Source organism: Anser anser, assembly GCF_964211835.1.
Source record: "Anser anser genome assembly, chromosome: 12".
In the NCBI taxonomy this organism is placed as follows: domain Eukaryota; kingdom Metazoa; phylum Chordata; class Aves; order Anseriformes; family Anatidae; genus Anser; species Anser anser.
Genome location: NC_139733.1, coordinates 870,304 through 1,009,239, shown reverse-complemented (window position 1 = coordinate 1,009,239; position 138,936 = coordinate 870,304). Strand labels below are relative to the sequence as shown.

General features: G+C 55.1%; 1 long non-coding RNA gene across 1 annotated transcript; it reads left to right on the top strand.

The window, feature by feature from the left end:
• The first annotated feature begins 44,034 nt into the window (after nt 1-44,034).
• LOC310880203 lies at nt 44,035-123,226 on the top strand. Its single transcript, XR_014571529.1, has 2 exons — nt 44,035-45,574; nt 112,840-123,226. It is a non-coding gene; the product is annotated as an uncharacterized lncRNA (long non-coding RNA).
• The last annotated feature ends 15,710 nt before the right edge of the window (nt 123,227-138,936 follow it).

Sequence of the window (138,936 nt, the reverse complement as noted above, 5' to 3'; positions counted from 1 at the left end):
CCCAGTGGTGCCAGTGCACTCTCTGCACTCACTGCACTGCATCCCCAGTGGTGCCAGTGCAATCTCTGGACTCACTGCAGAGCATCCCCAGTGGTGCCAGTGCACTCTGTGGACTCACTGTAGTGCATCCCCAGTGGTGCCAGTGCACTCTCTGGACTCACTGCACTGCATCCCCAGTGGTGTCAGTGCAATCTCTGGACTCACTGCAGTGCATCCCCAGTGGTGCCAGTGCACTCTCTGGACTCACTGCACTGCATCCCCAGTGGAGCCAGTGCACTCTGTGGACTCACTGCAGTGCATCCCCAGTGGTGCCAGTGCACTCTCTGGACTCACTGCACTGCATCCCCAGTGGTGCCAGTGCACTCACTGGACACACTGTACTGCATCACAGGTGGTGCCAGTGCACTCTCTGCACTCACTGCACAGCATCCCCAGTGATGCCAGTGCATTCACTGGACTCACTGCACTGCATCCCCAGTGGTGCCAGTGCACTCTCTGGACTCACTGCACTGCATCCCCAGTGGTGCCAGTGCACTCTCTGGACTCACTGCACTGCATCCCCAGTGGTGCCAGTGCAGTCTCTGGACTCACTGCAGTGCATCCCCAGTGGTGCCAGAGCACTCTCTGGACTCACTGCACTGCATCCCCAGTGGTGCCAGTGCACTCTCTGGACTCACTGCACCGCATCCCCAGTGGTGTCAGTACACTCTCTGGACTCACTGAAGTGCATCCCCAGTGGTGCCAGTGCACTCTCTGGACTCACTAAACTGCATCACCAGTGGTGCCAGTGCACTCTCTGGACTCACTGCACTGCATCCCCAGTGGTGCCAGTGCAATCTCTGGACTCACTGTAGTGCATCCCCAGTGGTGCCAGTGCACTCTCTGGACTCACTGCAGTGCATCCCCAGTGGTGCCAGTGCACTCTCTGGACTCACTGCAGTGCATCCCCAGTGGTGCCAGTGCACTCTCTGGACTCACTGCACTGCATCCCCAGTGGTGCCAGTGCACTCTCTGCACTCACTGCACTGCATTCCCAGTGGTGCCAGTGAAGTCTCTGGACTCACTGCACTGCATCCCCAGTGGTGCCAGTGCACTCTCTGGACTCACTGCACTGCATCCCCACTGCTGCCAGTGCACTCTCTGGACTCACTGCACTGCATCCCCAGTGGTGCCAGTGCACTCTCTGGACTCACTGCACTGCATCCCCAGTGGTGCCAGTGCACTCTCTCGAGTCACTGCACTACATCCCCAGTAGTGCCAGTGCACTCACTGGACTCACTGTACTGCATCATCGGTGGTGCCAGTGCACTCTCTGGACTCACTTCACTGCATCCCCAGTGGTGCCAGTGCACTCTCTGGACTCACTGCACTGCAGGCCCAGTGGTACCAGTGCACTCACTGGACTCACTGCAGTGCATCCCCAGTGGTGCCAGTGCACTCTCTGGACTCACTGCACTGCATCCCCAGTGGTTCCAGTGCATTCACTGGACTCACTGTACTGCATCTCCAGTGGTGCCAGTGCACTCTCTGGACTCACTGCACTGCATCCCCAGTGGTGCCAGTGAGCTCTCTGGACTCACTGCACTGCATCCCCAGTGGTGCCAGTGTACTCACAGGATTCACTGCACTGCAACCCCAGTGGTACTAGTGCACTCTCTGGACTCACTGCAGTGCATCCCCAGTGGTGCCAGTGCACTCTCTGGACTCACTGAAGTGCATTCTCAGTGGTGCCAGTGCACTCTCTGGGCTCACTGAAGTGCATCCCCAGTGGTGCCAGTACACTCACTGGACTCACTGCACTGCATCCCAAGTGGTGCCAGTGCACTCTCTGGACTCACTGCACTGCATCCCCAGTGGTGCCAGTGCACTCTCTGGACTCACTGCACTGCATCCCCAGTGGTGCCAGTGCACTCTCTGGACTCACTGCAGTGCATCCACACTGGTGCCAGTGCACTCTCTGCACTCACTTCACTGCATCCCCAGTGGTGCCAGTGCACTCTCTGGACTCACTGCACTGCATCCCCAGTGGTCCCAGTGAAGTCTTTGGACTCACTGCACTGCATTCCCAGTGTTGCCAGTGCACTCTGTGGAGTCTCTCAAGTGCATCCCCAGTGGTGCCAGTGCACTCTCTGGACTCACTGCACTGCATCCCCAGTGGTGCCAGTGCACTCTCTGGACTCTATGTAGTGCATCCCCAGTGGTGCCAGTGCACTCTCTGGACTCACTGCAGGGCATCCCCAGTGGTGCCAGTGCACTCTCTGGTCTCACTGCACTGCATCCCCAGTGGTGCCAGTGCAGTCTCTGGACTCACTGCACTGCATCCCCAGTGGTGCCAGTGCACTGTCTGGACTCACTGCAGTGCATCCCCAGTGGTGTCAGTGCACTCTCTGGACTCACTGTACTGCACCCCCAGTGGTGCCAGTGCACTCACTGGACTGACTGCACTGCATCCCCAGTGGTGCCAGTGCGCTCTCTGGAGTCACAGCACTGCATCCCCAGTGGTGCCAGTGCACTCACTGGACTCACTGCATTGCATCACAGGTGGTGCCAGTGCACTCTCTGGACTCACTGCAGTGAATCCCCGGTGGTGCCAGTGTACTCTCTGCAGTCACTGCACTGCATCCCCAGTGGTGCCAGTGCACTCACTGGACTCACTGCATTGCATCACAGGTGGTGCCAGTGCACTCACTGGACTCACTGGACTGCATCCCCAGTGGTGCCAGTGAACTCTCTGGACTCACTGCACTGCATCCCCAGTGGTGCCAGTGTACTCTCTGGACTCACTGCAGTGCATCCACAGTGGTGCCAGAGCACTCTCTGGACTCACTGCACTGCATCCCCAGTGGTGCCAGTGCACTCTCTGGACTCACTGCACTGCATCCCCAGTGGTGTCAGTGCACTCTCTGGACTCACTGAAGTGCATCCCCAGTTGTGCCAGTGCACTCTCTGGACTCAATGCACTGCATCCCCAGTGGTGCCAGTGCACTCTCTGGACTCACTGCACTGCATCCCCAGTGGTGCCAGTGCAATCTCTGGACTCACTGAAGTGCATCCCCAGTGGTGCCAGTGCACTCTCTGGACTCACTGCACTGCATCCCCAGTGGTGCCAGTGCACTCTCTGGACTCACTGAACTGCATCCCCAGTGGTGCCAGTGCACTCTCTGGACTCAGTGCACTGCATCCCCAGTGCTGCCAGTGCACTCTCTGGACTCACTGCACTGCATCCCTAGTGGTGCCACTGCACTCTCTGGACTCACTGCACTGCTTCCCCAGTGGTGCCAGTGCACTCTCTGGACTCACTGCAGTGCATCCCCAGTGGTGCCAGTGCACTCACTGGACTCACTGCAGTGCATCCCAACTGGTGCCAGTGCACTCTCTGGACTCACTGCAGTGCATCCCCAGTGGTGCCAGTGCACTCTCTGGACTCACTGCACTACATCCCCAGTGGTGCTAGTGCACTCTGTGGACTCACTGCAGTGCATCCCCAGTGGTGCCAGTGCACTCTCTGGACTCACTGAAGTGCATTCTCAGTGGTGCCAGTGCACTCTCTGGACTCACTTCAGTGCATCCCCAGTGGTGCCAGTACACTCTCTGGACTCACTGCAGTGCATCCCCAGTGGTGCCAGTGCACTCTCTGGACTCACTGCAGTGCATCCCCAGTGGAGCCAGTGCACTCTCTGGACTCACTGCAGTGCATCCGCAGTGGTGCCATTGCACTCTCTGGACTCACTGCACTGCATCTCCAGTGTTGCCAGTACACTCTCTGGACTCACTGCACTGCATCCCCAGTGCTGCCAGTGCACTCTCTTGAGTCACTGCACTGCATCCCCTGTGGTGCAAGAGCACTCTCTGGACTCACAGCAGTGCATCACCAGTGGTGCCAGTGCACTCTCTGGACTCACTGCACTGCATCCCCAGTGGTGCTAGTGCACTGTGTGGACTCACTGTACTGCATCCCCAGTGGTGCCAGTGCAATCTCTGGACTCACTGCAGTGCATCCCCAGTGGTGCCAGTGCACTCTCAGGACTCACTGCACTGCATCCCCAGTGGTGCCAGTGCACTCTCTGGACTCACTGCACTGCATCCCCAGTAGTGACAGTGCACTCTCTGGACTCACTGCAGTGCATCCCCAGTGGTGCCAGTGCACTCTCTGGACTCACTGCACTGCATCCCCGGTAGTGCCAGTGCACTCTCTGGACTCACTGCACTGCATCCCCAGTGGTGCCAGTGCACTCACTGGATTCACTGCACTGCATCCCCAGTGGTGCCAGTGCACTCTCTGGACTCACTGCACTGCATCACCAGTGGTGCCAGTGCACTCTGTGGACTCACTGTACTGCATCCCCAGTGGTGACAGTGCACTCTCTGGACTCACTGCACTGCATCCCCAGTGGTGCCAGTGCACTCTCTGGACTCACTGCAGTGCATCCCCACTGGTGCCAGTGCACTCTCTGGACTCACTGCACTGCATCCCCAGTGGTGCCAGTGCAGTCTCTGGAGTAACTGCAGTGCATCCCCACTGGTGCCAAAGCACTCTCTGGACTCACTGCAGTGCATCCCCAGTGGTGCCACTGCACTCTCTGGACTCACAGCAGTGCATCCCCAGTGGTGCCACTGCACTCTCTGGACTCATTGAAGTGCATTCTCAGTGGTGCCAGTGCACTCTCTGGACTCACTGCAGTGCATCCCCAGTGGTGCCAGTACACTCACTGGACTCACTGTACTGCATCCCCAGTGGTGCCAGTGCACTCTCTGGACTCACTAAACTGCATCACCAGTGGTGCCACTGCACTCTCTGGACTCACTGCACTGCTTCCCCAGTGGTGCCAGTGCACTCACTGGACTTACTGCAGTGCATCCCCACTGGTGCCAGTGTACTCTCTGGGCTCACTGCAGTGCATCCCCAGTGGTGCCAGTGCACTCTCTGGACTCACTGCAGTGCATCCCCAGTGGTGCCAGTGCGCTCTCTGGAGTCACAGCACTGCATCCCCAGTGGTGCCAGTGCAATCTCTGGACTCACTGCACTGCATCCCCAGTGGTGCCAGTGCACTCTCTGGACTCACTGCACTGCATCCCCGGTGGTACCAGTGCAGTCTCTGGAGTAACTGCACTGCATCCCCACTGGTCCCAAAGCACTCTCTGGACTCCCAGCACCGCATCCCCAGTTGTGCCAGTGCACTGTCTGGACTCACTGCACTGCATGCCCAGTGGTGCCAGTGCACTCTCTGGACTCACTGTACTGTATACCCACTGGTGCCAGTGCACTCTGTGGACTCACTGTACTGCATCCCCAGTGGTGACAGTGCACTCTCTGGACTCACTGCACTGCATCCCCAGTGGTGCCAGTGCACTCTCTGGACTCACTGCAGTGCATCCCCAGTGGTGCCAGTGCACTCTCTGGACTCACTGCACTGCATCCCCAGTGGTGCCAGTGCACTCTCAGGACTCACTGCACTGCATCCCCAGTGGTGCCAGTGCACTCTCTGGACTCACTGCACTGCATCCCCAGTGGTGCCAGTGCACTCTCTGGACTCACTGCAGGGCATCCCCAGTGGTGCCAGTGCACTGTCTGGACTCACTGCAGTGCATCACCAGTGGTGCCAGTGCACTCTCTGGACTCACTGTACTGCACCCCCAGTGGTGCCAGTGCACTCACTGGACTGACTGCACTGCATCCCCAGTGGTGCCAGTGCACTCTCTGGACTCACTGCACTGCATCCCCACTGGTGCCAGTGCACTGTCTGGACTCACTGCACTGCATGCCCATTGGTGCCAGTGCACTCTCTGGACTCACTGTACTGTATACCCACTGGTGCCAGTGCACTCTGTGGACTCACTGTACTGCATCCCCAGTGGTGACAGTGCACTCTCTGGACTCACTGCACTGCATCCCCAGTGGTGCCAGTGCACTCTCTGGACTCACTGCAGTGCATCCCCAGTGGTGCCAGTGCACTCTCTGGACTCACTGCACTGCATCCCCAGTGGTGCCAGTGCACTCTCTGGACTCACTGCACTGCATCCCCAGTGGTGCCAGTGCACTCACTGGACTCACTGCAGGGCATCCCCAGTGGTGCCAGTGCACTGTCTGGACTCACTGCAGTGCATCACCAGTGGTGCCAGTGCACTCTCTGGACTCACTGTACTGCACCCCCAGTGGTGCCAGTGCACTCACTGGACTGACTGCACTGCATCCCCAGTGGTGCCAGTGCACTCTCTGGACTCACTGCACTGCATCCCCACTGGTGCCAGTGCACTCTCTGGACTCACTGCACTGCATCCCCAGTGGTGCCAGTGCACTCACTGGACTCACTGGACACATCCCCAGTGGTGCCAGTGCACTCTCTGGACTCACTGCACTGCATCCCCACTGGTGCCAGTGTACTCTCTGTACTCACTGCAGTGCATCCCCAGTGGTGCCAGTGCACTCTCTGGACTCACTGCACTGCATCCCCACTGGTGCCAGTGCACTCTCTGGACTCACTGAAGGGCATCCCCAGTTGTGCCAGTGCACTCTCTGGACTCAATGCACTGCATCCACAGTGGTGCCAGTGCACTCTCTGGACTCACTGCACTGCATCCCCAGTGGTGCCAGTGCAATCTCTGGACTCACTGTAGTGCATCCCCAGTGCTGCCAGTGCACTCTCTGGACTCACTGCAGTGCATCCCCAGTGGTGCCAGTGCACTCTCTGGACTCACTGTACTGCATCACCAGTGGTGCCAGTGCACTCTCTGGACTCACTGCACTGCATTCCCAGTGGTGCCAGTGCACTCTTTGGACTCACTGCACTGCAGCCCCATTGGTGCCAGTGCACTCTCTGGACTCACTGCACTGCATCACAGGTGGTGCCAGTGCACTCTCTGGACTCACTGCACTGCATCCCCAGTGGTGCCAGTGCACTCTCTGGACTCACTGCACTGCATCCCCAGTGGTGCCAGTGCACTCTCTGCACTCACTTCTCTGCATTCCCAGTGGTGCCAGTGAAGTCTCTGGACTCACTGCACTGCATCCCCAGTGGTGCCAGTGCAATCTCTGGACTCACTGCAGTGCATCACCATTGGTGCCAGTGCACTCTCTGGACTCACTGCACTCCATCCCCAGTGGTGCCAGTGCACTCTCTGGACTCACTGCAGTGCATCCCCAGTGGTGCCAGTGCACTCTCTGGACTCACTGCACTGCATCCCCAGTGGTGCCAGTGCAGTCTCTGGAGTAACTGCAGTGCATCCCCACTGGTGCCAAAGCACTCTCTGGACTCCCGGCAACGCATCCCCAGTGGTGCCAGTGCACTCTCTGGACTCACTGCAGTGCATCCCCAGTGGTGCCAGTGCACTCTCTGGAGTCAGAGCACTGCATCCCCAGTGGTGCCAGCGCACTCTCTGGACTCACTGAAGTGCATTCTCAGTAGTGCCAGTGCACTCTCTGGACTCACTGCAGTGCATCCCCAGTGGTGCCAGTGCACTCTCTGGACTCACTGCACTGCATCCCCAGTGGTGCCAGTGCAGTCTCTGGAGTAACTGCAGTGCATCCCCACTGGTGCCAAAGCACTCTCTGGACTCCCGGCACCGCATCCCCAGTGGTGCCAGTGCACTCTCTGGACTCACTGCACTGCATCCCCAGTGGTGCCAGTGCACTCTCTGGAGTCACAGCACTGCATCCCCAGTGGTGCCAGCGCACTCTCTGGACTCACTGAAGTGCATTCTCAGTGGTGCCAGTGCACTCTCTGGACTCACTGCAGTGCATCCCCAGTGGTGCCAGTGCACCCTCTGGACTCATTGAAGTGCATTCTCAGTGGTGCCAGTGCACTCTCTGGACTCACTGCAGTGCATCCCCAGTGGTGCCAGTACACTCACTGGACTCACTGCACTGCATCCCCAGTAGTGCCAGTGCACTCTCTGGACTCACTAAACTGCATCACCAGTGGTGCCACTGCACTATCTGGACTCACTGCACTGCTTCCCCAGTGGTGCCAGTGCACTCACTGGACTCACTGCACTGCATCCCCACTGGTGCCAGTGCACTCTCTGGGCTCACTGCAGTGCATCCCCAGTGGTGCCAGTGCACTCTCTGGACTCACTGCACTGCATCCCCAGTGGTGCCAGTGCGCTCTCTGGAGTAACAGCACTGCATCCCCAGTGGTGCCAGTGCAATCTCTGGACTCACTGCACTGCATCCCCAGTGGTGCCAGTGCACTCTCTGGACTCACTGCACTGCATCCCCGGTGGTGCCAGTGCAGTCTCTGGAGTAACTGCACTGCATCCCCACTGGTGCCAAAGCACTCTCTGGACTCCCAGCACCGCATCCCCAGTGGTGCCAGTGCACTCTCTGGACTCATTGCACTGCATGCCCAGTGGTGCCAGTGCACTCTCTGGACTCACTGTACTGCATACCCACTGGTGCCAGTGCACTCTGTGGACTCACTGTACTGCATCCCCAGTGGTGACAGTGCACTCTCTGGACTCACTGCAGTGCATCCCCAGTGGTGCCAGTGCACTCTCTGGACTCACTGCACTGCATCCCCAGTGGTGCCAGTGCACTCTCTGGACTCACTGCACTGCATCCCCAGTGGTGCCAGTGCACTCTCTGGACTCACTGCACTGCATCCCCAGTGGTTCCAGTGCACTCTCTGGACTCACTGCAGGGCATCCCCAGTGGTGCCAGTGCACTGTCTGGACTCACTGCAGTGCATCCCCAGTGGTGCCAGTGCACTCTCTGGACTCACTGTACTGCACCCCCAGTGGTGCCAGTGCACTCACTGGACTCACTGCACTGCATCCCCAGTGGTGCCAGAGCACTCTCTGGACTCACTGCACTGCATCCCCACTGGTGCCAGTGTACTCTCTGGACTCACTGCACTGCATCCCCAGTGGTGCCAGTGCACTCACTGTACTCACTGGACACATCCCCAGTGGTGCTAGTGCACTCTCTGGACTCACTGCAGTGCATCCTCAGTGGTGCCAGTGCACTCTCTGGACTCACTGCACTGCATCCCCAGTGGTGCCAGTGCAGTCTCTGGAGTAACTGCAGTGCATCCCCACTGGTGCCAAAGCACTCTCTGGACTCCCGGCAACGCATCCCCAGTGGTGCCAGTGCACTCTCTGGACTCACTGCAGTGCATCCCCAGTGGTGCCAGTGCACTCTCTGGAGTCACAGCACTGCATCCCCAGTGGTGCCAGCGCACTCTCTGGACTCACTGAAGTGCATCCCCAGTGGTGCCAGTGCACTCTCTGGACTCACTGCACTGCATCCCCAGTGGTGCCAGTGCAGTCTCTGGAGTAAATGCAGTGCATCCCCACTGGTGCCAAAGCACTCTCTGGACTCCCGGCACCGCATCCCCAGTGGTGCCAGTGCACTCTCTGGACTCACTGCACTGCATCCCCAGTGGTGCCAGCGCACTCTCTGGACTCACTGAAGTGCATTCTCAGTGGTGCCAGTGCACTCTCTGGACTCACTGCAGTGCATCCCCAGTGGTGCCAGTGCACCCTCTGGACTCATTGAAGTGCATTCTCAGTGGTGCCAGTGCACTCTCTGGACTCACTGCAGTGCATCCCCAGTGGTGCCAGTACACTCACTGGACTCACTGCACTGCATCCCCAGTAGTGCCAGTGCACTCTCTGGACTCACTAAACTGCATCACCAGTGGTGCCACTGCACTATCTGGACTCACTGCACTGCTTCCCCAGTGGTGCCAGTGCACTCACTGGACTCACTGCAGTGCATCCCCACTGGTGCCAGTGCACTCTCTGGGCTCACTGCAGTGCATCCCCAGTGGTGCCAGTGCACTCTCTGGAGTCACTGCAGTGCATCCCCAGTGGTGCCAGTGCGCTCTCTGGAGTCACAGCACTGCATCCCCAGTGGTGCCAGTGCAATCTCTGGACTCACTGCACTGCATCCCCAGTGGTGCCAGTGCACTCTCTGGACTCACTGCACTGCATCCCCGGTGGTGCCAGTGCAGTCTCTGGAGTAACTGCACTGCATCCCCACTGGTGCCAAAGCACTCTCTGGACTCCCAGCACCGCATCCCCAGTGGTGCCAGTGCACTCTCTGGACTCACTGCACTGCATGCCCAGTGGTGCCAGTGCACTCTCTGGACTCACTGTACTGCATACCCACTGGTGCCAGTGCACTCTGTGGACTCACTGTACTGCATCCCCAGTGGTGACAGTGCACTCTCTGGACTCACTGCAGTGCATCCCCAGTGGTGCCAGTGCACTCTCTGGACTCACTGCACTGCATCCCCAGTGGTGCCAGTGCACTCTCTGGACTCACTGCACTGCATCCCCAGTGGTGCCAGTGCACTCTCTGGAGTCACAGCACTGCATCCCCAGTGGTGCCAGCGCACTCTCTGGACTCACTGAAGTGCATTCTCAGTGGTGCCAGTGCACTCTCTGGACTCACTGCAGTGCATCCCCAGTGGTGCCAGTGCACTCTCTGGACTCATTGAAGTGCATTCTCAGTGGTGCCAGTGCACTCTCTGGACTCACTGCAGTGCATCCCCAGTGGTGCCAGTACACTCACTGGACTCACTGCACTGCATCCCCAGTAGTGCCAGTGCACTCTCTGGACTCACTAAACTGCATCACCAGTGGTGCCACTGCACTATCTGGACTCACTGCACTGCTTCCCCAGTGGTGCCAGTGCACTCACTGGACTCACTGCAGTGCATCCCCACTGGTGCCAGTGCACTCTCTGGGCTCACTGCAGTGCATCCCCAGTGGTGCCAGTGCACTCTCTGGACTCACTGCACTGCATCCCCAGTGGTGCCAGTGCACTCTCTGGACTCACTGCACTGCATCCCCACTGGTGCCAGTGCACTCTCTGGACTCACTGTTGTGCATCCCCAGTGGTGCAGGTGCACTCTCTGGACTCACTGCAGTGCATCCCCAGTGGTGCCAGTGCACTCTCTGGACTCACTGCACTGCAGCCCCGGTGGTGCCAGTGCACTCTTTGGACTCACTGCACTGCAGCCCCATTGGTGCCAGTGCACTCTCTGGACTCACTGCACTGCATCACAGGTGGTGCCAGTGCACTCTCTGGACTCACTGCACTGCATCCCCAGTGGTGCCAGTGCACTCTCTGGACTCACTGCACTGCATCCCCAGTGGTGCCAGTGCACTCTCTGCACTCACTTCTCTGCATTCCCAGTGGTGCAAGTGCACTCTCTCGAGTCACTGCACTACATCCCCAGTGGTGCCAGTGCACTCTCTGGACTCAGTGCACTGCATCCCCAGTGGTGCCAGTGCACTCTCTGGACTCACTGCAGTGCATCCCCAGTGGTGCCAGTGCACTCTCTGGACTCACTGCACTGCATCCCCAGTGGTGCAAGTGCACTCTCTCGAGTCACTGCACTACATCCCCAGTGGTGCCAGTGCACTCACTGGACTCACTGTACTGCATCATCTGTGGTGCCAGTGCACTCTCTGGACTCACTGCAATGCATCCCCAGTGGTGCCAGTGCACTCTCTGGACTCACTGCACTGCATCCCCAGTGGTGCCAGTGCACTCTCTGGACTTACTGCACTGTATCCCCAGTGGTGCCAGTGCACTCACTGGATTCACTGCAGTGCATCCCCAGTGGTGCCAGTGCACTCTCTGGACTCACTGCAGTGCATCCCCAGTGGTGCCAGTGCACTCTCTGGACTCACTGCACTGCATCCCCAGTGGTGCCAGTGCAGTCTCTGGAGTAACTGCAGTGCATCCCCAGTGGTGCCAAAGCACTCTCTGGACTCCCGGCAACGCATCCCCAGTGGTGCCAGTGCACTCTCTGGACTCACTGCAGTGCATCCCCAGTGGTGCCAGTGCACTCTCTGGAGTCACAGCACTGCATCCCCAGTGGTGCCAGCGCACTCTCTGGACTCACTGAAGTGCATCCCCAGTGGTGCCAGTGCAGTCTCTGGACTCACTGCAGTGCATCCCCAGTGGTGCCAGTGCGCTCTCTGGAGTCACAGCACTGCATCCCCAGTGGTGCCAGTGCAATCTCTGGACTCACTGCACTGCATCCTCAGTGGTGCCAGTGCACTCTCTGGACTCACTGCACTGCATCCCCAGTGGTGCCAGTGCAGTCTCTGGAGTAACTGCAGTGCATCCCCACTGGTGCCAAAGCACTCTCTGGACTCCCGGCACCGCATCCCCAGTGGTGCCAGTGCACTCTCTGGACTCACTGCACTGCATCCCCAGTGGTGCCAGTGCACTCTCTGGAGTCACAGCACTGCATCCCCAGTGGTGCCAGCGCACTCTCTGGACTCACTGAAGTGCATTCTCAGTGGTGCCAGTGCACTCTCTGGACTCACTGCAGTGCATCCCCAGTGGTGCCAGTGCACTCTCTGGACTCATTGAAGTGCATTCTCAGTGGTGCCAGTGCACTCTCTGGACTCACTGCAGTGCATCCCCAGTGGTGCCAGTACACTCACTGGACTCACTGCACTGCATCCCCAGTAGTGCCAGTGCACTCTCTGGACTCACTAAACTGCATCACCAGTGGTGCCACTGCACTATCTGGACTCACTGCACTGCTTCCCCAGTGGTGCCAGTGCACTCACTGGACTCACTGCAGTGCATCCCCACTGGTGCCAGTGCACTCTCTGGGCTCACTGCACTGCATCCCCACTGGTGCCAGTGTACTCTCTGGACTCACTGCAGTGCATCCCCAGTGGTACCAGTGCACTCTCTGGACTCACTGCACTGCATCCCCACTGGTGCCAGTGCACTCTCTGGACTCACTGCAGTGCATCCCCAGTGGTGCCAGTGCACTCTCTGGACTCACTGCACTGCATCCCCAGTGGTGCCAGTGCAGTCTCTGGAGTAACTGCAGTGCATCCCCACTGGTGCCAAAGCACTCTCTGGACTCCCGGCACCGCATCCCCAGTGGTGCCAGTGCACTCTCTGGACTCACTGCACTGCATCCCCAGTGGTGCCAGTGCACTCTCTGGAGTCACAGCACTGCATCCCCAGTGGTGCCAGCGCACTCTCTGGACTCACTGAAGTGCATTCTCAGTGGTGGCAGTGCACTCTCTGGACTCACTGCACTGCATCCCCAGTGGTGCCAGTGCACTCTCTGGACTCACTGCACTGCATCACCAGTGGTGCCAGTGCACTCTCTGGACTCACTGCACTGCATCCCCAGTGGTGCCAGTGCACTCTCTGGACTCACTGCAGGGCATCCCCAGTGGTGCCAGTGCACTGTCTGGACTCACTGCAGTGCATCCCCAGTGGTGCCAGTGCACTCTCTGGACTCACTGTACTGCACCCCCAGTGGTGCCAGTGCACTCACTGGACTGACTGCAGTGCATCCCCAGTGGTGCCAGAGCACTCTCTGGACTCACTGCACTGCATCCCCACTGGTGCCAGTGTACTCTCTGGACTCACTGCACTGCATCCCCAGTGGTGCCAGTGCACTCACTGGACTCACTGGACACATCCCCAGTGGTGCTAGTGCACTCTCTGGACTCACTGCAGTGCATCCTCAGTGGTGCCAGTGCACTCTCTGGACTCACTGCACTGCATCCCCACTGCTGCCAGTGTTCTCTCTGGACTCACTGCAGTGCATCCCCAGTGGTACCAGTGTACTCTCTGGACTCACTGCACTGCATCCCCACTGGTGCCAGTGCACTCTCTGGACTCACTGTTGTGCATCCCCAGTGGTGCAGGTGCACTCTCTGGACTCACTGCAGTGCATCCCCAGTGGTGCCAGTGCACTCTCTGGACTCACTGCACTGCAGCCCCGGTGGTGCCAGTGCACTCTTTGGACTCACTGCACTGCAGCCCCATTGGTGCCAGTGCACTCTCTGGACTCACTGCACTGCATCACAGGTGGTGCCAGTGCACTCTCTGGACTCACTGCACTGCATCCCCAGTGGTGCCAGTGCACTCTCTGGACTCACTGCACTGCATCCCCAGTGGTGGCAGTGCACTCTCTGCACTCACTTCTCTGCATTCCAGTGGTGCAAGTGCACTCTCTCGAGTCACTGCACTACATCCCCAGTGGTGCCAGTGCACTCTCTGGACTCAGTGCACTGCATCCCCAGTGGTGCCAGTGCACTCTCTGGACTCACTGCAGTGCATCCCCAGTGGTGCCAGTGCACTCTCTGGACTCACTGCACTGCATCCCCAGTGGTGCAAGTGCACTCTCTCGAGTCACTGCACTACATCCCCAGTGGTGCCAGTGCACTCACTGGACTCACTGTACTGCATCATCTGTGGTGCCAGTGCACTCTCTGGACTCACTGCAATGCATCCCCAGTGGTGCCAGTGCACTCTCTGGACTCACTGCACTGCATCCCCAGTGGTGCCAGTGCACTCTCTGGACTTACTGCACTGTATCCCCAGTGGTGCCAGTGCACTCACTGGATTCACTGCAGTGCATCCCCAGTGGTGCCAGTGCACTCTCTGGACTCACTGCACTGCATCCCCAGTGGTGCCAATGCACTCTGTGGACTCACTGCACTGCATCCCCAGTGGTGACAGTGCACTCTCTGGACTCACTGCAGTGCATCCCCAGTGGTGACAGTGCACTCTCTGGACTCACTGCAGTGCATCCCCTGTGGTGCCAGTGCACTCTCTGGACTCACTGCACTGCATCCCCAGTGGTGCCAATGCACTCTGTGGACTCACTGCACTGCATCCCCAGTGGTGACAGTGCACTCTCTGGACTCACTGCAGTGCATCCCCACTGGTGCCAGTGCACTCTCTGGACTCACTGCAGTGCATCCCCAGTGGTGCCAGTGCAGTCTCTGGAGTAACTGCAGTGCATCCCCACTGGTGCCAAAGCACTCTCTGGACTCACTGCAGTGCATCCCCAGTGGTGCCACTGCACTCTCTGGACTCACTGCAGTGCATCCCCAGTGGTGCCAGTGCACTCTCTGGACTCATTGAAGTGCATTCTCAGTGGTGCCAGTGCACTCTCTGCACTCACTGCAGTGCATCCCCAGTGGTGCCAGTACACTCACTGGACTAACTGCACTGCATCCCCAGTGGTGCCAGTGCACTCTCTGGACTCACTGCACTGCATCCCCAGTGCTGCCAGTGCACTCTCTGGACTCACTGCACTGCATCCCCAGTGGTGCCACTGCACTCTCTGGACTCACTGCACTGCTTCCCCAGTGGTGCCAGTGCACTCTCTGGACTCACTGCACTGCATCCCCAGTGGTGCCAGTGCACTCACTGGACTCACTGCAGTGCATCCCCACTGGTGCCAGTGCACTCTCTGGACTCACTGCACTGCATCCCCAGTGGTGCCAGTGCACTCTCTGGACTCACTGCACTGCATCCCCAGTGGTTCCAGCGCACTCTCTGGACTCACTGCACTGCATCCCCAGTGGTGCTACTGCACTCTGTGGACTCACTGCAGTGCATCCCCAGTGGTGCCAGTGCACTCTCTGGACTCACTGAAGTGCATTCTCAGTGGTGCCAGTGCACTCTCTGGACTCACTTCAGTGCATCCCCAGTGGTGCCAGTACACTCCCTGGACTCACTGCAGTGCATCCCCAGTGGTGCCAGTGCACTCTCTGGACTCACTGCAGTGCATCCCCAGTGGAGCCAGTGCACTCTCTGGACTCACTGCAGTGCATCCGCAGTGGTGCCATTGCACTCTCTGGACTCACTGCACTGCATTTCCATTGGTGCCAGTGCACTCTCTGGACTCACTGCAGTGCATCCCCAGTGGTGCCAGTGCACTCTCTGGACTCACTGCACTGCATCCCCAGTGGAGACAGTGAACTCTCTGGACTCACTGCAGTGCATCCGCAGTGGTGCCATTGCACTCTCTGGACTCACTGCAGTGCATCCCCAGTGGTGCCAGTGCACTCTCTGGACTCACTGCACTGCATCCCCAGTGCTGCCAGTGCACTCTCTGGACTCACTGCACTGCATCCCCAGTGGTGCAAGTGCACTCTCTCGAGTCACTGCACTACATCCCCAGTGGTGCCAGTGCACTCACTGGACTCACTGTACTGCATCATCTGTGGTGCCAGTGCACTCTCTGGACTCACTGCAATGCATCTCCAGTGGTGCCAGTGCACTCTCTGGACTCACTGCACTGCATCCCCAGTGGTGCCAGTGCACTCTCTGGACTCACTGCACTGTATCCCCAGTGGTGCCAGTGCACTCACTGGATTCACTGCAGTGCATCCCCAGTGGTGCCAGTGCACTCTCTGGACTCACTGCACTGCATCCCCAGTGGTGCCAGTGCACTCTCTGGACTCACTGCAGTGCATCCCCAGTGGTGCCAGTGCACTCTCTGGACTCACTGCAGTGCATCCCCATTGGTGCCAGTGCACTCTCTGGACTCACTGCACTGCATCCCCAGTGGTGCCAGTGCACTCTCTGGACTCACAGCACTGCATCCCCAGTGGTGCCAGCGCACTCTCTGGACTCACTGAAGTGCATCCCCAGTGGTGCCAGTGCACTCTCTGGACTCACTGAAGTGCATTCTCAGTGGTGCCAGTGCACTCTCTGGACTCACTGTAGTGCATCCCAAGTGGTGCCAGTACACTCACTGGACTCACTGCACTGCATCCCCAGTGGTGCCAGTGCACTCTCTGGACTCACTGAACTGCATCACCAGTGGTGCCTCTGCACTCTCTGGACTCACTGCACTGCTTCCCCAGTGGTGCCAGTGCACTCACTGGACTCACTGCAGTGCATCCCCAGTGGTGCCAGTGCACTCTCTGGGCTCACTGCAGTGCATCCCCAGTGGTGCCAGTGCACTCTCTGGACTCACTGCACTGCATCCCCAGTGGTGCCTGTGCGCTCTCTGGAGTCACAGCACTGCATCCCCAGTGGTGCCAGTGCACTCTCTGGACTCACTGAACTGCATCACCACTGGTGCCTCTGCACTCTCTGGACTCACTGCACTGCTTCCCCAGTGGTGCCAGTGCACTCTCTGGACTCACTGCACTGCATCCCCTGTGGTGCTAGTGCACTGTGTGGACTCACTGTACTGCATCCCCAGTGGTGCCAGTGCAATCTCTGGACTCACTGCAGTGCATCCCCAGTGGTGCCCGTGCACTCTCTGGACTCACTGCACTGCATCCCCAGTGGTGCCAGTGCACTCTCTGGACTCACTGCACTGCATCCCCAGTAGTGACAGTGCACTCTCTGGACTCACTGCAGTGCATCCCCAGTGGTGCCAGTGCACTCTCTGGACTCACTGCACTGCATCCCCAGTAGTGCCAGTGCACTCTCTGGACTCACTGCACTGCATCCCCAGTGGTGCCAGTGCACTCACTGGATTCACTGCACTGCATCCCCAGTGGTGCCAGTGCACTCTCTGGACTCACTGCACTGCATCCCCAGTGGTACCAGTGCACTCTGTGGACTCACTGCACTGCATCCCCAGTGGTGACAGTGCACTCTCTGGACTCACTGCAGTGCATCCCCAGTGGTGCCAGTGCACTCTCTGGACTCACTGCAGTGCATCCCCACTGGTGCCAGTGCACTCTCTGGACTCACTGCAGTGCATCCCCAGTGGTGCCAGTGCAGTCTCTGGAGTAACTGCAGTGCATCCCCACTGGTGCCAAAGCACTCTCTGGACTCACTGCAGTGCATCCCCAGTGGTGCCACTGCACTCTCTGGACTCACTGCAGTGCATCCCCAGTGCTGCCAGTGCACTCTCTGGACTCATTGAAGTGCATTCTCAGTGGTGCCAGTGCACTCTCTGCACTCACTGCAGTGCATCCCCAGTGGTGCCAGTACACTCACTGGACTCACTGCACTGCATCCCCAGTGGTGCCAGTGCACTCTCTGGACTCACTGCACTGCATCCCCAGTGCTGCCAGTGCACTCTCTGGACTCACTGCACTGCATCCCCAGTGGTGCCACTGCACTCTCTGGACTCACTGCACTGCTTCCCCAGTGGTGCCAGTGCACTCTCTGGACTCACTGCACTGCATCCCCAGTGGTGCCAGTGCACTCACTGGACTCACTGCAGTGCATCCCCACTGGTGCCAGTGCACTCTCTGGACTCACTGCACTGCATCCCCAGTGGTGCCAGTGCACTCTCTGGACTCACTGCACTGCATCCCCAGTGGTTCCAGCGCACTCTCTGGACTCACTGCACTGCATCCCCAGTGGTGCTACTGCACTCTGTGGACTCACTGCAGTGCATCCCCAGTGGTGCCAGTGCACTCTCTGGACTCACTGAAGTGCATTCTCAGTGGTGCCAGTGCACTCTCTGGACTCACTTCAGTGCATCCCCAGTGGTGCCAGTACACTCCCTGGACTCACTGCAGTGCATCCCCAGTGGTGCCAGTGCACTCTCTGGACTCACTGCAGTGCATCCCCAGTGGAGCCAGTGCACTCTCTGGACTCACTGCAGTGCATCCGCAGTGGTGCCATTGCACTCTCTGGACTCACTGCACTGCATTTCCATTGGTGCCAGTGCACTCTCTGGACTCACTGCAGTGCATCCCCAGTGGTGCCAGTGCACTCTCTGGACTCACTGCACTGAATCCCCAGTGGAGACAGTGAACTCTCTGGACTCACTGCAGTGCATCCGCAGTGGTGCCATTGCACTCTCTGGACTCACTGCAGTGCATCCCCAGTGGTGCCAGTGCACTCTCTGGACTCACTGCACTGCATCCCCAGTGCTGCCAGTGCACTCTCTGGACTCACTGCACTGCATCCCCAGTGGTGCAAGTGCACTCTCTCGAGTCACTGCACTACATCCCCAGTGGTGCCAGTGCACTCACTGGACTCACTGTACTGCATCATCTGTGGTGCCAGTGCACTCTCTGGACTCACTGCAATGCATCCCCAGTGGTGCCAGTGCACTCTCTGGACTCACTGCACTGCATCCCCAGTGGTGCCAGTGCACTCTCTGGACTCACTGCACTGTATCCCCAGTGGTGCCAGTGCACTCACTGGATTCACTGCAGTGCATCCCCAGTGGTGCCAGTGCACTCTCTGGACTCACTGCACTGCATCCCCAGTGGTGCCAGTGCACTCTCTGGACTCACTGCACTGCATCCCCAGTGGTGACAGTGCACTCTCTGGACTCACTGCAGTGCATCCCCATTGGTGCCAGTGCACTCTCTGGACTCACTGCACTGCATCCCCAGTGGTGCCAGTGCACTCTCTGCACTCACAGCACTGCATCCCCAGTGGTGCCAGCGCACTCTCTGGACTCACTGAAGTGCATCCCCAGTGGTGCCAGTGCACTCTCTGGACTCACTGAAGTGCATTCTCAGTGGTGCCAGTGCACTCTCTGGACTCACTGTAGTGCATCCCAAGTGGTGCCAGTACACTCACTGGACTCACTGCACTGCATCCCCAGTGGTGCCAGTGCACTCTCTGGACTCACTGCACTGCTTCCCCAGTGGTGCCAGTGCACTCACTGGACTCACTGCAGTGCATCCCCAGTGGTGCCAGTGCACTCTCTGGGCTCACTGCAGTGCATCCCCAGTGGTGCCAGTGCACTCTCTGGACTCACTGCACTGCATCCCCAGTGGTGCCTGTGCGCTCTCTGGACTCACAGCACTGCATCCCCAGTGGTGCCAGTGCAATCTCTGGACTCACTGCAGTGCATCCCCAGTGGTGCCAGTGCACTCTGTGGACTCACTGCACTGCATCCCCAGTGGTGCCATTGCACTCTCTGGACTCACTGCACTGCATCCCCAGTGCTGCCAGTGCACTCTCTGGACTCACTGCACTGAATCCCCAGTGGTTCCAGCGCACTCTCTGGACTCACTGCACTGCATCCCCAGTGGTTCCAGCGCACTCTCTGGACTCACTGCACTGCATCCCCAGTGGTGCTAGTGCACTCTGTGGACTCACTGCAGTGCATCCCCAGTGATGCCAGTGCACTCTCTGGACTCACTTCAGTGCATCCCCAGTGGTGCCAGTACACTCTCTGGACTCACTGCAGTGCATCCCCAGTGGTGCCAGTGCACTCTCTGGACTCACTGCAGTGCATCCCCAGTGGAGCCAGTGCACTCTCTGGACTCACTGCAGTGCATCCGCAGTGGTGCCATTGCACTCTCTGGACTCACTGCACTGCATCTCCAGTGGTGCCAGTGCACTCTCTGGACTCACTGCACTGCATCCCCAGTGGTGCCAGTGCACTCACTGGATTCACTGCACTGCATCCCAAGTGGTGCCAGTGCACTCTCTGGACTCACTGCACTGCATCCCCTGTGGTGCCAGTGCACTTTGTGGACTCACTGTACTGCATCCCCAGTGTTGACAGTGCACTCTCTGGACTCACTGCAGTGCATCCCCACTGGTGCCAGTGCACTCTCTGGACTCACTGCAGTGCATCCCCAGTGGTGCCAGTGCAGTCTCTGGAGTAACTGCAGTGCATCCCCACTGGTGCCAAAGCACTCTCTGGACTCACTGCAGTGCATCCCCAGTGGTGCCAGTGCACTCTCTGGACTCACTGAAGCGCATCCCCATTGGTGCCAGTGCACTCTCTGGACTCATTGAAGTGCATTCTCAGTGGTGCCAGTGCTATCTCTAGACTCACTGCAGTGCATCCCCAGTGGTGCCAGTACACTCACTGGACTCACTGCACTGCATCCCCAGTGGTGCCAGTGCACTCTCTGGACTCACTGCAGTGCATCCCCAGTGCTGCCAGTGCACTCTCTTGAGTCACTGCACTGCATCCCCTGTGGTGCAAGAGCACTCTCTGGACTCACAGCAGTGCATCACCAGTGGTGCCAGTGCACTCTCTGGACTCACTGCACTGCATCCCCAGTGGTGCCAGTGCACTCTCTGGACTCACTGCACTGCATCCCCAGTGGTGCTAGTGCACTGTGTGGACTCACTTTACTGCATCCCCAGTGGTGCCAGTGCAATCTCTGGACTCACTGCAGTGCATCCCCAGTGGAGCCAGTGCACTCTCAGGACTCACTGCACTGCATCCCCAATGGTGCCAGTGCACTCTCTGGACTCACTGCACTGCATCCCCAGTAGTGACAGTGCACTCTCTGGACTCACTGCAGTGCATCCCCAGTGGTGCCAGTGCACTCTCTGGACTCATTACACTGCATCCCCAGTAGAGCCAGTGCACTCTCTGGACTCACTGCACTGCATCCCCAGTGCTGCCAGTGCACTCTCTTGAGTCACTGCACTGCATCCCCTGTGGTGCCAGTGCACTCTCTGGACTCACTGCACTGCATCCCCAGTGGTGCCTTTGCACTCTCTGGACTCACTGCACTGCATCCCCAGTGGTGCCAGTGCAATCTCTGGACTCACTGCACTGCATCCCCAGTGGTGCCAGTGCACTCTCTGGACTCACTGCACTGCATCCCCAGTGGTGCCAGTGCACTCTCTGGACTCATTACACTGCATCCCCAGTAGAGCCAGTGCACTCTCTGGACTCACTGCACTGCATCCCCAGTGCTGCCAGTGCACTCTCTTGAGTCACTGCACTGCATCACCAGTGGTGCCAGTGCACTCTCTGGACTCACTGCACTGCATCCCCAGTGGTGCCTTTGCACTCTCTGGACTCACTGCACTGCATCCCCAGTGGTGCCAGGGCAATCTCTCGACTCACTGCACTGCATCCCCAGTGGTGCCAGTGCACTCTCTGGACTCACTGCACTGCATCCCCAGTGGTGCCAGTGCACTCTCTGGACTCACTGCAGTGCATCCCCAGTGGTGCCAGTGCACTCTCTGGACTCACTGCAGTGCATCCCCAGTGGTGCCACTGCACTCTCTGGACTCACTGAAGTGCATCCCCAGTGGTGCCAGTGCACTCTCTGGACTCATTGAAGTGCATTCTCAGTGGTGCCAGTGCACTCTCTGCACTCACTGCAGTGCATCCCCAGTGGTGCCAGTGCACTCTCTGGACTCACTGCACTGCATCCCCAGTGGTGCCACTGCACTCTCTGGACTCACTGCACTACTTCCCGAGTGGTGCCAGTGCACTCACTGGACTCACTGCACTGCATCCCCACTGGTGCCAGTACACTCTCTGGGCTCACTGCACTGCATCCCCAGTGGTGCCAGTGCACTCTCTGGACTCACTGCACTGCATCCCCAGTGGTGCCAGTGAGCTCTCTGGAGTCACAGCACTGCATCCCCAGTGGTGCCAGTGCAATCTCTGGACTCACTGCACTGCATCCCCAGTGGTGCCAGTGCACTCTCTGGACTCACTGCACTGCATCCCCGGTGGAGCCAGTGCAGTCTCTGGAGTAACTGCACTGCATCCCCACTGGTGCCAAAGCACTCTCTGGACTCCCAGCACCGCATCCCCAGTGGTGCCAGTGCACTCTCTGGACTCACTGCACTGCATCCCCAGTGGTGCCAGTGCACTCTCTGGACTCACTGCACTGCATCCCCAGTGGTGCCAGTGCACTCTCTGGACTCACTGCACTGCATCCCCAGTGGTGCCACTGCACTCTCTGGACTCACTGCACTGCATCCCCAGTGGTGCCAGTGCACTCTCTGGACTCACTGAAGTGCATCCCCAGTGGTGCCAGTGCACTCTCTGGACTTACTGTAGTGCATCCCCAGTGGTGCCAGTACACTCTCTGGACTCACTGCACTGCATCCCCAGTGGTGCCAGTGCACTCTCTGGACTCACTGCACTGCATCGCCAGTGGTGCCAGTGCACTCTCTGGACTCACTGCAGTGCATCACCATTGGTGCCACTGCACTCTCTGGACTCACTGCTCTGCTTCTCCAGTGGTGCCAGTGCCCTCTCTGTAGTCACTGCGCTGCATCCCCAGTGGTGCCAGTGCACTCTCTGGACTCACTGAAGTGCATTCTCAGTGGTGCCAGTGCACTCTCTGGACTCACTGTAGTGCATCCCAAGTGGTGCCAGTACACTCACTGGACTCACTGCACTGCATCCCCAGTGGTGCCAGTGCACTCTCTGGACTCACTGAACTGCATCACCAGTGGTGCCTCTGCACTCTCTGGACTCACTGCACTGCTTCCCCAGTGGTGCCAGTGCACTCACTGGACTCACTGCACTGCATCCCCAGTGGTGCCAGTGCACTCTCTGGGCTCACTGCAGTGCATCCCCAGTGGTGCCAGTGCACTCTCTGGACTCACTGCACTGCATCCCCAGTGGTGCCTGTGCGCTCTCTGGAGTCACAGCACTGCATCCCCAGTGGTGCCAGTGCAATCTCTGGACTCACTGCACTGCATCCCCAGTGGTGCTAGTGCACTCTGTGGACTCACTGCAGTGCATCCCCAGTGATGCCAGTGCACTCTCTGGACTCACTTCAGTGCATCCCCAGTGGTGCCAGTACACTCTCTGGACTCACTGCAGTGCATCCCCAGTGGTGCCAGTGCACTCTCTGGACTCACTGCAGTGCATCCCCAGTGGAGCCAGTGCACTCTCTGGACTCACTGCAGTGCATCCGCAGTGGTGCCATTGCACTCTCTGGACTCACTGCACTGCATCTCCAGTGGTGCCAGTGCACTCTCTGGACTCACTGCACTGCATCCCCAGTGGTGCCAGTGCACTCACTGGATTCACTGCACTGCATCCCCAGTGGTGCCAGTGCACTCTCTGGACTCACTGCACTGCATCCCCTGTGGTGCCAGTGCACTTTGTGGACTCACTGTACTGCATCCCCAGTGTTGACAGTGCACTCTCTGGACTCACTGCAGTGCATCCCCACTGGTGCCAAAGCACTCTCTGGACTCACTGCAGTGCATCCCCAGTGGTGCCAGTGCACTCTCTGGACTCACTGAAGCGCATCCCCATTGGTGCCAGTGCACTCTCTGGACTCACTGCAGTGCATCCCCAGTGCTGCCAGTGCACTCTCTTGAGTCACTGCACTGCATCCCCTGTGGTGCAAGAGCACTCTCTGGACTCACAGCAGTGCATCACCAGTGGTGCCAGTGCACTCTCTGGACTCACTGCACTGCATCCCCAGTGGTGCCAGTGCACTCTCTGGACTCACTGCACTGCATCCCCAGTGGTGCTAGTGCACTGTGTGGACTCACTTTACTGCATCCCCAGTGGTGCCAGTGCAATCTCTGGACTCACTGCAGTGCATCCCCAGTGGTGCCAGTGCACTCTCAGGACTCACTGCACTGCATCCCCAATGGTGAGAGTGCACTCTCTGGACTCACTGCACTGCATCCCCAGTAGTGACAGTGCACTCTCTGGACTCACTGCAGTGCATCCCCAGTGGTGCCAGTGCACTCTCTGGACTCATTACACTGCATCCCCAGTAGAGCCAGTGCACTCTCTGGACTCACTGCACTGCATCCCCAGTGCTGCCAGTGCACTCTCTTGAGTCACTGCACTGCATCACCAGTGGTGCCAGTGCACTCTCTGGACTCACTGCACTGCATCCCCAGTGGTGCCTTTGCACTCTCTGGACTCACTGCACTGCATCCCCAGTGGTGCCAGTGCAATCTCTGGACTCACTGCACTGCATCCCCAGTGGAGCCAGTGCACTCTCTGGACTCACTGCACTGCATCCCCAGTGGTGCCAGTGCACTCTCTGGACTCACTGCAGTGCATCCCCAGTGGTGCCACTGCACTCTCTGGACTCACTGAAGTGCATCCCCAGTGGTGCCAGTGCACTCTCTGGACTCATTGAAGTGCATTCTCAGTGGTGCCAGTGCACTCTCTGCACTCACTGCAGTGCATCCCCAGTGGTGCCAGTGCACTCTCTGGACTCACTGCACTGCATCCCCAGTGGTGCCACTGCACTCTCTGGACTCACTGCACTACTTCCCGAGTGGTGCCAGTGCACTCACTGGACTCACTGCACTGCATCCCCACTGGTGCCAGTACACTCTCTGGGCTCACTGCACTGCATCCCCAGTGGTGCCAGTGCACTCTCTGGACTCACTGCACTGCATCCCGAGTGGTGCCAGTGAGCTCTCTGGAGTCACAGCACTGCATCCCCAGTGGTGCCAGTGCAATCTCTGGACTCACTGCACTGCATCCCCAGTGGTGCCAGTGCACTCTCTGGACTCACTGCACTGCATCCCCGGTGGAGCCAGTGCAGTCTCTGGAGTAACTGCACTGCATCCCCACTGGTGCCAAAGCACTCTCTGGACTCCCAGCACCGCATCCCCAGTGGTGCCAGTGCACTCTCTGGACTCACTGCACTGCATCCCCAGTGGTGCCAGTGCAATCTCTGGACTCACTGCACTGCATCCCCAGTGGTGCCAGTGCACTCTCTGGACTCACTGCAGTGCATCCCCAGTGGTGCCACTGCACTCTCTGGACTCACTGCACTGCATCCCCAGTGGTGCCAGTGCACTCTCTGGACTCACTGAAGTGCATCCCCAGTGGTGCCAGTGCACTCTCTGGACTTACTGTAGTGCATCCCCAGTGGTGCCAGTACACTCTCTGGACTCACTGCACTGCATCCCCAGTGGTGCCAGTGCACTCTCTGGACTCACTGCACTGCATCGCCAGTGGTGCCAGTGCACTCTCTGGACTCACTGCAGTGCATCACCAGTGGTGCCACTGCACTCTCTGGACTCACTGCTCTGCTTCTCCAGTGGTGCCAGTGCCCTCTCTGTAGTCACTGCGCTGCATCCCCAGTGGTGCCAGTGCACTCTCTGGACTCACTGAAGTGCATTCTCAGTGGTGCCAGTGCACTCTCTGGACTCACTGTAGTGCATCCCAAGTGGTGCCAGTACACTCACTGGACTCACTGCACTGCATCCCCAGTGGTGCCAGTGCACTCTCTGGACTCACTGAACTGCATCACCAGTGGTGCCTCTGCACTCTCTGGACTCACTGCACTGCTTCCCCAGTGGTGCCAGTGCACTCACTGGACTCACTGCACTGCATCCCCAGTGGTGCCAGTGCACTCTCTGGGCTCACTGCAGTGCATCCCCAGTGGTGCCAGTGCACTCTCTGGACTCACTGCACTGCATCCCCAGTGGTGCCTGTGCGCTCTCTGGAGTCACAGCACTGCATCCCCAGTGGTGCCAGTGCAATCTCTGGACTCACTGCAGTGCATCCCCAGTGATGCCAGTGCACTCTCTGGACTCACTTCAGTGCATCCCCAGTGGTGCCAGTACACTCTCTGGACTCACTGCAGTGCATCCCCAGTGGTGCCAGTGCACTCTCTGGACTCACTGCAGTGCATCCCCAGTGGAGCCAGTGCACTCTCTGGACTCACTGCAGTGCATCCGCAGTGGTGCCATTGCACTCTCTGGACTCACTGCACTGCATCTCCAGTGGTGCCAGTGCACTCTCTGGACTCACTGCACTGCATCCCCAGTGGTGCCAGTGCACTCACTGGATTCACTGCACTGCATCCCAAGTGGTGCCAGTGCACTCTCTGGACTCACTGCACTGCATCCCCTGTGGTGCCAGTGCACTTTGTGGACTCACTGTACTGCATCCCCAGTGTTGACAGTGCACTCTCTGGACTCACTGCAGTGCATCCCCACTGGTGCCAAAGCACTCTCTGGACTCACTGCAGTGCATCCCCAGTGGTGCCAGTGCACTCTCTGGACTCACTGAAGCGCATCCCCATTGGTGCCAGTGCACTCTCTGGACTCATTGAAGTGCATTCTCAGTGGTGCCAGTGCTATCTCTAGACTCACTGCAGTGCATCCCCAGTGGTGCCAGTACACTCACTGGACTCACTGCACTGCATCCCCAGTGGTGCCAGTGCACTCTCTGGACTCACTGCAGTGCATCCCCAGTGCTGCCAGTGCACTCTCTTGAGTCACTGCACTGCATCCCCTGTGGTGCAAGAGCACTCTCTGGACTCACAGCAGTGCATCACCAGTGGTGCCAGTGCACTCTCTGGACTCACTGCACTGCATCCCCAGTGGTGCCAGTGCACTCTCTGGACTCACTGCACTGCATCCCCAGTGGTGCTAGTGCACTGTGTGGACTCACTTTACTGCATCCCCAGTGGTGCCAGTGCAATCTCTGGACTCACTGCAGTGCATCCCCAGTGGTGCCAGTGCACTCTCAGGACTCACTGCACTGCATCCCCAATGGTGCCAGTGCACTCTCTGGACTCACTGCACTGCATCCCCAGTAGTGACAGTGCACTCTCTGGACTCACTGCAGTGCATCCCCAGTGGTGCCAGTGCACTCTCTGGACTCATTACACTGCATCCCCAGTAGAGCCAGTGCACTCTCTGGACTCACTGCACTGCATCCCCAGTGCTGCCAGTGCACTCTCTTGAGTCACTGCACTGCATCCCCTGTGGTGCCAGTGCACTCTCTGGACTCACTGCACTGCATCCCCAGTGGTGCCTTTGCACTCTCTGGACTCACTGCACTGCATCCCCAGTGGTGCCAGTGCAATCTCTGGACTCACTGCACTGCATCCCCAGTGGTGCCAGTGCACTCTCTGGACTCACTGCACTGCATCCCCAGTGGTGCCAGTGCACTCTCTGGACTCATTACACTGCATCCCCAGGAGAGCCAGTGCACTCTCTGGACTCACTGCACTGCATCCCCAGTGCTGCCAGTGCACTCTCTTGAGTCACTGCACTGCATCACCAGTGGTGCCAGTGCACTCTCTGGACTCACTGCACTGCATCCCCAGTGGTGCCTTTGCACTCTCTGGACTCACTGCACTGCATCCCCAGTGGTGCCAGTGCAATCTCTGGACTCACTGCACTGCATCCCCAGTGGAGCCAGTGCACTCTCTGGACTCACTGCACTGCATCCCCAGTGGTGCCAGTGCACTCTCTGGACTCACTGCAGTGCATCCCCAGTGGTGCCACTGCACTCTCTGGACTCACTGAAGTGCATCCCCAGTGGTGCCAGTGCACTCTCTGGACTCATTGAAGTGCATTCTCAGTGGTGCCAGTGCACTCTCTGCACTCACTGCATGCATCCCCAGTGGTGCCAGTGCACTCTCTGGACTCACTGCACTGCATCCCCAGTGGTGCCACTGCACTCTCTGGACTCACTGCACTACTTCCCGAGTGGTGCCAGTGCACTCACTGGACTCACTGCACTGCATCCCCACTGGTGCCAGTGCACTCTCTGGGCTCACTGCACTGCATCCCCAGTGGTGCCAGTGCACTCTCTGGACTCACTGCACTGCATCCCGAGTGGTGCCAGTGAGCTCTCTGGAGTCACAGCACTGCATCCCCAGTGGTGCCAGTGCAATCTCTGGACTCACTGCACTGCATCCCCAGTGGTGCCAGTGCACTCTCTGGACTCACTGCACTGCATCCCCGGTGGAGCCAGTGCAGTCTCTGGAGTAACTGCACTGCATCCCCACTGGTGCCAAAGCACTCTCTGGACTCCCAGCACCGCATCCCCAGTGGTGCCAGTGCACTCTCTGGACTCACTGCACTGCATCCCCAGTGGTGCCAGTGCACTCTCTGGACTCACAGCAGTGCATCCCCAGTGGTGCCAGTGCACTCTCTGGACTCACTGCACTGCATCCCCAGTTGTGCCACTGCACTCTCTGGACTCACTGCACTGCATCCCCAGTGGTGCCAGTGCACTCTCTGGACTCACTGAAGTGCATTCTCAGTGGTGCCAGTGCACTCTCTGGACTCACTGCACTGCATCCCCAGTGGTGCCAGTACACTCTCTGGACTCACTGCACTGCATCCCCAGTGGTGCCAGTGCACTCTCTGGACTCACTGCACTGCATCGCCAGTGGTGCCAGGGCACTCTCTGGACTCACTGCAGTGCATCACCAGTGGTGCCACTGCACTCTCTGGACTCACTGCTCTGCTTCTCCAGTGGTGCCAGTGCCCTCTCTGTAGTCACTGCGCTGCATCCCCAGTGGTGCCAGTGCACTCTCTGGACTCACTGCAGTGCATCCCCAGTGGTGCCACTACACTCTCTGGACACACTGAAGTGCATTCTCAGTGGTGCCAGTGCACTCTCTGGACTCACTGCGCTGCTTCCCCAGTTGTGCCAGTACACTCACTGGACTCACTGCACTGCATCCCTCGTGGTGCCAGGGCACTCTCTGCAGACACTGTAGTGCATCCCCAAAGGTGACAGTGCACTCTCTGGACTCACTGCACTGCATCCCCAGTGGTGCCAGTGCACTCTCTGGACTCACTGCACTACTCCAGCCGCGGCAGTCGCTCCAGCCGCGGTTGCCCTCCAGCCTCGGCAGCCGCGGCAGCCGCGGCAGCCGCTCCAGCCGCGGCAGCCGCTCCGTCCGCGGCATACGCGGCAGACTCTCCAAACGCGGCAGCCGCACCAGCCGCGGAAGCCGCGGCAGCCGCTCCAAACGCGGCAGGCGCTCCAACCGCGGCAACCGCTCCAGCCTTGGCAGCCGCTCCACTCGGTAGCGGCTGGAGCGGCTGCCGCGGCTAGAGCGGCTGGAGCGCCTGCCGCGGCTGGAGGGGCTACCGCGGCTGGAGCGGTTGACGCGGCTGGAGCGGAAACCGAGGCTGGAGCGCCACTCTCAGGACTCACTGCACTGCATCACCAGTGGTGCCAGTGCACTCACTGGACTCACTGCACTGCATCCCCAGTGGTGCCAGTGCACTCTCTGGACTCACTGCACTGCATCCCCAGTGGCGCTAGTGCACTCTCTGGACTCACTGCAGTGCATCCCCAGTGGTGCCAGTGCACTCTCTGGACACACTGAAGTGCATATTCAGTGGTGCCAGTGCACTCTCTGGTCCCACTGCACTGCATCCACAGTGGTGCCAGTGCACTCTCTGGACTCACTGTACTGCATCCCCAGTGGTGCCAGTGCACTCTCTGGACTCACTGCAGTGCATCCCCAGTGGTGCCAGTGCACTCTCTGGACTCACTGCACTGCATCCCCAGTGGTGCCAGTGCACTCTGTGGACTCACTGCAGTGCATCCCAGTGGTGCTAGTGCGCTCTCTGGACTCACTGCAGTGCATCCCCCGTGGTGCAAGTGCACTCTCTGGACTCACTGGAGTGCATCACCTGTGGTGCCAGTGCACTCTCTGGACTCACTGCACTGCATCCCCAGTGGTGCCAGTGCACTCCCTGGACTCACTGCACTACTCCAGCCGCGGTAGCCCCTCCAGCCGCGGCAGACGCTCTAGACGCTCCAACCGCGTCAGCCTCTCCAGCCGCGTTAGCCCCTCCAGCCGCGGCAGCCGCTGCAGCCGCGGCAGCCGCTCCAGCCGCTCCAGCCGCGGTAACCGCTCCAAACGCGGCAGGAGCTCCAGCCGCGGCAGCCGCTCTAGCCGCTCTAGCCGCGGCAGCCGCTCCAGCCGCTACCGAGTGGAGCGGCTGCCACGGCTGGAGCGGTTGCCGCGGTTGGAGCGCCTGCCGCGTTTGGAGCGGCTGCCGCGGCTTCCGCGGCTGGAGCGGCTGCCGCGGTTGGAGAGTCTGCTGCGTATGCCGCGGACGGAGCGGCTGCCGCGGCTGGAGTAGTGCAGTGAGTCCAGAGAGTGCACTGGCACCACTGGGGATGCAGTGCAGTGAGTCCAGAGAGTGCACTGTCACCTTTGGGGATGCAGTGCAGAGAGTCCAGAGAGTGAACTGGCACCACTGGAGATGCACTTCAGTGAGTGTAGAGACTGCACTGGCACCACTGGTGATGCAGTGCAGTGAGTCCAATGAGTGTACTGGCACCACTGGGGATGCAGTGCAGTGAGTCCAGAGAGTGCACTGGCACCACTGAGAATGCACTTCAGTGTGTCCAGAGAGTGCACTGGCACCACTGATGATGCACTGCAGTGAGTCCAGAGAGTGCACTGGCACCACTGGGGATGCAGTGCAGTGAGTCCAGAGAGAGCACTGGCAGCACTGGGGATGCAGTGCAGTGAGTCCAGAGAGTGCACTGGCACCACTGGGGATGCACTACAGTGAGTCCAGGGATAGCATTGGCACCACTGGGGATGCAGTGCAGTGAGTCCAGAGAGTGCACTGGCACCACTGGGGATGCACTGCAGTGAGTCCAGAGAGTGCACTGGCACCACTGGGGATGCAGTGCAGTGAGTCAAGAGAGTGCACTGGCACCACTGGGGATGCAGTTCAGTGAGTCCAGAGAGTGCACGGGCACCACTGGGGATGCAGTGCAGTGAGTCAAGAGAGTGCACTGGAAGGACTGGGGATGCAGTGCAGTGAGTCCAGAGAGTGCACTGGCACCACTGGGGATGCCCTGCAGTGAGTGCAGAGAGCGCACTGGCACCACTGGGGATGCCCTGCAGTGAGACCAGAGAGTGCACTGGCACCACTGGTGACGCCCTGCAGTGTGTCCAGAGAGTGCACTGGCAGCACTGGGGATGCAGTGCAGTGAGTCCAGAGAGTGCACTGGCACCACAGGTGATGCACTCCAGTGAGTGAAGAGAGTGCACTTACACCACGGGGGATGCAGTGCAGTGAGTCCAGAGAGCGCACTGGCACCACTGGGGATGCACTGCAGTGAGTCCACAGAGTGCACTGGCACCACTGGGGATGCACTGCAGTGAGTCCAGAGAGTGCACTGGCACCGCGGGGGATGCACTGCAGTGAGTCCAGAGAGCTCACTGGCACCACTGGGGATGCGCTGCAGTGAGTCCACAGAGTGCACTGGCACCACTGGGGATGCAGTGCAGTGAGTCCAGAGAGTGCACTGGCACCACTGGGGATGCACTGCAGTGAGTCCAGAGAGTGCACTGGCACCACTGGGCATGCAGTGCAGTGAGTCCAGAGAGTGCACTGGCACCACTGAAAATGCACTTCAGTGTGTCCAGAGAGTGCACTGGCACCACTGGGGATGCACTGCAGTGAGTCCAGAGAGTGCACTAGCGCCACTGGGGATGCACTGCAGTGAGTCCAGAGAGTGCACTGGCACCACTGGGGATGCAGTGCAGTGAGTCCAGTGAGTGCACTGGCACCACTGGGGATGCAGTGCAGTGAGTCCAGAGAGTGCACTGGCACCACTGGGGATGCAGTGCAGTGAGTCCAGAGAGTGCACTGGGGATGCAGTGCAGTGAGTCCAGAGAGTGCACTGGCACCACTGGGGATGCAGTGACGCGAGTCCAGAGACTGCACAGGCACCACTGGGGATGCAGTGACGCGAGTCCAGAGAGTGCACTGGCACCAATGGGCATGCACTGCAGTCACTCCAGAGAGTGCACTGGCACCACTGGGGATGCAGTGCAGTGAGTCCAGAGAGTGCACTGGCACCACTGGGGATGCACTGCAGTGAGTCCAGAGTGCACTAGCACCACCGGGAATGCACTGCAGTGAATCCAGAGAGTGCACTGGGGATGCAGTGCAGTGAGTCCAGAGAGTGCACTGGCACCACTGGGGATGCAGTGACGCGAGTCCAGAGACTGCACAGGCACCACTGGGGATGCAGTGACGCGAGTCCAGAGAGTGCACTGGCACCAATGGGCATGCACTGCAGTCACTCCAGAGAGTGCACTGGCACCACTGGGGATGCAGTGCAGTGAGTCCAGAGAGTGCTCTGGCACCACTGGGGATGCAGTGCAGTGAGTCCAGAGAGTGCACTGGCACCACTGATGATGCAGTACAGTGAGTCCAGTGAGTGCACTGGCAGTTCTGGGGATGTTGTGCAGTGACTCGAGAGAGTGCACTGGCACCACTGGGGATGCAGTACAGTGAGTCCAGAGAGTGCATTGGCACCAGTGGAGATGCAGTGCAGTGAGTCCAGTGAGTGCACTGGCACCACTGGGGATGCACTGCAGTGAGTCCACAGAGTGCACTGGTACCACTGGGGATGCAGTGCAGTGAGTCCAGAGAGTGCACTGGCACCACTGGGGATGCACTGCAGTGAGTCCAGAGAGTGCACTGGCACCACTGGGGATGCAGTGCAGTGAGTCCAGAGAGTGCACTGGCAGCACTGGAGATGCAGTGCAGTGAGTCCAGAGAGTGCACTGGCACCACTGGGGATGCACTGCAGTGAGTCCAGAGAGCGCACTGGCGCCACTGGGGATGCACTTCAGTGAGTCCACAGAGTGCACTGGCACCACTGAGAATGCACTTCAGTGAGTCCAGAGAGTGCACTGGTACCACTGGGGATGCACTGCAGTGAGTCCAGAGAGTGCACTAGCACCACTGGGGATGCAGTGCAGTGAATCCAGTGAGTGCACTGGCACCACTGGGGATGCAGTGCAGTGAGTCAAGAGAGTGCACTGGCTCCACTGGGGATGCACTGCAGTGAGCCCAGAGAGTGCACTGGCACCACTGGGGATGCGGTGCCGGGAGTCCAGAGAGTGCACTGGCACCACTGGGGATGCAGTGCAGTGAGTCCAGAGAGTGCACTGGCACCACTGGTGATTCACTGCAGTTACTCCAGAGAGTGCACTGGCACCACTGGGGATGCGGTGCGGTGAGTCCAGAGAGTGCACTGGCACCACTGGGGATGCAGTGCAGTCAGTCCAGTGAGTGTACTGGCACCACTGGGGAAACACTGCAGTGAGTCCAGAGAGTGCACTGGCACCACAGAGAATGCCCTTCAGTTAGTCCAGAGAGTGCAAAGGCACCACTGGGGATGCACTGCAGTGAGTCCACAGAGTGCACTAGCACCACTGGGGATGCAGTGCAGTGAGTCCAGAGAGTGCACTGGCACCACTGGGGATGCACTTCAGTGAGTCCAGAGAGTGCACGCGCTCCACTGGGGATGCAGTACAGTGAGTCCAGAGAGTGCACTGGCACCACTGGGGATTCAGTGCAGTAAGTCCAGAGAGTGCACTGGCAGCACAGAGGATGCAGTGCAGTGAGTCCAGAGAGTGCTCTGGCACCACTGGGGATGCAGTGCAGTGAGTCCAGAGAGTGCACTGGCACCACTGGGGATGCACTTCAGTGAGTCCAGAGAGTGCACTGGCACCACTGGTGATGCACTGCAGTGAGTCCAGAGAGTGCACTGGCACCACTGGGGATGCACTGCAGTGAGTCCAGAGAGTGCACTGGCACCACCTAGAATGCACTTCAGTGTGTCCAGAGAGTGCACTGGCACCACTGATGATGCACTGCAGTGAGTCCAGAGAGTGCACTGGCACCACTGGGGATGCAGTGCAGTGAGTCCAGAGAGAGCACTGGCAGCACTGGGGTGCAGTGCAGTGAGTCCAGAGAGTGCACTGGCACCACTGGGGATGCACTACAGTGAGTCCAGGGATAGCACTGGCACCACTGGGGATGCAGTGCAGTTAGTCCAGAGAGTGCACTGGCACCACTGGGGATGCACTGCAGTGAGTCCAGAGAGTGCACTGGCACCACTGGGGATGCACTGCAGTGAGTCCAGAGAGTGCACTGGCACCACTGGGGATGCAGTGCAGTGAGTCAAGAGAGTGCTCTGGCAGGAATGGGGATGCAGTTCAGTGAGTCCAGAGAGTGCACTGGCACCAATGGGGATACAGTGCAGTGAGCCAAGAGAGTGCACTGGCAGGACTGGGGATGCAGTGCAGTGAGTCCAGAGAGTGCACTGGCACCACTGGGGATGCCCTGCAGTGAGTCCAGAGAGTGCACTGGCACCACTTGGGATGCCCTGCAGTGAGACCAGAGAGTGCAATGGCACCACTGGGGATGCCCTGCAGTGAGTCCAGAGAGTGCACTGGCAGCGCTGGGGATGCAGTGCAGTGAGTCCAGAGAGTGCACTGGCACCACAGGTGATGCACTCCAGTGAGTCAAGAGAGTGCAATTGCACCACGGGGGATGCAGTGCAGTGAGTCCAGAGAGCGCACTGGCACCACTGGGGATGCACTGCAGTGAGTCCAGAGAGTGCACTGGCACCACGGGGGATGCAGTGCAGTGAGTCCAGAGAGCGCACTGGCACCACTGGGGATGCACTGCAGTGAGTCCAGAGAGTGCACTGGCACCACGGGTGAATGCACTGCAGTGAGTCCAGAGAGCGCACTGGCACCACTGGGGATGCACTGCAGTGAGTCCACAGAGTGCACTGGCACCACTGGGGATGCAGTGCAGTGAGTCCAGAGAGTGCACTGGCACCACTGGGGATGCACTGCAGTGAGTCCAGAGAGTGCACTGGCACCACTGGGCATGAAGTGCAGTGAGTCCAGAGAGTGCACTGGCACCACTGAAAATGCACTTCAGTGTGTCCAGAGAGTGCACTGGCACCACAGGGGATGCACTGCAGTGAGTCCAGAGAGTGCACTAGCGCCACTGGGGATGCAGTGCAGTGAGTCCAGAGACTGCACTGGCACCACTGGGGATGCAGTGCAGTGAGTCCAGAGAGTGCACTGGCACCACTGAAAATGCACTTCAGTGTGTCCAGAGAGTGCACTGACACCACTGGGGATGCACTGCAGTGAGTCCAGACAGTGCACTGGCACCACTGGGGATGCAGTGCAGTGAGTCCAGAGACTGCACTGGCACCACTGGGGATGCAGTGCAGTGAGACAAGAGAGTGCACTGGCACCACTGGGGATGCACTGCAGTGAGTCCAGAGAGTGCACTGGCACCACTGGGGATGCACTGCAGTTAGTCCAGAGAGTGCACTGTCACCACTGGGGATGCAGTACAGTGAGTCCACATAGTGCACTGGCACCAGTGGGGATGCAGTACAGTGAGTCCAGAGAGTGCACTGGCACCACTGGACATGCAGTGCAGTGAGTCCAGAGAGTGCACTGGCACCACTGGGGATGCACTTGAGAGACTCCACAGAGTGCACTGGCAACACTGGGGATGCAGTGCAGTGAGTCCAAAGACTTCACTGGGACCACTGGGGATGCAGTGCAGTGAGTCCAGAGAGTGCACTGGCACCACTGGGGATGCAGTGAAGTGAGTGCAGAGAGTGCACTGGCACCACTGGGGATGCACTGCAGTGAGTCCAGAGAGTGCACTGGCACCACTGGGGATGCACTACAGTGAGTCCAGAGAGTGCACTGGCACCACTGGGGATGCAGTGCAGTGAGTCCAGAGAGTGCACTGGCACCACTTGGGATGCAGTGCAGTGAGTCCAGTGAGTGTACTGGCACCACTGGGGATGCACTTCAGTGAGCCCAGAGAGTGCACTGGCACCACTGAGAATGCACTTCAGTGAGTCCAGAGAGTGCACTGGCACCACTGGGGATGCACTGCAGTGAGTCCAGAGAGTGCACTGGCACCACAGGTGATGCACTCCAGTGAGTGAAGAGAGTGCACTTACACCACGGGGGATGCAGTGCAGTGAGTCCAGAGAGCGCACTGGCACCACTGGGGATGCACTGCAGTGAGTCCACAGAGTGCACTGGCACCACTGGGGATGCACTGCAGTGAGTCCAGAGAGTGCACTGGCACCGCGGGGGATGCACTGCAGTGAGTCCAGAGAGCTCACTGGCACCACTGGGGATGCGCTGCAGTGAGTCCACAGAGTGCACTGGCACCACTGGGGATGCAGTGCAGTGAGTCCAGAGAGTGCACTGGCACCACTGGGGATGCACTGCAGTGAGTCCAGAGAGTGCACTGGCACCACTGGGCATGCAGTGCAGTGAGTCCAGAGAGTGCACTGGCACCACTGAAAATGCACTTCAGTGTGTCCAGAGAGTGCACTGGCACCACTGGGGATGCACTGCAGTGAGTCCAGAGAGTGCACTAGCGCCACTGGGGATGCAGTGCAGTGAGTCCAGAGAGTGCACTGGCACCACTGGGGATGCACTGCAGTGAGTCCAGTGAGTGCACTGGCACCACTGGTGATGCAGTGCAGTGAGTCCAGAGAGTGCACTGGCACCACTGGGGATGCAGTGCAGTGAGTCCAGAGAGTGGCGCTCCAGCCTCGGTTTCCGCTCCAGCCGCGTCAACCGCTCCAGCCGCGGTAGCCCCTCCAGCCGCGGCAGACGCTCTAGACGCTCCAACCGCGTCAGCCTCTCCAGCCGCGTTAGCCCCTCCAGCCGCGGCAGCCGCACCAGCCGCGGCAGCCGCTCCAGCCGCGGCAGCCGCTCCAGCCGCTCCAGCCGCGGTAACCGCTCCAAACGCAGCAGGAGCTCCAGCCGCGGCAGCCGCTCCAGCCGCTCTAGCCGCGGCAGCCGCTCCAGCCGCTACCGAGTGGAGCGGCTGCCACGGCTGGAGCGGTTGCCGCGGTTGGAGCGCTTGCCGCGTTTGGAGCGGCTGCCGCGGCTTCCGCGGCTGGTGCGGCTGCCGCGGTTGGAGAGTCTGCCGCGTATGCCGCGGACGGAGCGGCTGCCGCGGCTGGAGCGGCTGCCGCGGCTGCCGCGGCTGCCGAGGCTGGAGGGCTACCGCGGCTGGAGCGACTGCCGCGACTGGAGTAGTGCAGTGAGTCCAGAGAGTGCACTGTCACCTTTGGGGATGCACTGCAGTGTCTGCAGAGAGTGCCCTGGCACCACTAGGGATGCAGTGCAGTGAGTCCAGAGAGTGCACTGGCACCACTGGGGATGCAGTGCAGAGAGTCCAGAGAGTTCACTGGCACCACTGGAGATGCACTTCAGTGAGTGTAGAGACTGCACTGGCACCACTGGGGATGCACTTCAGTGTGTCCAGAGAGTACACTGGCACCACTGGTGATGCACTGCAGTGAGTCCAGAGAGTGCACTGGCACCACTGGGGATGCACTGCAGTGAGTCCAGAGAGTGCATTAGCACCACTGGGGATGCATTGACGCGAGTCCAGAGAGTGCACTGGCACCACTGGGGATGCACTGCAGTCACTCCAGAGAGTGCACTGGCACCACTGGGGATGCGGTGCAGTGAGTCCAGAGAGTGCACTGGCACCAATCAGGGTGCAGTGCGGTGAGTCCAGGGAGTGCACTGGCACCACTGGGGATGCAGTGCAGTGAGTCCAGAGAGTGCACTGGCACCACTGGGGCTGCAGTACAGTGAGTCCAGAGAGTGCACTGGCACCACTGGGGATGCAGTGCAGTGAGTCCAGAGAGTGCACTGGCACCACTGGGGATGCACTGCAGTGAGTCCAGAGTGCACTAGCACCACTGGGGATGCAGTGCAGTGAGTCCAGAGAGTGCACTGGCACCACTGGGGATGCACTGCAGTGAGTCCAGAGTGCACTAGCACCACTGGGGATGCACTGCAGTGAGTCCAGAGAGTGCACTGGCACCACCGGGAATGCACTGCAGTGAGTCCAGAGAGTGCACTGGCACCACTGGGGATGCAGTGCAGTGAGTCCAGAGAGTGCACTGGCACCACTGGGGATGCACTGCAGTGACTCCAGAGTGCACTAGCACCACTGGGGATGCACTGCAGTGAGTCCAGAGAGTGCACTGGGGATGCAGTGCAGTGAGTCCAGAGAGTGCACTGGCACCACTGGGGATGCAGTGACGCGAGTCCAGAGACTGCACAGGCACCACTGGGGATGCAGTGACGCGAGTCCAGAGAGTGCACTGGCACCAATGGGCATGCACTGCAGTCACTCCAGAGAGTGCACTGGCACCACTGGGGATGCAGTGCAGTGAGTCCAGAGAGTGCACTGGCACCACTGGGGATGCACTGCAGTGAGTCCAGAGTGCACTAGCACCACCGGGAATGCACTGCAGTGAATCCAGAGAGTGCACTGGGGATGCAGTGCAGTGAGTCCAGAGAGTGCACTGGCACCACTGGGGATGCAGTGACGCGAGTCCAGAGACTGCACAGGCACCACTGGGGATGCAGTGACGCGAGTCCAGAGAGTGCACTGGCACCAATGGGCATGCACTGCAGTCACTCCAGAGAGTGCACTGGCACCACTGGGGATGCAGTGCAGTGAGTCCAGAGAGTGCTCTGGCACCACTGGGGATGCAGTGCAGTGAGTCCAGAGAGTGCACTGGCACCACTGATGATGCAGTACAGTGAGTCCAGTGAGTGCACTGGCAGTTCTGGGGATGTTGTGCAGTGACTCGAGAGAGTGCACTGGCACCACTGGGGATGCAGTACAGTGAGTCCAGAGAGTGCATTGGCACCAGTGGAGATGCAGTGCAGTGAGTCCAGTGAGTGCACTGGCACCACTGGGGATGCACTGCAGTGAGTCCACAGAGTGCACTGGTACCACTGGGGATGCAGTGCAGTGAGTCCAGAGAGTGCACTGGCACCACTGGGGATGCACTGCAGTGAGTCCAGAGAGTGCACTGGCACCACTGGGGATGCAGTGCAGTGAGTCCAGAGAGTGCACTGGCAGCACTGGAGATGCAGTGCAGTGAGTCCAGAGAGTGCACTGGCACCACTGGGGATGCACTGCAGTGAGTCCAGAGAGCGCACTGGCGCCACTGGGGATGCACTTCAGTGAGTCCACAGAGTGCACTGGCACCACTGAGAATGCACTTCAGTGAGTCCAGAGAGTGCACTGGTACCACTGGGGATGCACTGCAGTGAGTCCAGAGAGTGCACTAGCACCACTGGGGATGCAGTGCAGTGAATCCAGTGAGTGCACTGGCACCACTGGGGATGCAGTGCAGTGAGTCAAGAGAGTGCACTGGCTCCACTGGGGATGCACTGCAGTGAGCCCAGAGAGTGCACTGGCACCACTGGGGATGCGGTGCCGGGAGTCCAGAGAGTGCACTGGCACCACTGGGGATGCAGTGCAGTGAGTCCAGAGAGTGCACTGGCACCACTGGTGATTCACTGCAGTTACTCCAGAGAGTGCACTGGCACCACTGGGGATGCGGTGCGGTGAGTCCAGAGAGTGCACTGGCACCACTGGGGATGCAGTGCAGTCAGTCCAGTGAGTGTACTGGCACCACTGGGGAAACACTGCAGTGAGTCCAGAGAGTGCACTGGCACCACAGAGAATGCCCTTCAGTTAGTCCAGAGAGTGCAAAGGCACCACTGGGGATGCACTGCAGTGAGTCCACAGAGTGCACTAGCACCACTGGGGATGCAGTGCAGTGAGTCCAGAGAGTGCACTGGCACCACTGGGGATGCACTTCAGTGAGTCCAGAGAGTGCACGCGCTCCACTGGGGATGCAGTACAGTGAGTCCAGAGAGTGCACTGGCACCACTGGGGATTCAGTGCAGTAAGTCCAGAGAGTGCACTGGCAGCACAGAGGATGCAGTGCAGTGAGTCCAGAGAGTGCTCTGGCACCACTGGGGATGCAGTGCAGTGAGTCCAGAGAGTGCACTGGCACCACTGGGGATGCACTTCAGTGAGTCCAGAGAGTGCACTGGCACCACCTAGAATGCACTTCAGTGTGTCCAGAGAGTGCACTGGCACCACTGATGATGCACTGCAGTGAGTCCAGAGAGTGCACTGGCACCACTGGGGATGCAGTGCAGTGAGTCCAGAGAGAGCACTGGCAGCACTGGGGTGCAGTGCAGTGAGTCCAGAGAGTGCACTGGCCCCACTGGGGATGCACTACAGTGAGTCCAGGGATAGCACTGGCACCACTGGGGATGCAGTGCAGTGAGTCCAGAGAGTGCACTGGCACCACTGGGGATGCACTGCAGTGAGTCCAGAGAGTGCACTGGCACCACTGGGGATGCACTGCAGTGAGTCCAGAGAGTGCACTGGCACCACTGGGGATGCAGTGCAGTGAGTCAAGAGAGTGCTCTGGCAGGAATGGGGATGCAGTTCAGTGAGTCCAGAGAGTGCACTGGCACCAATGGGGATACAGTGCAGTGAGCCAAGAGAGTGCACTGGCAGGACTGGGGATGCAGTGCAGTGAGTCCAGAGAGTGCACTGGCACCACTGGGGATGCCCTGCAGTGAGTCCAGAGAGCGCACTGGCACCACTTGGGATGCCCTGCAGTGAGACCAGAGAGTGCAATGGCACCACTGGGGATGCCCTGCAGTGAGTCCAGAGAGTGCACTGGCAGCGCTGGGGATGCAGTGCAGTGAGTCCAGAGAGTGCACTGGCACCACAGGTGATGCACTCCAGTGAGTCAAGAGAGTGCAATTGCACCACGGGGGATGCAGTGCAGTGAGTCCAGAGAGCGCACTGGCACCACTGGGGATGCACTGCAGTGAGTCCAGAGAGTGCACTGGCACCACGGGGGATGCAGTGCAGTGAGTCCAGAGAGCGCACTGGCACCACTGGGGATGCACTGCAGTGAGTCCAGAGAGTGCACTGGCACCACGGTTGAATGCACTGCAGTGAGTCCAGAGAGCGCACTGGCACCACTGGGGATGCACTGCAGTGAGTCCACAGAGTGCACTGGCACCACTGGGGATGCAGTGCAGTGAGTCCAGAGAGTGCACTGGCACCACTGGGGATGCACTGCAGTGAGTCCAGAGAGTGCACTGGCACCACTGGGCATGAAGTGCAGTGAGTCCAGAGAGTGCACTGGCACCACTGAAAATGCACTTCAGTGTGTCCAGAGAGTGCACTGGCACCACAGGGGATGCACTGCAGTGAGTCCAGAGAGTGCACTAGCGCCACTGGGGATGCAGTGCAGTGAGTCCAGAGACTGCACTGGCACCACTGGGGATGCAGTGCAGTGAGTCCAGAGAGTGCACTGGCACCACTGAAAATGCACTTCAGTGTGTCCAGAGAGTGCACTGACACCACTGGGGATGCACTGCAGTGAGTCCAGACAGTGCACTGGCACCACAGAGAATGCCCTTCAGTTAGTCCAGAGAGTGCAAAGGCACCACTGGGGATGCACTGCAGTGAGTCCACAGAGTGCACTAGCACCACTGGGGATGCAGTGCAGTGAGTCCAGAGAGTGCACTGGCACCACTGGGGATGCACTTCAGTGAGTCCAGAGAGTGCACGCGCTCCACTGGGGATGCAGTACAGTGAGTCCAGAGAGTGCACTGGCACCACTGGGGATTCAGTGCAGTAAGTCCAGAGAGTGCACTGGCAGCACAGAGGATGCAGTGCAGTGAGTCCAGAGAGTGCTCTGGCACCACTGGGGATGCAGTGCAGTGAGTCCAGAGAGTGCACTGGCACCACTGGGGATGCACTTCAGTGAGTCCAGAGAGTGCACTGGCACCACCTAGAATGCACTTCAGTGTGTCCAGAGAGTGCACTGGCACCACTGATGATGCACTGCAGTGAGTCCAGAGAGTGCACTGGCACCACTGGGGATGCAGTGCAGTGAGTCCAGAGAGAGCACTGGCAGCACTGGGGTGCAGTGCAGTGAGTCCAGAGAGTGCACTGGCCCCACTGGGGATGCACTACAGTGAGTCCAGGGATAGCACTGGCACCACTGGGGATGCAGTGCAGTGAGTCCAGAGAGTGCACTGGCACCACTGGGGATGCACTGCAGTGAGTCCAGAGAGTGCACTGGCACCACTGGGGATGCACTGCAGTGAGTCCAGAGAGTGCACTGGCACCACTGGGGATGCAGTGCAGTGAGTCAAGAGAGTGCTCTGGCAGGAATGGGGATGCAGTTCAGTGAGTCCAGAGAGTGCACTGGCACCAATGGGGATACAGTGCAGTGAGCCAAGAGAGTGCACTGGCAGGACTGGGGATGCAGTGCAGTGAGTCCAGAGAGTGCACTGGCACCACTGGGGATGCCCTGCAGTGAGTCCAGAGAGCGCACTGGCACCACTTGGGATGCCCTGCAGTGAGACCAGAGAGTGCAATGGCACCACTGGGGATGCCCTGCAGTGAGTCCAGAGAGTGCACTGGCAGCGCTGGGGATGCAGTGCAGTGAGTCCAGAGAGTGCACTGGCACCACAGGTGATGCACTCCAGTGAGTCAAGAGAGTGCAATTGCACCACGGGGGATGCAGTGCAGTGAGTCCAGAGAGCGCACTGGCACCACTGGGGATGCACTGCAGTGAGTCCAGAGAGTGCACTGGCACCACGGGGGATGCAGTGCAGTGAGTCCAGAGAGCGCACTGGCACCACTGGGGATGCACTGCAGTGAGTCCAGAGAGTGCACTGGCACCACGGGTGAATGCACTGCAGTGAGTCCAGAGAGCGCACTGGCACCACTGGGGATGCACTGCAGTGAGTCCACAGAGTGCACTGGCACCACTGGGGATGCAGTGCAGTGAGTCCAGAGAGTGCACTGGCACCACTGGGGATGCACTGCAGTGAGTCCAGAGAGTGCACTGGCACCACTGGGCATGAAGTGCAGTGAGTCCAGAGAGTGCACTGGCACCACTGAAAATGCACTTCAGTGTGTCCAGAGAGTGCACTGGCACCACAGGGGATGCACTGCAGTGAGTCCAGAGAGTGCACTAGCGCCACTGGGGATGCAGTGCAGTGAGTCCAGAGACTGCACTGGCACCACTGGGGATGCAGTGCAGTGAGACAAGAGAGTGCACTGGCACCACTGGGGATGCACTGCAGTGAGTCCAGAGAGTGCACTGGCACCACTGGGGATGCACTGCAGTTAGTCCAGAGAGTGCACTGTCACCACTGGGGATGCAGTACAGTGAGTCCACATAGTGCACTGGCACCAGTGGGGATGCAGTACAGTGAGTCCAGAGAGTGCACTGGCACCACTGGGGATGCAGTGCAGTGAGTCCAGAGAGTGCACTGGCACCACTGGGGATGCACTTGAGAGACTCCACAGAGTGCACTGGCAACACTGGGGATGCAGTGCAGTGAGTCCAAAGACTTCACTGGGACCACTGGGGATGCAGTGCAGTGAGTCCAGAGAGTGCACTGGCACCACTGGGGATGCAGTGAAGTGAGTGCAGAGAGTGCACTGGCACCACTGGGGATGCACTGCAGTGAGTCCAGAGAGTGCACTGGCACCACTGGGGATGCACTACAGTGAGTCCAGAGAGTGCACTGGCACCACTGGGGATGCAGTGCAGTGAGTCCAGAGAGTGCACTGGCACCACTTGGGATGCAGTGCAGTGAGTCCAGTGAGTGTACTGGCACCACTGGGGATGCACTTCAGTGAGCCCAGAGAGTGCACTGGCACCACTGAGAATGCACTTCAGTGAGTCCAGAGAGTGCACTGGCACCACTGGGGATGCACTGCAGTGAGTCCAGAGAGTGCACTAGTACCACTGGGGTTGCAGTGCAGTGAATCCTGTGAGTACACTGGCACCACTGGGGATGCAGTGCAGTGAGTCCAGAGAGCTCACTGGCACCACTGGGGATGCAGTGCAGTGAGTCCAGAGAGTGCACTGGCACCACTGGAGATGCAGTGCAGTGAGTCCAGTGAATGCACTGGAACCACTGGGGATGCAGTGCAGTGAGTCCAGAGAGTGCACTGGCACCACTGGGGATGCACTGCAGTGAGTCCAGTGAGTGCACTGGTACCACTGGGCCTGCAGTGCAGTGAGTCCAGAGAGTGCACTGGCACCACTGGGGATGCAGTGAAGTGAGACCAGAGAGTGCACTGGCACCACCGATGATGCAGTACAGTGAGTCCAGTGAGTGCACTGGCACCACTGGGGATGCACTTCAGTGAGTTCAGAGAGTGCACTTGCACCACTGGGGATGGGTTTCAAGCCAACTGCATTAACCGCTCATGCTTCTTTCTTATGAGACGTTAGTAAACCAATTACATAGCCTTGTCAAGACTAAATCACAGGTAAAAATCCTGTACATCTCATGTGGCCAACCACTCCCAACTAGGATTCCAAGAACCAGGAGGTTCGGTGAAAATAGGGCTAGTGCTATTAGAGGGGTGATTATTAGGGTAAGCCCTAAGCTGTCTTTAATGGAGAAGTATGGGTGGAATGGGATTTTGTCGCAGTCTGATACGATTCCTAGTGGGTTATTTGAGCCTGATTCGTGTAGGAAGGTTAGGTGGACTAGGGTGATTCCTGCAATTAGGAAGGGCAGTAGGAAGTGGATGGCGAAGAATCGGGTTAAGGTTGGATTGTCTACTGAGAATCCTCCTCAGGCTCATTCTACTAGAGTTTGCCCAATGTACGGGATGGCTGAGAATAGGTTGGTGATTACGGTGGCCCCTCAGAATGACTTTTGTCCTCATGGTAGGACATACCCTACGAAGGCAGTTGCTATTAGGGTGAGTAGGAGGGTTACTCCTGTGTTTCAGGTTTCTTTGTATAGGTAGGAGCCGTAGTAGAGGCCTCGTCCGATGTGTAAGTAGATGCAGATAAAGAAGAGCGAAGCACCGTTGGCGTGGAGGTTGCGGATGAGCCATCCGTACTGGACGTCTCGGCATGTGTGAGCTACTGAGGAGAAGGCGAGTGAAGTGTCTGCGGTGTAGTGTATGGCTAGTAGCAGGCCTGTTAGGATTTGTGTGGCTAAGCAGATGGCTAGAAGGGAGCCGAAGTTTCATCAGGCAGAGATGTTGGAGGGGGCGGGTAGGTCGATTAGGGAGTTGTTGATTATATTTAGTAGGGGATGGGATTTGCGGATGTTAGGGGCCATTAGTGAGTCTGTGTGTTATTAGGATTATTACCAGGATGGAGAGGGCGAAGGATCCTAGGTAGGCCTTAATTAGCCCTGTGTGTATTGAGGTTGCGGCTTTGCTTGCGGCTACTTGTAGTTCAGCAAGGCCCTCTGGCCCTATTTTTTTGAGTCAGGAGAGGTCGATCAAGTGTAGGGCAATGTTTTGTCCCTTTTCTAGTAGGTTTTTGGAGAAGAATCGGTGTACTAGGGGGTTGAAGTACCCTAATGCAGAGGAGAAGTTTATGAGGGGGTTTGGTTTGGGGTGAGTGAGGGTGTGTGCTATGTTCGATAGTTCTAGGGCTAGGATGATTCCTAGGATTGTTATGAGGATGGCAGCGGTTTTGGTGATAAGGGGTATGGTTATTGGGGGGGTTTTGGTTGGTGTGATGAAAGAGGTAATGATTATTCCTGCTGTAATGCTGCCTAGGGCGAGTCGGGTTAGGGGGGCGGTGATTAGTGGGTTGTTTTCGTTTATTGATACTATTGGGGGGATTCGGGTTTGTCCAGCTTGGACTAGGATGGTTATGCGGATGCTGTAGGTTGCGGTGAATGCTGTGGCTATAAGGGTTAGGAGTAGGGCTCAAGTATTTAGGTATGATGTGTTTAAGCTTTCGATGATGAGGTCTTTTGAGTAGAATCCGGCTAGGAATGGGGTTCCTATCAGCGCCAGGTTTCCGATGGTTAGGCAGGAAGTAGTGACTGGGAGTATTTTCTGTAGGCCTCCTATCTTTCGGATATCTTGTTCTCCGTTTAGGTTGTGGATGATAGACCCTGAGCATAGGAATAGTATGGCTTTAAAGAAGGCATGGGTTGAGATGTGTAGGAAGGCTAGTTGTGGGAGGTTTAGTCCGATAGTGACTATTATTAGTCCTAGTTGGCTGGATGTTGAGAAAGCAATGATTTTTTTGATGTCATTTTGGGTTAGGGCGCATGTGGCAGCGAATAGGGTTGATAGAGCACCTAGGCATAGGCAGGCAGTTAGGGCTGTCTGGTTGGTGGCTAGCAGGGGGTGCATGCGGATGAGCAGGAAGATTCCGGCTACTACTATGGTACTGGAGTGCAGTAGGGCTGATACTGGGGTGGGGCCTTCTATTGCTGCGGGCAGTCATGGGTGGAGTCCAAATTGGGCGGATTTTCCTGCGGCTGCGAGGATTAATCCTATGAGGGGGAGGATTGGGGTTTGGTGGGGGTGTACGGCTTGTTGGATCTCTCAGGTGTTGAATGTTGAAGCTAGTCATGCTATGCTCAGGGTCAGTCCGACGTCTCCGATTCGGTTGTAGATTACGGCTTGTAGGGCGGCGGTGTTGGCATCTGCTCGGCCTTGTCATCAGCCGATGAGAAGGAAGGACATGATTCGTACTCCTTCCCAGCCTACGAATAGGAGGAATATGTTGTTTGCGGTTGTTAGGAGGAGTATGGCGACTAGGAATGTCAGTAGGTAGGTGAAAAATTTTGTTACGTATGGCTCTGAGGCCATGTATCATATGGCGAATTGTAGGATTGATCATGTTACAAATAGGGCGATTGGAAGAAATGTTATTGAGTATTGGTCTATTTTTAGGCTCAGGGGGATTTTAAAGTTTATAATGAATTTTCACTCCCAGTGGCAGGTGACAGATTCTACTCCCGAGTAGATGAATGCGGTTGTAGGGGCTAGGCTAATTAGGAATGCGGTTTTAACAGCGCGGGTGGTGGCTTGTGGGGTGTTTTTAAAGTTTTTAAATAGAAATGGCAGGATGATTGGGGTTAGGAGGATTGTCAGCGTGAGTAGTGTGAGGGAGTTGATTAGTAGTGTGGGGTTCACTCCTTTTACTTGGATTTGCACCAAGATGGGTGGTTCCTAAGACCAGTGGATTGCTGTTATCCTTTAAAAGTAAGGGGGCTGAGGTTTTAGGCTCAGATGTAAGAGTTAGCAGCTCTTGTTGGTTAAACCCTCCCCTCGGCAGGTAAGAAGGTTTGAACTTCTATTCTTAGAATCACAGTCTAATGTTTGGTTTAAACTATACTTGCATGAGGGGATTCCGGAGATCAGTTCGGGTTTGAGGATTAGGAGGAATATTGGGATAATGTGGAGTGTTATGAGCAGGTGTTCTCGCGTGGTTGAGTTTTGCATAGATGTGATGTGGGAGGGGATTGAGCCTCGTTGGGTCATTAGTAGTATGAATAAGGTGTAGGAGGCGGTTAGTAGGGTTGCGATTCCTGTTAGGATGATCGTGAAGGCAGATCAGTTGAATAAGGTGATTATAATGGTTAGCTCTGCTATGAGGTTTGTTGTTGGGGGTAAGGCTATGTTTGTTAGATTGGCCAGCAATCATCAGGTAGCTATGAGTGGTAGGAGAGGTTGTAGGCCTCGTGTGAGTAGTAGAATTCGGCTGTGCGTACGTTCATAGTTTGTGTTGGCTAGGCAGAATAGTATGGAGGAAGTTAGTCCATGGGAAATTATTAGGATCATTGCCCCTGAGAATGATCAGTGGGTTTGGATTATTCCTGCGGCGATAACTAGGCCTATGTGGCTAACGGATGAATAAGCGATTAGTGATTTTAGGTCTGTCTGTCGTAGGCAGATTGAGCTAGTCATTAGGGCGCCTCATAGGGCCAGGGTTAGGAAGGGGTAGTGCAGGAGGTTGGACAGTGGGCCCATAAATAGAGTGACTCGTATAATTCCGTATCCTCCTAGCTTTAGTAGTAGGGCGGCGAGGAGTATTGAGCCTGCGATGGGTGCTTCTACGTGGGCTTTTGGCAGTCAGAGGTGTAGGCCGTATAGTGGGGCTTTTACTATGAATGCTATGAGCAGTGCTAGACCTGATAGTATTCCTGTCCATGAGGTGGATAGGGTTGGGTGGGTTAGTTGTAGGGTTGGCAGGTGCAGGGTGCCAATTTTCACGTATAGGTGTATGATTGTGATTAGCAGGGGTAGAGAGCTTACTGGCGTGTAGAATAGCAGGTAGATGCCAGCGCTTAGGCGTTCTGGTTGGTTCCCCCATCGGGTGATTAAGATTAGGGTGGGAATGAGGGTTGCTTCAAATGAGATGTAAAATAGTGCTAGTTCTGTGGTGGAAAAGGCTAGTAGGATGAATGGCTGGACTGCGACTAAGGTTGAGATAAAGATTCGTTTGCGTTGTAGGGGTTCTTGTTGCAGGTGGTTTTGGCTTGCTATGATTATGAGTGGGAGTAGTCAGCAGGATAGTACTAGGAGGGGGGATGAGATTTGGTCAATTCCTGTTCAGTTGGATAAAAATTTGTAGGGGTAGTAGGTTGGGATTAATCACTGTAGGCTTAGGGCAGCGATTAGGAGGCTGTATAAGGTGGTGTTAGTCCATAGAAATTTTGGTGGAGACAGCAGGGCTGTTGGAAGAAGTATGATTGTGGGTAGGATGATTTTTAGCATTGCAGGAGGTTTAGGTTGTGTAGATGGTCGGAGCCATGTGTGCGGGTGGAGGCTGCTAGGATGGCCAGGCCTGTGCCCGCCTCACACGCTGAGAAGGTTAGCATGAGAATTGGTACCATGGTGAATGAGGAGACTTGGTTTTCGATGGATCATATTGATAGGCCTACGAATATCGATAATATTATGCTTTCAAGGCATAGTAGGGCGGATACTAGGTGGGTTCGGTGGAAGGCTAGTCCTAGTCCGCTGAAAATGAAGGCTGAGTAGAAGCTTAAATGTAGGGGCGACATAAGAAAGTTACAGGGTTGGCTGTAATCTGCTGGGTCGAAACCAGCTATCTTTTTGGTTAGACTAACTTTCTGTTATTCTGCTCATTCTAGGCCCCCTTGAATTCACTCGTAGGCCAGTCCGAGTGTTAGGAGAAGGAGGATCACTACAGTTCAGGTGAGGGTCATTAGGGGGGATTGGAGTTGGACGGCTCATGGCAGGGGGAGTAGGAGGGCGATTTCTAGGTCGAATAGGACGAACAGGATGGCTACTGAGGAAGAATCGGACTGAGAATGGTAATCGAGCAGATCCAAGTGGGTCGAATCCACATTCGTACGGTGAGAGTTTCTCTGAGTCGGGGTTTATTTGGGCGAGTCAGAAGTTTAATGCGGTTAGGGCGGCGCTTAGGATTGATGATAGGGCGAATATGAACATGAGTGCGTTCATTGCTCTCCTCTGGGTTTATACCAGATTCTAGAGATTGGAAGTCAATTGTAATTAATATACTAGAAGAGCAAGATCCTCATCAGTAGATGGTTATGTAGAGGAATAGTCAGATGACGTCTACGAAGTGTCAGTATCAGGCTGCTGCCTCGAATCCGAAGTGGTGGTCTGATGTAAAGTGGAACTTGATCAGTCGGAAGAGGCAGACGGTCAGGAAGGAGGATCCGATGATTACGTGGAGTCCGTGGAATCCAGTGGCAACGAAGAAGGTAGATCCGTAGACGCTATCGGCGATTGAGAATGGGGCTTCGTGGTATTCTATTGCTTGTAGGGCTGTGAAGTAGAATCCCAGGAGGATCGTTAGGGTTAGGGCGTGGATGGCGTGTTTTCGGTTTCCTTCTGTGATGCTGTGATGGGCTCACGTTACGGTAACGCCTGAGGCTAGTAGGATGGCTGTGTTTAGTAGGGGGACTTCTATCGGGTTGAGTGGTTTAATTCCTGTTGGGGGTCATTGGCCTCCTAGTTCTGGGGTTGGGGCCAGGCTCGAGTGGAAGAACGCTCAGAAGAACCCTAAGAAGAAGAATGCTTCGGATGTGATGAAAAGGATTATGCCGTATCGTAGGCCTTTTTGGACTGTGGGAGTGTGATGGCCTTGGAAGGTGCTTTCTCGTACAATGTCTCGTCATCATTGGAGTATTACTAGGAGTATTGAGATGAGGCCTAGGGTTAGTAGTATGGATGAGTTGTAGTGGAATCACATGATTAATCCTGAGGTTGTGAGTAGGGCGGCGGCTGCCCCGAAGATTGGTCAAGGGCTTGGGTCAACTATGTGGTATGAGTGTGCTTGGTGTGCCATTAGATGTTTTCTTGTAAGTATAGGCTTAGAAGGAGCACGAAGACGTAGGCCTGGATTATGGCTACTGCTACTTCTAGGATGGTTAGGAGTAGTAGGATGATTATTGTTAGGATGGATACTGCAGGAAGGGTGGGTATTAATGCAATGGAGGCTGTAGAGATGAGTTGGATGAGTAAGTGTCCTGCTGTAAGGTTGGCTGTAAGGCGGACTCCGAGGGCTAGGGGGCGGATTAGTAGGCTGGTTGTTTCGATCAGGATTAGTGCGGGGATTAGGGGTGTAGGGGTACCTTCGGGTAATAGGTGGGCTAAAGAGGCTGATGGTTGGTTTCGTAGGCCTGTTAGTAGTGTGGCGAGCCATAGTGGGAAGGCTAGGGCTATGTTCATAGATAGTTGGGTGGTTGGGGTGAATGTATATGGAAGGAGGCCTAGAAGGTTGATTGTAAGAAGTATGATTATTAGGGATGTAAATATTATGGCTCATTTGTGGCCATTTTTGTTGAGTGGGACTATTAGTTGTTTTGTGATTAGGTGAAGGAGTCATGTTTGGATAGTAGAAAGGCGGTTGTTGATTCATCGGTTGTTTGGGGACGGGAATAGTAGGGCTGGGAAGAGTAGGGATAGTAGGATTAAGGGGATGCCGAATAGATTGGGGCTGGAAAATTGGTCAAAGAAGCTTAGGTTCATGGTCAGGATCATGGTGTGGGTTTGGTAGTGAGGGAGGTCTTATTTGATGGGGGGTTGGTTGTGGTGAAGGCTAGTAGTTTTGGTTGGATGAGGAGTGCTAGGGTTAATCAGGTTATAATTATGATTGAAAATCATGGTGCGGGGTTAAGCTGTGGCATATCATTAAGGAGGGGGAAGTCCCTCTTTGGCTAGCTTAAAAGGCTAGTGCTGTTGCATAGCTTCTTAATGATTAGGATGATGATAGAAGGGACGATCAGGCCTCGAAATGTGGGAGTGGGGTTGATTCTACTACAATGGGTATGTAGCTGTGATTAGCCCCGCAAATTTCTGAGCATTGTCCGTAAAAAATCCCAGGCCGGGTGGTAATGAATGAAGTTTGGTTTAGTCGGCCTGGGATTGCGTCTGTTTTAACTCCGAGCGTTGGGACTGCTCAGGAGTGGAGTACGTCTCCTGCAGTAATGATCACGCGGATGGGGGATTCTATTGGGATAACTACGCGGTGGTCAACTTCTAGCAGTCGGAAGTGGCCGTTGGGTAAGTCTGGGGTGGGCACTATGTAGGAGTCGAATGATAGGTCTTTGAAGTCTGTGTATTCGTAGCTTCAGTATCATTGGTGGCCGATGGCTTTTAGGGTGAGGTCTGGTTCATCGATTTTGTCCATTATGTAGAGGATTTGTAGGGATGGGAGGGCGAGGAGTACCAGGACGATAGCAGGTAGGATTGTCCAGATCAGCTCTACTTCTTGGGCGTCTACAGCATTGGACGAGAGTTTTTCTGTTAGTATGTGGGCTAAAAGGTAGAGAACTAGGCTGCAGATAGCTAGGGCAACGATTAGGGCGTGGTCGTGGAATTCAACGAGTTCTTCTATGATGGGTGATGAGGCGTCTTGGAATCCTAGTTGGGAGTGGTTGGCCACATGAGATGTACAGGATTTTTACCTGTGATTTAGTCTTGACAAGGCTATGTAATTGGTTTACTAACGTCTCATAAGAAAGAAGCATGAGCGGTTAATGCAGTTGGCTTGAAACCAGCATGTGAGGGTTCGATTCCTTCCTTTCTTGTACTTGGACGAAGGCCGGTTCCTCGAAAGTATGGTATGGGGGAGGGCAGCCGTGGATTCATTCAACGTTTGTGGTAGTTAGTTCTGGTTGTAGGACTTTTCGTTTGGCCGGAAAGGCTTCTCAGATGATGAATATTAGTATGATTACGGCTACTATTGAGATTAGGGAGCCGATGGAGGAAATGGTGTTTCATAGTGTGTAGGCGTCGGGATAGTCCGAGTATCGTCGGGGTATTCCTGCTAGGCCTAGGAAGTGCTGGGGGAAGAACGTTAGGTTTACTCCTGTAAATATTACCCCGAAGTGGGCTTTTGCTCATGTTTGGTGTAGGGTAAACCCAGTGAGTAGTGGGAATCAGTGAGTAAATCCTGCTAGAGGCCATCCTAGTATAGGTAGAAGGTAAGTAAGGCCAATTTGGGGCTGTAAACTAGGATGATGGCGATTCAGCCTAAGTGGGAGATGGACGAGAAGGCTAGGATTTTGCGTGTTTGTGTTTGGTTCAGTCCTATTCAGCCTCCTAGTGCTGTTGAGGCTAGGGCCATGGCGGTGAGTAGAGCTGGGTCGAGGGATTTAGATGTTAGTAGGAGCAGGGTTAGTGGGGGGAATTTTATGAGGGTCGAGAGTAGCAGGGCTGTTATTAGTGGCGATCCTTGTAGTACTTCTGGGAATCAGAAGTGAAATGGCACTAGGCCCAGTTTAATAGCGATTGCTGCTGTCAGTAGTAGACAGGAGGTTGGGTGGTTTATTTGTGTGATGTCTCATTGGCCGGTGACTCAGGCATTGGTTATGCTAGAGAATAGGACCAGGGCGGAAGCAGCTGCTTGGGTTAGGAAGTATTTCGTTGCGGCTTCTACTGCTCGTGGGTGGTGGGATTTGGCAATTAGGGGAATGATGGCTAGTGCGTTGATCTCCAGTCCTGTCCAGGCCAGAACTCAGTGGTTGCTGGAAATTGTGATTGTGGTGCCCAAGATGAGGCTGAAGGTTATGATTGGGGTCGCGTAAGGGTTCATTAGTAGAGGAGGGGGTTAAACCATCATTTTCGGGGTATGGGCCCGATAGCTTGATTAGCTGACTCTACTAGAAAATAATATAAGGGAAGTATGGAGAATTTTGATTTCTCTTGTGTGGGTTCAATTCCTACTTTTCTAAGGTCAACAGGAAATGAGAGGGCTGTTATACCTCTATGTTCACTTTATCATAGTGACCCTTTGTAGTTCAGGCACATTTCCTTATGTAAGGAGGTAGGCCTGCATAGCAGATAGGTATGCTGATGTGTCAGAGGCACAGAGCTAGTGTGAGGGGTAGGAAGTTTTTTCATAGTAGGTGCATTAGTTGGTCATATCGGAATCGTGGGTATGAAGCTCGGACCCATAAGAAACCAGAAGATAGTAGGAGGACTTTTGTGGCTAGGATGACGGGGAATAGTTCTGTGGGTGGCCCTAGGGCGCTTGGGTTTAGGAATATGATGGCTGTAAGTGTATTTATTAGCATAATGTTCGCATATTCAGCTAGGAAGAATAAGGCGAAGGGTCCTGCGGCGTATTCAACGTTAAACCCTGAGACTAGCTCAGATTCACCCTCTGTGAGGTCAAAAGGAGCTCGGTTTGTCTCTGCTAGGGTGGATACGTATCATATTATTGCTAGGGGTCATGAGGAGAAAATGAAGTATAGAGGCTCCTGTGCGACGGCAAAGGAGCTGAGTGTGTAGCTTCCGCTTAGTATGATTATTGATAGCAGGATTATGGCCAGTGTCACTTCGTATGAAATGGTCTGTGCTACTGCCCGTAGGGCTCCGATTAGTGCGTATTTTGAGTTCGAGGCTCAGCCTGATCATAGGACTGAGTAGACGGCTAGGCTTGACATGGCTATTAGGAAGAGAACTCCGAGGTTTAGATCTGCTAGGGGAAATGGGAGTGGTAGTGGTGCTCAAGTGGTGAGGGCTGGGACAAGGGCTAGTATTGGTATCAGAATGAATAGAAGTGGGGAAGAGGTAGAGGGTCGGATGGGCTCTTTGGTAAATAGTTTCAGTCCGTCCGCAAATGGTTGAAGTAGGCCAAAAGGCCCGACAACGTTAGGGCCTTTGCGGGATTGTATGTAGCTTAGGATTTTCCGTTCTACTAGGGTTAGGAAGGCTACGGCAATCAGGATTGGGATGATGTATAGGAGGGATATAATGAGGCAGCTTAGTGTTGTTATTTGAATCATGGGTGAAGCTAGGGAGAGGATTTGAACCTCTGGGGAAAGGGCTTAAGCCTTCTGCACTTGCCGGGCTCTGCCACTCTAGCTGGTCCTTTTCTAGGATTGAAAGTGGTGGGGGAAGGCCCTGTTCACGGTTTAGTTGGTTTCACTGCTTAGAGGGGGGGGGCGTGCTTGTGGTATTGGCCCCACTTTCCCGGTCCTTTCGTACTGGGGAGAGTGTGTCATAGATAGAAACCGACCTGGATTGCTCCGGTCTGAACTCAGATCACGTAGGACTGTTAATCGTTGAACAAACGAACCCTTAATAGCGGCTGCACCATTAGGATGTCCTGATCCAACATCGAGGTCGTAAACCCCCCTGTCGATATGGGCTCTTGAGGGGGATTGCGCTGTTATCCCTGGGGTAGCTTGGTCCATTAATCAATTATATTGGGTCTGGTCACTGTTAGCACTTTGAGGGGTAGCTCTAGGTAAAGAGGTATGGTCTTGTTTTTGGAGGATTTGTTCTCCTCCAAGGTCGCCCCAACCGAAAAATATCGACCAGGCTCTGCGATGGTAGTGGCCCCAGTGGGGTTGATTGAGGATTCGCGGTGGTCGTTGATTTTTAAGTTCCACAGGGTCTTCTCGTCTTATGTTCACATCCCCGCTTTTGCACGGGGAGATCAATTTCACTGATTATCTGTGAGAGACAGTTAAGACCTCGTTTAGCCATTCATACAAGTCTCGATTTATGGGACAATTGATTGCGCTACCTTTGCACGGTTAGGATACCGCGGCCGTTAAACCTAAGTCACCGGGCAGGCATCACCTTCAATACTTGTTTAATTTGCTGAAGGCTATGTTTTTGGTAAACAGTCGGGCCTTATTAATTTGCCGAGTTCCTTTCACAGATTTTAATCGCTCTTATAGGCGCTCCTGAGTCGGGTTAACAGGGTTAGTTAATACGTGGTCTTGTAGGGGTTTTTGTATCTGTCTAGGTCTGTTAATAATGTTTCTATGTAAGCTTGCGCCGTTAGAGGGGTGTGGCCCTGAGTTACTTATTTTAGCATTAATTCTCCTATATTCATAGGTTGACCTGTTTGTGATAAGGGAATCATCTTATTTTGGTATTTTTAGGTGGTGGAGCTTTGACGCACTCTTTTTTGATGGCTGCTTTAGGGCCCACGGTAGGATCAGTAGTAAGAATTATCCGCTAGTCGAGGTTGTGTCCTTTTTTAATGGAGCTGTCCCTCCATTAAATAGCTCTTAATCATCTCATTAGGGTTCAGGATGTCCGGTAGGGAGGATTAAGGGGGAACTTAGATTCGTTTCACAGGTAACCAGCTATCACCCAGCTCGGTTGGCTTTTCACCTCTACTGACAAGTCATCCCACTCTTTTGCAACAGAGACGGGTTCGCTCTCTTTAACTGCTTGAAAGTAGCTCGCTTGGGTTTCGGGGGGGCAAACTTTAGTTCACTTTGCTTGGTTGTTCTCGCTAAACCATGATGCAAAAGGTACAAGGGTTGATCTTTGCTGTCTGTCGCTTTGATTGTTTCACTGCTATTTCATCTTTCCCTTACGGTACTGGGGTCTCTATCGCGTCTAAGTGTCTTTTCTATCGCCTATACTAAGACTGTAAAATGCTTTAGTTTAATTAGTTTAGTAAATTCTTTAGTTTTGGTGTACTATTTGTGTGGTTGAGCTAGAGGGGGGGCTTCAAGACGATCCGGTCTAGTAGATATCTTTCAGGTGTAAGCTGAGTGCTTTGGTGTTATAGCTACGTCTTGATATTCTAAGTACACCTTCCGGTACACTTACCTTGTTACGACTTACCTCATCTTCAGCGTATTTATGGTATTAGTTATGTGGGATGTGGCTTTTGAGGAGGGTGACGGGCGGTATGTACGTGCCCCAGGGCCGGCTTAAAGTAGGCTCTATTGTCCCACTTTACTGCTAAATCCGCCTTCCAGAAGTGGTTTCACGCTTCTTTCCGTGTGCCCTATGAATAGGGAATGTAGCCCATTTCTTCCACTCCATAGGCTATACCTTGACCTGTCTTATTAGCGGGGTGCTATTGTGTCCACTGTTGTGCTCTCATTCGAGGTGGGCTGGCGACGGCGGTATGTAGGCTGTGTTGGCAAGGGGTGGTTGGGTTAATCGGGGATTATCGATTGTAGAACAGGCTCCTCTAGGTGGGTTTGGGGCACCGCCAAGTCCTTAGAGTTTTAAGCGTTTGTGCTCGTAGTTCTCTGGCGGATACTTCGGTAAAGTAAGTATCAAGATTTAGGGCCAGGCATAGTGGGGTATCTAATCCCAGTTTGGGCCCTGGCTTTCGTGGGTTTAAATCAGTCGTTAGTTCCTAAGATCATCTTAATGGTGTGTTTAGGTGCATCTTGGGCTTATGACAGCTCAGTTGCATTTTGATCTTAGTTAGCTAGGATAGGCATTTTACCACTCTTTACGCTGTGTCAATAGGACGGTTGATTTGGGTTTCTTGTATGACCACGGTGGCTGGCACAAGATTTACCAACCCTTGAAGTTAGGCTGTTGCTATAACTAAGTCAAGTTTGCACTCATTGCTTAATGTTAATTACTGCTGAATACCCGTGGGGGCGTGGCTTAGCGAGGCGTCTTGGGCTACTACTTGGGTGTGCCTGATACCCGCTCCTCAAGGCCTGTATGGGGGTAGGTGGTCGAGGGCGTTTACACTGGGGCGCGGATACTTGCATGTATATATTTAGCAAAAACCAACCGTAAGGTTAGGACTAAGTCTTTTGTCCGCAGGCATGTTTTATGCCATCTTGGCAACTTCAGTGCCATGCTTTGTGTTAAGCTATGTGGACGGGGGTGTGGTTAGCTGATAGTTGAGTGGTGAGTGAGAGTGAAGTATATGAAATTATTGCTTGTGTTTACTATTTTTAGTACTGGAGTTTCTCTAAGTCCTAGGACTAGGAGGAAATGGTGTTTCATAGTGTGTAGGCGTCGGGATAGTCCGAGTATCGTCGGGGTATTCCTGCTAGGCCTAGGAAGTGCTGGGGGAAGAACGTTAGGTTTACTCCTGTAAATATTACCCCGAAGTGGGCTTTTGCTCATGTTTGGTGTAGGGTAAACCCAGTGAGTAGTGGGAATCAGTGAGTAAATCCTGCTAGAATGGCAAAGACGGCGCCTATGGATAGGACGTAGTGGAAGTGGACACTATTTGTCTGATCCGTACTAATTACCGCCATCCTACTCCTTCTATCACTCCCCGTACTCGCCGCCGGTATTACAATATTACTAACTGATCGAAACCTAAACACCACATTCTTCGACCCCGCTGGAGGAGGAGACCCAATCCTGTACCAACACCTATTCTGATTCTTCGGACACCCAGAAGTCTATATTCTGATCCTACCGGGGTTCGGAATCATCTCACACGTAGTCACGTACTACTCAGGCAAAAAGGAGCCCTTCGGCTACATGGGAATAGTCTGAGCCATACTATCCATCGGCTTCCTAGGATTCATCGTCTGAGCTCACCACATGTTTACAGTAGGAATAGACGTTGATACCCGAGCCTACTTTACATCAGCCACTATAATCATTGCCATCCCTACCGGAATCAAAGTATTTAGCTGACTAGCCACCCTGCACGGAGGAACAATCAAATGAGACCCCCCCAATACTATGAGCTCTAGGATTTATCTTCCTATTTACCATCGGAGGATTAACAGGAATCGTTCTTGCAAACTCTTCCCTAGACATCGCCCTGCACGACACGTACTACGTAGTTGCCCACTTCCACTACGTCCTATCCATAGGCGCCGTCTTTGCCATTCTAGCAGGATTTACTCACTGATTCCCACTACTCACTGGGTTTACCCTACACCAAACATGAGCAAAAGCCCACTTCGGGGTAATATTTACAGGAGTAAACCTAACGTTCTTCCCCCAGCACTTCCTAGGCCTAGCAGGAATACCCCGACGATACTCGGACTATCCCGACGCCTACACACTATGAAACACCATTTCCTCCATCGGCTCCCTAATCTCAATAGTAGCCGTAATCATACTAATATTCATCATCTGAGAAGCCTTTTCGGCCAAACGAAAAGTCCTACAACCAGAACTAACTACCACAAACGTTGAATGAATCCACGGCTGCCCTCCCCCATACCATACTTTCGAGGAACCGGCCTTCGTCCAAGTACAAGAAAGGAAGGAATCGAACCCTCACATGCTGGTTTCAAGCCAACTGCATTAACCGCTCATGCTTCTTTCTTATGAGACGTTAGTAAACCAATTACATAGCCTTGTCAAGACTAAATCACAGGTAAAAATCCTGTACATCTCATGTGGCCAACCACTCCCAACTAGGATTCCAAGACGCCTCATCACCCATCATAGAAGAACTCGTTGAATTCCACGACCACGCCCTAATCGTTGCCCTAGCTATCTGCAGCCTAGTTCTCTACCTTTTAGCCCACATACTAACAGAAAAACTCTCGTCCAATGCTGTAGACGCCCAAGAAGTAGAGCTGATCTGGACAATCCTACCTGCTATCGTCCTGGTACTCCTCGCCCTCCCATCCCTACAAATCCTCTACATAATGGACAAAATCGATGAACCAGACCTCACCCTAAAAGCCATCGGCCACCAATGATACTGAAGCTACGAATACACAGACTTCAAAGACCTATCATTCGACTCCTACATAGTGCCCACCCCAGACTTACCCAACGGCCACTTCCGACTGCTAGAAGTTGACCACCGCGTAGTTATCCCAATAGAATCCCCCATCCGCGTGATCATTACTGCAGGAGACGTACTCCACTCCTGAGCAGTCCCAACGCTCGGAGTTAAAACAGACGCAATCCCAGGCCGACTAAACCAAACTTCATTCATTACCACCCGGCCTGGGATTTTTTACGGACAATGCTCAGAAATTTGCGGGGCTAATCACAGCTACATACCCATTGTAGTAGAATCAACCCCACTCCCACATTTCGAGGCCTGATCGTCCCTTCTATCATCATCCTAATCATTAAGAAGCTATGCAACAGCACTAGCCTTTTAAGCTAGCCAAAGAGGGACTTCCCCCTCCTTAATGATATGCCACAGCTTAACCCCGCACCATGATTTTCAATCATAATTATAACCTGATTAACCCTAGCACTCCTCATCCAACCAAAACTACTAGCCTTCACCACAACCAACCCCCCATCAAATAAGACCTCCCTCACTACCAAACCCACACCATGATCCTGACCATGAACCTAAGCTTCTTTGACCAATTTTCCAGCCCCAATCTATTTGGCATCCCCTTAATCCTACTATCCCTACACTTCCCAGCCCTACTATTCCCGTCCCCAAACAACCGATGAATCAACAACCGCCTTTCTACTATCCAAACATGACTCCTTCACCTAATCACAAAACAACTAATAGTCCCACTCAACAAAAATGGCCACAAATGAGCCATAATATTTACATCCCTAATAATCATACTTCTTACAATCAACCTTCTAGGCCTCCTTCCATATACATTCACCCCAACCACCCAACTATCTATGAACATAGCCCTAGCCTTCCCACTATGGCTCGCCACACTACTAACAGGCCTACGAAACCAACCATCAGCCTCTTTAGCCCACCTATTACCCGAAGGTACCCCTACACCCCTAATCCCCGCACTAATCCTGATCGAAACAACCAGCCTACTAATCCGCCCCCTAGCCCTCGGAGTCCGCCTTACAGCCAACCTTACAGCAGGACACTTACTCATCCAACTCATCTCTACAGCCTCCATTGCATTAATACCCACCCTTCCTGCAGTATCCATCCTAACAATAATCATCCTACTACTCCTAACCATCCTAGAAGTAGCAGTAGCCATAATCCAGGCCTACGTCTTCGTGCTCCTTCTAAGCCTATACTTACAAGAAAACATCTAATGGCACACCAAGCACACTCATACCACATAGTTGACCCAAGCCCTTGACCAATCTTCGGGGCAGCCGCCGCCCTACTCACAACCTCAGGATTAATCATGTGATTCCACTACAACTCATCCATACTACTAACCCTAGGCCTCATCTCAATACTCCTAGTAATACTCCAATGATGACGAGACATTGTACGAGAAAGCACCTTCCAAGGCCATCACACTCCCACAGTCCAAAAAGGCCTACGATACGGCATAATCCTTTTCATCACATCCGAAGCATTCTTCTTCTTAGGGTTCTTCTGAGCGTTCTTCCACTCGAGCCTGGCCCCAACCCCAGAACTAGGAGGTCAATGACCCCCAACAGGAATTAAACCACTCAACCCGATAGAAGTCCCCCTACTAAACACAGCCATCCTACTAGCCTCAGGCGTTACCGTAACGTGAGCCCATCACAGCATCACAGAAGGAAACCGAAAACACGCCATCCACGCCCTAACCCTAACGATCCTCCTGGGATTCTACTTCACAGCCCTACAAGCAATAGAATACCACGAAGCCCCATTCTCAATCGCCGATAGCGTCTACGGATCTACCTTCTTCGTTGCCACTGGATTCCACGGACTCCACGTAATCATCGGATCCTCCTTCCTGACCGTCTGCCTCTTCCGACTGATCAAGTTCCACTTTACATCAGACCACCACTTCGGATTCGAGGCAGCAGCCTGATACTGACACTTCGTAGACGTCATCTGACTATTCCTCTACATAACCATCTACTGATGAGGATCTTGCTCTTCTAGTATATTAATTACAATTGACTTCCAATCTCTAGAATCTGGTATAAACCCAGAGGAGAGCAATGAACGCACTCATGTTCATATTCGCCCTATCATCAATCCTAAGCGCCGCCCTAACCGCATTAAACTTCTGACTCGCCCAAATAAACCCCGACTCAGAGAAACTCTCACCGTACGAATGTGGATTCGACCCACTTGGATCTGCTCGATTACCATTCTCAGTCCGATTCTTCCTCAGTAGCCATCCTGTTCGTCCTATTCGACCTAGAAATCGCCCTCCTACTCCCCCTGCCATGAGCCGTCCAACTCCAATCCCCCCTAATGACCCTCACCTGAACTGTAGCGATCCTCCTTCTCCTAACACTCGGACTGGCCTACGAGTGAATTCAAGGGGGCCTAGAATGAGCAGAATAACAGAAAGTTAGTCTAACCAAAAAGATAGCTGGTTTCGACCCAGCAGATTACAGCCAACCCTGTAACTTTCTTATGTCGCCCCTACATTTAAGCTTCTACTCAGCCTTCATTTTCAGCGGACTAGGACTAGCCTTCCACCGAACCCACCTAGTATCCGCCCTACTATGCCTTGAAAGCATAATATTATCGATATTCGTAGGCCTATCAATATGATCCATCGAAAACCAAGTCTCCTCATTCACCATGGTACCAATTCTCATGCTAACCTTCTCAGCGTGTGAGGCGGGCACAGGCCTGGCCATCCTAGCAGCCTCCACCCGCACACATGGCTCCGACCATCTACACAACCTAAACCTCCTGCAATGCTAAAAATCATCCTACCCACAATCATACTTCTTCCAACAGCCCTGCTGTCTCCACCAAAATTTCTATGGACTAACACCACCTTATACAGCCTCCTAATCGCTGCCCTAAGCCTACAGTGATTAATCCCAACCTACTACCCCTACAAATTTTTATCCAACTGAACAGGAATTGACCAAATCTCATCCCCCCTCCTAGTACTATCCTGCTGACTACTCCCACTCATAATCATAGCAAGCCAAAACCACCTGCAACAAGAACCCCTACAACGCAAACGAATCTTTATCTCAACCTTAGTCGCAGTCCAGCCATTCATCCTACTAGCCTTTTCCACCACAGAACTAGCACTATTTTACATCTCATTTGAAGCAACCCTCATTCCCACCCTAATCTTAATCACCCGATGGGGGAACCAACCAGAACGCCTAAGCGCTGGCATCTACCTGCTATTCTACACGCCAGTAAGCTCTCTACCCCTGCTAATCACAATCATACACCTATACGTGAAAATTGGCACCCTGCACCTGCCAACCCTACAACTAACCCACCCAACCCTATCCACCTCATGGACAGGAATACTATCAGGTCTAGCACTGCTCATAGCATTCATAGTAAAAGCCCCACTATACGGCCTACACCTCTGACTGCCAAAAGCCCACGTAGAAGCACCCATCGCAGGCTCAATACTCCTCGCCGCCCTACTACTAAAGCTAGGAGGATACGGAATTATACGAGTCACTCTATTTATGGGCCCACTGTCCAACCTCCTGCACTACCCCTTCCTAACCCTGGCCCTATGAGGCGCCCTAATGACTAGCTCAATCTGCCTACGACAGACAGACCTAAAATCACTAATCGCTTATTCATCCGTTAGCCACATAGGCCTAGTTATCGCCGCAGGAATAATCCAAACCCACTGATCATTCTCAGGGGCAATGATCCTAATAATTTCCCATGGACTAACTTCCTCCATACTATTCTGCCTAGCCAACACAAACTATGAACGTACGCACAGCCGAATTCTACTACTCACACGAGGCCTACAACCTCTCCTACCACTCATAGCTACCTGATGATTGCTGGCCAATCTAACAAACATAGCCTTACCCCCAACAACAAACCTCATAGCAGAGCTAACCATTATAATCACCTTATTCAACTGATCTGCCTTCACGATCATCCTAACAGGAATCGCAACCCTACTAACCGCCTCCTACACCTTATTCATACTACTAATGACCCAACGAGGCTCAATCCCCTCCCACATCACATCTATGCAAAACTCAACCACGCGAGAACACCTGCTCATAACACTCCACATTATCCCAATATTCCTCCTAATCCTCAAACCCGAACTGATCTCCGGAATCCCCTCATGCAAGTATAGTTTAAACCAAACATTAGACTGTGATTCTAAGAATAGAAGTTCAAACCTTCTTACCTGCCGAGGGGAGGGTTTAACCAACAAGAGCTGCTAACTCTTACATCTGAGCCTAAAACCTCAGCCCCCTTACTTTTAAAGGATAACAGCAATCCACTGGTCTTAGGAACCACCCATCTTGGTGCAAATCCAAGTAAAAGGAGTGAACCCCACACTACTAATCAACTCCCTCACACTACTCACGCTGACAATCCTCCTAACCCCAATCATCCTGCCATTTCTATTTAAAAACTTTAAAAACACCCCACAAGCCACCACCCGCGCTGTTAAAACCGCATTCCTAATTAGCCTAGCCCCTACAACCGCATTCATCTACTCGGGAGTAGAATCTGTCACCTGCCACTGGGAGTGAAAATTCATTATAAACTTTAAAATCCCCCTGAGCCTAAAAATAGACCAATACTCAATAACATTTCTTCCAATCGCCCTATTTGTAACATGATCAATCCTACAATTCGCCATATGATACATGGCCTCAGAGCCATACGTAACAAAATTTTTCACCTACCTACTGACATTCCTAGTCGCCATACTCCTCCTAACAACCGCAAACAACATATTCCTCCTATTCGTAGGCTGGGAAGGAGTACGAATCATGTCCTTCCTTCTCATCGGCTGATGACAAGGCCGAGCAGATGCCAACACCGCCGCCCTACAAGCTGTAATCTACAACCGAATCGGAGACGTCGGACTGATCCTGAGCATAGCATGACTAGCTTCAACATTCAACACCTGAGAGATCCAACAAGCCGTACACCCCCACCAAACCCCAATCCTCCCCCTCATAGGATTAATCCTCGCAGCCGCAGGAAAATCCGCCCAATTTGGACTCCACCCATGACTGCCCGCAGCAATAGAAGGCCCCACCCCAGTATCAGCCCTACTGCACTCCAGTACCATAGTAGTAGCCGGAATCTTCCTGCTCATCCGCATGCACCCCCTGCTAGCCACCAACCAGACAGCCCTAACTGCCTGCCTATGCCTAGGTGCTCTATCAACCCTATTCGCTGCCACATGCGCCCTAACCCAAAATGACATCAAAAAAATCATTGCTTTCTCAACATCCAGCCAACTAGGACTAATAATAGTCACTATCGGACTAAACCTCCCACAACTAGCCTTCCTACACATCTCAACCCATGCCTTCTTTAAAGCCATACTATTCCTATGCTCAGGGTCTATCATCCACAACCTAAACGGAGAACAAGATATCCGAAAGATAGGAGGCCTACAGAAAATACTCCCAGTCACTACTTCCTGCCTAACCATCGGAAACCTGGCGCTGATAGGAACCCCATTCCTAGCCGGATTCTACTCAAAAGACCTCATCATCGAAAGCTTAAACACATCATACCTAAATACTTGAGCCCTACTCCTAACCCTTATAGCCACAGCATTCACCGCAACCTACAGCATCCGCATAACCATCCTAGTCCAAGCTGGACAAACCCGAATCCCCCCAATAGTATCAATAAACGAAAACAACCCACTAATCACCGCCCCCCTAACCCGACTCGCCCTAGGCAGCATTACAGCAGGAATAATCATTACCTCTTTCATCACACCAACCAAAACCCCCCCAATAACCATACCCCTTATCACCAAAACCGCTGCCATCCTCATAACAATCCTAGGAATCATCCTAGCCCTAGAACTATCGAACATAACACACACCCTCACTCACCCCAAACCAAACCCCCTCATAAACTTCTCCTCTGCATTAGGGTACTTCAACCCCCTAGTACACCGATTCTTCTCCAAAAACCTACTAGAAAAGGGACAAAACATTGCCCTACACTTGATCGACCTCTCCTGACTCAAAAAAATAGGGCCAGAGGGCCTTGCTGAACTACAAGTAGCCGCAAGCAAAGCCGCAACCTCAATACACACAGGGCTAATTAAGGCCTACCTAGGATCCTTCGCCCTCTCCATCCTGGTAATAATCCTAATAACACACAGACTCACTAATGGCCCCTAACATCCGCAAATCCCATCCCCTACTAAAAATAATCAACAACTCCCTAATCGACCTACCCGCCCCCTCCAACATCTCTGCCTGATGAAACTTCGGCTCCCTTCTAGCCATCTGCTTAGCCACACAAATCCTAACAGGCCTGCTACTAGCCATACACTACACCGCAGACACTTCACTCGCCTTCTCCTCAGTAGCTCACACATGCCGAGACGTCCAGTACGGATGGCTCATCCGCAACCTCCACGCCAACGGTGCTTCGCTCTTCTTTATCTGCATCTACTTACACATCGGACGAGGCCTCTACTACGGCTCCTACCTATACAAAGAAACCTGAAACACAGGAGTAACCCTCCTACTCACCCTAATAGCAACTGCCTTCGTAGGGTATGTCCTACCATGAGGACAAATGTCATTCTGAGGGGCCACCGTAATCACCAACCTATTCTCAGCCATCCCGTACATTGGGCAAACTCTAGTAGAATGAGCCTGAGGAGGATTCTCAGAAGACAATCCAACCTTAACCCGATTCTTCGCCATCCACTTCCTACTGCCCTTCCTAATTGCAGGAATCACCCTAGTCCACCTAACCTTCCTACACGAATCAGGCTCAAATAACCCACTAGGAATCGTATCAGACTGCGACAAAATCCCATTCCACCCATACTTCTCCATTAAAGACAGCTTAGGGCTTACCCTAATAATCACCCCTCTAATAGCACTAGCCCTATTTTCACCGAAACTCCTGGTTCTTGGAATCCTAGTTGGGAGTGGTTGGCCACATGAGATGTACAGGATTTTTACCTGTGATTTAGTCTTGACAAGGCTATGTAATTGGTTTACTAACGTCTCATAAGAAAGAAGCATGAGCGGTTAATGCAGTTGGCTTGAAACCCATCCCCAGTGGTGCAAGTGCACTCTCTGAACTCACTGAAGTGCATTCCCAGTGGTGCCAGTGCACTCTCTGCACTCACTGCACTGCATCCCCAGTGGTGCCAGTGCAATCTCTGGACTCACTGCAGAGCATCCCCAGTGGTGCCAGTGCACTCTGTGGACTCACTGTAGTGCATCCCCAGTGGTGCCAGTGCACTCTCTGGACTCACTGCACTGCATCCCCAGTGGTGTCAGTGCAATCTCTGGACTCACTGCAGTGCATCCCCAGTGGTGCCAGTGCACTCTCTGGACTCACTGCACTGCATCCCCAGTGGAGCCAGTGCACTCTGTGGACTCACTGCAGTGCATCCCCAGTGGTGCCAGTGCACTCTCTGGACTCACTGCACTGCATCCCCAGTGGTGCCAGTGCACTCACTGGACACACTGTACTGCATCACAGGTGGTGCCAGTGCACTCTCTGCACTCACTGCACAGCATCCCCAGTGATGCCAGTGCATTCACTGGACTCACTGCACTGCATCCCCAGTGGTGCCAGTGCACTCTCTGGACTCACTGCACTGCATCCCCAGTGGTGCCAGTGCACTCTCTGGACTCACTGCACTGCATCCCCAGTGGTGCCAGTGCAGTCTCTGGACTCACTGCAGTGCATCCCCAGTGGTGCCAGAGCACTCTCTGGACTCACTGCACTGCATCCCCAGTGGTGCCAGTGCACTCTCTGGACTCACTGCACCGCATCCCCAGTGGTGTCAGTACACTCTCTGGACTCACTGAAGTGCATCCCCAGTGGTGCCAGTGCACTCTCTGGACTCACTAAACTGCATCACCAGTGGTGCCAGTGCACTCTCTGGACTCACTGCACTGCATCCCCAGTGGTGCCAGTGCAATCTCTGGACTCACTGTAGTGCATCCCCAGTGGTGCCAGTGCACTCTCTGGACTCACTGCAGTGCATCCCCAGTGGTGCCAGTGCACTCTCTGGACTCACTGCAGTGCATCCCCAGTGGTGCCAGTGCACTCTCTGGACTCACTGCACTGCATCCCCAGTGGTGCCAGTGCACTCTCTGCACTCACTGCACTGCATTCCCAGTGGTGCCAGTGAAGTCTCTGGACTCACTGCACTGCATCCCCAGTGGTGCCAGTGCACTCTCTGGACTCACTGCACTGCATCCCCACTGCTGCCAGTGCACTCTCTGGACTCACTGCACTGCATCCCCAGTGGTGCCAGTGCACTCTCTGGACTCACTGCACTGCATCCCCAGTGGTGCCAGTGCACTCTCTCGAGTCACTGCACTACATCCCCAGTAGTGCCAGTGCACTCACTGGACTCACTGTACTGCATCATCGGTGGTGCCAGTGCACTCTCTGGACTCACTTCACTGCATCCCCAGTGGTGCCAGTGCACTCTCTGGACTCACTGCACTGCAGGCCCAGTGGTACCAGTGCACTCACTGGACTCACTGCAGTGCATCCCCAGTGGTGCCAGTGCACTCTCTGGACTCACTGCACTGCATCCCCAGTGGTTCCAGTGCATTCACTGGACTCACTGTACTGCATCTCCAGTGGTGCCAGTGCACTCTCTGGACTCACTGCACTGCATCCCCAGTGGTGCCAGTGAGCTCTCTGGACTCACTGCACTGCATCCCCAGTGGTGCCAGTGTACTCACAGGATTCACTGCACTGCAACCCCAGTGGTACTAGTGCACTCTCTGGACTCACTGCAGTGCATCCCCAGTGGTGCCAGTGCACTCTCTGGACTCACTGAAGTGCATTCTCAGTGGTGCCAGTGCACTCTCTGGGCTCACTGAAGTGCATCCCCAGTGGTGCCAGTACACTCACTGGACTCACTGCACTGCATCCCAAGTGGTGCCAGTGCACTCTCTGGACTCACTGCACTGCATCCCCAGTGGTGCCAGTGCACTCTCTGGACTCACTGCACTGCATCCCCAGTGGTGCCAGTGCACTCTCTGGACTCACTGCAGTGCATCCACACTGGTGCCAGTGCACTCTCTGCACTCACTTCACTGCATCCCCAGTGGTGCCAGTGCACTCTCTGGACTCACTGCACTGCATCCCCAGTGGTCCCAGTGAAGTCTTTGGACTCACTGCACTGCATTCCCAGTGTTGCCAGTGCACTCTGTGGAGTCTCTCAAGTGCATCCCCAGTGGTGCCAGTGCACTCTCTGGACTCACTGCACTGCATCCCCAGTGGTGCCAGTGCACTCTCTGGACTCTATGTAGTGCATCCCCAGTGGTGCCAGTGCACTCTCTGGACTCACTGCAGGGCATCCCCAGTGGTGCCAGTGCACTCTCTGGTCTCACTGCACTGCATCCCCAGTGGTGCCAGTGCAGTCTCTGGACTCACTGCACTGCATCCCCAGTGGTGCCAGTGCACTGTCTGGACTCACTGCAGTGCATCCCCAGTGGTGTCAGTGCACTCTCTGGACTCACTGTACTGCACCCCCAGTGGTGCCAGTGCACTCACTGGACTGACTGCACTGCATCCCCAGTGGTGCCAGTGCGCTCTCTGGAGTCACAGCACTGCATCCCCAGTGGTGCCAGTGCACTCACTGGACTCACTGCATTGCATCACAGGTGGTGCCAGTGCACTCTCTGGACTCACTGCAGTGAATCCCCGGTGGTGCCAGTGTACTCTCTGCAGTCACTGCACTGCATCCCCAGTGGTGCCAGTGCACTCACTGGACTCACTGCATTGCATCACAGGTGGTGCCAGTGCACTCACTGGACTCACTGGACTGCATCCCCAGTGGTGCCAGTGAACTCTCTGGACTCACTGCACTGCATCCCCAGTGGTGCCAGTGTACTCTCTGGACTCACTGCAGTGCATCCACAGTGGTGCCAGAGCACTCTCTGGACTCACTGCACTGCATCCCCAGTGGTGCCAGTGCACTCTCTGGACTCACTGCACTGCATCCCCAGTGGTGTCAGTGCACTCTCTGGACTCACTGAAGTGCATCCCCAGTTGTGCCAGTGCACTCTCTGGACTCAATGCACTGCATCCCCAGTGGTGCCAGTGCACTCTCTGGACTCACTGCACTGCATCCCCAGTGGTGCCAGTGCAATCTCTGGACTCACTGAAGTGCATCCCCAGTGGTGCCAGTGCACTCTCTGGACTCACTGCACTGCATCCCCAGTGGTGCCAGTGCACTCTCTGGACTCACTGAACTGCATCCCCAGTGGTGCCAGTGCACTCTCTGGACTCAGTGCACTGCATCCCCAGTGCTGCCAGTGCACTCTCTGGACTCACTGCACTGCATCCCTAGTGGTGCCACTGCACTCTCTGGACTCACTGCACTGCTTCCCCAGTGGTGCCAGTGCACTCTCTGGACTCACTGCAGTGCATCCCCAGTGGTGCCAGTGCACTCACTGGACTCACTGCAGTGCATCCCAACTGGTGCCAGTGCACTCTCTGGACTCACTGCAGTGCATCCCCAGTGGTGCCAGTGCACTCTCTGGACTCACTGCACTGCATCCCCAGTGGTGCTAGTGCACTCTGTGGACTCACTGCAGTGCATCCCCAGTGGTGCCAGTGCACTCTCTGGACTCACTGAAGTGCATTCTCAGTGGTGCCAGTGCACTCTCTGGACTCACTTCAGTGCATCCCCAGTGGTGCCAGTACACTCTCTGGACTCACTGCAGTGCATCCCCAGTGGTGCCAGTGCACTCTCTGGACTCACTGCAGTGCATCCCCAGTGGAGCCAGTGCACTCTCTGGACTCACTGCAGTGCATCCGCAGTGGTGCCATTGCACTCTCTGGACTCACTGCACTGCATCTCCAGTGTTGCCAGTACACTCTCTGGACTCACTGCACTGCATCCCCAGTGCTGCCAGTGCACTCTCTTGAGTCACTGCACTGCATCCCCTGTGGTGCAAGAGCACTCTCTGGACTCACAGCAGTGCATCACCAGTGGTGCCAGTGCACTCTCTGGACTCACTGCACTGCATCCCCAGTGGTGCTAGTGCACTGTGTGGACTCACTGTACTGCATCCCCAGTGGTGCCAGTGCAATCTCTGGACTCACTGCAGTGCATCCCCAGTGGTGCCAGTGCACTCTCAGGACTCACTGCACTGCATCCCCAGTGGTGCCAGTGCACTCTCTGGACTCACTGCACTGCATCCCCAGTAGTGACAGTGCACTCTCTGGACTCACTGCAGTGCATCCCCAGTGGTGCCAGTGCACTCTCTGGACTCACTGCACTGCATCCCCGGTAGTGCCAGTGCACTCTCTGGACTCACTGCACTGCATCCCCAGTGGTGCCAGTGCACTCACTGGATTCACTGCACTGCATCCCCAGTGGTGCCAGTGCACTCTCTGGACTCACTGCACTGCATCACCAGTGGTGCCAGTGCACTCTGTGGACTCACTGTACTGCATCCCCAGTGGTGACAGTGCACTCTCTGGACTCACTGCACTGCATCCCCAGTGGTGCCAGTGCACTCTCTGGACTCACTGCAGTGCATCCCCACTGGTGCCAGTGCACTCTCTGGACTCACTGCACTGCATCCCCAGTGGTGCCAGTGCAGTCTCTGGAGTAACTGCAGTGCATCCCCACTGGTGCCAAAGCACTCTCTGGACTCACTGCAGTGCATCCCCAGTGGTGCCACTGCACTCTCTGGACTCACAGCAGTGCATCCCCAGTGGTGCCACTGCACTCTCTGGACTCATTGAAGTGCATTCTCAGTGGTGCCAGTGCACTCTCTGGACTCACTGCAGTGCATCCCCAGTGGTGCCAGTACACTCACTGGACTCACTGTACTGCATCCCCAGTGGTGCCAGTGCACTCTCTGGACTCACTAAACTGCATCACCAGTGGTGCCACTGCACTCTCTGGACTCACTGCACTGCTTCCCCAGTGGTGCCAGTGCACTCACTGGACTTACTGCAGTGCATCCCCACTGGTGCCAGTGTACTCTCTGGGCTCACTGCAGTGCATCCCCAGTGGTGCCAGTGCACTCTCTGGACTCACTGCAGTGCATCCCCAGTGGTGCCAGTGCGCTCTCTGGAGTCACAGCACTGCATCCCCAGTGGTGCCAGTGCAATCTCTGGACTCACTGCACTGCATCCCCAGTGGTGCCAGTGCACTCTCTGGACTCACTGCACTGCATCCCCGGTGGTACCAGTGCAGTCTCTGGAGTAACTGCACTGCATCCCCACTGGTCCCAAAGCACTCTCTGGACTCCCAGCACCGCATCCCCAGTTGTGCCAGTGCACTGTCTGGACTCACTGCACTGCATGCCCAGTGGTGCCAGTGCACTCTCTGGACTCACTGTACTGTATACCCACTGGTGCCAGTGCACTCTGTGGACTCACTGTACTGCATCCCCAGTGGTGACAGTGCACTCTCTGGACTCACTGCACTGCATCCCCAGTGGTGCCAGTGCACTCTCTGGACTCACTGCAGTGCATCCCCAGTGGTGCCAGTGCACTCTCTGGACTCACTGCACTGCATCCCCAGTGGTGCCAGTGCACTCTCAGGACTCACTGCACTGCATCCCCAGTGGTGCCAGTGCACTCTCTGGACTCACTGCACTGCATCCCCAGTGGTGCCAGTGCACTCTCTGGACTCACTGCAGGGCATCCCCAGTGGTGCCAGTGCACTGTCTGGACTCACTGCAGTGCATCACCAGTGGTGCCAGTGCACTCTCTGGACTCACTGTACTGCACCCCCAGTGGTGCCAGTGCACTCACTGGACTGACTGCACTGCATCCCCAGTGGTGCCAGTGCACTCTCTGGACTCACTGCACTGCATCCCCACTGGTGCCAGTGCACTGTCTGGACTCACTGCACTGCATGCCCATTGGTGCCAGTGCACTCTCTGGACTCACTGTACTGTATACCCACTGGTGCCAGTGCACTCTGTGGACTCACTGTACTGCATCCCCAGTGGTGACAGTGCACTCTCTGGACTCACTGCACTGCATCCCCAGTGGTGCCAGTGCACTCTCTGGACTCACTGCAGTGCATCCCCAGTGGTGCCAGTGCACTCTCTGGACTCACTGCACTGCATCCCCAGTGGTGCCAGTGCACTCTCTGGACTCACTGCACTGCATCCCCAGTGGTGCCAGTGCACTCTCTGGACTCACTGCAGGGCATCCCCAGTGGTGCCAGTGCACTGTCTGGACTCACTGCAGTGCATCACCAGTGGTGCCAGTGCACTCTCTGGACTCACTGTACTGCACCCCCAGTGGTGCCAGTGCACTCACTGGACTGACTGCACTGCATCCCCAGTGGTGCCAGTGCACTCTCTGGACTCACTGCACTGCATCCCCACTGGTGCCAGTGCACTCTCTGGACTCACTGCACTGCATCCCCAGTGGTGCCAGTGCACTCACTGGACTCACTGGACACATCCCCAGTGGTGCCAGTGCACTCTCTGGACTCACTGCACTGCATCCCCACTGGTGCCAGTGTACTCTCTGTACTCACTGCAGTGCATCCCCAGTGGTGCCAGTGCACTCTCTGGACTCACTGCACTGCATCCCCACTGGTGCCAGTGCACTCTCTGGACTCACTGAAGGGCATCCCCAGTTGTGCCAGTGCACTCTCTGGACTCAATGCACTGCATCCACAGTGGTGCCAGTGCACTCTCTGGACTCACTGCACTGCATCCCCAGTGGTGCCAGTGCAATCTCTGGACTCACTGTAGTGCATCCCCAGTGCTGCCAGTGCACTCTCTGGACTCACTGCAGTGCATCCCCAGTGGTGCCAGTGCACTCTCTGGACTCACTGTACTGCATCACCAGTGGTGCCAGTGCACTCTCTGGACTCACTGCACTGCATTCCCAGTGGTGCCAGTGCACTCTTTGGACTCACTGCACTGCAGCCCCATTGGTGCCAGTGCACTCTCTGGACTCACTGCACTGCATCACAGGTGGTGCCAGTGCACTCTCTGGACTCACTGCACTGCATCCCCAGTGGTGCCAGTGCACTCTCTGGACTCACTGCACTGCATCCCCAGTGGTGCCAGTGCACTCTCTGCACTCACTTCTCTGCATTCCCAGTGGTGCCAGTGAAGTCTCTGGACTCACTGCACTGCATCCCCAGTGGTGCCAGTGCAATCTCTGGACTCACTGCAGTGCATCACCATTGGTGCCAGTGCACTCTCTGGACTCACTGCACTCCATCCCCAGTGGTGCCAGTGCACTCTCTGGACTCACTGCAGTGCATCCCCAGTGGTGCCAGTGCACTCTCTGGACTCACTGCACTGCATCCCCAGTGGTGCCAGTGCAGTCTCTGGAGTAACTGCAGTGCATCCCCACTGGTGCCAAAGCACTCTCTGGACTCCCGGCAACGCATCCCCAGTGGTGCCAGTGCACTCTCTGGACTCACTGCAGTGCATCCCCAGTGGTGCCAGTGCACTCTCTGGAGTCAGAGCACTGCATCCCCAGTGGTGCCAGCGCACTCTCTGGACTCACTGAAGTGCATTCTCAGTAGTGCCAGTGCACTCTCTGGACTCACTGCAGTGCATCCCCAGTGGTGCCAGTGCACTCTCTGGACTCACTGCACTGCATCCCCAGTGGTGCCAGTGCAGTCTCTGGAGTAACTGCAGTGCATCCCCACTGGTGCCAAAGCACTCTCTGGACTCCCGGCACCGCATCCCCAGTGGTGCCAGTGCACTCTCTGGACTCACTGCACTGCATCCCCAGTGGTGCCAGTGCACTCTCTGGAGTCACAGCACTGCATCCCCAGTGGTGCCAGCGCACTCTCTGGACTCACTGAAGTGCATTCTCAGTGGTGCCAGTGCACTCTCTGGACTCACTGCAGTGCATCCCCAGTGGTGCCAGTGCACCCTCTGGACTCATTGAAGTGCATTCTCAGTGGTGCCAGTGCACTCTCTGGACTCACTGCAGTGCATCCCCAGTGGTGCCAGTACACTCACTGGACTCACTGCACTGCATCCCCAGTAGTGCCAGTGCACTCTCTGGACTCACTAAACTGCATCACCAGTGGTGCCACTGCACTATCTGGACTCACTGCACTGCTTCCCCAGTGGTGCCAGTGCACTCACTGGACTCACTGCAGTGCATCCCCACTGGTGCCAGTGCACTCTCTGGGCTCACTGCAGTGCATCCCCAGTGGTGCCAGTGCACTCTCTGGACTCACTGCACTGCATCCCCAGTGGTGCCAGTGCGCTCTCTGGAGTAACAGCACTGCATCCCCAGTGGTGCCAGTGCAATCTCTGGACTCACTGCACTGCATCCCCAGTGGTGCCAGTGCACTCTCTGGACTCACTGCACTGCATCCCCGGTGGTGCCAGTGCAGTCTCTGGAGTAACTGCACTGCATCCCCACTGGTGCCAAAGCACTCTCTGGACTCCCAGCACCGCATCCCCAGTGGTGCCAGTGCACTCTCTGGACTCATTGCACTGCATGCCCAGTGGTGCCAGTGCACTCTCTGGACTCACTGTACTGCATACCCACTGGTGCCAGTGCACTCTGTGGACTCACTGTACTGCATCCCCAGTGGTGACAGTGCACTCTCTGGACTCACTGCAGTGCATCCCCAGTGGTGCCAGTGCACTCTCTGGACTCACTGCACTGCATCCCCAGTGGTGCCAGTGCACTCTCTGGACTCACTGCACTGCATCCCCAGTGGTGCCAGTGCACTCTCTGGACTCACTGCACTGCATCCCCAGTGGTTCCAGTGCACTCTCTGGACTCACTGCAGGGCATCCCCAGTGGTGCCAGTGCACTGTCTGGACTCACTGCAGTGCATCCCCAGTGGTGCCAGTGCACTCTCTGGACTCACTGTACTGCACCCCCAGTGGTGCCAGTGCACTCACTGGACTCACTGCACTGCATCCCCAGTGGTGCCAGAGCACTCTCTGGACTCACTGTACTGCATCCCCACTGGTGCCAGTGTACTCTCTGGACTCACTGCACTGCATCCCCAGTGGTGCCAGTGCACTCACTGTACTCACTGGACACATCCCCAGTGGTGCTAGTGCACTCTCTGGACTCACTGCAGTGCATCCTCAGTGGTGCCAGTGCACTCTCTGGACTCACTGCACTGCATCCCCAGTGGTGCCAGTGCAGTCTCTGGAGTAACTGCAGTGCATCCCCACTGGTGCCAAAGCACTCTCTGGACTCCCGGCAACGCATCCCCAGTGGTGCCAGTGCACTCTCTGGACTCACTGCAGTGCATCCCCAGTGGTGCCAGTGCACTCTCTGGAGTCACAGCACTGCATCCCCAGTGGTGCCAGCGCACTCTCTGGACTCACTGAAGTGCATCCCCAGTGGTGCCAGTGCACTCTCTGGACTCACTGCACTGCATCCCCAGTGGTGCCAGTGCAGTCTCTGGAGTAAATGCAGTGCATCCCCACTGGTGCCAAAGCACTCTCTGGACTCCCGGCACCGCATCCCCAGTGGTGCCAGTGCACTCTCTGGACTCACTGCACTGCATCCCCAGTGGTGCCAGCGCACTCTCTGGACTCACTGAAGTGCATTCTCAGTGGTGCCAGTGCACTCTCTGGACTCACTGCAGTGCATCCCCAGTGGTGCCAGTGCACCCTCTGGACTCATTGAAGTGCATTCTCAGTGGTGCCAGTGCACTCTCTGGACTCACTGCAGTGCATCCCCAGTGGTGCCAGTACACTCACTGGACTCACTGCACTGCATCCCCAGTAGTGCCAGTGCACTCTCTGGACTCACTAAACTGCATCACCAGTGGTGCCACTGCACTATCTGGACTCACTGCACTGCTTCCCCAGTGGTGCCAGTGCACTCACTGGACTCACTGCAGTGCATCCCCACTGGTGCCAGTGCACTCTCTGGGCTCACTGCAGTGCATCCCCAGTGGTGCCAGTGCACTCTCTGGAGTCACTGCAGTGCATCCCCAGTGGTGCCAGTGCGCTCTCTGGAGTCACAGCACTGCATCCCCAGTGGTGCCAGTGCAATCTCTGGACTCACTGCACTGCATCCCCAGTGGTGCCAGTGCACTCTCTGGACTCACTGCACTGCATCCCCGGTGGTGCCAGTGCAGTCTCTGGAGTAACTGCACTGCATCCCCACTGGTGCCAAAGCACTCTCTGGACTCCCAGCACCGCATCCCCAGTGGTGCCAGTGCACTCTCTGGACTCACTGCACTGCATGCCCAGTGGTGCCAGTGCACTCTCTGGACTCACTGTACTGCATACCCACTGGTGCCAGTGCACTCTGTGGACTCACTGTACTGCATCCCCAGTGGTGACAGTGCACTCTCTGGACTCACTGCAGTGCATCCCCAGTGGTGCCAGTGCACTCTCTGGACTCACTGCACTGCATCCCCAGTGGTGCCAGTGCACTCTCTGGACTCACTGCACTGCATCCCCAGTGGTGCCAGTGCACTCTCTGGAGTCACAGCACTGCATCCCCAGTGGTGCCAGCGCACTCTCTGGACTCACTGAAGTGCATTCTCAGTGGTGCCAGTGCACTCTCTGGACTCACTGCAGTGCATCCCCAGTGGTGCCAGTGCACTCTCTGGACTCATTGAAGTGCATTCTCAGTGGTGCCAGTGCACTCTCTGGACTCACTGCAGTGCATCCCCAGTGGTGCCAGTACACTCACTGGACTCACTGCACTGCATCCCCAGTAGTGCCAGTGCACTCTCTGGACTCACTAAACTGCATCACCAGTGGTGCCACTGCACTATCTGGACTCACTGCACTGCTTCCCCAGTGGTGCCAGTGCACTCACTGGACTCACTGCAGTGCATCCCCACTGGTGCCAGTGCACTCTCTGGGCTCACTGCAGTGCATCCCCAGTGGTGCCAGTGCACTCTCTGGACTCACTGCACTGCATCCCCAGTGGTGCCAGTGCACTCTCTGGACTCACTGCACTGCATCCCCACTGGTGCCAGTGCACTCTCTGGACTCACTGTTGTGCATCCCCAGTGGTGCAGGTGCACTCTCTGGACTCACTGCAGTGCATCCCCAGTGGTGCCAGTGCACTCTCTGGACTCACTGCACTGCAGCCCCGGTGGTGCCAGTGCACTCTTTGGACTCACTGCACTGCAGCCCCATTGGTGCCAGTGCACTCTCTGGACTCACTGCACTGCATCACAGGTGGTGCCAGTGCACTCTCTGGACTCACTGCACTGCATCCCCAGTGGTGCCAGTGCACTCTCTGGACTCACTGCACTGCATCCCCAGTGGTGCCAGTGCACTCTCTGCACTCACTTCTCTGCATTCCCAGTGGTGCAAGTGCACTCTCTCGAGTCACTGCACTACATCCCCAGTGGTGCCAGTGCACTCTCTGGACTCAGTGCACTGCATCCCCAGTGGTGCCAGTGCACTCTCTGGACTCACTGCAGTGCATCCCCAGTGGTGCCAGTGCACTCTCTGGACTCACTGCACTGCATCCCCAGTGGTGCAAGTGCACTCTCTCGAGTCACTGCACTACATCCCCAGTGGTGCCAGTGCACTCACTGGACTCACTGTACTGCATCATCTGTGGTGCCAGTGCACTCTCTGGACTCACTGCAATGCATCCCCAGTGGTGCCAGTGCACTCTCTGGACTCACTGCACTGCATCCCCAGTGGTGCCAGTGCACTCTCTGGACTTACTGCACTGTATCCCCAGTGGTGCCAGTGCACTCACTGGATTCACTGCAGTGCATCCCCAGTGGTGCCAGTGCACTCTCTGGACTCACTGCAGTGCATCCCCAGTGGTGCCAGTGCACTCTCTGGACTCACTGCACTGCATCCCCAGTGGTGCCAGTGCAGTCTCTGGAGTAACTGCAGTGCATCCCCAGTGGTGCCAAAGCACTCTCTGGACTCCCGGCAACGCATCCCCAGTGGTGCCAGTGCACTCTCTGGACTCACTGCAGTGCATCCCCAGTGGTGCCAGTGCACTCTCTGGAGTCACAGCACTGCATCCCCAGTGGTGCCAGCGCACTCTCTGGACTCACTGAAGTGCATCCCCAGTGGTGCCAGTGCAGTCTCTGGACTCACTGCAGTGCATCCCCAGTGGTGCCAGTGCGCTCTCTGGAGTCACAGCACTGCATCCCCAGTGGTGCCAGTGCAATCTCTGGACTCACTGCACTGCATCCTCAGTGGTGCCAGTGCACTCTCTGGACTCACTGCACTGCATCCCCAGTGGTGCCAGTGCAGTCTCTGGAGTAACTGCAGTGCATCCCCACTGGTGCCAAAGCACTCTCTGGACTCCCGGCACCGCATCCCCAGTGGTGCCAGTGCACTCTCTGGACTCACTGCACTGCATCCCCAGTGGTGCCAGTGCACTCTCTGGAGTCACAGCACTGCATCCCCAGTGGTGCCAGCGCACTCTCTGGACTCACTGAAGTGCATTCTCAGTGGTGCCAGTGCACTCTCTGGACTCACTGCAGTGCATCCCCAGTGGTGCCAGTGCACTCTCTGGACTCATTGAAGTGCATTCTCAGTGGTGCCAGTGCACTCTCTGGACTCACTGCAGTGCATCCCCAGTGGTGCCAGTACACTCTCTGGACTCACTGCACTGCATCCCCAGTAGTGCCAGTGCACTCTCTGGACTCACTAAACTGCATCACCAGTGGTGCCACTGCACTATCTGGACTCACTGCACTGCTTCCCCAGTGGTGCCAGTGCACTCACTGGACTCACTGCAGTGCATCCCCACTGGTGCCAGTGCACTCTCTGGGCTCACTGCACTGCATCCCCACTGGTGCCAGTGTACTCTCTGGACTCACTGCAGTGCATCCCCAGTGGTACCAGTGCACTCTCTGGACTCACTGCACTGCATCCCCACTGGTGCCAGTGCACTCTCTGGACTCACTGCAGTGCATCCCCAGTGGTGCCAGTGCACTCTCTGGACTCACTGCACTGCATCCCCAGTGGTGCCAGTGCAGTCTCTGGAGTAACTGCAGTGCATCCCCACTGGTGCCAAAGCACTCTCTGGACTCCCGGCACCGCATCCCCAGTGGTGCCAGTGCACTCTCTGGACTCACTGCACTGCATCCCCAGTGGTGCCAGTGCACTCTCTGGAGTCACAGCACTGCATCCCCAGTGGTGCCAGCGCACTCTCTGGACTCACTGAAGTGCATTCTCAGTGGTGGCAGTGCACTCTCTGGACTCACTGCACTGCATCCCCAGTGGTGCCAGTGCACTCTCTGGACTCACTGCACTGCATCACCAGTGGTGCCAGTGCACTCTCTGGACTCACTGCACTGCATCCCCAGTGGTGCCAGTGCACTCTCTGGACTCACTGCAGGGCATCCCCAGTGGTGCCAGTGCACTGTCTGGACTCACTGCAGTGCATCCCCAGTGGTGCCAGTGCACTCTCTGGACTCACTGTACTGCACCCCCAGTGGTGCCAGTGCACTCACTGGACTGACTGCAGTGCATCCCCAGTGGTGCCAGAGCACTCTCTGGACTCACTGCACTGCATCCCCACTGGTGCCAGTGTACTCTCTGGACTCACTGCACTGCATCCCCAGTGGTGCCAGTGCACTCACTGGACTCACTGGACACATCCCCAGTGGTGCTAGTGCACTCTCTGGACTCACTGCAGTGCATCCTCAGTGGTGCCAGTGCACTCTCTGGACTCACTGCACTGCATCCCCACTGGTGCCAGTGTTCTCTCTGGACTCACTGCAGTGCATCCCCAGTGGTACCAGTGTACTCTCTGGACTCACTGCACTGCATCCCCACTGGTGCCAGTGCACTCTCTGGACTCACTGTTGTGCATCCCCAGTGGTGCAGGTGCACTCTCTGGACTCACTGCAGTGCATCCCCAGTGGTGCCAGTGCACTCTCTGGACTCACTGCACTGCAGCCCCGGTGGTGCCAGTGCACTCTTTGGACTCACTGCACTGCAGCCCCATTGGTGCCAGTGCACTCTCTGGACTCACTGCACTGCATCACAGGTGGTGCCAGTGCACTCTCTGGACTCACTGCACTGCATCCCCAGTGGTGCCAGTGCACTCTCTGGACTCACTGCACTGCATCCCCAGTGGTGGCAGTGCACTCTCTGCACTCACTTCTCTGCATTCCAGTGGTGCAAGTGCACTCTCTCGAGTCACTGCACTACATCCCCAGTGGTGCCAGTGCACTCTCTGGACTCAGTGCACTGCATCCCCAGTGGTGCCAGTGCACTCTCTGGACTCACTGCAGTGCATCCCCAGTGGTGCCAGTGCACTCTCTGGACTCACTGCACTGCATCCCCAGTGGTGCAAGTGCACTCTCTCGAGTCACTGCACTACATCCCCAGTGGTGCCAGTGCACTCACTGGACTCACTGTACTGCATCATCTGTGGTGCCAGTGCACTCTCTGGACTCACTGCAATGCATCCCCAGTGGTGCCAGTGCACTCTCTGGACTCACTGCACTGCATCCCCAGTGGTGCCAGTGCACTCTCTGGACTTACTGCACTGTATCCCCAGTGGTGCCAGTGCACTCACTGGATTCACTGCAGTGCATCCCCAGTGGTGCCAGTGCACTCTCTGGACTCACTGCACTGCATCCCCAGTGGTGCCAATGCACTCTGTGGACTCACTGCACTGCATCCCCAGTGGTGACAGTGCACTCTCTGGACTCACTGCAGTGCATCCCCAGTGGTGACAGTGCACTCTCTGGACTCACTGCAGTGCATCCCCTGTGGTGCCAGTGCACTCTCTGGACTCACTGCACTGCATCCCCAGTGGTGCCAATGCACTCTGTGGACTCACTGCACTGCATCCCCAGTGGTGACAGTGCACTCTCTGGACTCACTGCAGTGCATCCCCACTGGTGCCAGTGCACTCTCTGGACTCACTGCAGTGCATCCCCAGTGGTGCCAGTGCAGTCTCTGGAGTAACTGCAGTGCATCCCCACTGGTGCCAAAGCACTCTCTGGACTCACTGCAGTGCATCCCCAGTGGTGCCACTGCACTCTCTGGACTCACTGCAGTGCATCCCCAGTGGTGCCAGTGCACTCTCTGGACTCATTGAAGTGCATTCTCAGTGGTGCCAGTGCACTCTCTGCACTCACTGCAGTGCATCCCCAGTGGTGCCAGTACACTCACTGGACTAACTGCACTGCATCCCCAGTGGTGCCAGTGCACTCTCTGGACTCACTGCACTGCATCCCCAGTGCTGCCAGTGCACTCTCTGGACTCACTGCACTGCATCCCCAGTGGTGCCACTGCACTCTCTGGACTCACTGCACTGCTTCCCCAGTGGTGCCAGTGCACTCTCTGGACTCACTGCACTGCATCCCCAGTGGTGCCAGTGCACTCACTGGACTCACTGCAGTGCATCCCCACTGGTGCCAGTGCACTCTCTGGACTCACTGCACTGCATCCCCAGTGGTGCCAGTGCACTCTCTGGACTCACTGCACTGCATCCCCAGTGGTTCCAGCGCACTCTCTGGACTCACTGCACTGCATCCCCAGTGGTGCTACTGCACTCTGTGGACTCACTGCAGTGCATCCCCAGTGGTGCCAGTGCACTCTCTGGACTCACTGAAGTGCATTCTCAGTGGTGCCAGTGCACTCTCTGGACTCACTTCAGTGCATCCCCAGTGGTGCCAGTACACTCCCTGGACTCACTGCAGTGCATCCCCAGTGGTGCCAGTGCACTCTCTGGACTCACTGCAGTGCATCCCCAGTGGAGCCAGTGCACTCTCTGGACTCACTGCAGTGCATCCGCAGTGGTGCCATTGCACTCTCTGGACTCACTGCACTGCATTTCCATTGGTGCCAGTGCACTCTCTGGACTCACTGCAGTGCATCCCCAGTGGTGCCAGTGCACTCTCTGGACTCACTGCACTGCATCCCCAGTGGAGACAGTGAACTCTCTGGACTCACTGCAGTGCATCCGCAGTGGTGCCATTGCACTCTCTGGACTCACTGCAGTGCATCCCCAGTGGTGCCAGTGCACTCTCTGGACTCACTGCACTGCATCCCCAGTGCTGCCAGTGCACTCTCTGGACTCACTGCACTGCATCCCCAGTGGTGCAAGTGCACTCTCTCGAGTCACTGCACTACATCCCCAGTGGTGCCAGTGCACTCACTGGACTCACTGTACTGCATCATCTGTGGTGCCAGTGCACTCTCTGGACTCACTGCAATGCATCTCCAGTGGTGCCAGTGCACTCTCTGGACTCACTGCACTGCATCCCCAGTGGTGCCAGTGCACTCTCTGGACTCACTGCACTGTATCCCCAGTGGTGCCAGTGCACTCACTGGATTCACTGCAGTGCATCCCCAGTGGTGCCAGTGCACTCTCTGGACTCACTGCACTGCATCCCCAGTGGTGCCAGTGCACTCTCTGGACTCACTGCAGTGCATCCCCAGTGGTGCCAGTGCACTCTCTGGACTCACTGCAGTGCATCCCCATTGGTGCCAGTGCACTCTCTGGACTCACTGCACTGCATCCCCAGTGGTGCCAGTGCACTCTCTGGACTCACAGCACTGCATCCCCAGTGGTGCCAGCGCACTCTCTGGACTCACTGAAGTGCATCCCCAGTGGTGCCAGTGCACTCTCTGGACTCACTGAAGTGCATTCTCAGTGGTGCCAGTGCACTCTCTGGACTCACTGTAGTGCATCCCAAGTGGTGCCAGTACACTCACTGGACTCACTGCACTGCATCCCCAGTGGTGCCAGTGCACTCTCTGGACTCACTGAACTGCATCACCAGTGGTGCCTCTGCACTCTCTGGACTCACTGCACTGCTTCCCCAGTGGTGCCAGTGCACTCACTGGACTCACTGCAGTGCATCCCCAGTGGTGCCAGTGCACTCTCTGGGCTCACTGCAGTGCATCCCCAGTGGTGCCAGTGCACTCTCTGGACTCACTGCACTGCATCCCCAGTGGTGCCTGTGCGCTCTCTGGAGTCACAGCACTGCATCCCCAGTGGTGCCAGTGCACTCTCTGGACTCACTGAACTGCATCACCACTGGTGCCTCTGCACTCTCTGGACTCACTGCACTGCTTCCCCAGTGGTGCCAGTGCACTCACTGGACTCACTGCAGTGCATCCCCACTGGTGCCAGTGCACTCTCTGGGCTCACTGCACTGCATCCCCAGTGGTGCCTGTGCGCTCTCTGGAGTCACAGCACTGTATCCCCAGTGGTGCCAGAGCAATCTCTGGACTCACTGCACTGCATCCCCAGTGGTGCCAGTGCACTCTGTGGACTCACTGCACTGCATCCCCAGTGGTGCCATTGCACTCTCTGGACTCACTGCACTGCATCCCCAGTGCTGCCAGTGCACTCTCTGGACTCACTGCACTGCATCCCTAGTGGTGCCACTGCACTCTCTGGACTCACTGCACTGCTTCCCCAGTGGTGCCAGTGCACTCTCTGGACTCACTGCACTGCATCCCCAGTGGTGCCAGTGCACTCACTGGACTCACTGCAGTGCATCCCCACTGGTGCCAGTGCACTCTCTGGACTCACTGCACTGCATCCCCAGTGGTGCCAGTGCACTCTCTGGACTCACTGCACTGCATCCCCAGTGGTTCCAGCGCACTCTCTGGACTCACTGCACTGCATCCCCAGTGGTGCTAGTGCACTCTGTGGACTCACTGCAGTGCATCCCCAGTGGTGCCAGTGCACTCTCTGGACTCACTGAAGTGCATTCTCAGTGGTGCCAGTGCACTCTCTGGACTCACTTCAGTGCATCCCCAGTGGTGCCAGTACACTCTCTGGACTCACTGCAGTGCATCCCCAGTGGAGCCAGTGCACTCTCTGGACTCACTGCAGTGCATCCCCAGTGGTGCCATTGCACTCTCTGGACTCACTGCACTGCATCTCCAGTGGTGCCAGTGCACTCTCTGGACTCACTGCAGTGCATCCCCAGTGCTGCCAGTGCACTCTCTTGAGTCACTGCACTGCATCCCCACTGGTGCAAGAGCACTCTCTGGACTCACAGCAGTGCATCCCCAGTGGTGCCAGTGCACTCTCTGGACTCACTTCACTGCATCCCCAGTGGTGCCAGTGCACTCTCTGGACTCACTGCACTGCATCCCCTGTGGTGCTAGTGCACTGTGTGGACTCACTGTACTGCATCCCCAGTGGTGCCAGTGCAATCTCTGGACTCACTGCAGTGCATCCCCAGTGGTGCCAGTGCACTCTCAGGACTCACTGCACTGCATCCCCAGTGGTGCCAGTGCACTCTCTGGACTCACTGCACTGCATCCCCAGTGGTGCTAGTGCACTCTGTGGACTCACTGCAGTGCATCCCCAGTGGTGCCAGTGCACTCTCTGGACTCACTGAAGTGCATTCTCAGTGGTGCCAGTGCACTCTCTGGACTCACTTCAGTGCATCCCCAGTGGTGCCAGTACACTCTCTGGACTCACTGCAGTGCATCCCCAGTGGAGCCAGTGCACTCTCTGGACTCACTGCAGTGCATCCCCAGTGGTGCCATTGCACTCTCTGGACTCACTGCACTGCATCTCCAGTGGTGCCAGTGCACTCTCTGGACTCACTGCAGTGCATCCCCAGTGCTGCCAGTGCACTCTCTTGAGTCACTGCACTGCATCCCCACTGGTGCAAGAGCACTCTCTGGACTCACAGCAATGCATCCCCAGTGGTGCCAGTGCACTCTCTGGACTCACTGCACTGCATCCCCAGTGGTGCCAGTGCACTCTCTGGACTCACTGCACTGCATCCCCTGTGGTGCTAGTGCACTGTGTGGACTCACTGTACTGCATCCCCAGTGGTGCCAGTGCAATCTCTGGACTCACTGCAGTGCATCCCCAGTGGTGCCCGTGCACTCTCTGGACTCACTGCACTGCATCCCCAGTGGTGCCAGTGCACTCTCTGGACTCACTGCACTGCATCCCCAGTAGTGACAGTGCACTCTCTGGACTCACTGCAGTGCATCCCCAGTGGTGCCAGTGCACTCTCTGGACTCACTGCACTGCATCCCCAGTAGTGCCAGTGCACTCTCTGGACTCACTGCACTGCATCCCCAGTGGTGCCAGTGCACTCACTGGATTCACTGCACTGCATCCCCAGTGGTGCCAGTGCACTCTCTGGACTCACTGCACTGCATCCCCAGTGGTACCAGTGCACTCTGTGGACTCACTGCACTGCATCCCCAGTGGTGACAGTGCACTCTCTGGACTCACTGCAGTGCATCCCCAGTGGTGCCAGTGCACTCTCTGGACTCACTGCAGTGCATCCCCACTGGTGCCAGTGCACTCTCTGGACTCACTGCAGTGCATCCCCAGTGGTGCCAGTGCAGTCTCTGGAGTAACTGCAGTGCATCCCCACTGGTGCCAAAGCACTCTCTGGACTCACTGCAGTGCATCCCCAGTGGTGCCACTGCACTCTCTGGACTCACTGCAGTGCATCCCCAGTGCTGCCAGTGCACTCTCTGGACTCATTGAAGTGCATTCTCAGTGGTGCCAGTGCACTCTCTGCACTCACTGCAGTGCATCCCCAGTGGTGCCAGTACACTCACTGGACTCACTGCACTGCATCCCCAGTGGTGCCAGTGCACTCTCTGGACTCACTGCACTGCATCCCCAGTGCTGCCAGTGCACTCTCTGGACTCACTGCACTGCATCCCCAGTGGTGCCACTGCACTCTCTGGACTCACTGCACTGCTTCCCCAGTGGTGCCAGTGCACTCTCTGGACTCACTGCACTGCATCCCCAGTGGTGCCAGTGCACTCACTGGACTCACTGCAGTGCATCCCCACTGGTGCCAGTGCACTCTCTGGACTCACTGCACTGCATCCCCAGTGGTGCCAGTGCACTCTCTGGACTCACTGCACTGCATCCCCAGTGGTTCCAGCGCACTCTCTGGACTCACTGCACTGCATCCCCAGTGGTGCTACTGCACTCTGTGGACTCACTGCAGTGCATCCCCAGTGGTGCCAGTGCACTCTCTGGACTCACTGAAGTGCATTCTCAGTGGTGCCAGTGCACTCTCTGGACTCACTTCAGTGCATCCCCAGTGGTGCCAGTACACTCCCTGGACTCACTGCAGTGCATCCCCAGTGGTGCCAGTGCACTCTCTGGACTCACTGCAGTGCATCCCCAGTGGAGCCAGTGCACTCTCTGGACTCACTGCAGTGCATCCGCAGTGGTGCCATTGCACTCTCTGGACTCACTGCACTGCATTTCCATTGGTGCCAGTGCACTCTCTGGACTCACTGCAGTGCATCCCCAGTGGTGCCAGTGCACTCTCTGGACTCACTGCACTGAATCCCCAGTGGAGACAGTGAACTCTCTGGACTCACTGCAGTGCATCCGCAGTGGTGCCATTGCACTCTCTGGACTCACTGCAGTGCATCCCCAGTGGTGCCAGTGCACTCTCTGGACTCACTGCACTGCATCCCCAGTGCTGCCAGTGCACTCTCTGGACTCACTGCACTGCATCCCCAGTGGTGCAAGTGCACTCTCTCGAGTCACTGCACTACATCCCCAGTGGTGCCAGTGCACTCACTGGACTCACTGTACTGCATCATCTGTGGTGCCAGTGCCCTCTCTGTAGTCACTGCGCTGCATCCCCAGTGGTGCCAGTGCACTCTCTGGACTCACTGCACTGCATCCCCAGTGGTGCCAGTGCACTCTCTGGACTCACTGCACTGTATCCCCAGTGGTGCCAGTGCACTCACTGGATTCACTGCAGTGCATCCCCAGTGGTGCCAGTGCACTCTCTGGACTCACTGCACTGCATCCCCAGTGGTGCCAGTGCACTCTCTGGACTCACTGCACTGCATCCCCAGTGGTGACAGTGCACTCTCTGGACTCACTGCAGTGCATCCCCATTGGTGCCAGTGCACTCTCTGGACTCACTGCACTGCATCCCCAGTGGTGCCAGTGCACTCTCTGCACTCACAGCACTGCATCCCCAGTGGTGCCAGCGCACTCTCTGGACTCACTGAAGTGCATCCCCAGTGGTGCCAGTGCACTCTCTGGACTCACTGAAGTGCATTCTCAGTGGTGCCAGTGCACTCTCTGGACTCACTGTAGTGCATCCCAAGTGGTGCCAGTACACTCACTGGACTCACTGCACTGCATCCCCAGTGGTGCCAGTGCACTCTCTGGACTCACTGCACTGCTTCCCCAGTGGTGCCAGTGCACTCACTGGACTCACTGCAGTGCATCCCCAGTGGTGCCAGTGCACTCTCTGGGCTCACTGCAGTGCATCCCCAGTGGTGCCAGTGCACTCTCTGGACTCACTGCACTGCATCCCCAGTGGTGCCTGTGCGCTCTCTGGACTCACAGCACTGCATCCCCAGTGGTGCCAGTGCAATCTCTGGACTCACTGCAGTGCATCCCCAGTGGTGCCAGTGCACTCTGTGGACTCACTGCACTGCATCCCCAGTGGTGCCATTGCACTCTCTGGACTCACTGCACTGCATCCCCAGTGCTGCCAGTGCACTCTCTGGACTCACTGCACTGAATCCCCAGTGGTTCCAGCGCACTCTCTGGACTCACTGCACTGCATCCCCAGTGGTTCCAGCGCACTCTCTGGACTCACTGCACTGCATCCCCAGTGGTGCTAGTGCACTCTGTGGACTCACTGCAGTGCATCCCCAGTGATGCCAGTGCACTCTCTGGACTCACTTCAGTGCATCCCCAGTGGTGCCAGTACACTCTCTGGACTCACTGCAGTGCATCCCCAGTGGTGCCAGTGCACTCTCTGGACTCACTGCAGTGCATCCCCAGTGGAGCCAGTGCACTCTCTGGACTCACTGCAGTGCATCCGCAGTGGTGCCATTGCACTCTCTGGACTCACTGCACTGCATCTCCAGTGGTGCCAGTGCACTCTCTGGACTCACTGCACTGCATCCCCAGTGGTGCCAGTGCACTCACTGGATTCACTGCACTGCATCCCAAGTGGTGCCAGTGCACTCTCTGGACTCACTGCACTGCATCCCCTGTGGTGCCAGTGCACTTTGTGGACTCACTGTACTGCATCCCCAGTGTTGACAGTGCACTCTCTGGACTCACTGCAGTGCATCCCCACTGGTGCCAGTGCACTCTCTGGACTCACTGCAGTGCATCCCCAGTGGTGCCAGTGCAGTCTCTGGAGTAACTGCAGTGCATCCCCACTGGTGCCAAAGCACTCTCTGGACTCACTGCAGTGCATCCCCAGTGGTGCCAGTGCACTCTCTGGACTCACTGAAGCGCATCCCCATTGGTGCCAGTGCACTCTCTGGACTCATTGAAGTGCATTCTCAGTGGTGCCAGTGCTATCTCTAGACTCACTGCAGTGCATCCCCAGTGGTGCCAGTACACTCACTGGACTCACTGCACTGCATCCCCAGTGGTGCCAGTGCACTCTCTGGACTCACTGCAGTGCATCCCCAGTGCTGCCAGTGCACTCTCTTGAGTCACTGCACTGCATCCCCTGTGGTGCAAGAGCACTCTCTGGACTCACAGCAGTGCATCACCAGTGGTGCCAGTGCACTCTCTGGACTCACTGCACTGCATCCCCAGTGGTGCCAGTGCACTCTCTGGACTCACTGCACTGCATCCCCAGTGGTGCTAGTGCACTGTGTGGACTCACTTTACTGCATCCCCAGTGGTGCCAGTGCAATCTCTGGACTCACTGCAGTGCATCCCCAGTGGAGCCAGTGCACTCTCAGGACTCACTGCACTGCATCCCCAATGGTGCCAGTGCACTCTCTGGACTCACTGCACTGCATCCCCAGTAGTGACAGTGCACTCTCTGGACTCACTGCAGTGCATCCCCAGTGGTGCCAGTGCACTCTCTGGACTCATTACACTGCATCCCGAGTAGAGCCAGTGCACTCTCTGGACTCACTGCACTGCATCCCCAGTGCTGCCAGTGCACTCTCTTGAGTCACTGCACTGCATCCCCTGTGGTGCCAGTGCACTCTCTGGACTCACTGCACTGCATCCCCAGTGGTGCCTTTGCACTCTCTGGACTCACTGCACTGCATCCCCAGTGGTGCCAGTGCAATCTCTGGACTCACTGCACTGCATCCCCAGTGGTGCCAGTGCACTCTCTGGACTCACTGCACTGCATCCCCAGTGGTGCCAGTGCACTCTCTGGACTCATTACACTGCATCCCCAGTAGAGCCAGTGCACTCTCTGGACTCACTGCACTGCATCCCCAGTGCTGCCAGTGCACTCTCTTGAGTCACTGCACTGCATCACCAGTGGTGCCAGTGCACTCTCTGGACTCACTGCACTGCATCCCCAGTGGTGCCTTTGCACTCTCTGGACTCACTGCACTGCATCCCCAGTGGTGCCAGGGCAATCTCTCGACTCACTGCACTGCATCCCCAGTGGTGCCAGTGCACTCTCTGGACTCACTGCACTGCATCCCCAGTGGTGCCAGTGCACTCTCTGGACTCACTGCAGTGCATCCCCAGTGGTGCCAGTGCACTCTCTGGACTCACTGCAGTGCATCCCCAGTGGTGCCACTGCACTCTCTGGACTCACTGAAGTGCATCCCCAGTGGTGCCAGTGCACTCTCTGGACTCATTGAAGTGCATTCTCAGTGGTGCCAGTGCACTCTCTGCACTCACTGCAGTGCATCCCCAGTGGTGCCAGTGCACTCTCTGGACTCACTGCACTGCATCCCCAGTGGTGCCACTGCACTCTCTGGACTCACTGCACTACTTCCCGAGTGGTGCCAGTGCACTCACTGGACTCACTGCACTGCATCCCCTCTGGTGCCAGTACACTCTCTGGGCTCACTGCACTGCATCCCCAGTGGTGCCAGTGCACTCTCTGGACTCACTGCACTGCATCCCCAGTGGTGCCAGTGAGCTCTCTGGAGTCACAGCACTGCATCCCCAGTGGTGCCAGTGCAATCTCTGGACTCACTGCACTGCATCCCCAGTGGTGCCAGTGCACTCTCTGGACTCACTGCACTGCATCCCCGGTGGAGCCAGTGCAGTCTCTGGAGTAACTGCACTGCATCCCCACTGGTGCCAAAGCACTCTCTGGACTCCCAGCACCGCATCCCCAGTGGTGCCAGTGCACTCTCTGGACTCACTGCACTGCATCCCCAGTGGTGCCAGTGCACTCTCTGGACTCACTGCACTGCATCCCCAGTGGTGCCAGTGCACTCTCTGGACTCACTGCACTGCATCCCCAGTGGTGCCACTGCACTCTCTGGACTCACTGCACTGCATCCCCAGTGGTGCCAGTGCACTCTCTGGACTCACTGAAGTGCATCCCCAGTGGTGCCAGTGCACTCTCTGGACTTACTGTAGTGCATCCCCAGTGGTGCCAGTACACTCTCTGGACTCACTGCACTGCATCCCCAGTGGTGCCAGTGCACTCTCTGGACTCACTGCACTGCATCGCCAGTGGTGCCAGTGCACTCTCTGGACTCACTGCAGTGCATCACCATTGGTGCCACTGCACTCTCTGGACTCACTGCTCTGCTTCTCCAGTGGTGCCAGTGCCCTCTCTGTAGTCACTGCGCTGCATCCCCAGTGGTGCCAGTGCACTCTCTGGACTCACTGAAGTGCATTCTCAGTGGTGCCAGTGCACTCTCTGGACTCACTGTAGTGCATCCCAAGTGGTGCCAGTACACTCACTGGACTCACTGCACTGCATCCCCAGTGGTGCCAGTGCACTCTCTGGACTCACTGAACTGCATCACCAGTGGTGCCTCTGCACTCTCTGGACTCACTGCACTGCTTCCCCAGTGGTGCCAGTGCACTCACTGGACTCACTGCACTGCATCCCCAGTGGTGCCAGTGCACTCTCTGGGCTCACTGCAGTGCATCCCCAGTGGTGCCAGTGCACTCTCTGGACTCACTGCACTGCATCCCCAGTGGTGCCTGTGCGCTCTCTGGAGTCACAGCACTGCATCCCCAGTGGTGCCAGTGCAATCTCTGGACTCACTGCACTGCATCCCCAGTGGTGCTAGTGCACTCTGTGGACTCACTGCAGTGCATCCCCAGTGATGCCAGTGCACTCTCTGGACTCACTTCAGTGCATCCCCAGTGGTGCCAGTACACTCTCTGGACTCACTGCAGTGCATCCCCAGTGGTGCCAGTGCACTCTCTGGACTCACTGCAGTGCATCCCCAGTGGAGCCAGTGCACTCTCTGGACTCACTGCAGTGCATCCGCAGTGGTGCCATTGCACTCTCTGGACTCACTGCACTGCATCTCCAGTGGTGCCAGTGCACTCTCTGGACTCACTGCACTGCATCCCCAGTGGTGCCAGTGCACTCACTGGATTCACTGCACTGCATCCCAAGTGGTGCCAGTGCACTCTCTGGACTCACTGCACTGCATCCCCTGTGGTGCCAGTGCACTTTGTGGACTCACTGTACTGCATCCCCAGTGTTGACAGTGCACTCTCTGGACTCACTGCAGTGCATCCCCACTGGTGCCAAAGCACTCTCTGGACTCACTGCAGTGCATCCCCAGTGGTGCCAGTGCACTCTCTGGACTCACTGAAGCGCATCCCCATTGGTGCCAGTGCACTCTCTGGACTCACTGCAGTGCATCCCCAGTGCTGCCAGTGCACTCTCTTGAGTCACTGCACTGCATCCCCTGTGGTGCAAGAGCACTCTCTGGACTCACAGCAGTGCATCACCAGTGGTGCCAGTGCACTCTCTGGACTCACTGCACTGCATCCCCAGTGGTGCCAGTGCACTCTCTGGACTCACTGCACTGCATCCCCAGTGGTGCTAGTGCACTGTGTGGACTCACTTTACTGCATCCCCAGTGGTGCCAGTGCAATCTCTGGACTCACTGCAGTGCATCCCCAGTGGTGCCAGTGCACTCTCAGGACTCACTGCACTGCATCCCCAATGGTGAGAGTGCACTCTCTGGACTCACTGCACTGCATCCCCAGTAGTGACAGTGCACTCTCTGGACTCACTGCAGTGCATCCCCAGTGGTGCCAGTGCACTCTCTGGACTCATTACACTGCATCCCCAGTAGAGCCAGTGCACTCTCTGGACTCACTGCACTGCATCCCCAGTGCTGCCAGTGCACTCTCTTGAGTCACTGCACTGCATCCCCTGTGGTGCCAGTGCACTCTCTGGACTCACTGCACTGCATCCCCAGTGGTGCCTTTGCACTCTCTGGACTCACTGCACTGCATCCCCAGTGGTGCCAGTGCAATCTCTGGACTCACTGCACTGCATCCCCAGTGGTGCCAGTGCACTCTCTGGACTCACTGCACTGCATCCCCAGTGGTGCCAGTGCACTCTCTGGACTCATTACACTGCATCCCCAGGAGAGCCAGTGCACTCTCTGGACTCACTGCACTGCATCCCCAGTGCTGCCAGTGCACTCTCTTGAGTCACTGCACTGCATCACCAGTGGTGCCAGTGCACTCTCTGGACTCACTGCACTGCATCCCCAGTGGTGCCTTTGCACTCTCTGGACTCACTGCACTGCATCCCCAGTGGTGCCAGTGCAATCTCTGGACTCACTGCACTGCATCCCCAGTGGAGCCAGTGCACTCTCTGGACTCACTGCACTGCATCCCCAGTGGTGCCAGTGCACTCTCTGGACTCACTGCAGTGCATCCCCAGTGGTGCCACTGCACTCTCTGGACTCACTGAAGTGCATCCCCAGTGGTGCCAGTGCACTCTCTGGACTCATTGAAGTGCATTCTCAGTGGTGCCAGTGCACTCTCTGCACTCACTGCAGTGCATCCCCAGTGGTGCCAGTGCACTCTCTGGACTCACTGCACTGCATCCCCAGTGGTGCCACTGCACTCTCTGGACTCACTGCACTACTTCCCGAGTGGTGCCAGTGCACTCTCTGGACTCACTGCACTGCATCCCCACTGGTGCCAGTACACTCTCTGGGCTCACTGCACTGCATCCCCAGTGGTGCCAGTGCACTCTCTGGACTCACTGCACTGCATCCCGAGTGGTGCCAGTGAGCTCTCTGGAGTCACAGCACTGCATCCCCAGTGGTGCCAGTGCAATCTCTGGACTCACTGCACTGCATCCCCAGTGGTGCCAGTGCACTCTCTGGACTCACTGCACTGCATCCCCGGTGGAGCCAGTGCAGTCTCTGGAGTAACTGCACTGCATCCCCACTGGTGCCAAAGCACTCTCTGGACTCCCAGCACCGCATCCCCAGTGGTGCCAGTGCACTCTCTGGACTCACTGCACTGCATCCCCAGTGGTGCCAGTGCAATCTCTGGACTCACTGCACTGCATCCCCAGTGGTGCCAGTGCACTCTCTGGACTCACTGCAGTGCATCCCCAGTGGTGCCACTGCACTCTCTGGACTCACTGCACTGCATCCCCAGTGGTGCCAGTGCACTCTCTGGACTCACTGAAGTGCATCCCCAGTGGTGCCAGTGCACTCTCTGGACTTACTGTAGTGCATCCCCAGTGGTGCCAGTACACTCTCTGGACTCACTGCACTGCATCCCCAGTGGTGCCAGTGCACTCTCTGGACTCACTGCACTGCATCGCCAGTGGTGCCAGTGCACTCTCTGGACTCACTGCAGTGCATCACCAGTGGTGCCACTGCACTCTCTGGACTCACTGCTCTGCTTCTCCAGTGGTGCCAGTGCCCTCTCTGTAGTCACTGCGCTGCATCCCCAGTGGTGCCAGTGCACTCTCTGGACTCACTGAAGTGCATTCTCAGTGGTGCCAGTGCACTCTCTGGACTCACTGTAGTGCATCCCAAGTGGTGCCAGTACACTCACTGGACTCACTGCACTGCATCCCCAGTGGTGCCAGTGCACTCTCTGGACTCACTGAACTGCATCACCAGTGGTGCCTCTGCACTCTCTGGACTCACTGCACTGCTTCCCCAGTGGTGCCAGTGCACTCACTGGACTCACTGCACTGCATCCCCAGTGGTGCCAGTGCACTCTCTGGGCTCACTGCAGTGCATCCCCAGTGGTGCCAGTGCACTCTCTGGACTCACTGCACTGCATCCCCAGTGGTGCCTGTGCGCTCTCTGGAGTCACAGCACTGCATCCCCAGTGGTGCCAGTGCAATCTCTGGACTCACTGCAGTGCATCCCCAGTGATGCCAGTGCACTCTCTGGACTCACTTCAGTGCATCCCCAGTGGTGCCAGTACACTCTCTGGACTCACTGCAGTGCATCCCCAGTGGTGCCAGTGCACTCTCTGGACTCACTGCAGTGCATCCCCAGTGGAGCCAGTGCACTCTCTGGACTCACTGCAGTGCATCCGCAGTGGTGCCATTGCACTCTCTGGACTCACTGCACTGCATCTCCAGTGGTGCCAGTGCACTCTCTGGACTCACTGCACTGCATCCCCAGTGGTGCCAGTGCACTCACTGGATTCACTGCACTGCATCCCAAGTGGTGCCAGTGCACTCTCTGGACTCACTGCACTGCATCCCCTGTGGTGCCAGTGCACTTTGTGGACTCACTGTACTGCATCCCCAGTGTTGACAGTGCACTCTCTGGACTCACTGCAGTGCATCCCCACTGGTGCCAAAGCACTCTCTGGACTCACTGCAGTGCATCCCCAGTGGTGCCAGTGCACTCTCTGGACTCACTGAAGCGCATCCCCATTGGTGCCAGTGCACTCTCTGGACTCATTGAAGTGCATTCTCAGTGGTGCCAGTGCTATCTCTAGACTCACTGCAGTGCATCCCCAGTGGTGCCAGTACACTCACTGGACTCACTGCACTGCATCCCCAGTGGTGCCAGTGCACTCTCTGGACTCACTGCAGTGCATCCCCAGTGCTGCCAGTGCACTCTCTTGAGTCACTGCACTGCATCCCCTGTGGTGCAAGAGCACTCTCTGGACTCACAGCAGTGCATCACCAGTGGTGCCAGTGCACTCTCTGGACTCACTGCACTGCATCCCCAGTGGTGCCAGTGCACTCTCTGGACTCACTGCACTGCATCCCCAGTGGTGCTAGTGCACTGTGTGGACTCACTTTACTGCATCCCCAGTGGTGCCAGTGCAATCTCTGGACTCACTGCAGTGCATCCCCAGTGGTGCCAGTGCACTCTCAGGACTCACTGCACTGCATCCCCAATGGTGCCAGTGCACTCTCTGGACTCACTGCACTGCATCCCCAGTAGTGACAGTGCACTCTCTGGACTCACTGCAGTGCATCCCCAGTGGTGCCAGTGCACTCTCTGGACTCATTACACTGCATCCCCAGTAGAGCCAGTGCACTCTCTGGACTCACTGCACTGCATCCCCAGTGCTGCCAGTGCACTCTCTTGAGTCACTGCACTGCATCCCCTGTGGTGCCAGTGCACTCTCTGGACTCACTGCACTGCATCCCCAGTGGTGCCTTTGCACTCTCTGGACTCACTGCACTGCATCCCCAGTGGTGCCAGTGCAATCTCTGGACTCACTGCACTGCATCCCCAGTGGTGCCAGTGCACTCTCTGGACTCACTGCACTGCATCCCCAGTGGTGCCAGTGCACTCTCTGGACTCATTACACTGCATCCCCAGGAGAGCCAGTGCACTCTCTGGACTCACTGCACTGCATCCCCAGTGCTGCCAGTGCACTCTCTTGAGTCACTGCACTGCATCACCAGTGGTGCCAGTGCACTCTCTGGACTCACTGCACTGCATCCCCAGTGGTGCCTTTGCACTCTCTGGACTCACTGCACTGCATCCCCAGTGGTGCCAGTGCAATCTCTGGACTCACTGCACTGCATCCCCAGTGGAGCCAGTGCACTCTCTGGACTCACTGCACTGCATCCCCAGTGGTGCCAGTGCACTCTCTGGACTCACTGCAGTGCATCCCCAGTGGTGCCACTGCACTCTCTGGACTCACTGAAGTGCATCCCCAGTGGTGCCAGTGCACTCTCTGGACTCATTGAAGTGCATTCTCAGTGGTGCCAGTGCACTCTCTGCACTCACTGCATGCATCCCCAGTGGTGCCAGTGCACTCTCTGGACTCACTGCACTGCATCCCCAGTGGTGCCACTGCACTCTCTGGACTCACTGCACTACTTCCCGAGTGGTGCCAGTGCACTCACTGGACTCACTGCACTGCATCCCCACTGGTGCCAGTGCACTCTCTGGGCTCACTGCACTGCATCCCGAGTGGTGCCAGTGAGCTCTCTGGAGTCACAGCACTGCATCCCCAGTGGTGCCAGTGCAATCTCTGGACTCACTGCACTGCATCCCCAGTGGTGCCAGTGCACTCTCTGGACTCACTGCACTGCATCCCCGGTGGAGCCAGTGCAGTCTCTGGAGTAACTGCACTGCATCCCCACTGGTGCCAAAGCACTCTCTGGACTCCCAGCACCGCATCCCCAGTGGTGCCAGTGCACTCTCTGGACTCACTGCACTGCATCCCCAGTGGTGCCAGTGCACTCTCTGGACTCACAGCAGTGCATCCCCAGTGGTGCCAGTGCACTCTCTGGACTCACTGCACTGCATCCCCAGTTGTGCCACTGCACTCTCTGGACTCACTGCACTGCATCCCCAGTGGTGCCAGTGCACTCTCTGGACTCACTGAAGTGCCTTCTCAGTGGTGCCAGTGCACTCTCTGGACTCACTGCACTGCATCCCCAGTGGTGCCAGTACACTCTCTGGACTCACTGCACTGCATCCCCAGTGGTGCCAGTGCACTCTCTGGACTCACTGCACTGCATCGCCAGTGGTGCCAGGGCACTCTCTGGACTCACTGCAGTGCATCACCAGTGGTGCCACTGCACTCTCTGGACTCACTGCTCTGCTTCTCCAGTGGTGCCAGTGCCCTCTCTGTAGTCACTGCGCTGCATCCCCAGTGGTGCCAGTGCACTCTCTGGACTCACTGCAGTGCATCCCCAGTGTTGCCACTACACTCTCTGGACACACTGAAGTGCATTCTCAGTGGTGCCAGTGCACTCTCTGGACTCACTGCGCTGCTTCCCCAGTTGTGCCAGTACACTCACTGGACTCACTGCACTGCATCCCTCGTGGTGCCAGGGCACTCTCTGCAGACACTGCAGTGCATCCCCAAAGGTGACAGTGCACTCTCTGGACTCACTGCACTGCATCCCCAGTGGTGCCAGTGCACTCTCTGGACTCACTGCACTACTCCAGCCGCGGCAGTCGCTCCAGCCGCGGTTGCCCTCCAGCCTCGGCAGCCGCGGCAGCCGCGGCAGCCGCTCCAGCCGCGGCAGCCGCTCCGTCCGCGGCATACGCGGCAGACTCTCCAAACGCGGCAGCCGCACCAGCCGCGGAAGCCGCGGCAGCCGCTCCAAACGCGGCAGGCGCTCCAACCGCGGCAACCGCTCCAGCCTTGGCAGCCGCTCCACTCGGTAGCGGCTGGAGCGGCTGCCGCGGCTAGAGCGGCTGGAGCGCCTGCCGCGGCTGGAGGGGCTACCGCGGCTGGAGCGGTTGACGCGGCTGGAGCGGAAACCGAGGCTGGAGCGCCACTCTCAGGACTCACTGCACTGCATCACCAGTGGTGCCAGTGCACTCACTGGACTCACTGCACTGCATCCCCAGTGGTGCCAGTGCACTCTCTGGACTCACTGCACTGCATCCCCAGTGGCGCTAGTGCACTCTCTGGACTCACTGCAGTGCATCCCCAGTGGTGCCAGTGCACTCTCTGGACACACTGAAGTGCATATTCAGTGGTGCCAGTGCACTCTCTGGTCCCACTGCACTGCATCCACAGTGGTGCCAGTGCACTCTCTGGACTCACTGTACTGCATCCCCAGTGGTGCCAGTGCACTCTCTGGACTCACTGCAGTGCATCCCCAGTGGTGCCAGTGCACTCTCTGGACTCACTGCACTGCATCCCCAGTGGTGCCAGTGCACTCTGTGGACTCACTGCAGTGCATCCCAGTGGTGCTAGTGCGCTCTCTGGACTCACTGCAGTGCATCCCCCGTGGTGCAAGTGCACTCTCTGGACTCACTGGAGTGCATCACCTGTGGTGCCAGTGCACTCTCTGGACTCACTGCACTGCATCCCCAGTGGTGCCAGTGCACTCCCTGGACTCACTGCACTACTCCAGCCGCGGTAGCCCCTCCAGCCGCGGCAGACGCTCTAGACGCTCCAACCGCGTCAGCCTCTCCAGCCGCGTTAGCCCCTCCAGCCGCGGCAGCCGCTGCAGCCGCGGCAGCCGCTCCAGCCGCTCCAGCCGCGGTAACCGCTCCAAACGCGGCAGGAGCTCCAGCCGCGGCAGCCGCTCTAGCCGCTCTAGCCGCGGCAGCCGCTCCAGCCGCTACCGAGTGGAGCGGCTGCCACGGCTGGAGCGGTTGCCGCGGTTGGAGCGCCTGCCGCGTTTGGAGCGGCTGCCGCGGCTTCCGCGGCTGGAGCGGCTGCCGCGGTTGGAGAGTCTGCTGCGTATGCCGCGGACGGAGCGGCTGCCGCGGCTGGAGTAGTGCAGTGAGTCCAGAGAGTGCACTGGCACCACTGGGGATGCAGTGCAGTGAGTCCAGAGAGTGCACTGTCACCTTTGGGGATGCAGTGCAGAGAGTCCAGAGAGTGAACTGGCACCACTGGAGATGCACTTCAGTGAGTGTAGAGACTGCACTGGCACCACTGGTGATGCAGTGCAGTGAGTCCAATGAGTGTACTGGCACCACTGGGGATGCAGTGCAGTGAGTCCAGAGAGTGCACTGGCACCACTGAGAATGCACTTCAGTGTGTCCAGAGAGTGCACTGGCACCACTGATGATGCACTGCAGTGAGTCCAGAGAGTGCACTGGCACCACTGGGGATGCAGTGCAGTGAGTCCAGAGAGAGCACTGGCAGCACTGGGGATGCAGTGCAGTGAGTCCAGAGAGTGCACTGGCACCACTGGGGATGCACTACAGTGAGTCCAGGGATAGCATTGGCACCACTGGGGATGCAGTGCAGTGAGTCCAGAGAGTGCACTGGCACCACTGGGGATGCACTGCAGTGAGTCCAGAGAGTGCACTGGCACCACTGGGGATGCAGTGCAGTGAGTCAAGAGAGTGCACTGGCACCACTGGGGATGCAGTTCAGTGAGTCCAGAGAGTGCACGGGCACCACTGGGGATGCAGTGCAGTGAGTCAAGAGAGTGCACTGGAAGGACTGGGGATGCAGTGCAGTGAGTCCAGAGAGTGCACTGGCACCACTGGGGATGCCCTGCAGTGAGTGCAGAGAGCGCACTGGCACCACTGGGGATGCCCTGCAGTGAGACCAGAGAGTGCACTGGCACCACTGGTGACGCCCTGCAGTGTGTCCAGAGAGTGCACTGGCAGCACTGGGGATGCAGTGCAGTGAGTCCAGAGAGTGCACTGGCACCACAGGTGATGCACTCCAGTGAGTGAAGAGAGTGCACTTACACCACGGGGGATGCAGTGCAGTGAGTCCAGAGAGCGCACTGGCACCACTGGGGATGCACTGCAGTGAGTCCACAGAGTGCACTGGCACCACTGGGGATGCACTGCAGTGAGTCCAGAGAGTGCACTGGCACCGCGGGGGATGCACTGCAGTGAGTCCAGAGAGCTCACTGGCACCACTGGGGATGCGCTGCAGTGAGTCCACAGAGTGCACTGGCACCACTGGGGATGCAGTGCAGTGAGTCCAGAGAGTGCACTGGCACCACTGGGGATGCACTGCAGTGAGTCCAGAGAGTGCACTGGCACCACTGGGCATGCAGTGCAGTGAGTCCAGAGAGTGCACTGGCACCACTGAAAATGCACTTCAGTGTGTCCAGAGAGTGCACTGGCACCACTGGGGATGCACTGCAGTGAGTCCAGAGAGTGCACTAGCGCCACTGGGGATGCAGTGCAGTGAGTCCAGAGAGTGCACTGGCACCACTGGGGATGCACTGCAGTGAGTCCAGTGAGTGCACTGGCACCACTGGTGATGCAGTGCAGTGAGTCCAGAGAGTGCACTGGCACCACTGGGGATGCAGTGCAGTGAGTCCAGAGAGTGGCGCTCCAGCCTCGGTTTCCGCTCCAGCCGCGTCAACCGCTCCAGCCGCGGTAGCCCCTCCAGCCGCGGCAGACGCTCTAGACGCTCCAACCGCGTCAGCCTCTCCAGCCGCGTTAGCCCCTCCAGCCGCGGCAGCCGCACCAGCCGCGGCAGCCGCTCCAGCCGCGGCAGCCGCTCCAGCCGCTCCAGCCGCGGTAACCGCTCCAAACGCAGCAGGAGCTCCAGCCGCGGCAGCCGCTCCAGCCGCTCTAGCCGCGGCAGCCGCTCCAGCCGCTACCGAGTGGAGCGGCTGCCACGGCTGGAGCGGTTGCCGCGGTTGGAGCGCTTGCCGCGTTTGGAGCGGCTGCCGCGGCTTCCGCGGCTGGTGCGGCTGCCGCGGTTGGAGAGTCTGCCGCGTATGCCGCGGACGGAGCGGCTGCCGCGGCTGGAGCGGCTGCCGCGGCTGCCGCGGCTGCCGAGGCTGGAGGGCTACCGCGGCTGGAGCGACTGCCGCGACTGGAGTAGTGCAGTGAGTCCAGAGAGTGCACTGTCACCTTTGGGGATGCACTGCAGTGTCTGCAGAGAGTGCCCTGGCACCACTAGGGATGCAGTGCAGTGAGTCCAGAGAGTGCACTGGCACCACTGGGGATGCAGTGCAGAGAGTCCAGAGAGTTCACTGGCACCACTGGAGATGCACTTCAGTGAGTGTAGAGACTGCACTGGCACCACTGGGGATGCACTTCAGTGTGTCCAGAGAGTACACTGGCACCACTGGTGATGCACTGCAGTGAGTCCAGAGAGTGCACTGGCACCACTGGGGATGCACTGCAGTGAGTCCAGAGAGTGCATTAGCACCACTGGGGATGCATTGACGCGAGTCCAGAGAGTGCACTGGCACCACTGGGGATGCACTGCAGTCACTCCAGAGAGTGCACTGGCACCACTGGGGATGCGGTGCAGTGAGTCCAGAGAGTGCACTGGCACCAATCAGGGTGCAGTGCGGTGAGTCCAGGGAGTGCACTGGCACCACTGGGGATGCAGTACAGTGAGTCCAGAGAGTGCACTGGCACCACTGGGGATGCAGTGCAGTGAGTCCAGAGAGTGCACTGGCACCACTGGGGCTGCAGTACAGTGAGTCCAGAGAGTGCACTGGCACCACTGGGGATGCAGTGCAGTGAGTCCAGAGAGTGCACTGGCACCACTGGGGATGCACTGCAGTGAGTCCAGAGTGCACTAGCACCACTGGGGATGCAGTGCAGTGAGTCCAGAGAGTGCACTGGCACCACTGGGGATGCACTGCAGTGAGTCCAGAGTGCACTAGCACCACTGGGGATGCACTGCAGTGAGTCCAGAGAGTGCACTGGCACCACTGGGGATGCAGTGCAGTGAGTCCAGAGAGTGCACTGGCACCACTGGGGATGCAGTGCAGTGAGTCCAGAGAGTGCACTGGCACCACTGGGGATGCACTGCAGTGAGTCCAGAGAGTGCACTGGGGATGCAGTGCAGTGAGTCCAGAGAGTGCACTGGCACCACTGGGGATGCAGTGACGCGAGTCCAGAGACTGCACAGGCACCACTGGGGATGCAGTGACGCGAGTCCAGAGAGTGCACTGGCACCAATGGGCATGCACTGCAGTCACTCCAGAGAGTGCACTGGCACCACTGGGGATGCAGTGCAGTGAGTCCAGAGAGTGCACTGGCACCACTGGGGATGCACTGCAGTGAGTCCAGAGTGCACTAGCACCACCGGGAATGCACTGCAGTGAATCCAGAGAGTGCACTGGGGATGCAGTGCAGTGAGTCCAGAGAGTGCACTGGCACCACTGGGGATGCAGTGACGCGAGTCCAGAGACTGCACAGGCACCACTGGGGATGCAGTGACGCGAGTCCAGAGAGTGCACTGGCACCAATGGGCATGCACTGCAGTCACTCCAGAGAGTGCACTGGCACCACTGGGGATGCAGTGCAGTGAGTCCAGAGAGTGCTCTGGCACCACTGGGGATGCAGTGCAGTGAGTCCAGAGAGTGCACTGGCACCACTGATGATGCAGTACAGTGAGTCCAGTGAGTGCACTGGCAGTTCTGGGGATGTTGTGCAGTGACTCGAGAGAGTGCACTGGCACCACTGGGGATGCAGTACAGTGAGTCCAGAGAGTGCATTGGCACCAGTGGAGATGCAGTGCAGTGAGTCCAGTGAGTGCACTGGCACCACTGGGGATGCACTGCAGTGAGTCCACAGAGTGCACTGGTACCACTGGGGATGCAGTGCAGTGAGTCCAGAGAGTGCACTGGCACCACTGGGGATGCACTGCAGTGAGTCCAGAGAGTGCACTGGCACCACTGGGGATGCAGTGCAGTGAGTCCAGAGAGTGCACTGGCAGCACTGGAGATGCAGTGCAGTGAGTCCAGAGAGTGCACTGGCACCACTGGGGATGCACTGCAGTGAGTCCAGAGAGCGCACTGGCACCACTGGGGATGCACTTCAGTGAGTCCACAGAGTGCACTGGCACCACTGAGAATGCACTTCAGTGAGTCCAGAGAGTGCACTGGTACCACTGGGGATGCACTGCAGTGAGTCCAGAGAGTGCACTAGCACCACTGGGGATGCAGTGCAGTGAATCCAGTGAGTGCACTGGCACCACTGGGGATGCAGTGCAGTGAGTCAAGAGAGTGCACTGGCTCCACTGGGGATGCACTGCAGTGAGCCCAGAGAGTGCACTGGCACCACTGGGGATGCGGTGCCGGGAGTCCAGAGAGTGCACTGGCACCACTGGGGATGCAGTGCAGTGAGTCCAGAGAGTGCACTGGCACCACTGGTGATTCACTGCAGTTACTCCAGAGAGTGCACTGGCACCACTGGGGATGCGGTGCGGTGAGTCCAGAGAGTGCACTGGCACCACTGGGGATGCAGTGCAGTCAGTCCAGTGAGTGTACTGGCACCACTGGGGAAACACTGCAGTGAGTCCAGAGAGTGCACTGGCACCACAGAGAATGCCCTTCAGTTAGTCCAGAGAGTGCAAAGGCACCACAGGGGATGCACTGCAGTGAGTCCACAGAGTGCACTAGCACCACTGGGGATGCAGTGCAGTGAGTCCAGAGAGTGCACTGGCACCACTGGGGATGCACTTCAGTGAGTCCAGAGAGTGCACGCGCTCCACTGGGGATGCAGTACAGTGAGTCCAGAGAGTGCACTGGCACCACTGGGGATTCAGTGCAGTAAGTCCAGAGAGTGCACTGGCAGCACAGAGGATGCAGTGCAGTGAGTCCAGAGAGTGCTCTGGCACCACTGGGGATGCAGTGCAGTGAGTCCAGAGAGTGCACTGGCACCACTGGGGATGCACTTCAGTGAGTCCAGAGAGTGCACTGGCACCACTGGTGATGCACTGCAGTGAGTCCAGAGAGTGCACTGGCACCACTGGGGATGCACTGCAGTGAGTCCAGAGAGTGCACTGGCACCACCTAGAATGCACTTCAGTGTGTCCAGAGAGTGCACTGGCACCACTGATGATGCACTGCAGTGAGTCCAGAGAGTGCACTGGCACCACTGGGGATGCAGTGCAGTGAGTCCAGAGAGAGCACTGGCAGCACTGGGGTGCAGTGCAGTGAGTCCAGAGAGTGCACTGGCCCCACTGGGGATGCACTACAGTGAGTCCAGGGATAGCACTGGCACCACTGGGGATGCAGTGCAGTTAGTCCAGAGAGTGCACTGGCACCACTGGGGATGCACTGCAGTGAGTCCAGAGAGTGCACTGGCACCACTGGGGATGCACTGCAGTGAGTCCAGAGAGTGCACTGGCACCACTGGGGATGCAGTGCAGTGAGTCAAGAGAGTGCTCTGGCAGGAATGGGGATGCAGTTCAGTGAGTCCAGAGAGTGCACTGGCACCAATGGGGATACAGTGCAGTGAGCCAAGAGAGTGCACTGGCAGGACTGGGGATGCAGTGCAGTGAGTCCAGAGAGTGCACTGGCACCACTGGGGATGCCCTGCAGTGAGTCCAGAGAGCGCACTGGCACCACTTGGGATGCCCTGCAGTGAGACCAGAGAGTGCAATGGCACCACTGGGGATGCCCTGCAGTGAGTCCAGAGAGTGCACTGGCAGCGCTGGGGATGCAGTGCAGTGAGTCCAGAGAGTGCACTGGCACCACAGGTGATGCACTCCAGTGAGTCAAGAGAGTGCAATTGCACCACGGGGGATGCAGTGCAGTGAGTCCAGAGAGCGCACTGGCACCACTGGGGATGCACTGCAGTGAGTCCAGAGAGTGCACTGGCACCACGGGGGATGCAGTGCAGTGAGTCCAGAGAGCGCACTGGCACCACTGGGGATGCACTGCAGTGAGTCCACAGAGTGCACTGGCACCACTGGGGATGCAGTGCAGTGAGTCCAGAGAGTGCACTGGCACCACTGGGGATGCACTGCAGTGAGTCCAGAGAGTGCACTGGCACCACTGGGCATGAAGTGCAGTGAGTCCAGAGAGTGCACTGGCACCACTGAAAATGCACTTCAGTGTGTCCAGAGAGTGCACTGGCACCACAGGGGATGCACTGCAGTGAGTCCAGAGAGTGCACTAGCGCCACTGGGGATGCAGTGCAGTGAGTCCAGAGACTGCACTGGCACCACTGGGGATGCAGTGCAGTGAGTCCAGAGAGTGCACTGGCACCACTGAAAATGCACTTCAGTGTGTCCAGAGAGTGCACTGACACCACTGGGGATGCACTGCAGTGAGTCCAGACAGTGCACTGGCACCACTGGGGATGCAGTGCAGTGAGTCCAGAGACTGCACTGGCACCACTGGGGATGCAGTGCAGTGAGACAAGAGAGTGCACTGGCACCACTGGGGATGCACTGCAGTGAGTCCAGAGAGTGCACTGGCACCACTGGGGATGCACTGCAGTTAGTCCAGAGAGTGCACTGTCACCACTGGGGATGCAGTACAGTTAGTCCACATAGTGCACTGGCACCAGTGGGGATGCAGTACAGTGAGTCCAGAGAGTGCACTGGCACCACTGGACATGCAGTGCAGTGAGTCCAGAGAGTGCACTGGCACCACTGGGGATGCACTTGAGAGACTCCACAGAGTGCACTGGCAACACTGGGGATGCAGTGCAGTGAGTCCAAAGACTTCACTGGGACCACTGGGGATGCAGTGCAGTGAGTCCAGAGAGTGCACTGGCACCACTGGGGATGCAGTGAAGTGAGTGCAGAGAGTGCACTGGCACCACTGGGGATGCACTGCAGTGAGTCCAGAGAGTGCACTGGCACCACTGGGGATGCACTACAGTGAGTCCAGAGAGTGCACTGGCACCACTGGGGATGCAGTGCAGTGAGTCCAGAGAGTGCACTGGCACCACTTGGGATGCAGTGCAGTGAGTCCAGTGAGTGTACTGGCACCACTGGGGATGCACTTCAGTGAGCCCAGAGAGTGCACTGGCACCACTGAGAATGCACTTCAGTGATTCCAGAGAGTGCACTGGCACCACTGGGGATGCACTGCAGTGAGTCCAGAGAGTGCACTGGCACCACAGGTGATGCACTCCAGTGAGTGAAGAGAGTGCACTTACACCACGGGGGATGCAGTGCAGTGAGTCCAGAGAGCGCACTGGCACCACTGGGGATGCACTGCAGTGAGTCCACAGAGTGCACTGGCACCACTGGGGATGCACTGCAGTGAGTCCAGAGAGTGCACTGGCACCGCGGGGGATGCACTGCAGTGAGTCCAGAGAGCTCACTGGCACCACTGGGGATGCGCTGCAGTGAGTCCACAGAGTGCACTGGCACCACTGGGGATGCAGTGCAGTGAGTCCAGAGAGTGCACTGGCACCACTGGGGATGCACTGCAGTGAGTCCAGAGAGTGCACTGGCACCACTGGGCATGCAGTGCAGTGAGTCCAGAGAGTGCACTGGCACCACTGAAAATGCACTTCAGTGTGTCCAGAGAGTGCACTGGCACCACTGGGGATGCACTGCAGTGAGTCCAGAGAGTGCACTAGCGCCACTGGGGATGCAGTGCAGTGAGTCCAGAGAGTGCACTGGCACCACTGGGGATGCACTGCAGTGAGTCCAGTGAGTGCACTGGCACCACTGGTGATGCAGTGCAGTGAGTCCAGAGAGTGCACTGGCACCACTGGGGATGCAGTGCAGTGAGTCCAGAGAGTGGCGCTCCAGCCTCGGTTTCCGCTCCAGCCGCGTCAACCGCTCCAGCCGCGGTAGCCCCTCCAGCCGCGGCAGACGCTCTAGACGCTCCAACCGCGTCAGCCTCTCCAGCCGCGTTAGCCCCTCCAGCCGCGGCAGCCGCACCAGCCGCGGCAGCCGCTCCAGCCGCGGCAGCCGCTCCAGCCGCTCCAGCCGCGGTAACCGCTCCAAACGCAGCAGGAGCTCCAGCCGCGGCAGCCGCTCCAGCCGCTCTAGCCGCGGCAGCCGCTCCAGCCGCTACCGAGTGGAGCGGCTGCCACGGCTGGAGCGGTTGCCGCGGTTGGAGCGCTTGCCGCGTTTGGAGCGGCTGCCGCGGCTTCCGCGGCTGGTGCGGCTGCCGCGGTTGGAGAGTCTGCCGCGTATGCCGCGGACGGAGCGGCTGCCGCGGCTGGAGCGGCTGCCGCGGCTGCCGCGGCTGCCGAGGCTGGAGGGCTACCGCGGCTGGAGCGACTGCCGCGACTGGAGTAGTGCAGTGAGTCCAGAGAGTGCACTGTCACCTTTGGGGATGCACTGCAGTGTCTGCAGAGAGTGCCCTGGCACCACTAGGGATGCAGTGCAGTGAGTCCAGAGAGTGCACTGGCACCACTGGGGATGCAGTGCAGAGAGTCCAGAGAGTTCACTGGCACCACTGGAGATGCACTTCAGTGAGTGTAGAGACTGCACTGGCACCACTGGGGATGCACTTCAGTGTGTCCAGAGAGTACACTGGCACCACTGGTGATGCACTGCAGTGAGTCCAGAGAGTGCACTGGCACCACTGGGGATGCACTGCAGTGAGTCCAGAGAGTGCATTAGCACCACTGGGGATGCATTGACGCGAGTCCAGAGAGTGCACTGGCACCACTGGGGATGCACTGCAGTCACTCCAGAGAGTGCACTGGCACCACTGGGGATGCGGTGCAGTGAGTCCAGAGAGTGCACTGGCACCAATCAGGGTGCAGTGCGGTGAGTCCAGGGAGTGCACTGGCACCACTGGGGATGCAGTACAGTGAGTCCAGAGAGTGCACTGGCACCACTGGGGATGCAGTGCAGTGAGTCCAGAGAGTGCACTGGCACCACTGGGGCTGCAGTACAGTGAGTCCAGAGAGTGCACTGGCACCACTGGGGATGCAGTGCAGTGAGTCCAGAGAGTGCACTGGCACCACTGGGGATGCACTGCAGTGAGTCCAGAGTGCACTAGCACCACTGGGGATGCAGTGCAGTGAGTCCAGAGAGTGCACTGGCACCACTGGGGATGCACTGCAGTGAGTCCAGAGTGCACTAGCACCACTGGGGATGCACTGCAGTGAGTCCAGAGAGTGCACTGGCACCACCGGGAATGCACTGCAGTGAGTCCAGAGAGTGCACTGGCACCACTGGGGATGCAGTGCAGTGAGTCCAGAGAGTGCACTGGCACCACTGGGGATGCACTGCAGTGACTCCAGAGTGCACTAGCACCACTGGGGATGCACTGCAGTGAGTCCAGAGAGTGCACTGGGGATGCAGTGCAGTGAGTCCAGAGAGTGCACTGGCACCACTGGGGATGCAGTGACGCGAGTCCAGAGACTGCACAGGCACCACTGGGGATGCAGTGACGCGAGTCCAGAGAGTGCACTGGCACCAATGGGCATGCACTGCAGTCACTCCAGAGAGTGCACCGGCACCACTGGGGATGCAGTGCAGTGAGTCCAGAGAGTGCACTGGCACCACTGGGGATGCACTGCAGTGAGTCCAGAGTGCACTAGCACCACCGGGAATGCACTGCAGTGAATCCAGAGAGTGCACTGGGGATGCAGTGCAGTGAGTCCAGAGAGTGCACTGGCACCACTGGGGATGCAGTGACGCGAGTCCAGAGACTGCACAGGCACCAATGGGGATGCAGTGACGCGAGTCCAGAGAGTGCACTGGCACCAATGGGCATGCACTGCAGTCACTCCAGAGAGTGCACTGGCACCACTGGGGATGCAGTGCAGTGAGTCCAGAGAGTGCTCTGGCACCACTGGGGATGCAGTGCAGTGAGTCCAGAGAGTGCACTGGCACCACTGATGATGCAGTACAGTGAGTCCAGTGAGTGCACTGGCAGTTCTGGGGATGTTGTGCAGTGACTCGAGAGAGTGCACTGGCACCACTGGGGATGCAGTACAGTGAGTCCAGAGAGTGCATTGGCACCAGTGGAGATGCAGTGCAGTGAGTCCAGTGAGTGCACTGGCACCACTGGGGATGCACTGCAGTGAGTCCACAGAGTGCACTGGTACCACTGGGGATGCAGTGCAGTGAGTCCAGAGAGTGCACTGGCACCACTGGGGATGCACTGCAGTGAGTCCAGAGAGTGCACTGGCACCACTGGGGATGCAGTGCAGTGAGTCCAGAGAGTGCACTGGCAGCACTGGAGATGCAGTGCAGTGAGTCCAGAGAGTGCACTGGCACCACTGGGGATGCACTGCAGTGAGTCCAGAGAGCGCACTGGCGCCACTGGGGATGCACTTCAGTGAGTCCACAGAGTGCACTGGCACCACTGAGAATGCACTTCAGTGAGTCCAGAGAGTGCACTGGTACCACTGGGGATGCACTGCAGTGAGTCCAGAGAGTGCACTAGCACCACTGGGGATGCAGTGCAGTGAATCCAGTGAGTGCACTGGCACCACTGGGGATGCAGTGCAGTGAGTCAAGAGAGTGCACTGGCTCCACTGGGGATGCACTGCAGTGAGCCCAGAGAGTGCACTGGCACCACTGGGGATGCGGTGCCGGGAGTCCAGAGAGTGCACTGGCACCACTGGGGATGCAGTGCAGTGAGTCCAGAGAGTGCACTGGCACCACTGGTGATTCACTGCAGTTACTCCAGAGAGTGCACTGGCACCACTGGGGATGCGGTGCGGTGAGTCCAGAGAGTGCACTGGCACCACTGGGGATGCAGTGCAGTCAGTCCAGTGAGTGTACTGGCACCACTGGGGAAACACTGCAGTGAGTCCAGAGAGTGCACTGGCACCACAGAGAATGCCCTTCAGTTAGTCCAGAGAGTGCAAAGGCACCACTGGGGATGCACTGCAGTGAGTCCACAGAGTGCACTAGCACCACTGGGGATGCAGTGCAGTGAGTCCAGAGAGTGCACTGGCACCACTGGGGATGCACTTCAGTGAGTCCAGAGAGTGCACGCGCTCCACTGGGGATGCAGTACAGTGAGTCCAGAGAGTGCACTGGCACCACTGGGGATTCAGTGCAGTAAGTCCAGAGAGTGCACTGGCAGCACAGAGGATGCAGTGCAGTGAGTCCAGAGAGTGCTCTGGCACCACTGGGGATGCAGTGCAGTGAGTCCAGAGAGTGCACTGGCACCACTGGGGATGCACTTCAGTGAGTCCAGAGAGTGCACTGGCACCACTGGTGATGCACTGCAGTGAGTCCAGAGAGTGCACTGGCACCACTGGGGATGCACTGCAGTGAGTCCAGAGAGTGCACTGGCACCACCTAGAATGCACTTCAGTGTGTCCAGAGAGTGCACTGGCACCACTGATGATGCACTGCAGTGAGTCCAGAGAGTGCACTGGCACCACTGGGGATGCAGTGCAGTGAGTCCAGAGAGAGCACTGGCAGCACTGGGGTGCAGTGCAGTGAGTCCAGAGAGTGCACTGGCCCCACTGGGGATGCACTACAGTGAGTCCAGGGATAGCACTGGCACCACTGGGGATGCAGTGCAGTGAGTCCAGAGAGTGCACTGGCACCACTGGGGATGCACTGCAGTGAGTCCAGAGAGTGCACTGGCACCACTGGGGATGCACTGCAGTGAGTCCAGAGAGTGCACTGGCACCACTGGGGATGCAGTGCAGTGAGTCAAGAGAGTGCTCTGGCAGGAATGGTGATGCAGTTCAGTGAGTCCAGAGAGTGCACTGGCACCAATGGGGATACAGTGCAGTGAGCCAAGAGAGTGCACTGGCAGGACTGGGGATGCAGTGCAGTGAGTCCAGAGAGTGCACTGGCACCACTGGGGATGCCCTGCAGTGAGTCCAGAGAGCGCACTGGCACCACTTGGGATGCCCTGCAGTGAGACCAGAGAGTGCAATGGCACCACTGGGGATGCCCTGCAGTGAGTCCAGAGAGTGCACTGGCAGCGCTGGGGATGCAGTGCAGTGAGTCCAGAGAGTGCACTGGCACCACAGGTGATGCACTCCAGTGAGTCAAGAGAGTGCAATTGCACCACGGGGGATGCAGTGCAGTGAGTCCAGAGAGCGCACTGGCACCACTGGGGATGCACTGCAGTGAGTCCAGAGAGTGCACTGGCACCACGGGGGATGCAGTGCAGTGAGTCCAGAGAGCGCACTGGCACCACTGGGGATGCACTGCAGTGAGTCCAGAGAGTGCACTGGCACCACGGGTGAATGCACTGCAGTGAGTCCAGAGAGCGCACTGGCACCACTGGGGATGCACTGCAGTGAGTCCACAGAGTGCACTGGCACCACTGGGGATGCAGTGCAGTGAGTCCAGAGAGTGCACTGGCACCACTGGGGATGCACTGCAGTGAGTCCAGAGAGTGCACTGGCACCACTGGGCATGAAGTGCAGTGAGTCCAGAGAGTGCACTGGCACCACTGAAAATGCACTTCAGTGTGTCCAGAGAGTGCACTGGCACCACAGGGGATGCACTGCAGTGAGTCCAGAGAGTGCACTAGCGCCACTGGGGATGCAGTGCAGTGAGTCCAGAGACTGCACTGGCACCACTGGGGATGCAGTGCAGTGAGTCCAGAGAGTGCACTGGCACCACTGAAAATGCACTTCAGTGTGTCCAGAGAGTGCACTGACACCACTGGGGATGCACTGCAGTGAGTCCAGACAGTGCACTGGCACCGCTGGGGATGCAGTGCAGTGAGTCCAGAGACTGCACTGGCACCACTGGGGATGCAGTGCAGTGAGACAAGAGAGTGCACTGGCACCACTGGGGATGCACTGCAGTGAGTCCAGAGAGTGCACTGGCACCACTGGGGATGCACTGCAGTTAGTCCAGAGAGTGCACTGTCACCACTGGGGATGCAGTACAGTGAGTCCACATAGTGCACTGGCACCAGTGGGGATGCAGTACAGTGAGTCCAGAGAGTGCACTGGCACCACTGGGGATGCAGTGCAGTGAGTCCAGAGAGTGCACTGGCACCACTTGGGATGCACTTGAGAGACTCCACAGAGTGCACTGGCAACACTGGGGATGCAGTGCAGTGAGTCCAAAGACTTCACTGGGACCACTGGGGATGCAGTGCAGTGAGTCCAGAGAGTGCACTGGCACCACTGGGGATGCAGTGAAGTGAGTGCAGAGAGTGCACTGGCACCACTGGGGATGCACTGCAGTGAGTCCAGAGAGTGCACTGGCACCACTGGGGATGCACTACAGTGAGTCCAGAGAGTGCACTGGCACCACTGGGGATGCAGTGCAGTGAGTCCAGAGAGTGCACTGGCACCACTGGGGATGCACTGCAGTGAGTCCAGTGAGTGTACTGGCACCACTGGGGATGCACTTCAGTGAGCCCAGAGAGTGCACTGGCACCACTGAGAATGCACTTCAGTGAGTCCAGAGAGTGCACTGGCACCACTGGGGATGCACTGCAGTGAGTCCAGAGAGTGCACTAGTACCACTGGGGTTGCAGTGCAGTGAATCCTGTGAGTACACTGGCACCACTGGGGATGCAGTGCAGTGAGTCCAGAGAGCTCACTGGCACCACTGGGGATGCAGTGCAGTGAGTCCAGAGAGTGCACTGGCACCACTGGAGATGCAGTACAGTGAGTCCAGTGAATGCACTGGAACCACTGGGGATGCAGTGCAGTGAGTCCAGAGAGTGCACTGGCACCACTGGGGATGCACTGCAGTGAGTCCAGTGAGTGCACTGGTACCACTGGGCCTGCAGTGCAGTGAGTCCAGAGAGTGCACTGGCACCACTGGGGATGCAGTGAAGTGAGACCAGAGAGTGCACTGGCACCACCGATGATGCAGTACAGTGAGTCCAGTGAGTGCACTGGCACCACTGGGGATGCACTTCAGTGAGTTCAGAGAGTGCACTTGCACCACTGGGGATGGGTTTCAAGCCAACTGCATTAACCGCTCATGCTTCTTTCTTATGAGACGTTAGTAAACCAATTACATAGCCTTGTCAAGACTAAATCACAGGTAAAAATCCTGTACATCTCATGTGGCCAACCACTCCCAACTAGGATTCCAAGAACCAGGAGGTTCGGTGAAAATAGGGCTAGTGCTATTAGAGGGGTGATTATTAGGGTAAGCCCTAAGCTGTCTTTAATGGAGAAGTATGGGTGGAATGGGATTTTGTCGCAGTCTGATACGATTCCTAGTGGGTTATTTGAGCCTGATTCGTGTAGGAAGGTTAGGTGGACTAGGGTGATTCCTGCAATTAGGAAGGGCAGTAGGAAGTGGATGGCGAAGAATCGGGTTAAGGTTGGATTGTCTACTGAGAATCCTCCTCAGGCTCATTCTACTAGAGTTTGCCCAATGTACGGGATGGCTGAGAATAGGTTGGTGATTACGGTGGCCCCTCAGAATGACTTTTGTCCTCATGGTAGGACATACCCTACGAAGGCAGTTGCTATTAGGGTGAGTAGGAGGGTTACTCCTGTGTTTCAGGTTTCTTTGTATAGGTAGGAGCCGTAGTAGAGGCCTCGTCCGATGTGTAAGTAGATGCAGATAAAGAAGAGCGAAGCACCGTTGGCGTGGAGGTTGCGGATGAGCCATCCGTACTGGACGTCTCGGCATGTGTGAGCTACTGAGGAGAAGGCGAGTGAAGTGTCTGCGGTGTAGTGTATGGCTAGTAGCAGGCCTGTTAGGATTTGTGTGGCTAAGCAGATGGCTAGAAGGGAGCCGAAGTTTCATCAGGCAGAGATGTTGGAGGGGGCGGGTAGGTCGATTAGGGAGTTGTTGATTATATTTAGTAGGGGATGGGATTTGCGGATGTTAGGGGCCATTAGTGAGTCTGTGTGTTATTAGGATTATTACCAGGATGGAGAGGGCGAAGGATCCTAGGTAGGCCTTAATTAGCCCTGTGTGTATTGAGGTTGCGGCTTTGCTTGCGGCTACTTGTAGTTCAGCAAGGCCCTCTGGCCCTATTTTTTTGAGTCAGGAGAGGTCGATCAAGTGTAGGGCAATGTTTTGTCCCTTTTCTAGTAGGTTTTTGGAGAAGAATCGGTGTACTAGGGGGTTGAAGTACCCTAATGCAGAGGAGAAGTTTATGAGGGGGTTTGGTTTGGGGTGAGTGAGGGTGTGTGCTATGTTCGATAGTTCTAGGGCTAGGATGATTCCTAGGATTGTTATGAGGATGGCAGCGGTTTTGGTGATAAGGGGTATGGTTATTGGGGGGGTTTTGGTTGGTGTGATGAAAGAGGTAATGATTATTCCTGCTGTAATGCTGCCTAGGGCGAGTCGGGTTAGGGGGGCGGTGATTAGTGGGTTGTTTTCGTTTATTGATACTATTGGGGGGATTCGGGTTTGTCCAGCTTGGACTAGGATGGTTATGCGGATGCTGTAGGTTGCGGTGAATGCTGTGGCTATAAGGGTTAGGAGTAGGGCTCAAGTATTTAGGTATGATGTGTTTAAGCTTTCGATGATGAGGTCTTTTGAGTAGAATCCGGCTAGGAATGGGGTTCCTATCAGCGCCAGGTTTCCGATGGTTAGGCAGGAAGTAGTGACTGGGAGTATTTTCTGTAGGCCTCCTATCTTTCGGATATCTTGTTCTCCGTTTAGGTTGTGGATGATAGACCCTGAGCATAGGAATAGTATGGCTTTAAAGAAGGCATGGGTTGAGATGTGTAGGAAGGCTAGTTGTGGGAGGTTTAGTCCGATAGTGACTATTATTAGTCCTAGTTGGCTGGATGTTGAGAAAGCAATGATTTTTTTGATGTCATTTTGGGTTAGGGCGCATGTGGCAGCGAATAGGGTTGATAGAGCACCTAGGCATAGGCAGGCAGTTAGGGCTGTCTGGTTGGTGGCTAGCAGGGGGTGCATGCGGATGAGCAGGAAGATTCCGGCTACTACTATGGTACTGGAGTGCAGTAGGGCTGATACTGGGGTGGGGCCTTCTATTGCTGCGGGCAGTCATGGGTGGAGTCCAAATTGGGCGGATTTTCCTGCGGCTGCGAGGATTAATCCTATGAGGGGGAGGATTGGGGTTTGGTGGGGGTGTACGGCTTGTTGGATCTCTCAGGTGTTGAATGTTGAAGCTAGTCATGCTATGCTCAGGGTCAGTCCGACGTCTCCGATTCGGTTGTAGATTACGGCTTGTAGGGCGGCGGTGTTGGCATCTGCTCGGCCTTGTCATCAGCCGATGAGAAGGAAGGACATGATTCGTACTCCTTCCCAGCCTACGAATAGGAGGAATATGTTGTTTGCGGTTGTTAGGAGGAGTATGGCGACTAGGAATGTCAGTAGGTAGGTGAAAAATTTTGTTACGTATGGCTCTGAGGCCATGTATCATATGGCGAATTGTAGGATTGATCATGTTACAAATAGGGCGATTGGAAGAAATGTTATTGAGTATTGGTCTATTTTTAGGCTCAGGGGGATTTTAAAGTTTATAATGAATTTTCACTCCCAGTGGCAGGTGACAGATTCTACTCCCGAGTAGATGAATGCGGTTGTAGGGGCTAGGCTAATTAGGAATGCGGTTTTAACAGCGCGGGTGGTGGCTTGTGGGGTGTTTTTAAAGTTTTTAAATAGAAATGGCAGGATGATTGGGGTTAGGAGGATTGTCAGCGTGAGTAGTGTGAGGGAGTTGATTAGTAGTGTGGGGTTCACTCCTTTTACTTGGATTTGCACCAAGATGGGTGGTTCCTAAGACCAGTGGATTGCTGTTATCCTTTAAAAGTAAGGGGGCTGAGGTTTTAGGCTCAGATGTAAGAGTTAGCAGCTCTTGTTGGTTAAACCCTCCCCTCGGCAGGTAAGAAGGTTTGAACTTCTATTCTTAGAATCACAGTCTAATGTTTGGTTTAAACTATACTTGCATGAGGGGATTCCGGAGATCAGTTCGGGTTTGAGGATTAGGAGGAATATTGGGATAATGTGGAGTGTTATGAGCAGGTGTTCTCGCGTGGTTGAGTTTTGCATAGATGTGATGTGGGAGGGGATTGAGCCTCGTTGGGTCATTAGTAGTATGAATAAGGTGTAGGAGGCGGTTAGTAGGGTTGCGATTCCTGTTAGGATGATCGTGAAGGCAGATCAGTTGAATAAGGTGATTATAATGGTTAGCTCTGCTATGAGGTTTGTTGTTGGGGGTAAGGCTATGTTTGTTAGATTGGCCAGCAATCATCAGGTAGCTATGAGTGGTAGGAGAGGTTGTAGGCCTCGTGTGAGTAGTAGAATTCGGCTGTGCGTACGTTCATAGTTTGTGTTGGCTAGGCAGAATAGTATGGAGGAAGTTAGTCCATGGGAAATTATTAGGATCATTGCCCCTGAGAATGATCAGTGGGTTTGGATTATTCCTGCGGCGATAACTAGGCCTATGTGGCTAACGGATGAATAAGCGATTAGTGATTTTAGGTCTGTCTGTCGTAGGCAGATTGAGCTAGTCATTAGGGCGCCTCATAGGGCCAGGGTTAGGAAGGGGTAGTGCAGGAGGTTGGACAGTGGGCCCATAAATAGAGTGACTCGTATAATTCCGTATCCTCCTAGCTTTAGTAGTAGGGCGGCGAGGAGTATTGAGCCTGCGATGGGTGCTTCTACGTGGGCTTTTGGCAGTCAGAGGTGTAGGCCGTATAGTGGGGCTTTTACTATGAATGCTATGAGCAGTGCTAGACCTGATAGTATTCCTGTCCATGAGGTGGATAGGGTTGGGTGGGTTAGTTGTAGGGTTGGCAGGTGCAGGGTGCCAATTTTCACGTATAGGTGTATGATTGTGATTAGCAGGGGTAGAGAGCTTACTGGCGTGTAGAATAGCAGGTAGATGCCAGCGCTTAGGCGTTCTGGTTGGTTCCCCCATTGGGTGATTAAGATTAGGGTGGGAATGAGGGTTGCTTCAAATGAGATGTAAAATAGTGCTAGTTCTGTGGTGGAAAAGGCTAGTAGGATGAATGGCTGGACTGCGACTAAGGTTGAGATAAAGATTCGTTTGCGTTGTAGGGGTTCTTGTTGCAGGTGGTTTTGGCTTGCTATGATTATGAGTGGGAGTAGTCAGCAGGATAGTACTAGGAGGGGGGATGAGATTTGGTCAATTCCTGTTCAGTTGGATAAAAATTTGTAGGGGTAGTAGGTTGGGATTAATCACTGTAGGCTTAGGGCAGCGATTAGGAGGCTGTATAAGGTGGTGTTAGTCCATAGAAATTTTGGTGGAGACAGCAGGGCTGTTGGAAGAAGTATGATTGTGGGTAGGATGATTTTTAGCATTGCAGGAGGTTTAGGTTGTGTAGATGGTCGGAGCCATGTGTGCGGGTGGAGGCTGCTAGGATGGCCAGGCCTGTGCCCGCCTCACACGCTGAGAAGGTTAGCATGAGAATTGGTACCATGGTGAATGAGGAGACTTGGTTTTCGATGGATCATATTGATAGGCCTACGAATATCGATAATATTATGCTTTCAAGGCATAGTAGGGCGGATACTAGGTGGGTTCGGTGGAAGGCTAGTCCTAGTCCGCTGAAAATGAAGGCTGAGTAGAAGCTTAAATGTAGGGGCGACATAAGAAAGTTACAGGGTTGGCTGTAATCTGCTGGGTCGAAACCAGCTATCTTTTTGGTTAGACTAACTTTCTGTTATTCTGCTCATTCTAGGCCCCCTTGAATTCACTCGTAGGCCAGTCCGAGTGTTAGGAGAAGGAGGATCACTACAGTTCAGGTGAGGGTCATTAGGGGGGATTGGAGTTGGACGGCTCATGGCAGGGGGAGTAGGAGGGCGATTTCTAGGTCGAATAGGATGAACAGGATGGCTACTGAGGAAGAATCGGACTGAGAATGGTAATCGAGCAGATCCAAGTGGGTCGAATCCACATTCGTACGGTGAGAGTTTCTCTGAGTCGGGGTTTATTTGGGCGAGTCAGAAGTTTAATGCGGTTAGGGCGGCGCTTAGGATTGATGATAGGGCGAATATGAACATGAGTGCGTTCATTGCTCTCCTCTGGGTTTATACCAGATTCTAGAGATTGGAAGTCAATTGTAATTAATATACTAGAAGAGCAAGATCCTCATCAGTAGATGGTTATGTAGAGGAATAGTCAGATGACGTCTACGAAGTGTCAGTATCAGGCTGCTGCCTCGAATCCGAAGTGGTGGTCTGATGTAAAGTGGAACTTGATCAGTCGGAAGAGGCAGACGGTCAGGAAGGAGGATCCGATGATTACGTGGAGTCCGTGGAATCCAGTGGCAACGAAGAAGGTAGATCCGTAGACGCTATCGGCGATTGAGAATGGGGCTTCGTGGTATTCTATTGCTTGTAGGGCTGTGAAGTAGAATCCCAGGAGGATCGTTAGGGTTAGGGCGTGGATGGCGTGTTTTCGGTTTCCTTCTGTGATGCTGTGATGGGCTCACGTTACGGTAACGCCTGAGGCTAGTAGGATGGCTGTGTTTAGTAGGGGGACTTCTATCGGGTTGAGTGGTTTAATTCCTGTTGGGGGTCATTGGCCTCCTAGTTCTGGGGTTGGGGCCAGGCTCGAGTGGAAGAACGCTCAGAAGAACCCTAAGAAGAAGAATGCTTCGGATGTGATGAAAAGGATTATGCCGTATCGTAGGCCTTTTTGGACTGTGGGAGTGTGATGGCCTTGGAAGGTGCTTTCTCGTACAATGTCTCGTCATCATTGGAGTATTACTAGGAGTATTGAGATGAGGCCTAGGGTTAGTAGTATGGATGAGTTGTAGTGGAATCACATGATTAATCCTGAGGTTGTGAGTAGGGCGGCGGCTGCCCCGAAGATTGGTCAAGGGCTTGGGTCAACTATGTGGTATGAGTGTGCTTGGTGTGCCATTAGATGTTTTCTTGTAAGTATAGGCTTAGAAGGAGCACGAAGACGTAGGCCTGGATTATGGCTACTGCTACTTCTAGGATGGTTAGGAGTAGTAGGATGATTATTGTTAGGATGGATACTGTAGGAAGGGTGGGTATTAATGCAATGGAGGCTGTAGAGATGAGTTGGATGAGTAAGTGTCCTGCTGTAAGGTTGGCTGTAAGGCGGACTCCGAGGGCTAGGGGGCGGATTAGTAGGCTGGTTGTTTCGATCAGGATTAGTGCGGGGATTAGGGGTGTAGGGGTACCTTCGGGTAATAGGTGGGCTAAAGAGGCTGATGGTTGGTTTCGTAGGCCTGTTAGTAGTGTGGCGAGCCATAGTGGGAAGGCTAGGGCTATGTTCATAGATAGTTGGGTGGTTGGGGTGAATGTATATGGAAGGAGGCCTAGAAGGTTGATTGCAAGAAGTATGATTATTAGGGATGTAAATATTATGGCTCATTTGTGGCCATTTTTGTTGAGTGGGACTATTAGTTGTTTTGTGATTAGGTGAAGGAGTCATGTTTGGATAGTAGAAAGGCGGTTGTTGATTCATCGGTTGTTTGGGGACGGGAATAGTAGGGCTGGGAAGAGTAGGGATAGTAGGATTAAGGGGATGCCAAATAGATTGGGGCTGGAAAATTGGTCAAAGAAGCTTAGGTTCATGGTCAGGATCATGGTGTGGGTTTGGTAGTGAGGGAGGTCTTATTTGATGGGGGGTTGGTTGTGGTGAAGGCTAGTAGTTTTGGTTGGATGAGGAGTGCTAGGGTTAATCAGGTTATAATTATGATTGAAAATCATGGTGCGGGGTTAAGCTGTGGCATATCATTAAGGAGGGGGAAGTCCCTCTTTGGCTAGCTTAAAAGGCTAGTGCTGTTGCATAGCTTCTTAATGATTAGGATGATGATAGAAGGGACGATCAGGCCTCGAAATGTGGGAGTGGGGTTGATTCTACTACAATGGGTATGTAGCTGTGATTAGCCCCGCAAATTTCTGAGCATTGTCCGTAAAAAATCCCAGGCCGGGTGGTAATGAATGAAGTTTGGTTTAGTCGGCCTGGGATTGCGTCTGTTTTAACTCCGAGCGTTGGGACTGCTCAGGAGTGGAGTACGTCTCCTGCAGTAATGATCACGCGGATGGGGGATTCTATTGGGATAACTACGCGGTGGTCAACTTCTAGCAGTCGGAAGTGGCCGTTGGGTAAGTCTGGGGTGGGCACTATGTAGGAGTCGAATGATAGGTCTTTGAAGTCTGTGTATTCGTAGCTTCAGTATCATTGGTGGCCGATGGCTTTTAGGGTGAGGTCTGGTTCGTCGATTTCGTCCATTATGTAGAGGATTTGTAGGGATGGGAGGGCGAGGAGTACCAGGACGATAGCAGGTAGGATTGTCCAGATCAGCTCTACTTCTTGGGCGTCTACAGCATTGGACGAGAGTTTTTCTGTTAGTATGTGGGCTAAAAGGTAGAGAACTAGGCTGCAGATAGCTAGGGCAACGATTAGGGCGTGGTCGTGGAATTCAACGAGTTCTTCTATGATGGGTGATGAGGCGTCTTGGAATCCTAGTTGGGAGTGGTTGGCCACATGAGATGTACAGGATTTTTACCTGTGATTTAGTCTTGACAAGGCTATGTAATTGGTTTACTAACGTCTCATAAGAAAGAAGCATGAGCGGTTAATGCAGTTGGCTTGAAACCAGCATGTGAGGGTTCGATTCCTTCCTTTCTTGTACTTGGACGAAGGCCGGTTCCTCGAAAGTATGGTATGGGGGAGGGCAGCCGTGGGTTCATTCAACGTTTGTGGTAGTTAGTTCTGGTTGTAGGACTTTTCGTTTGGCCGAAAAGGCTTCTCAGATGATGAATATTAGTATGATTACGGCTACTATTGAGATTAGGGAGCCGATGGAGGAAATGGTGTTTCATAGTGTGTAGGCGTCGGGATAGTCCGAGTATCGTCGGGGTATTCCTGCTAGGCCTAGGAAGTGCTGGGGGAAGAACGTTAGGTTTACTCCTGTAAATATTACCCCGAAGTGGGCTTTTGCTCATGTTTGGTGTAGGGTAAACCCAGTGAGTAGTGGGAATCAGTGAGTAAATCCTGCTAGAATGGCAAAGACGGCGCCTATGGATAGGACGTAGTGGAAGTGGGCAACTACGTAGTACGTGTCGTGCAGGGCGATGTCTAGGGAAGAGTTTGCAAGAACGATTCCTGTTAATCCTCCGATGGTAAATAGGAAGATAAATCCTAGAGCTCATAGTATTGGGGGGGTCTCATTTGATTGTTCCTCCGTGCAGGGTGGCTAGTCAGCTAAATACTTTGATTCCGGTAGGGATGGCAATGATTATAGTGGCTGATGTAAAGTAGGCTCGGGTATCAACGTCTATTCCTACTGTAAACATGTGGTGAGCTCAGACGATGAATCCTAGGAAGCCGATGGATAGTATGGCTCAGACTATTCCCATGTAGCCGAAGGGCTCCTTTTTGCCTGAGTAGTACGTGACTACGTGTGAGATGATTCCGAACCCCGGTAGGATCAGAATATAGACTTCTGGGTGTCCGAAGAATCAGAATAGGTGTTGGTACAGGATTGGGTCTCCTCCTCCAGCGGGGTCGAAGAATGTGGTGTTTAGGTTTCGATCAGTTAGTAATATTGTAATACCGGCGGCGAGTACGGGGAGTGATAGAAGGAGTAGGATGGCGGTAATTAGTACGGATCAGACAAATAGTGTCCACTTCCACTACGTCCTATCCATAGGCGCCGTCTTTGCCATTCTAGCAGGATTTACTCACTGATTCCCACTACTCACTGGGTTTACCCTACACCAAACATGAGCAAAAGCCCACTTCGGGGTAATATTTACAGGAGTAAACCTAACGTTCTTCCCCCAGCACTTCCTAGGCCTAGCAGGAATACCCCGACGATACTCGGACTATCCCGACGCCTACACACTATGAAACACCATTTCCTCCTAGTCCTAGGACTTAGAGAAACTCCAGTACTAAAAATAGTAAACACAAGCAATAATTTCATATACTTCACTCTCACTCACCACTCAACTATCAGCTAACCACACCCCCGTCCACATAGCTTAACACAAAGCATGGCACTGAAGTTGCCAAGATGGCATAAAACATGCCTGCGGACAAAAGACTTAGTCCTAACCTTACGGTTGGTTTTTGCTAAATATATACATGCAAGTATCCGCGCCCCAGTGTAAACGCCCTCGACCACCTACCCCCATACAGGCCTTGAGGAGCGGGTATCAGGCACACCCAAGTAGTAGCCCAAGACGCCTCGCTAAGCCACGCCCCCACGGGTATTCAGCAGTAATTAACATTAAGCAATGAGTGCAAACTTGACTTAGTTATAGCAACAGCCTAACTTCAAGGGTTGGTAAATCTTGTGCCAGCCACCGCGGTCATACAAGAAACCCAAATCAACCGTCCTATTGACACGGCGTAAAGAGTGGTAAAATGCCTATCCTAGCTAACTAAGATCAAAATGCAACTGAGCTGTCATAAGCCCAAGATGCACCTAAACACACCATTAAGATGATCTTAGGAACTAACGACTGATTTAAACCCACGAAAGCCAGGGCCCAAACTGGGATTAGATACCCCACTATGCCTGGCCCTAAATCTTGATACTTACTTTACCGAAGTATCCGCCAGAGAACTACGAGCACAAACGCTTAAAACTCTAAGGACTTGGCGGTGCCCCAAACCCACCTAGAGGAGCCTGTTCTACAATCGATAATCCCCGATTAACCCAACCACCCCTTGCCAACACAGCCTACATACCGCCGTCGCCAGCCCACCTCGAATGAGAGCACAACAGTGGACACAATAGCACCCCGCTAATAAGACAGGTCAAGGTATAGCCTATGGAGTGGAAGAAATGGGCTACATTCCCTATTCATAGGGCACACGGAAAGAAGCGTGAAACCACTTCTGGAAGGCGGATTTAGCAGTAAAGTGGGACAATAGAGCCTACTTTAAGCCGGCCCTGGGGCACGTACATACCGCCCGTCACCCTCCTCAAAAGCCACATCCCACATAACTAATACCATAAATACGCTGAAGATGAGGTAAGTCGTAACAAGGTAAGTGTACCGGAAGGTGTACTTAGAATATCAAGACGTAGCTATAACACCAAAGCACTCAGCTTACACCTGAAAGATATCTACTAGACCGGATCGTCTTGAAGCCCCCCCTCTAGCTCAACCACACAAATAGTACACCAAAACTAAAGAATTTACTAAACTAATTAAACTAAAGCATTTTACAGTCTTAGTATAGGCGATAGAAAAGACACTTAGACGCGATAGAGACCCCAGTACCGTAAGGGAAAGATGAAATAGCAGTGAAACAATCAAAGCGACAGACAGCAAAGATCAACCCTTGTACCTTTTGCATCATGGTTTAGCGAGAACAACCAAGCAAAGTGAACTAAAGTTTGCCCCCCCGAAACCCAAGCGAGCTACTTTCAAGCAGTTAAAGAGAGCGAACCCGTCTCTGTTGCAAAAGAGTGGGATGACTTGTCAGTAGAGGTGAAAAGCCAACCGAGCTGGGTGATAGCTGGTTACCTGTGAAACGAATCTAAGTTCCCCCTTAATCCTCCCTACCGGACATCCTGAACCCTAATGAGATGATTAAGAGCTATTTAATGGAGGGACAGCTCCATTAAAAAAGGACACAACCTCGACTAGCGGATAATTCTTACTACTGATCCTACCGTGGGCCCTAAAGCAGCCATCAAAAAAGAGTGCGTCAAAGCTCCACCACCTAAAAATACCAAAATAAGATGATTCCCTTATCACAAACAGGTCAACCTATGAATATAGGAGAATTAATGCTAAAATAAGTAACTCAGGGCCACACCCCTCTAACGGCGCAAGCTTACATAGAAACATTATTAACAGACCTAGACAGATACAAAAACCCCTACAAGACCACGTATTAACTAACCCTGTTAACCCGACTCAGGAGCGCCTATAAGAGCGATTAAAATCTGTGAAAGGAACTCGGCAAATTAATAAGGCCCGACTGTTTACCAAAAACATAGCCTTCAGCAAATTAAACAAGTATTGAAGGTGATGCCTGCCCGGTGACTTAGGTTTAACGGCCGCGGTATCCTAACCGTGCAAAGGTAGCGCAATCAATTGTCCCATAAATCGAGACTTGTATGAATGGCTAAACGAGGTCTTAACTGTCTCTCACAGATAATCAGTGAAATTGATCTCCCCGTGCAAAAGCGGGGATGTGAACATAAGACGAGAAGACCCTGTGGAACTTAAAAATCAACGACCACCGCGAATCCTCAATCAACCCCACTGGGGCCACTACCATCGCAGAGCCTGGTCGATATTTTTCGGTTGGGGCGACCTTGGAGGAGAACAAATCCTCCAAAAACAAGACCATACCTCTTTACCTAGAGCTACCCCTCAAAGTGCTAACAGTGACCAGACCCAATATAATTGATTAATGGACCAAGCTACCCCAGGGATAACAGCGCAATCCCCCTCAAGAGCCCATATCGACAGGGGGGTTTACGACCTCGATGTTGGATCAGGACATCCTAATGGTGCAGCCGCTATTAAGGGTTCGTTTGTTCAACGATTAACAGTCCTACGTGATCTGAGTTCAGACCGGAGCAATCCAGGTCGGTTTCTATCTATGACACACTCTCCCCAGTACGAAAGGACCGGGAAAGTGGGGCCAATACCACAAGCACGCCCCCCCCCTCTAAGCAGTGAAACCAACTAAACCGTGAAGAGGGCCTTCCCCCACCACTTTCAATCCTAGAAAAGGACCAGCTAGAGTGGCAGAGCCCGGCAAGTGCAGAAGGCTTAAGCCCTTTCCCCAGAGGTTCAAATCCTCTCCCTAGCTTCACCCATGATTCAAATAACAACACTAAGCTGCCTCATTATATCCCTCCTATACATCATCCCAATCCTGATTGCCGTAGCCTTCCTAACCCTAGTAGAACGGAAAATCCTAAGCTACATACAATCCCGCAAAGGCCCTAACGTTGTCGGGCCTTTTGGCCTGCTTCAACCATTTGCGGACGGACTGAAACTATTTACCAAAGAGCCCATCCGACCCTCTACCTCTTCCCCACTTCTATTCATTCTGATACCAATACTAGCCCTTGTCCTAGCCCTCACCACTTGAGCACCACTACCACTCCCATTTCCCCTAGCAGATCTAAACCTCGGAGTTCTCTTCCTAATAGCCATGTCAAGCCTAGCCGTCTACTCAGTCCTATGATCAGGCTGAGCCTCGAACTCAAAATACGCACTAATCGGAGCCCTACGGGCAGTAGCACAGACCATTTCATACGAAGTGACACTGGCCATAATCCTGCTATCAATAATCATACTAAGCGGAAGCTACACACTCAGCTCCTTTGCCGTCGCACAGGAGCCTCTATACTTCATTTTCTCCTCATGACCCCTAGCAATAATATGATACGTATCCACCCTAGCAGAGACAAACCGAGCTCCTTTTGACCTCACAGAGGGTGAATCTGAGCTAGTCTCAGGGTTTAATGTTGAATACGCCGCAGGACCCTTCGCCTTATTCTTCCTAGCTGAATATGCGAACATTATGCTAATAAATACACTTACAGCCATCATATTCCTAAACCCAAGCGCCCTAGGGCCACCCACAGAACTATTCCCCGTCATCCTAGCCACAAAAGTCCTCCTACTATCTTCTGGTTTCTTATGGGTCCGAGCTTCATACCCACGATTCCGATATGACCAACTAATGCACCTACTATGAAAAAACTTCCTACCCCTCACACTAGCTCTGTGCCTCTGACACATCAGCATACCTATCTGCTATGCAGGCCTACCTCCTTACATAAGGAAATGTGCCTGAACTACAAAGGGTCACTATGATAAAGTGAACATAGAGGTATAACAGCCCTCTCATTTCCTGTTGACCTTAGAAAAGTAGGAATTGAACCCACACAAGAGAAATCAAAATTCTCCATACTTCCCTTATATTATTTTCTAGTAGAGTCAGCTAATCAAGCTATCGGGCCCATACCCCGAAAATGATGGTTTAACCCCCTCCTCTACTAATGAACCCTTACGCGACCCCAATCATAACCTTCAGCCTCATCTTGGGCACCACAATCACAATTTCCAGCAACCACTGAGTTCTGGCCTGGACAGGACTGGAGATCAACGCACTAGCCATCATTCCCCTAATTGCCAAATCCCACCACCCACGAGCAGTAGAAGCCGCAACGAAATACTTCCTAACCCAAGCAGCTGCTTCCGCCCTGGTCCTATTCTCTAGCATAACCAATGCCTGAGTCACCGGCCAATGAGACATCACACAAATAAACCACCCAACCTCCTGTCTACTACTGACAGCAGCAATCGCTATTAAACTGGGCCTAGTGCCATTTCACTTCTGATTCCCAGAAGTACTACAAGGATCGCCACTAATAACAGCCCTGCTACTCTCGACCCTCATAAAATTCCCCCCACTAACCCTGCTCCTACTAACATCCAAATCCCTCGACCCAGCTCTACTCACCGCCATGGCCCTAGCCTCAACAGCACTAGGAGGCTGAATAGGACTGAACCAAACACAAACACGCAAAATCCTAGCCTTCTCGTCCATCTCCCACTTAGGCTGAATCGCCATCATCCTAGTTTACAGCCCCAAATTGGCCTTACTTACCTTCTACCTATACACAATCATAACATCAGCCGTATTCCTAGCCCTTAACAAAATCAAAGCCCTTAACCTATCCATGATCACAACCTCATGAACAAAAACCCCAGTGCTAAACGCCACCCTAATACTAGTACTTTTATCCCTAGCAGGCCTCCCCCCATTAACAGGCTTTATACCAAAGTGACTTATCATCCAAGAACTAACTAAACAGGAAATAACACCAGCAGCCATGGCAATTGCCATGCTATCACTGCTCAGCCTCTTCTTCTACCTACGCCTCGCATACCACTCAACAATTACCCTTCCCCCCAACTCCTCTAACCACATAAAACAATGATACACTAGCAAAGCCCCAAGCACACCTACTGCGGTCCTTGCCTCACTATCAATCCTCTTACTTCCCCTGTCCCCAATAATACATGCCATTGTCTAGAAACTTAGGATAACACCCCAAACCGAAGGCCTTCAAAGCCTTAAATAAGAGTTAAACCCTCTTAGTTTCTGCACATTAAGACTTACAGAATATTAACCTGTATCTTCTGAATGCAAGTCAGACGCTTTAATTAAGCTAAAGCCTCCCTAGACAGATGGGCTTCGATCCCACAAAACTCTAGTTAACAGCTAAATGCCTAAACCAATTGGCTTCTGCCTACAAAGACCCTGACGCACCCTAGTGCGCATCGATGAGCTTGCAACTCAACATGAATTTCACTACAGAGCCGATAAGAAGAGGAATTAAACCTCTGTAAAAAGGACTACAGCCTAACGCTTCAACACTCAGCCATCTTACCCGTCACCTTCATCAACCGATGACTATTTTCCACTAACCATAAGGATATTGGCACCCTGTACCTCATCTTCGGGGCATGAGCAGGAATAGTCGGCACCGCACTCAGCCTATTAATCCGCGCAGAACTAGGACAACCAGGAACTCTCCTAGGCGACGACCAAATTTACAATGTAATCGTTACCGCTCACGCCTTTGTAATAAGCTTCTTTATAGTCATACCCATCATGATCGGAGGATTCGGCAACTGATTAGTCCCCCTCATAATCGGTGCCCCCGACATAGCATTCCCGCGAATAAACAACATAAGCTTTTGACTCCTCCCCCCATCATTCCTCCTCCTACTAGCCTCATCCACTGTAGAAGCTGGCGCCGGCACAGGCTGAACTGTCTACCCTCCCCTAGCAGGTGACCTTGCCCACGCCGGAGCTTCAGTAGACCTGGCTATCTTCTCACTCCACTTAGCCGGTATCTCCTCCATCCTTGGGGCCATCAACTTTATCACCACAGCCATCAACATAAAACCCCCCGCACTCTCACAATACCAAACCCCACTATTTGTCTGATCCGTACTAATTACCGCCATCCTACTCCTTCTATCACTCCCCGTACTCGCCGCCGGTATTACAATATTACTAACTGATCGAAACCTAAACACCACATTCTTCGACCCCGCTGGAGGAGGAGACCCAATCCTGTACCAACACCTATTCTGATTCTTCGGACACCCAGAAGTCTATATTCTGATCCTACCGGGGTTCGGAATCATCTCACACGTAGTCACGTACTACTCAGGCAAAAAGGAGCCCTTCGGCTACATGGGAATAGTCTGAGCCATACTATCCATCGGCTTCCTAGGATTCATCGTCTGAGCTCACCACATGTTTACAGTAGGAATAGACGTTGATACCCGAGCCTACTTTACATCAGCCACTATAATCATTGCCATCCCTACCGGAATCAAAGTATTTAGCTGACTAGCCACCCTGCACGGAGGAACAATCAAATGAGACCCCCCCCAATACTATGAGCTCTAGGATTTATCTTCCTATTTACCATCGGAGGATTAACAGGAATCGTTCTTGCAAACTCTTCCCTAGACATCGCCCTGCACGACACGTACTACGTAGTTGCCCACTTCCACTACGTCCTATCCATAGGCGCCGTCTTTGCCATTCTAGCAGGATTTACTCACTGATTCCCACTACTCACTGGGTTTACCCTACACCAAACATGAGCAAAAGCCCACTTCGGGGTAATATTTACAGGAGTAAACCTAACGTTCTTCCCCCAGCACTTCCTAGGCCTAGCAGGAATACCCCGACGATACTCGGACTATCCCGACGCCTACACACTATGAAACACCATTTCCTCCTAGTCCTAGGACTTAGAGAAACTCCAGTACTAAAAATAGTAAACACAAGCAATAATTTCATATACTTCACTCTCACTCACCACTCAACTATCAGCTAACCACACCCCCGTCCACATAGCTTAACACAAAGCATGGCACTGAAGTTGCCAAGATGGCATAAAACATGCCTGCGGACAAAAGACTTAGTCCTAACCTTACGGTTGGTTTTTGCTAAATATATACATGCAAGTATCCGCGCCCCAGTGTAAACGCCCTCGACCACCTACCCCCATACAGGCCTTGAGGAGCGGGTATCAGGCACACCCAAGTAGTAGCCCAAGACGCCTCGCTAAGCCACGCCCCCACGGGTATTCAGCAGTAATTAACATTAAGCAATGAGTGCAAACTTGACTTAGTTATAGCAACAGCCTAACTTCAAGGGTTGGTAAATCTTGTGCCAGCCACCGCGGTCATACAAGAAACCCAAATCAACCGTCCTATTGACACGGCGTAAAGAGTGGTAAAATGCCTATCCTAGCTAACTAAGATCAAAATGCAACTGAGCTGTCATAAGCCCAAGATGCACCTAAACACACCATTAAGATGATCTTAGGAACTAACGACTGATTTAAACCCACGAAAGCCAGGGCCCAAACTGGGATTAGATACCCCACTATGCCTGGCCCTAAATCTTGATACTTACTTTACCGAAGTATCCGCCAGAGAACTACGAGCACAAACGCTTAAAACTCTAAGGACTTGGCGGTGCCCCAAACCCACCTAGAGGAGCCTGTTCTACAATCGATAATCCCCGATTAACCCAACCACCCCTTGCCAACACAGCCTACATACCGCCGTCGCCAGCCCACCTCGAATGAGAGCACAACAGTGGACACAATAGCACCCCGCTAATAAGACAGGTCAAGGTATAGCCTATGGAGTGGAAGAAATGGGCTACATTCCCTATTCATAGGGCACACGGAAAGAAGCGTGAAACCACTTCTGGAAGGCGGATTTAGCAGTAAAGTGGGACAATAGAGCCTACTTTAAGCCGGCCCTGGGGCACGTACATGGTTAAACATGCCTGTTAGTAGTGTGGCGAGCCATAGTGGGAAGGCTAGGGCTATGTTCATAGATAGTTGGGTGGTTGGGGTGAATGTATATGGAAGGAGGCCTAGAAGGTTGATTGTAAGAAGTATGATTATTAGGGATGTAAATATTATGGCTCATTTGTGGCCATTTTTGTTGAGTGGGACTATTAGTTGTTTTGTGATTAGGTGAAGGAGTCATGTTTGGATAGTAGAAAGGCGGTTGTTGATTCATCGGTTGTTTGGGGACGGGAATAGTAGGGCTGGGAAGAGTAGGGATAGTAGGATTAAGGGGATGCCAAATAGATTGGGGCTGGAAAATTGGTCAAAGAAGCTTAGGTTCATGGTCAGGATCATGGTGTGGGTTTGGTAGTGAGGGAGGTCTTATTTGATGGGGGGTTGGTTGTGGTGAAGGCTAGTAGTTTTGGTTGGATGAGGAGTGCTAGGGTTAATCAGGTTATAATTATGATTGAAAATCATGGTGCGGGGTTAAGCTGTGGCATATCATTAAGGAGGGGGAAGTCCCTCTTTGGCTAGCTTAAAAGGCTAGTGCTGTTGCATAGCTTCTTAATGATTAGGATGATGATAGAAGGGACGATCAGGCCTCGAAATGTGGGAGTGGGGTTGATTCTACTACAATGGGTATGTAGCTGTGATTAGCCCCGCAAATTTCTGAGCATTGTCCGTAAAAAATCCCAGGCCGGGTGGTAATGAATGAAGTTTGGTTTAGTCGGCCTGGGATTGCGTCTGTTTTAACTCCGAGCGTTGGGACTGCTCAGGAGTGGAGTACGTCTCCTGCAGTAATGATCACGCGGATGGGGGATTCTATTGGGATAACTACGCGGTGGTCAACTTCTAGCAGTCGGAAGTGGCCGTTGGGTAAGTCTGGGGTGGGCACTATGTAGGAGTCGAATGATAGGTCTTTGAAGTCTGTGTATTCGTAGCTTCAGTATCATTGGTGGCCGATGGCTTTTAGGGTGAGGTCTGGTTCGTCGATTTCGTCCATTATGTAGAGGATTTGTAGGGATGGGAGGGCGAGGAGTACCAGGACGATAGCAGGTAGGATTGTCCAGATCAGCTCTACTTCTTGGGCGTCTACAGCATTGGACGAGAGTTTTTCTGTTAGTATGTGGGCTAAAAGGTAGAGAACTAGGCTGCAGATAGCTAGGGCAACGATTAGGGCGTGGTCGTGGAATTCAACGAGTTCTTCTATGATGGGTGATGAGGCGTCTTGGAATCCTAGTTGGGAGTGGTTGGCCACATGAGATGTACAGGATTTTTACCTGTGATTTAGTCTTGACAAGGCTATGTAATTGGTTTACTAACGTCTCATAAGAAAGAAGCATGAGCGGTTAACCTCCTGGGAGACCCAGAAAACTTCACCCCAGCAAACCCACTAGTAACCCCACCACACATCAAGCCAGAATGATACTTCCTATTCGCCTACGCCATCCTACGTTCAATCCCAAATAAACTAGGAGGCGTATTAGCACTGGCCGCCTCCGTACTGATCCTATTCCTAATCCCATTCCTGCACAAATCAAAACAACGAGCAATAACATTCCGACCACTCTCCCAGCTCCTATTCTGAGTACTAGTCGCCGACCTCCTGGTCCTAACATGAGTAGGAAGCCAACCCGTCGAACACCCATTCATCATCATCGGCCAACTCGCTTCAATCGCCTACTTCACTCTCCTCCTATTTCTCCTCCCCGCCGCAAGCGCCCTAGAAAACAAAATACTCAACTGCTAAATACTCTAATAGTTTATAAAAACATTGGTCTTGTAAACCAAAGATTGAAGACTTACCACTTCTTAGAGTACCCCAAACTCAGAAAAAAAGGACTCAAACCTTTATCTCCAGCTCCCAAAGCTGGCATTTTCAATAAACTATTCTCTGACCCTAACCCCTAAACCGCCCGAATAGCACCCCGCGACAACCCCCGCACAAGCTCCAATACAACAAACAAAGTCAACAACAGCCCCCAACCCGCCACTAAAAACATCCCTGCCCCATGTGAATAAAACATGGAAACTCCACTAAAATCCGACCGAACAACAAACACCCCAACATTATTCACAGTAGAAACCCCGAACTTCCAAGCCCCCATAAACCCCCCAAACACCAACCCCCCAAAAACAATTGCCACAAACGCTACTGCACATCCAATCACCCGTCAATCCCCCCAAGCCCCAGGGAAAGGCTCCGCTGCTAAAGCTACTGAATAAACAAACACCACCAGCATACCCCCCAAATACACCATAAACAGCACTAAAGCCACGAACGAAACCCCAAGGCCCAGCAACCACCCGCACCCCGCCACAGACGCTAACACCAAACCAACAACCCCATAATACGGCGAAGGATTCGACGCCACACCCAAAACACCCACCGCAAAGCAAATCCCTAAAAAAAACATAAAATAAGTCATTATTCCTGCCCGGACACTACCCGAGGCCTGCGGCTCGAAAAGCCGCCATTGTTCTCAACTACAGGAACTAACCGCAAGCCCCCAATAATTCTACCCCATCTATGCCATTATGCTTAACCCCCCCCCCCCTCCCCCCCCGAGGCGGGGGTATTTGGTTATGCATATTCGTGCATAAATTTATATACCCCATATACATACATACTATAGTACCAGTAATATACATTATATACGGACTATCTTATAAGCAGGTGCTAAACCCATACATGTACACGGCCATTAAACCCTTAAACACACTCCTACCAAACCACCCGGCATGAATGTTCTAGGACCATACCCCACAACACCCAATACAACTCCACTCAAGCGCATAACAAGACCCCATTTTAATGAATGCTCACAGGACATGCTCCAACAACAACTCTCCACCACATATCTCATGCAGTTCGTATCAGACGGATTTATTAATCGTACTCCTCACGTGAAATCAGCAACCCGTTGCACATAATGTCCGGTATGACTAGCTTCAGGCCCATACGTTCCCCCTAAACCCCTCGCCCTCCTCACATTTTTGCGCCTCTGGTTCCTCGGTCAGGGCCATCCATTGGGTTCACTCACCCCTCCTTGCCCTTCAAAGTGGCATCTGTGAGTACTTTCACCTTCTCAATGCGTAATCGCGGCATGTTCCAGCTTTTTGGCGCCTCTGGTTCCTCTTATTTTTTCCGGGGTTACCTCACAGGTGGCTATTCCCAGTGATCTCGGGGGTCCCACAATCTAAGCCTGGACACACCTGCCTCACGGCCTATCCTATATTTCAAGGGTCCCTCGATGAGACGGTTGGCGTATATGGGGAATCATCCTGACACTGATGCACTTTGACCACATTCAGTTAATGTTACCTCCACCCTCCGGGTTAAATGGGGCTATTGGATGAATGCTCGTTGGACATAGCACAAAACAACAAATCATTAAGCGCAACCCCTGCGCTTCACAAACTAAACCAGTAAACTTTCGCTAACCACCATGTAGCATAAACCTTCATCGCCCAATCCCAGCAAACTACCTCTAAAACTCCATTAATCATCCCTTCCATGACATCATCGGAACGATGTATATATACACACAAACACATACAAAATAACTTAAACTTATTAGAGAAACTCCAGTACTAAAAATAGTAAACACAAGCAATAATTTCATATACTTCACTCTCACTCACCACTCAACTATCAGCTAACCACACCCCCGTCCACATAGCTTAACACAAAGCATGGCACTGAAGTTGCCAAGATGGCATAAAACATGCCTGCGGACAAAAGACTTAGTCCTAACCTTACGGTTGGTTTTTGCTAAATATATACATGCAAGTATCCGCGCCCCAGTGTAAACGCCCTCGACCACCTACCCCCATACAGGCCTTGAGGAGCGGGTATCAGGCACACCCAAGTAGTAGCCCAAGACGCCTCGCTAAGCCACGCCCCCACGGGTATTCAGCAGTAATTAACATTAAGCAATGAGTGCAAACTTGACTTAGTTATAGCAACAGCCTAACTTCAAGGGTTGGTAAATCTTGTGCCAGCCACCGCGGTCATACAAGAAACCCAAATCAACCGTCCTATTGACACGGCGTAAAGAGTGGTAAAATGCCTATCCTAGCTAACTAAGATCAAAATGCAACTGAGCTGTCATAAGCCCAAGATGCACCTAAACACACCATTAAGATGATCTTAGGAACTAACGACTGATTTAAACCCACGAAAGCCAGGGCCCAAACTGGGATTAGATACCCCACTATGCCTGGCCCTAAATCTTGATACTTACTTTACCGAAGTATCCGCCAGAGAACTACGAGCACAAACGCTTAAAACTCTAAGGACTTGGCGGTGCCCCAAACCCACCTAGAGGAGCCTGTTCTACAATCGATAATCCCCGATTAACCCAACCACCCCTTGCCAACACAGCCTACATACCGCCGTCGCCAGCCCACCTCGAATGAGAGCACAACAGTGGACACAATAGCACCCCGCTAATAAGACAGGTCAAGGTATAGCCTATGGAGTGGAAGAAATGGGCTACATTCCCTATTCATAGGGCACACGGAAAGAAGCGTGAAACCACTTCTGGAAGGCGGATTTAGCAGTAAAGTGGGACAATAGAGCCTACTTTAAGCCGGCCCTGGGGCACGTACATACCGCCCGTCACCCTCCTCAAAAGCCACATCCCACATAACTAATACCATAAATACGCTGAAGATGAGGTAAGTCGTAACAAGGTAAGTGTACCGGAAGGTGTACTTAGAATATCAAGACGTAGCTATAACACCAAAGCACTCAGCTTACACCTGAAAGATATCTACTAGACCGGATCGTCTTGAAGCCCCCCCTCTAGCTCAACCACACAAATAGTACACCAAAACTAAAGAATTTACTAAACTAATTAAACTAAAGCATTTTACAGTCTTAGTATAGGCGATAGAAAAGACACTTAGACGCGATAGAGACCCCAGTACCGTAAGGGAAAGATGAAATAGCAGTGAAACAATCAAAGCGACAGACAGCAAAGATCAACCCTTGTACCTTTTGCATCATGGTTTAGCGAGAACAACCAAGCAAAGTGAACTAAAGTTTGCCCCCCCGAAACCCAAGCGAGCTACTTTCAAGCAGTTAAAGAGAGCGAACCCGTCTCTGTTGCAAAAGAGTGGGATGACTTGTCAGTAGAGGTGAAAAGCCAACCGAGCTGGGTGATAGCTGGTTACCTGTGAAACGAATCTAAGTTCCCCCTTAATCCTCCCTACCGGACATCCTGAACCCTAATGAGATGATTAAGAGCTATTTAATGGAGGGACAGCTCCATTAAAAAAGGACACAACCTCGACTAGCGGATAATTCTTACTACTGATCCTACCGTGGGCCCTAAAGCAGCCATCAAAAAAGAGTGCGTCAAAGCTCCACCACCTAAAAATACCAAAATAAGATGATTCCCTTATCACAAACAGGTCAACCTATGAATATAGGAGAATTAATGCTAAAATAAGTAACTCAGGGCCACACCCCTCTAACGGCGCAAGCTTACATAGAAACATTATTAACAGACCTAGACAGATACAAAAACCCCTACAAGACCACGTATTAACTAACCCTGTTAACCCGACTCAGGAGCGCCTATAAGAGCGATTAAAATCTGTGAAAGGAACTCGGCAAATTAATAAGGCCCGACTGTTTACCAAAAACATAGCCTTCAGCAAATTAAACAAGTATTGAAGGTGATGCCTGCCCGGTGACTTAGGTTTAACGGCCGCGGTATCCTAACCGTGCAAAGGTAGCGCAATCAATTGTCCCATAAATCGAGACTTGTATGAATGGCTAAACGAGGTCTTAACTGTCTCTCACAGATAATCAGTGAAATTGATCTCCCCGTGCAAAAGCGGGGATGTGAACATAAGACGAGAAGACCCTGTGGAACTTAAAAATCAACGACCACCGCGAATCCTCAATCAACCCCACTGGGGCCACTACCATCGCAGAGCCTGGTCGATATTTTTCGGTTGGGGCGACCTTGGAGGAGAACAAATCCTCCAAAAACAAGACCATACCTCTTTACCTAGAGCTACCCCTCAAAGTGCTAACAGTGACCAGACCCAATATAATTGATTAATGGACCAAGCTACCCCAGGGATAACAGCGCAATCCCCCTCAAGAGCCCATATCGACAGGGGGGTTTACGACCTCGATGTTGGATCAGGACATCCTAATGGTGCAGCCGCTATTAAGGGTTCGTTTGTTCAACGATTAACAGTCCTACGTGATCTGAGTTCAGACCGGAGCAATCCAGGTCGGTTTCTATCTATGACACACTCTCCCCAGTACGAAAGGACCGGGAAAGTGGGGCCAATACCACAAGCACGCCCCCCCCCCTCTAAGCAGTGAAACCAACTAAACCGTGAACAGGGCCTTCCCCCACCACTTTCAATCCTAGAAAAGGACCAGCTAGAGTGGCAGAGCCCGGCAAGTGCAGAAGGCTTAAGCCCTTTCCCCAGAGGTTCAAATCCTCTCCCTAGCTTCACCCATGATTCAAATAACAACACTAAGCTGCCTCATTATATCCCTCCTATACATCATCCCAATCCTGATTGCCGTAGCCTTCCTAACCCTAGTAGAACGGAAAATCCTAAGCTACATACAATCCCGCAAAGGCCCTAACGTTGTCGGGCCTTTTGGCCTACTTCAACCATTTGCGGACGGACTGAAACTATTTACCAAAGAGCCCATCCGACCCTCTACCTCTTCCCCACTTCTATTCATTCTGATACCAATACTAGCCCTTGTCCTAGCCCTCACCACTTGAGCACCACTACCACTCCCATTTCCCCTAGCAGATCTAAACCTCGGAGTTCTCTTCCTAATAGCCATGTCAAGCCTAGCCGTCTACTCAGTCCTATGATCAGGCTGAGCCTCGAACTCAAAATACGCACTAATCGGAGCCCTACGGGCAGTAGCACAGACCATTTCATACGAAGTGACACTGGCCATAATCCTGCTATCAATAATCATACTAAGCGGAAGCTACACACTCAGCTCCTTTGCCGTCGCACAGGAGCCTCTATACTTCATTTTCTCCTCATGACCCCTAGCAATAATATGATACGTATCCACCCTAGCAGAGACAAACCGAGCTCCTTTTGACCTCACAGAGGGTGAATCTGAGCTAGTCTCAGGGTTTAACGTTGAATACGCCGCAGGACCCTTCGCCTTATTCTTCCTAGCTGAATATGCGAACATTATGCTAATAAATACACTTACAGCCATCATATTCCTAAACCCAAGCGCCCTAGGGCCACCCACAGAACTATTCCCCGTCATCCTAGCCACAAAAGTCCTCCTACTATCTTCTGGTTTCTTATGGGTCCGAGCTTCATACCCACGATTCCGATATGACCAACTAATGCACCTACTATGAAAAAACTTCCTACCCCTCACACTAGCTCTGTGCCTCTGACACATCAGCATACCTATCTGCTATGCAGGCCTACCTCCTTACATAAGGAAATGTGCCTGAACTACAAAGGGTCACTATGATAAAGTGAACATAGAGGTATAACAGCCCTCTCATTTCCTGTTGACCTTAGAAAAGTAGGAATTGAACCCACACAAGAGAAATCAAAATTCTCCATACTTCCCTTATATTATTTTCTAGTAGAGTCAGCTAATCAAGCTATCGGGCCCATACCCCGAAAATGATGGTTTAACCCCCTCCTCTACTAATGAACCCTTACGCGACCCCAATCATAACCTTCAGCCTCATCTTGGGCACCACAATCACAATTTCCAGCAACCACTGAGTTCTGGCCTGGACAGGACTGGAGATCAACGCACTAGCCATCATTCCCCTAATTGCCAAATCCCACCACCCACGAGCAGTAGAAGCCGCAACGAAATACTTCCTAACCCAAGCAGCTGCTTCCGCCCTGGTCCTATTCTCTAGCATAACCAATGCCTGAGTCACCGGCCAATGAGACATCACACAAATAAACCACCCAACCTCCTGTCTACTACTGACAGCAGCAATCGCTATTAAACTGGGCCTAGTGCCATTTCACTTCTGATTCCCAGAAGTACTACAAGGATCGCCACTAATAACAGCCCTGCTACTCTCGACCCTCATAAAATTCCCCCCACTAACCCTGCTCCTACTAACATCCAAATCCCTCGACCCAGCTCTACTCACCGCCATGGCCCTAGCCTCAACAGCACTAGGAGGCTGAATAGGACTGAACCAAACACAAACACGCAAAATCCTAGCCTTCTCGTCCATCTCCCACTTAGGCTGAATCGCCATCATCCTAGTTTACAGCCCCAAATTGGCCTTACTTACCTTCTACCTATACACAATCATAACATCAGCCGTATTCCTAGCCCTTAACAAAATCAAAGCCCTTAACCTATCCATGATCACAACCTCATGAACAAAAACCCCAGTGCTAAACGCCACCCTAATACTAGTACTTTTATCCCTAGCAGGCCTCCCCCCATTAACAGGCTTTATACCAAAGTGACTTATCATCCAAGAACTAACTAAACAGGAAATAACACCAGCAGCCATGGCAATTGCCATGCTATCACTGCTCAGCCTCTTCTTCTACCTACGCCTCGCATACCACTCAACAATTACCCTTCCCCCCAACTCCTCTAACCACATAAAACAATGATACACTAGCAAAGCCCCAAGCACACCTACTGCGGTCCTTGCCTCACTATCAATCCTCTTACTTCCCCTGTCCCCAATAATACATGCCATTGTCTAGAAACTTAGGATAACACCCCAAACCGAAGGCCTTCAAAGCCTTAAATAAGAGTTAAACCCTCTTAGTTTCTGCACATTAAGACTTACAGAATATTAACCTGTATCTTCTGAATGCAAGTCAGACGCTTTAATTAAGCTAAAGCCTCCCTAGACAGATGGGCTTCGATCCCACAAAACTCTAGTTAACAGCTAAATGCCTAAACCAATTGGCTTCTGCCTACAAAGACCCTGACGCACCCTAGTGCGCATCGATGAGCTTGCAACTCAACATGAATTTCACTACAGAGCCGATAAGAAGAGGAATTAAACCTCTGTAAAAAGGACTACAGCCTAACGCTTCAACACTCAGCCATCTTACCCGTCACCTTCATCAACCGATGACTATTTTCCACTAACCATAAGGATATTGGCACCCTGTACCTCATCTTCGGGGCATGAGCAGGAATAGTCGGCACCGCACTCAGCCTATTAATCCGCGCAGAACTAGGACAACCAGGAACTCTCCTAGGCGACGACCAAATTTACAATGTAATCGTTACCGCTCACGCCTTTGTAATAAGCTTCTTTATAGTCATACCCATCATGATCGGAGGATTCGGCAACTGATTAGTCCCCCTCATAATCGGTGCCCCCGACATAGCATTCCCGCGAATAAACAACATAAGCTTTTGACTCCTCCCCCCATCATTCCTCCTCCTACTAGCCTCATCCACTGTAGAAGCTGGCGCCGGCACAGGCTGAACTGTCTACCCTCCCCTAGCAGGTGACCTTGCCCACGCCGGAGCTTCAGTAGACCTGGCTATCTTCTCACTCCACTTAGCCGGTATCTCCTCCATCCTTGGGGCCATCAACTTTATCACCACAGCCATCAACATAAAACCCCCCGCACTCTCACAATACCAAACCCCACTATTTGTCTGATCCGTACTAATTACCGCCATCCTACTCCTTCTATCACTCCCCGTACTCGCCGCCGGTATTACAATATTACTAACTGATCGAAACCTAAACACCACATTCTTCGACCCCGCTGGAGGAGGAGACCCAATCCTGTACCAACACCTATTCTGATTCTTCGGACACCCAGAAGTCTATATTCTGATCCTACCGGGGTTCGGAATCATCTCACACGTAGTCACATACTACTCAGGCAAAAAGGAGCCCTTCGGCTACATGGGAATAGTCTGAGCCATACTATCCATCGGCTTCCTAGGATTCATCGTCTGAGCTCACCACATGTTTACAGTAGGAATAGACGTTGATACCCGAGCCTACTTTACATCAGCCACTATAATCATTGCCATCCCTACCGGAATCAAAGTATTTAGCTGACTAGCCACCCTGCACGGAGGAACAATCAAATGAGACCCCCCCCAATACTATGAGCTCTAGGATTTATCTTCCTATTTACCATCGGAGGATTAACAGGAATCGTTCTTGCAAACTCTTCCCTAGACATCGCCCTGCACGACACGTACTACGTAGTTGCCCACTTCCACTACGTCCTATCCATAGGCGCCGTCTTTGCCATTCTAGCAGGATTTACTCACTGATTCCCACTACTCACTGGGTTTACCCTACACCAAACATGAGCAAAAGCCCACTTCGGGGTAATATTTACAGGAGTAAACCTAACGTTCTTCCCCCAGCACTTCCTAGGCCTAGCAGGAATACCCCGACGATACTCGGACTATCCCGACGCCTACACACTATGAAACACCATTTCCTCCTAGTCCTAGGACTTAGAGAAACTCCAGTACTAAAAATAGTAAACACAAGCAATAATTTCATATACTTCACTCTCACTCACCACTCAACTATCAGCTAACCACACCCCCGTCCACATAGCTTAACACAAAGCATGGCACT